The 144179-nt window shown below is 42.3% G+C and overlaps 1 protein-coding gene across 4 annotated transcripts; it reads right to left on the minus strand.

Moving 5' to 3' along the window:
• Positions 1–3154: 3154 nt before the first annotated feature.
• SLC23A2 (solute carrier family 23 member 2) lies at positions 3155–115761 on the minus strand. Of its 4 annotated transcripts, none has more exons than XM_033095394.1 (17): positions 115563–115761; positions 95848–95971; positions 64309–64570; positions 56106–56204; positions 47615–47731; positions 45325–45482; positions 31981–32069; positions 30923–30993; positions 29790–29971; positions 23921–24041; positions 23253–23409; positions 19554–19701; positions 18285–18390; positions 12906–13035; positions 12031–12168; positions 9780–9875; positions 3155–7926 (listed from the first exon to the last, which is right to left on the minus strand). In XM_033095394.1, exons 3-17 carry the CDS (start codon positions 64414–64416, stop codon positions 7694–7696), a joined length of 1953 nt encoding a protein of 650 aa, XP_032951285.1. In that variant the 5' UTR covers positions 64417–64570; positions 95848–95971; positions 115563–115761; the 3' UTR covers positions 3155–7693. The 4 variants fall into 4 exon arrangements, with proteins under 4 accessions (XP_032951285.1, XP_032951284.1, XP_032951287.1 ...); XM_033095393.1 differs by lacking the exon at positions 115563–115761 and adding an exon at positions 115173–115281; XM_033095396.1 differs by lacking the exons at positions 95848–95971; positions 115563–115761 and adding an exon at positions 81554–81571.
• Between the last annotated feature and the right edge of the window lie 28418 nt (positions 115762–144179).

Raw genomic sequence — 144179 nt, forward strand, 5'->3', positions numbered from 1 at the left:
AGAATGTGTATTCTTTAATTGCTGGATGCTGAGTTCTAAATATGCCCTTTGGTTACTTAACTTTGCTTAGTTTTTGCCCGCCTAACTTACCAAAAGGGAAGTGTTGGAATCTCCCACTGGCAGGTGGATTTATCCATTTCTTCCTATAGTTCTATCTATTTATATAGCTTGAATTTTGAGGCTGTCTTATTAGGTGCATGTATTTAAAATTGATTCCTCTTTGTAAACTGAACCTTTCTATCATTACGTCATAAACCTCCCAATCCTTACACTTTTTGCCTTAGGATTTATTTTGTCTGAAAATAATGGAATATAGATGGTTAATATTTGCCCCGTGTGATTATTCCCCCATCCTTTTACTTTAAATTTTGCCTGTCCTCATGTAAACCAGTGCTTCTAAACATATCTGTGGTGAAGAAGCAATTATTTTTTGTTTTTTCCCAATCCATTATAGGCTCTAAGACTTTTGTAAAATATTTTTTAAAATAATAAATTAATAAAATTCTGGCAATTTATTTTACAAAAATTAAAATACAAGCCAGATAGTTTAGTATTAGATTTCACACACATAAAATGACAAATTTCTTAGAAAATTTTATAAACGTTTAAAAAGTTTCTAAGACACGATCATCTTCTGAACATATCTGTTGCAGCCTTCAACAATCATAGCCACACTTTTGAACATCAGTGTCGTAAACAGCACATATCAGGATTTTGTGCTGCTATCTGGTCTAACAGTCTGCCTTTTAATTGGCACATTTGGTCTACTGATAGTTATTGGTACACTTGGGTCTGTTTCCTCTCACCTCTGTATGAGGTCTGACAATTAAGTTCACAAACTCATCCTAGAAAACGTGCTACATACTTCATTGCTGAGTATCACTATGGTCACCTTTGAAGTACTCCCCCTGGGAAGCTATGCACCGACGTCAGCACCTAGTCCACCCTTCAAAGCAATTTTGGAACTCTTTTTCTGGAATGGCCATCAGAGCTGTCGATGTATTACCCTTGATGTCCTGAATGTCATCAAAATGTCTTCCTTTCAATATTTCCTTTATTTTTGGGTAAATAAGGCATTGGGGGCCTGATCAGGTGAGTAGGGAGGGTGTTCCAATACAGTTATTTGTTTACTGGCTAAAAACTCCCTCACAGACAGTGCCATGTGAGCTGGTGCATTGTCGTGATGCAAGAGCCATGAATTGTTGGCAAATAGTTCAGGTCATCTAACTTTTCCACACAACCTTTTCAGCACTTCCAAATAGTAAACTCGGTTAACTGTTTGTCCAGTTGGTACAAATTCATAATGAATAATCCCTCTGATATCAAAAAAGGTTAGCAACATTGTTGCAACGTTTGCCAACTTGTTGGACCTTGTAGTCTTCTCTTTTCGCCCATCACCAAGTTGATGTGGTCTTGAATTATAATTTGAGATTATGGGTACTTTTTCTTTCCTTTGGCCCTCACTTTATAATGAGTTTATGTCCCCCAGAATTCTTGTTGAAACCTAATCCCCAATGTGACGGTATCTAGACGTGGAGACTCTGGGAGGTGATTTGCTCATGAGGTGGGAGTCCTCATCAGTGGGATGTCCTCATAAAAGAGGCCCCAAGAGATGGATCCTTTACCCCTTCCACCAGGTGAAGACACCTGGAGAAAACGCCTGTCTATGAACCAGGAAGCAGGTCCTCACCAGACACCGAATCTGTCAGTACCTTGGCTTCCAGTCTCCAATATGATGAGAAATGTTTGTTTCTGAGCCACCCAGCCTATGGTTTTCTGTGATAACAGACAGAACGGACAAAGATACCAGGCTTACCAAAGTATTTCTCGCTCACCTTTCCCTCAGTTTACCTCCTACGGCACTTCCTAAGTTTCATTTTTTCTCATATTTAAGTACTTCATCCAAAATATGTAAATGGGGGCCTTTGAGCGGTTAGACATAAAATCCTAAGTTCCAAGTTCTTTTCCTTCAGTCCTAAAAATGTAACTGCATAAGCAGGGTTGCTGCTGGAAAATTTGAATTAGTCCCTGCTCTTCAGGCTTTGTTCTGCTCATTCTCTCTGGAAGCTTTCAGAAGGATATTTGTCTTTGTTCATCTTAAATTTTACTACCTGGCAGTGAAGATGGATTAATACATTCTACATATGTAGCAACATGAAACAATCTCACAACGTGATGATACATACACTGTATCATTCCTTTTACATAATGCTCAAAACCATGCAAAACTAACACTAAATAGTAAATTGTTTAGGGATGCATATCAATGGTAAGCTTGTGAAGAAAAAAGCAAGGAAAGGATACACCCAAAATCCATGTAGTGTTTCTCTCTTGGTGAGGGAAGGGAACACACCAGGAGAGGTCCACAGGATGGGGGCAGGGGTGAGGGTCTGACATTGGTAATGTGCTGTTGTCCCAGCTGGGGGTGGGAACTCAAATATACATACTTTTTCATGTCTATACAGTAAACATAAACATTTCTCTTTGTGACTGGTTGTCTAGCAATGGCTCACAGGTCAGGATATCGACAACAGGAGGCGGCAGGTCACACACCCTATGGAAGTAGCTGTGGTGGTCACTCATGGCTCAAACTGCTCTAGATGAATCAGGGATGGAGACGGGAATGGGGGAGCTCTCAGTCTGCTCTACATTGAGTATACCTAAGCACCTCTAGACTCACCCTCATACCCCAACGCCTCCGACTGAATGAGCCGGCACCGGCTGCTCTCAGACTTGGCTCTGAACCTTTTCTGGAATCTGCACCTCAGCATTTCCCGTCCGTCTAATACTCAGCCTGAAGCGACAGAGGCTGCTCTCAGAGCCTCTGATTCCACTGTGTGGACAGCCTTTCTGGTCTCCAGTCCATAAAAGGTCCCCAATACCCAGATGTTGCTGACCTACTAAGAGACTCATAATTTCACCCCAAAGTCCAGCATGAGCGCATCTTCTGAGGTCTCACTGGCCCCTCTGACAGCCTACCAAGGAGCCTGCTGTGGTTCTCCAGGGGTCCTCCAGGTACCCAACAATGATTAAGTCTGTGAACTTGCTTACCTGAATTTTTTACTTGTCGATTTCCCTCCTCTAGGTGATGCCTTTTAATTAATGATGTGTTTATCTTAAAGACCAGCTATAGAAGGAGGAATGTGAACAGAAGAACTGTGTCCAGGAGAGCTTTTATTTGTACGGAACAGTTTTAAAAATACAGAATAAAATAGCTTTATCTCTACTATTATTCACAACATCTGGTCCAAATATTACATATTTTTAAAATACTTAAACGTTTAATGAAGCCATGTTAGAAAACAATATGAAAATTCTTTTTAAAAACTCCATAAAAGAATTACACATCTCAAAAAACAACCCCACCCACATACCCTTGGTATGCAACATAAAAAAAAAAAAATATCCCAGAAAGGTACATAGCCAAAGTCAGTCACAAAAACTCAAGGAAAATATAGACATCCCCACTGTTTTAAGAACAGTCAGAAATTTATTAATATGTCAAACAGAGGTTGTTACAAACAAAAAATGGTATTAATTTGAACTGCCATAAGATGGCCACACTGGTACGGGAGAACTAAGTGCTGGGAAACACACACAGGAATTGTAAGGATGCCGGAAGTTACTTTGTAGTGATGACGAGGCAGAGTCAAGAACAGCCTAGGACAGGAATGTGTGCGAGGCTGCTGAAAAGGGATTCCCAGCGCTAACGTGCTTTCTGGGTCCATGGGCGGAAACTGAACACTGGCAAAAATGGGCGGTCGTCCTGCACTACTTGGGTTGTGACTACGGGGAGGGGGTAGGGTGGGAGATGTCTTGTTCCCCGTATCCAAATCACAAGGGGACAGGGCATAACACGTGCAACACGTGAAACTCCAGGCTCTTCTCTAAAGACCAGGGGCAGCTCCCTGCCAATGCTCAGGCACGTGCACTTGACCACGGTGTCCAGGGGGCGTGGCGCGGCGTACACACCAGGCATCAGCGACAGCCACGCCAGGCCTGACATCTGTAGCTGAGTGCACACTCCACACACAGCGGCCTGCAGAGTACTGCCTTTCCTCGTGCCAGAGCTCCTTATCCACCTTCCTTCTGGCCTGGCTACTCTTGTGGCATCGATATTAAGGAAGATTATAGTTGCCAACTTCAGGTCTAAGTTGCTAGTACCAATACTTCAGCAGGGACATGAATTAAAGAAATAACAACTCAGCTTATGGTCACAAAATATACGCATGGGTAAATAAAGTATACACACATACTAGAGATTCATCAATGGAGAAATTCTATCATCACATGACATTGTCATGAAAATCATATCATTCCCTCCCTGGAAAACTGTGACTATTATCCTGGGTAGAAATGTTATTTTACTATATGGAAATACTGCAATATTCATGCATAAACCAAGTTGTCATCATGAAAGTCAGTATTCTACAGTATAAAGCAAATCCTGTGTGTGAATTTGTTATCATGAAAATGGGAAACCAGCAGGACCCATGATGCTTCATTCTAGTTGACCTGGTTAAGCCACTTCTCTTGCCTTGACCAAGTATAAGAAAACTTACTAAAAGTTAACACTTGAAACCCTCTTAAGATTCTGTACCAATGAATCTAACTTTAACTCCCTAGTGAGAATGAAAATGAAAATTGCTTACAAAGGCTAGAGACACTTCCCATCATTCTGTGAACCATGTTAGGTATTTTATCAAAACCAGTGGTGGGGGTCTCCTTTACCCACCCCCTGCTGTGATTCGGCTGCATCTACTGTCCTTATACTTTCACTTTATTTTGCACATCAGGATGGCTCATGTAAATGTAAAGATGGTGGGTAGGTGGTCAGTGTCAGAAATTGGACACTGAATGCCCTGCTCCGGGACATTTGTGTATAAAGTATTTTAAAACATTCTACTGGCCAAAGCACGGTCGCTGTGCAGCCGCAGCAACACAGGCCGACAGTTAAAAGTGGGAAGTGAACAGGGAGAGACCAGGCATGGCCGCCATGTCCCACAAAGCATCCCCTTCAGGGGGTGTGCTTAAATCCAAGCAGCAGATGAACACATTTTTCTTTCAATTAGACTCATACTGTCACATATTTGCTAGCGGGAGGACCATTTCCTAAAATGGTTGGTGGTTGCTGCACATACAAGATGTGTTAGTTATCATGAGACTCCAACCGCTCAAGCAAAGGTGAGTTTCACAGGCTGTACAGAAAGTACCAGACTCAATGGCGCCCCTAGTGAGACTGCCCTCTTTCATCCCCACCTCCTGTCGCCTTCTACCTCTCCCCACTCCTGTCCTTGGACAGAGAATCTAAAGTTGGCCTCAATGGAAGAAGAAGGGCAATAACCCCTTTCCCACAGGTGGCGTGGGTACAGGGTCTCCCTCCCCATCTGAATGCTTGTAGACACTCCTGACCCAGCACATCTGAAACCTCCCAGTAAAACCTAACTCAAGGAGGGGTTTCAGAAGGGAGTGGGTCTCTGGATGTTGGTGCACATACCCCGAGTGATACCCCCTGGGCGGGAGATGCCCGGTTAAGTTAGGTTGAAGGGAACATATTTGTTTCTGAATTACTGATGGTTCAGATGCTTTCATTTGAGTATCTGGTCTTTCTGCTTACCTACAGAGCTAGAATACTACAATTTTCTGAGATGTGTAACAGCTTTCCTCATTTTTCAGAGCTGAGAAATTGGAGATGCTGAACAAAAATGCCAATAGAAGGAACTGAGAGCAACTCAGGGTAGGAGGGCTGCCAGCCTCGAGGGATGGCCATCCTTAACAGTGTGCTGCGAAATAAACTATGCCTCAAATATACTTCAAAAAAGGTAACATATAAAATGACACGTAATTTACAATCTAAGTTCTTAATCTGCAATAAAGTCTTGGCAAAAAATGAAGTGGCTCTGAAGTGTTCTTGCCTGAACAAGCCCTGAAGCCCTCAACTTTCCAGGAGCCAAGGAGGCTGCACGATGATACCACTGGCGTAGCAGAGGCAACCACAGGGGCAGGAAATGCACCTTGGCCGCGTCCCACTGATGGGAGACAGGAATGCCCACTGCCGTCCAAGGCTCAACCAGGTCAACGGACACTTAGGAAGCACGACCCCAGGAAGCGAGGTCACTACTATATGTCTCAGACTTTCCCTTTGGTTGAAAAACTTCAAACCAAATTCAACTTTACTCACCTTTTTTATTTATTCTCAAAAGAATTTAGTGTTATCTAATTAGAACTCGACAGAAGGGACCTGGCGGCTGCCTTTTCACCACCTTCTGCAATAACTTAAACAAGAAAGGTATTTGGCCAGGAGATCTAATCTTGCCCTCTGCGAAATCAAGATCCAGTGGACACGCAATATGGCAACCCGCAGAAAGTCTCCTTAAGCCTTAACTGCCGGAAATAACTTGCAACAGAACTGTGGTGATGAATTTACCAGGATGCCAGACCAGCCACTATGGCAGCTCTGTTTGTTACCTGCCCTGGCTTCCCTTCTTCACAAAACAAATTCACGTACAACATACCCCATGGTTTCTGGGCTCTGGTCCAGTAGTCAGTTTTGATAAATAGATTAGGCATTACAGTATTTACACTTTCATGGTGTCAAGCAATACAAAATACAACCACAAGAATGGTTACTGGCCTTCAAAAGCCATGACAACAAGCTTCCCTGATGGTGTCCACAGCTTTACAAATGCTGGTTCTTTCCTTAATGAGAGGGAGAGGGTGGAACACAAGTAATAGGGGTGCAAGGTCAGAGGGTCACGTGGAAAAACACTGATTTCAAAACTCTGCGATAGTCAATAACACTCAATAGGAATAAAACCTTGTATTTATAGACACACACGACAAGAACTGACATCCACATGACAGCAGAGCCAAGACTCCCACAAACATCTGGTTGGTGTCGTGTGGCGCTCTATACCCGTTGCACCAGCCAGGAGTGGTACATGCCAGATAACGTGTCAGCCACTAGGGAACAAGAGGCCAGTATGAAATGCGCTGGCCCAGCCTGGGCCAGCACGGCACCAAGAGAGCAGTTGAGAATCAGATACTGATGTCAAGGTCCTTTCCCTTCCCCTCCAATCCCCCAAACAGGTTGCCAACCTAATACGATCTGTACAGACCTTACCCATGCACAAATTTGGGCACAGGGTAACCACGTCAGTTTTCAATCAGGTCAACAGCCTCTTCCTCATTCTGTATCAGGGAACACAGAATCCCATTTGACCAGTCAATTGGGACCATGCGAAGATACTTGCTGCTTGACCACAGGAGGTCTCTGCAGTTCGGGCCAAGGTCAAATAAGAAGCTAGCAGGTCCAGGTGCTTCCAGGACAGAAAGCCCCTGGACCCCCGGGGTGGCTTACAGGCAAGCTAGGGGTAGTGGAAGGGGACTGGAAACAAGGAATTGCTGTGGATTTCAAAGATCCACTCCCAGAGGAGGACAGGAACTTCAAGTTCAGTGACCATGGCCAGCAGTACACACTCTCAAGGGCAAGGGGTCAGGACTTAAATAAGGAGAGAAGCGGACACCATATTAGACATGATTACCATCACAACAAAGAAGCTATTTGCAATCTGTCTTAGCTCTGGGGTGCAGGATGGAAATGCAGATATACAAACATATATGTTACTGCTTGTTACTCAGCAAGGGACTAGATTCATGCCTCACTGCGGCCAGGCCACAGGGTGAGCTGCGGCTATACCGTGGCCTGCGAGTCCTCGTCTGAACTCCGGCTGTTCGCACTCTTCCTGAGGCCTTTCCACGTGTAGCCCACGAAGGTTGGGCTGATGGGTAAATAGCTGAAGCATCTGTATTTTTTAATAACGTTCATGCCAAACGGCAAATCATAGGATTCCATGCCATCGAGCGACTTGCTCCCTTTGCCCACGCCCTTCTTCCATTTCCTGATTCCTCTTTCCTCCGGAGTGCCTATGGAACACACACACACACACACACATCAAGACAAAGGAACATTTAGTTTAACAGTTCTACCAAGAATTTAGACTCTCCAACATGCTGCCCCACAGATCGAACCTGCCGGGACGGCACCAAAGCACGCTTGATGGCACTCACCTATCCGGGCGCCCAAAGCAGAAATCTGAGAATCGCTGGCCCAGCTTTGTTCCTCTTGCTCCACATTCAAATGCCCTCCCGATGCCTTTGCTGCCACCTTGTCTTTCCACATGACCCATAGTCTCAACTTTCACTGTGGAGGTCTGGCCCAGGCCACGTCACTGCTTTCCTGGCTCATCCCTATCAGTCTCTTAACTGGTTATCCAGTCTTCCTCTCATCACCTCCTCCCCCAAATCTGTTCCCAAACACTGTGCAAAAAACAACAAAAAAATGCAAATCTCATCTTGCAAAATGGGGCTCAAAGTATTTCTTATACCATACACAATGCCTTCATCCCCTGGTCGTGGCCGCGGCCCCCATGGAGACATACAAGTTTTATGCTGCTTTCCTCTACTTCAGCGCATGTGCATGTGGCACTTGTCATAGCTCCCCCTCCCCCCCTTGTCCCCCCATGTCCCCCACACACACTTGTCCGGCTCCTGTGAGGATGATCTTCTCCCGGTGTAATTCTAGGCCACTCTGTACCCTTACTGATGAGTCAGGGAGAAAGATCTGGGCCCACAGGGCTCAGCAATTGCTGGACTTTCTAACAGATCTGGTGCAGAGGAGGGCTGCATGTGCTCTTAGCTGTATGGACACCTAACACTCTACTTCCGTGCCCGAGCCTACGTGATGAGCGTGAGCCTGTGGGGCAGCACTGAGGATCCTCGGTACTTGCTGACATCCAAGCTACGCCCTCCCATTGGTGTTTCAGTAAGAAAGCTGATTTTAATTTCCATCTCTCTGACTCATGTGCCTCTCCCTCAATTAGTTCTGAGTTAGGAGAGAAAGAGGGTGCTAGTTATTGACTCCATAAATCTAACACTTTCCACCTATTCATACAAGTGATTTCCTCTAGCTGGACGTGTTCACCCCGTTTCTCAAGCAACCTCTTGATTGAGGCTTTTTGGAGGTGGGTTGTTTTAATGGTAAAATCTCAATAAAACCTTCAAGCTCAAGAACAAGTGTCACCCTTCCTTGATGGCAGGTTAGCCTCCCAGGGCGTCTACGGCAGCATTTCACAATGGTGCACAGCAGCCCCCTCCAGGAAGCTGGGAAGGCTGCCAGGCAGACCTGTGTCACGTTCTGGTTCTCCACCTAGTGCTTTGCCCAGCACGCACCCAGCTGAGAAACCAGCGTATGGGTATTGGAGATGCTGCCTCCACACAGCTCTCAGTCAGTCCCTCCTCCTGGCAGAGGCCTGTGCCCACCCTACTTGCTGACTTTTGGTCTTAGTTGGCTGGGGCCTGCCTCAGGAAGGACTCATTTAAGGCGCCCCAAGGAGGAGACGTGCCGTAGGCTGTTACCAGCTGGCTCAGAGGAGGGTGTGAACTCGATGAAACTACACTGCAGAGCGCTGGGCAAGGCTGTGCAGGGAGGACAGGCAGCCCGGAGCGTGCCCAAGGCACCCACTGCCACTTTACCATGAGGAAGGAATTTACTTGCTGTCTCTGAAAAGTTATTCAGCAAGGACGAAAGCAACCCAGTAAGTTTATTAACAAAAAACTGAGTCATGAAAGGAGGCTGAGAGTGTCATCTTAACCACTTTAGAAAAGACAGTTTTAACCAGTGATGGCTTTGAACTGACTTACTCTTCCTGCTTCTCCTATTTATTTGGCAAAAAAGTAATCCACATATGTAATAAGCGTGTTTGATATATACCACATACCTGGGATGGTGTTATCCAAAATAAAAGCTACACAGCCTCCTACAAACATAGCAGTTGTGAGCAGAACGTTCAACACTTGATCGATTCCTGTTATCCCTAGAAACAGAAAAGAGCAGTTGGGTCGCTGGCAGCCAGGACAGGCCTGTCCTTCCCTGGAAAGGAGCAGTGGGACGGGCACGAATCGCCAGTCAATGCAGTGCACAAAAGTGTAAATGCCCGCTGTGCATGTATAGATAAATTTTTGCCAGTGATGCTTTAAGCTACTGTGAATACCTTCAACAATGATCAAAAGTCACCTCCATAAGGAAAATTCCTCACAATGGTGTATGGACAATAAATCTAACAGACTGAAGTTCACCCTATAATGAACTATGAAGCCACTGATAGGATTTACAGATTTTTTTTTAAAAAATGGCTGCTATAAAGCTGAAAAGAATTACATAGTGAATAACAAGACAACAAAAATATTTGTGATATCTGCAATAAAACAAAGACTTTTCTGAATCCTATATTACTAATTTGTGTTTAGCTGCTTTTAATTAGGAGCAACTAGATTTATTAAAATATCACATGAATGTGATATATTAAAATGTCAAAAGCAGCAAGAATCTCCTTGTTATTAGTTCATATATTTCTCTATTAAAATACTAGAGGTGCCAAAAAAATGTATACACATGACTTGTATTCATCTTTTGTTATGGGTATATATATTTAGTATTACAATTTTAATACAGTTTTTTCATTTCTTCAAATGTGTATTTTTTGGGGGGCACCCTCTGTATAGGAACCAGCAATTCTACTCCTTGATGTATACCCCAAAGAATCGAAAATAGTTACTTAACCCAATAGAGTCAATCCTCATTAATGGCCAATTCTGTATTTGTGAATTCACCTACACACTAAAATTTACTTGTAAAGCCAAAAGGGATACTTGTGGCGCGCTCAGTCATTCATGGACATGCACAGAGCAGCGAGGCCGTGATATGCCTCATGGAGAAAACACGTGTGTTAGATGAGCTGCGTGCAGGCCCCAGTTTACTGCTATTGGCCGTCTCTCCCCTAGCAGCAATAGCTCAGGATGAGCTAATTCCATGCTCACAGTGACTCCACAGAACACAACTACCATGAATGTGGACTGACTGTCCTTGCACTCCAATGTTCGTAATAGCACTAGTCACAACAGTCAAAAGGTGGAAACAGCCCAAATGTCCATCAATTAACAAATGGATAAACAGATTCTGGTGTATACATATAATGGACTATTATTCAGCCATAAAAAGGAATGAAACACTTGTACATGCTATTAACATGGATGAATCTCAAAGACATGCTAACTGAAAGAAGCCAGGCACAAAAGGTTGCCTGTTGTGTGATTCCATTTAGAGGAAATATCCAGAAGAGGCAAAGCCACAGAAACAGAAAGCAGATGGGTGGTTGCCAGGGTCTGGGAGAAGGGGGCCGATAGGGATTAACTGCTTAACGAGTATGGAATTTTATTTTCAGGTGAGCAAGTTTTGGAAACTAGATAAGAGGCGGTGGCTACACAACACTGTGAAGGTACTCAAATGCTACTGAAGCGCTCACTTTAGAAGGGTTAATTTTATGTTATGTGAATTTCACCTCAAAAAATATACGTATACACATATACATAAAATGGTCCCTAATTCTGCATCAAATGTCAGCAGCAATAGCGATTTCTTAAGATGGCTCTCCTTTATTCACTCTTCATGACATTTGAGGTATTAAAACTTTTTTAAAAGGGGTTTTAAAAGGTTAATCTTGAACTCAAAGTAGCTATAATTCCAGTAGAAAAACATGTACTTTAAAGTATATAGTTCCAAGAAATTGTACAGTTTTTAGCCTTAGTCTGAGAAATCAAAAGGTTATACACAGAGGCACTCTCCCAAAGGAGAGAGTCCTGGTTAAAAAGAATCAAGAGAGACCTTAACATGCCACATCAGTTATGTGTACACACCAGCTCATGAGGGAAAATACGAAAGGGCTTCCAAACAAACTGAGGCACAATGAGATTCGAATGAAATACATATGAAGGTCGGACAATTAAGTTGGCGAACTTTCCACTGTGTAAGCGCACACTGGCAAGTTCGCGTGACCTTAATTGTCCAAGTTCATAGATGAACGTTCACCAAGACAGTTCCCGATGCTCCCAAGTCCTCTCTGACTGGTGATGAGCTGTTTGTGAACTGCAGGCTGCAGTCCCCACGCCCAAGATTCAAAGTGTGTTGCTTACCTGTGACAAGAGGGTTCTGTCTGAGGTAACTTGGAAGGACGAGCCCAAAGAAGATTGAAAATCCAAGCACAAAGAGGTTCCGGGAAGAATTTAAATCAATGAACTGTAGGTTGGAGAGTCCAACGGCTGTGATCATGCCTGAGGAGAAAACAGCAGACCGCAAGTTCCGTCAGCTCACATGGATGAGCTTACAGCACGGATCACAGATTGACTCACGACCGTCAAAGGCAGACTCCTTACAATGGGCTTTCTCTGTCCCATCAGAAATAAGAATACCAGTGCAGTGACAGGACGTGGGGGTCGGAATGTGACCACCTGGGTCGCTGATCAAAATGACCCTTGGCCTAAGCACCCCCTGGGCTTATTCAAGGGCATAAACATCCCACTACACTTTCTTTAGACTAAGTGGAAAACTAAGGAATTGGTTCTCCCCTGAAACCTCTACACAAACATTTCAATTAAGTTGGGAAACCCACCCAAATATCTGGCCCCTGATTACAACTAAATGGCACAAAGATCAAATAGAGTCCCATCTTAAAAATGCTCAGTTTTAAACAGCCCATTTGGAGGGAAAGACAGGTTGAGTCAAATCAATTAGAAATACCAATTAAAGAGACTAAATTTCATCATATTTTTCCCAGCCCAATATTCTACTTTTGGTTCTACCTTCAACATAAATTCAACTCAGAGAGTGGTGTAGATTTTTATGTTTTGAAGGTGTATCCTTTTGTATTTTAAAATAGAAATGCATTGTTACCTCCAATCTTACTGAAGGGATTTAGCAAGAAAACATGATCCCTATGAAAACTTAGCAAATGGGAAGAAAGAAAAGGAGCCTGAGAGCGAAGCTGGCCATCAAGGAAATGGAATTTTACCAAAGAGAGTGCAGAAGAGGGCGCCAAGCACAGGATCCGGAAGGGAGGCGAAGAGGGCGCTGAACTTCCCGATCATGCCCAAGGCCAGCATGAGGGCGGCCCCGTACTGTATCACCCGGCGACTGCCAACCTGCAGGACACACCAGAGGCAGAGACAGGTGCTCAGCACAAATTCCCCAGGCCTCCTGGAGCAAATGTGACAAAGCCCTCATTCAAATCTAGATTTACTATTAAATTTTCTAATTGAGAGGGATCGGTCTCATTTCATAATGAGGATTGATCTCAATGCACAATTAGTATAAACTACAATAGACATCCACAGTAAAATGATTCTACCACCTTTTCTCATTCCCGTCCTGTCCCCTTCTCCTCCCCTTCCTGGGGGGGTAGAGATGGGGAGTCGGAGATGGGGGTACCAGGACTCGGCCTTTGCTTCTCTGAGCACTGGGTGATGTCACTTCCACGTGGACCTGCTCCTGCACTCAGACCCTTGGTGTCTAAGGCCCACAGCCCCACAGTCAATGGCTGGGATGACCTAGTTAGTGTCTCAAATGCAAAATGCAAAAGCTACCCTTTGCCTCTGTTCCTCTTTTGGGTTCCTGAAATCACCCTACATCAAGTTAACCCACTCCAAAGCAACTCCACCTTCCTGTACATGAATCAGACAAAACCCCCCAAAGTTTCTGGCACTTCCTCCCCTCATGTTGTTTCACTGGTGAGCGCTGGCACAGACTAGAGGACACAGACTGCAGAATGCTCGAGCCCTGCTGCCTGACTGGCATCCCCACTCTACCTCTATCCACGTGACCAGCGCAAGCTACTTAGTCTCTCGGGGTGGCAGGGTCCTCATCTCTGTAACGCTAAACCACATGGTTTTGCTTTGAGGCTTAAATGAGACGACATGTAAAAAGGTTTGAACAACGCCTGGCAAGCATCAGGCTACTTGATAGCCTTCCACCTGGGCTTGCTGCCTCTGGCCTTTTCTCTGCCCACCTGTCCTCTCCACTGAGGTGTAATGACCTTTCTAACACACTGATTTGGGAGGTCAGTCCCCTACCTACGGCCTCTGGTGTTCGTGAAATAAAACACACTTCTCAAGCTCTTCCCAAGAGAGTCAAGCCCACTGGCGAGCTCCCTGTGCCCTGTGTCCAGCCCCAGCCATGCTAGGGGCTTACCGCCTGCTCCTCAGGGTACCAGGCAGGCCCGGGCCGGTCTGTCCAGAATACCCTTTCCCACATCCCCCTTCAGGCTGGTTCCCAGACACATCCTTCACAACACTACCCCTCAGCGAAGCCTTCCTTGATTCCACGGCTAGGCTCCCCTCACTCCGGGCTTCTGCAGCACCACGGGTATCATTTCCCACACAGTCTTATCTTTATCTCTATCTGATCTCTACCTTCTAGAAGCTTCTGTCTAGCCCACTGTCACCCAAGTAGCAGGAGGTGGAGCTGGCACTGCATTACTGGCCCTTATTCTGTGCTGCCTCTCCCAGGAAAACACCCTGAGGAGCTAAACCATAACAGAGGTTCCAGAAACATCTGGGGCAGCGTCCACAGGGCTTTAAGTATGATTTACAGTAAGAAGATGACTACCTATCTTTAAGTCAATTAAAATGAAATGAAATTTAAAATTCAGTCCCTTGACTGCATTAGCCGCATTTCAAGTGCTCCACAGGCACCTGTGGCTGGGGGCACCAGTGTGGGACCCACAAGTGCAGAACAATACAACCACGGCACATGTTCTGCTGGACGATACTGGTCTTCAGCTTCCAACAGCTTCCCAAAGGAACCAAGGATCAGATGATTGAGAATCAGCGTCAAATCTTACTGAGCAAATGAAGAGGTGGCTGTCCAGCTGAAATCAGTCACAGTTGAGACTGGAGCTCGGGCTTTATTGTTCCAATCCATAGTTCCTCCCATACACCACCCAGTGTAGGGAAGCAGTGAAAAAGGTCGGGAAACTGGCAAATCCAGTAAAAATGACCTGTGGTTGGCTGTCTTACATGATAAGGAAGTCTTTCATTTATAAATGGCTTGCTTTTCAGCAAACAGTTTTAAGGACCTATTACGGGATTAGCACTTGTTAGACTTGGTGCGGGGGCGGTATAGAGATAAGTGAGTCACAAGCGTATGATGAAGTTCTGGTACTGCTGCAACTGCTATGCTGTGTGGGAGACCAGTGCGAAGAGTTGGAGAGGGGTCCCCAGACATAGTTTGGAGGGCTGAGTAAGAGTTTACTGGAGAAAGAGAAGAGGGAATCACCTGTGCCAAGACCACCTCCCAGCAGGGTCAGGCAACCCTGTTAGGTGTGCCGGGGGAGGCACACCCTTGAATAAATCATTTATTTCTAGCCAAAGTCTCCAAGTTCTCTTTGAGTTTGTTCAACAATACTACATAAAGACAGTATCTATAGCTTACTGTGTACCTACCACAAGCTGGGCTCTCTGCTAAGTGCTTCACAGCAAGTTATTCATTCCAATGCCCGGCATACTATCTTGTTCACTAGGGCATGGAGACTCAGGACGGTGATGTAACCTTGGGAGAAAGTGGTGGAGCCAGGGCTAGACCCCAAAGCTAGGGCTACACACCTCCCACGATGTCTGCCCGTCACTGTGGGACAGTCGTTGGCACACATTCAGCAGGAGTCCTGCACATGGAATCTGACCCCTTAGAACTTCAGAACACACAACGAGGTAAGCAGCCTCAACTCCTGATCAAACCAATTAGACTTTCTAAGGACATGGAATGCCGTAACTGGATAAAGGACAGCAAATACTAGAGTTGCCAGGAAATGGAGGCAGACTCCTTAGAAGAGCTGAAGATCACCCTCTTTTCTAAATGCCCAGGAAGTCTGATACAAGACCCAGACCAGTGTCGTTCCCTAGAACTTTCTGCACCGATGGAAATGTTCTGTATCTCTGCTGTCCCTTGGCAGCCACTAGTCACAAGTGACCACTGAGCCTTTCGAGTATGGCTAATGTGACTGAGGAACTGAATTTTTCATTTTAATTAAACAGCCACATGCCTTGGCTACTGATCACCATATTGGACAGCACAGATCTAGAATCATTGGATTTCAGACCTCAGTTCTATTCAGAAAAGCGTCTTGTTCCAAGTCCTTCAGCTGGACAACAGGCAGACAGCCCAGAACTCGTGCCTCCTTTTCTCCTGGACAGAATCTCCTATCGGCTGCGTGGCTCAGGCCACAGAGAAATTTCTGCAGCAAGTCCTGCCTCCCCAGCCCAAGGCACTTGTGTAGATGGCTGGATTACACCCCCTTGTGAGTCAGGGCAATGGAACCCAATGCCAGGTTGAACGGATGCCACCTTTGCTTGGGTGAAGTGATCCAAAGGGATTCAGAGGGAAAATCAATTCAGTTCATTAAAAAGCGCTGGCAGGTTGCCTTTCCGGATAAGCTGGCACCATTCACGTAGTAAAAAGGGGAATCATTCTCCAGACCCCCTCAGTCTTGTTTTAGAAGCGAACCTCAACGAGCATCACCTTTACTCCCTACAGTGACCCTGCTGGTGGTGAGTTTCAAAGGGATGCAGAAAGGGAGCTGGCTTGTTAAACTGTCTTCCCCGAAGACTTCCTCCATCTATAACAACTTTACTTCAGTTCAGATTAGTTATGTATCTACAGGTTCATGCAGCAAACTGGCTAAAGAGTGAGTGGCTTATGCCCCATTCTGTGGCCATGCGACGGACACTCTGTGCTCAGCGTGTGCTTCTCACCACTGGCAGCAACAGGACCCAGGGAAGGCGCTGAAGGAAGTGCCCATCAGCAGCCCTTACGTGCCTGCCCTGTGCCAGGAGCAACAGGCAGCAGGTGGAGCCATCTGCACACCTGAGGCTGAGCTCTGTGAGGAACTTACAGGGAAACCAACTAACGTGTCAGGCAGATGCTGTGTATGCCCTGCTTCCTCTCACCTGAATTTGCAGTCAAGATTAACCAAACTTAGTATTTGGTTTACTTTTATCTGGCTACAAAATCTCACAGAGAGCTGGGGGGAGAATTCTAATTTCAGAGGCCAAACAGTTCCAGAAGGCTGCGGCTTACCCCTAAGTTCTTAGGACACAGGGCTCAGGTAAGAGAGACCTGTGGCCCACGCCAGCTGTCCTGGACGGCGCACCGGTTCTAACAGTCTCTAGCTGCACAACATACAATGAATGGCCTGGGGCCGAGCTGCACTCTTCAACATCCTGGCAAACAGCATGCTTTGGCCCTAGATAACTGGGATATAAAGTTTATTTGCCAGTAATAAATTTGAAAGGCCTAGGAGCAGGCACCTTCTTACAGAAGCTGGACTGTGGGGTGGGGCAGCTCCAGGGTTACACGTCCATGTTTGCAGTTGGGTGGGAAGGAGAGGTAGGACTCCGAACCCTGGCCCTGTTCAACCTGAGTGACTCACTGTGGCTTATCTAACCCACTCAGTCCACAACTGAGTTCATCTGGGAGAGAAGGGTTCTGCTGCTGCGGTTTGAAAACCATGTTAATCCTTTACTGGAAGATCAATATTTTTCTGTAACAAGTGGTACCATCTCTCATACAGAACTAGTGCCATCTCCTAACTGGTCTCCCGTTTCTACTTCCTCCCCCACTCGTCATGGTGTACTCTCATCGTAGCACCCAAAGTGATCCTTTAAAATCAAAACACACAACAGATCAAACAGAGTCTCCCAGGGGCACCCCCTTCCACTGTCTGTAGCAGCCTACAGGGCCTGCGTGACCTGGTTCTCAGTTACCTCCAAGACCTCCACTGCTCTTACCTGCCCTGGCCCCGCCTGGCCTCCTTGCTGACCGGCAACGTGCTGGCCTGCTCCCAGGGCTTTGCACTGCCTGTGCCCCTGCCCACTCCCCAGCTACCTGCACCGCGCTCTCCTTCCTTGCCTCCTTCAGGTCTTGGCTCCAGGCCATCTTCTCAATGAGGCTTAGCCTGACCACCCCACCTAACAGTCACCCTCACTCCCCACCCCCACCCTGCCCGATGTGTCTGTTGTATTAGTGGGATTACTGTGTATTGTTTGTCTTCCCCTGTTAGAATGTGAACTATACAAGGATGGTGATATTTTCCTTTTTTACTCACTGATGCGTCCCAAGTGCCAGGAACATTAGGCTGGCACAGGGTTGGTGCTTAATAAAAATTTGTAGAATGCATGAAGAAATGACAGCACCCACGAGCCTGCCCACCCAGGCCAGCCAAGGGAGGAGGGACCACCACCAGCATTCCAAACACCCATAAACGAGAAAAAAAAAAAGAGGAGGGTGAAGAAGATCTCAGAATTGAAGGCCTTCCTTTTGGAACTCAGGTGGTCAGATCAATCAATGAAATGGGCCAACGCTTAGAGGCCCAGTCATTTAATTAGAAAAGTATTTGTACCTTAGTAATTCCCAAAACTCCAATGTTGGGACTAGATGAAGTAGAGCCATTCCCGGTACCGAATATGCCATCGAGAACACAGGAGAGACCCTCCACGAAAATCCCCCTAAAATGTAAAGGAATGGGGGAGAGAGAAACATTCATTCAATGGGGGAGACACTGAAATATGCTCTAAATGGCTGTGACCCAAGAGCCTGCTCCGCAGATCGGCAACCTGTGCAGCCCCGGGAGGGGTTAGCAATGCAGAGTCTCAGGCCCCACTCCAGACCTGCTGAAGCAGAACCTGCACTTTACCAGGATCCTCCACATGCATTCAATTTTGAGAAGCACCTCTGTGAGCCACACATCAGACACAGGTGTTTAAACAGTGTCCCAAATGAAAGGACTTTAGCCAGAAAACAGAGGCATTTGTTGGGATCTAAGACAAACATGGGCTGTCCACTGATTTGATTCCTTTACTATTATTATCTATAGCTTCATTGGGAAGGACATGCTTTGTAATTCTGTGAACACTGACACTTTTTTAAGAGAATCAATATACAAGTAATATAATCATACGCACAGCTCCACTGGAGAAAGACATAAAACCCAGGGCTGTAACACCTAACAGAACCAATGCAAGAGATGCTTACACCAGCCCGTTGGGTCTCATCACATGCAATCCCTTTTGGAGGGGCGGCAGCTGCCTGGGAAAGGGCTGCGGGGTGGTGATGTGGGCTGTTTTCTCTGAAGCCTCCATAGGGTCCAATTCACTCCGGGCATCCAGAAACTAAAGACCAGGTCTGCTGAGAACCTAAACCCTACAACTCTTAAACCTCTAGATTCTGCTTACTTCACTTATCCTGCTTTTAACTCTCTCTATATAAATTGTAATTGTGAATAGATGACGCAGCATCTATGCTCAGAACAGTTGGGAAAAGAAGAATCAAAGGGGACAAACATTCATGACCCCAAACCAAGAAATAAACAGTGGCAGTGCCTGATACTTGTTTTGGTGAGTTTAAGGTCTAGAATGGTCTCATAGAGCACGTCTTACGTGATTGTCACTGTGAGGAAGAAAGGGTGAGCATTCTGCTTGGTGTTACAGAACAGGAAAATGGGCAGAATGAGGGCAGTGACTGGTCTAAGGACAAACAGCCAGTGAAGAGCCCTGATGCTTGGCTGCCTTCATGCTGGAACTCCTGGTTTCTTCTCCACGGTTATCCAAACCAAAGAGCAGAGTAACGAGGTCCCAGGCCCAATGAAGAACGCATTTGCTCAGGAACGTACCTGTTTATTGCATGGATGGGAGGCGGTGGGGCACAGGACAGCCTTGCGCAGGCGTAGTAGTCCCCGATAGATTCGATAATACTGGCAACGACGGCACTGAGCATGCCGATGACGCCAGCGGCGGAGATGGTGGGCAGTCCCCACTGAACTATGGCAGGAAAACAAACGTGAAATCCTTACTGTCTTAGAGGGACAAGCAAATGTTATCAGGACATTGGTATATTCAGAACATCAGGACTCTATAAAATCCACTCCGATTTCAAAGCTCACAGAATCTGTTTATATTCAAACCTGAGTCACCAATGCACTAGATGCCTGGGAATAGTTCCTGAGTTGGATGACGACGGCCATAACCAGGATCGGTCTGTTCTCTATCCTTATCTAAAATAAATTGTTTGGCAGGAGGAGGCGGGTGCTTCTCCTCCTGTTTCAAAACCAGTGTCACCTAAATTACAGCTTAACACAGCCTGCCGTGTTGGGATAGCAATTTGTACGAGGATTTTTAACTCTGCTGTGCAAAGCATGGTACAAACTGATGGTGGCATCAAATGAAAAAGCAGTGAACAGTCACCACCTAAATTTAAATCCCAACAGTAAAGCATGGCACAAGGTATAGTGTTACATCAGCCCTTTTTTTTAGTAAACCATGTTATAGAAAATTTAAGATAGTTTCCTTTAAGCAAAAAGAGGGGGCAGCTGCTGGTTGGCTCAGTTTGCTAGAGTGCAGTGCTCATAACAGCAAGGTCGCTGGTTCGATTCCCACATGGGCCAATAAGCTGCGCCCTCCACAACTAGATTGAAAACAATGACTTGACTTAGAGCTGACGGGTCCTGGAAAAATACACTGTTCCCCAATATTCCCCAATAAAAATTTAAAAAAAAAAAAAGGAAGGAAAAAGATAAAAGCTTCAAGTCAATAAAAAGGCTGTCTTTTAAAAAACAAGAAAGAAAAGTCCCCAGGTAGCTTCATTCTGAGTATCTGGATTTATTTAATTCTTCATTAGATACACCTTTGGAGGAAAAAAAAAAATCTCGTTTTGGACCTTGAAAGCCATAGATCTTATTTAATAAAATTGCATGAGGAACTTGCATGTTAGAATGAACAGACTTCTTTGATCAAGTCCCTAGACCTTCCTCCCTTGAAGCACTGGTTACAACACAGCCCCTAAGAATAAAGCAAAGTGGAAAAAGAAAGATGGACAGATAAAATGGTCTCTTGTGCAGGGGCCAACAGCGTAGTGCACAGAATGGACACTTAAAGATCGAGGCAGTGTAATGGTCAGACATCAAATGAAGGTAACCCTAACGGGTCACAAGAGTGCAAGTTAGAGGTCAGGAAGAGGACAGTCCCTGCCCGGGGAGGGTCTGGAGAATAGGAGACAAGTGGAGAGGATGTTCTGAGTGGGTCGCCCGCCGCCTGCGCGTCAGCAGATGGGCAGAACCAGGTGAACAGGAATGGGCTGGTCCTCAGCAGAGGGCGAGCGTGGGGTGGGCCAGGCAGGTTTAGGAAGGGCTCGACATGCCACCTGAGGGGTTGGCTTCTGTCTCGTTGGTAAAGGGGCACAACGTCAGGTTTGGGAAGGAAAGATGACACATGAAGTTAAGATGTGCAGAATATGCTTAGAGTGTGTATGAGGGCAGAACTGCTCCCACCTGGGGCTTCTTCACCCCTTGCGAGCAGACAGAGGACACAGCGGCGCCTGTGGTCAGAGGGTCAAGGTACGTGACCACAGGTGACAGCTCGGCATGCTCAAGGCCACCAGCAACAGGCGGGTCACCATCTCATCTCGGGTGGGTTTGGAACAGATTTTCCTCAGGCAGATGATTTCTTTATTGAGCAACATTCTGTATTTTCTAAATAATCTTTTATAGTTACCTTGTTACTGATGTAATGTTGTGGCTTCATTTTAGTGTCTTGATTTAGGGGAGATATTCTTGTTTCCATTTGCTATTTTTCAGAAATTGCCTTTTACTTTCTTAGTTCCTTTTATTGTTTTATTTTTTCCCCCTTTTGCCTAAAGTCCTTAATTTTGATTTATAAAATCTTTATTCCAGCTACTTCAACATTTTAAATTTGTAATCTTCTCAATTTTTGATCCCTTTCCCTTTAGCCTATATACATACATATATATTAAAAACCTTGTTGGCTTCCAGCCTTCTATTTTTACTGTTATTTTATCTCTCCTTTACAACTAGACCCTTTAATTTATGTTGCTACTTCACAGCAGGGCTTCTCCACCTCAGCACTGTTGACATTTTGGGCCACAAATCTGTATTTTAACAACCACTCCAGGTAATTCTTAGCATGCTAAAGACACAGAACCACATACTATCTGAAAACTGGTCTCCAGATTAAGCCAAATCATCAGAAAGTCACTAAGACTACATCTTTCTGGCTCCCTGGGGTAGCCTTTTCCGAGGGGGGCCAAGTGTAGAGCAGCTCGTGGCAGTGAAGGGTTGTTGTGACATGGAGCTGGGCAGCACTGGTCTCTCAGCACATGCATAGCTGCTTCTCCTGGGCAGCCCGTTCCGGTTTGAGCTCATCTCGGGAGCCCCTTGCGCAAGTGGAAGACCACCCAACATGTGCGTGGGGGCTTTCTCCTACCTGTCCTCCCACACCTCCTCCTGACTGCCTCTCCAGTGGACTTTCAATCTCATTTTATCTCAGATTATATGTATATTTACAAACCATGTATTTTTCTAAAAGAATAGGTATACATAGATATATACTTAGATCATAGGATCTGACGACAATGTTATTTTAGAAAGACTACACTTTCTTAAGTGTTTGTAAATGTGTCAAGAACAGAATGAACAACTGGCAATGTCGCCATCATCTGGCATGCTTAGAACACTTATCTTTGACCCAATCTTAAATTCTTGGCTTTTCCTGCTTTCTCTCCTTGTTATTGTAAAGTGCAAAGATGTGACTGCTATTCAGAAGAATAAATTAGCACAGCCGGACTAAACTTGGGCTTAATGTTAATTAAAACCCCAAGTGTCGGAACAGTCTTCACAACAGAACAACCAAGTATTAATAACCACTGGATTTACACAAATCACTTTTGGGGAGGGGTCTAAAAGGTAGTACATGTGAATCCAACTGGTACCTCAGCTAGAGATTGTGCCCCCGCCCCCACCTTGCCAAGAGTTATCCAACTCTTAAATTATAACCAAGATCCATCTTCTACCCACTTGTGAATCAGTTTACCTCTGACAGCTGTGACCAAATTTTTAAAAAGATTATAGCTGCCCATTCAAAGATAATACAAATTTCATCATACTTAGCAGTTTTCTTGCTCATCTCCACGCCCCTCCCAATCAAGGCTGTTCATTTCAGTGGCCTGGGTCCTGCGTAGCTCTACATGGGCCTTTCTAAGCAGCTGCCCTTAAATCCTAGCCACCAGACCTCACACCTGGCTAGAGACCCCTTGTCCAGGATTTCACCCTCGTGAAACCAAAAGAACCAGTTACTTCTGAGAAGGGAGCCGGTTAGTCTCCCTGTGTTAATTATGGCCTTTCAGAGACAGGACCTCCCCTTTTTTTTCGGGGAGGGGGCCAAGGGGTCAAATCCTCTAATGACCAAGACCTTCAGGGACAAAGAAGGCTCTTCCTTCTGCAGAGCCTGCTGCCAACTTCCGACTCCTCTGAGTCGGTCCCTTGGGAGCTGCTGGCGCCTCTGGCCACCAGAATACTTACACGGGTACGGGACCTTAAACCACGGGGCTACGAGGAGCACACCCTGCCTCGCATCTGTTCGAGCGTAGAAGCCATACTTGGTGCTGTCAGGCGGGAAGACGTCTGTCACTGTGAAGATGAAGCAGAGCAGCCAGGACACCAGGATGGCCAGGATGATCTGAAGCAGTCAAGGGAAAATGCTCCGTGAGGCCCCCAGAGGCGGCTGTCGGCGAATCACATGCCTTCCTACAGTCTGAGGATCACACCCCAGAACCCACCACTGTCAGTGCTTTGCAGACAAAACCCGTCACAGATCGGCTGAAAACCGATTTCTTGAATGGAATTAACTTTAGCGAGAGCAGTTTTATGCAGGTCAAGTTACTTTAACCCTAAGTCTGGCTAGTAAAATAAAAATAATGGACAACGTGCCTACAGAGGCAGCGTGGAGTCAGATCTCCCCCAGCCCCAGGAGCAATCACTTATCCTCCTGCCCACTGCTAAGAGGATGGCAGCAGCAGAAGCTTCCGCCATGTTTAAGTCCATGACAATCTGGGTGGTTGTCAGTACCCTGATGTCACCACACAGACATGGTCCTCCCAGGAAGATCTGCTTAAAACCCTCCTTTCACGTACACATTTTACATAATGAACCAAAGGCAATACTGTCAGGAAAAAAAGGTGACTACTCACAGGGAACATTTTGAAAAGCTGTAGCTTATATGCAGTCCATCCTTTCTTGGATTTGTAAATTGGGAGAGGAAATTTAACGTTTCTGGCATATTGAGAAAACAGTAATACTAGGAAAATTGTCCTGGGGAGAGAAAAACAAATAAACAAGGTTAAAGTTTGTATGTCTGTGTTTTAAAATATTACTCAAATCTTTAATGGCAAAATGACTACATGTAGTTAACTCATTTCTCTAGAAAGCTGCTCGTCCTCTTATTTAGGAAATCATATCTTTTGGCAATGCCATTTTTGGAAAGATATCAGAACTCTTTTTCTTAGAATTAATTGATACAGAAATGAAACTACCATGTAAACGCTTTGGCTAAATTTTCCTTAATAGAATAAGAAAACCCAAAGAATATACACACTGATGAGAAAAGCTCACGTTACGTAAGAGAAAAGGACAGGCTACCAGATACACATAGAGCACAGTGTAATTACAACCACAAATTAACTAAAAACAAGCAACAACCGAACGAGCATGCACGTACACCCATACGCATACGTGAAAACAGTAAAGATGGGATCCAAAATGCTAATAGGGATTGGCTTCAGGTGGCCATACATGCAAATTTTTCCTACCTTTCTGTATTTTCTGATTTACTTACAAAGAGCCTGAATTACTTTTAAAGAGCAAAAAGTAAAGCTTCGGTATTTAAGAAAGCTATACACAGTTGAAGTGGATATTAACGGTAATATCCTTGAGAGGTTTCTGTGTGCCAGACATTACGGGAAGGTTAACCCCATCATCTCAGCCGTTTGCAGTAGCCTCTATGATCATCCCCCTTAGAGAGACAAAGCCAACAGTCGATGACCATCCAGCTACAGTTTGCAGGGTGTGGAGGCAAACCAGGGGTCTAGCTCTACAGCCTGGGCTCTGAACTACTTTGCCACACGGGTCATAAGGGCTGGGATGCCTGGGCTGGCTCCGAAGTCCCTTTACCCTGAGCCCCACACTCCTGACCCAGCTGCACTGAGGGCTGCAAGAGGCAGCGATGTCAGGTGACTTCCTTGCAGCAGGACCTGCCACTACCTCATCAGTCCACTGCCCGGAGTGTGGCAGGTGTGGGATGGTTTCCCATCACTGAAACAATAAAGGTGTACCATGATGTGTTTCATCACCCATTGGCACTTGCTCCTTGACTTACAACCCGAGGCAGAGCTGGCAGAAGAGTGAGTTTTCCGTCAAAGCTAAGCTTAATTGTTCCTGGGCACAGTTCCAATTACTGAGATGGAATTATCGGCTCCATTGACTGCCGGTCAAGTGCAGCTTCACTGCCACACACCTAATGAGGTGTGGACCGCAGCCAGCTGGAGTGGAGGCTGGTGCTGTTCCACCGTCTCCCCCCCACTCGGGCCCTTCGCTGGCCGCTGATGGGGGTCTCTGCCCCACCACAGAGTCACCGGGCCAGTACCGATTGAAGGTTGAAAACACACACAGTGCTCAAGTCATTCCAATTTTCCTGCGGTAGTGAAGTTTAACAAAAAAACAACTATATGGCAGTGAAGGATACTAAAATTGGTTTATTTTAAACTTAGACCAACATGAAATTTTCATGTTTTAAAAAATGCTACTGACTTATTTCAAAGTGAACACGCTGAGACCCAAAAACACCCCAAGTCTGCTATTATTATTTTAGGTGACACTCCTCCTGGCAATGAGACCTGCACTGTGGTGCTCGCTTTTCAAAGCATGTTTTAAAAAGGACAGGGGACACGTACAGAATCGAAGGAAGGACACCCAGATCTCAGGCCCAAATCTGGCAGCACAAATTAAGTGAGTGGACCAGGCAGATGAGAACTCCGCTTTCTTCCCTCTCGAAAATCCATCCACTTCTAATTTATGTTTATTCTCAAATACAGCTGTGGGGCAAGTAGGGCAGGCGGCCCCACAGCAGAGGCAGAAGGTGGGGGACATGCCCCTGTTCGCAGAGGAGAGAAAAGGATCTGAGCCCCAGATCCTCGGGCCAGGGTTCCATCCACCACAGCTGGCTCTGTCTACCTCACATTCACATATCATTTGCTTGTTGACCTTTCTTTTACCTTACGTATACTATTCAAGAAATGCATACTAAAATGTAGGGAAATTATAAAAGGCAGATAAACAAAAAGAAAGACAAAATCCTGAAGATCACTCATTATTCTATCACTGGGTAACAAGCACGCAGCACGTTGGTCCAATCCTGCACGGTTTGCATTCCCAGGATGTTTATGAGTCATGCTGGGGATAGAGATGAGACTGGACGGCCCGACATCATAGTTGTCCTGGAGTGGCAACAGGTCATCATCTGACCCGAGGTGGCGTCATACTTCACATGTTGCCTCCCAACCAGCTTGAACCCTATTGACGCCATGACCTTGACAGATGGAGATCTGCACCAGCACCTGACATTAGTGACTGCTTAGCATTCCATCTTATAGACGTACCACATCTTGTTTAACAATTGCCATATGGTTGTGACAACACAAACAACTGTGATGGATCACCCCTCCCTGGCACTTGCCTCAGTATCTCTGTACGACAAGTTCCTAGGACTAGAACGGATCTGGCAAACAGTAAATACCTTATTGAAAAGCTTTTAAGACAATACAAACTGCATTACGGATACGTACGGAAAGGCTGGGTGAATTTACAGTATCATTCAGGAACCAAGAACATTCATTTGCTACTCTCTGTAATATAGGGTCTTATCGAACTTTTAAATCTCCACCAATTTTTTATCAATTTAAAAAACTTTATCGTTATTTAATAGTCATTTTTTTACATGTATTACGTAGTTCAGCATCGTTTGCAACAGCAAATATTTTATACAACGTTCATGAGTCTCACCTGGGGAATGGTTTAATCAATTACAGACTATTTCATACTGTTTAACATTGTGCAGTTTTATAAAGACTACATCAAAGCATTGTCTTGGAGAGGTGAGCCCAACAAAAACTGTTGGGGTGAAAAACAAATTATAAAATTATAATAGTAAAGCTGTATATGTACATGTTTGTATTTATACATAAACAATATAAAACTATGGAAGGATAAATATTTAATTTTTACTAGTTAATCATAAGCAGATTTTTTGAGGGGTACGATGGAGGAATGGACTACTACCCTACTTTAGATTTGTCTGTTTAGCTACTGCTAAACTTCAAATGACTGGAATTTAAATGTACCGTATTTTGCCACGTATAATGCGCACCCATGTTTTTGGCTCAAACTTTCAGGGGAAAAAATCTTTCGTTTTAATTTTTTAATTCAAATTTTTATTTATTTACATTCAGGTAATTGTGTTTTGTATCATAAAGGAACTTGAGCATTTATTTTTTTTAACATATTAGGGTACAAGAAATTTTATGTAACAAATAATTACAGAACACAAGAACAGATGCAATGTACAAGAAATTTTATGTACCAGTAACAAATGTAGGATATTTATGTATCATAGAAGGCCAAGAACTCTTCCTCGTTGCAAGTTCATCAGAAGTGCAACAAAACCAATGATCATATTCCAGGGTATTATTTTGCATATGCATATCATTGATTTTTAGAGTTACACTTTTAACTCATAAGCATAAATAAAAGAATTAAAAACATTTACATAGATACGGAATTAGTACTACCCATGTATAATGCACATCCTTATTTTCCCCTCATAAATTTGGGAGGGGGAAGTGTGCACTATACGTGGCAAAATACGGTATTTGGGGGTATAGATAAAATGAGACTTCTCTTGAGTGTTTGGTGATGGTACAGGAGGGCTCATGTTACACTATTTTCTCAACTTTTGAAAACAGGTTTGAAATTATCCCTAAGAAAAGTAATCAAAAAGTCAGTTTTTTCAAGAACACCACAGTTCCCATCAAAGGCCTATACATGATGTGTCAGAAATGTTAGAAATGGTGCCCCATTTACCCTCCCCTGAGACTCTGCCTCTAAATGCCACCTCTATTGGAGTGATTTAGGACCCATGTTGTACAAACTAATCCCCCACCACTACACTAGTGCTTACAGAATCCCTGTGAACATGCATTTTCATAACTGGGGAGGGTAATCCTTTCTACACACTCATTGGCTATTTCTATGTCCTTTTTTTGTTAAATGGCTGTTCATATCATATCTCTCATCCATCACTCCACTGGGACCCTCCCTCTTTTAAATTAATCAGTGAAACTATGAATCAGGGACATTGGCCTTTCTCGTGGAATTTGTTTTACTTTCCCCAAATTCACTTATAATTTAGTTTCAGTGGCTTTTGATATGAGTTTTAAGTGTATCAGAAGTAAAATTTATCGATCTTTCTTTTTTCAATGTCTGCTTTAAGATCTTCCCTATCTCATGATTAAATGTTTATGTAGGTTTTCTTCTAGCACTTTTATGGCTTTATCTTCTACATTTCAGCCAATTTAACTTGTTTATGTAAGTTTTCTTCTAGCACTTCTACGGCTTTATTTTCTACATTTCAGCCTTAATTTAACTGAAACGTAATTTGATATAAAGTAGGAATCTAACTTTTTTTCCCAAATAATTATCTCATTTTTTCTACATAATTCTTCCATTTCCGCTGATCTCAAATATGACTGCATCATATACTAAAATGAATTTTTTCTGGGTTCTATTTCTATCCATCCTGTTCTGCTCTACAAAAATTAGTCCTGTCCCAGGAACACTCTATTGTTATTAAGCTCTGGAATGTATTTTAATTCTTATAAAGACAAATCACCATTCCCCTCCTTCCTGATATTTTTGGTATTGATCCATATTATTTTATTTTCCTATCTTACCCATTGATTAGAACATCCAAGAAAACTTTAAATGATACTGGTGATAATAAACATGCTTATCTTCATTTCTGATTTCAATAGGCAGCCCTGACTTAAGTCTTTCACCATTAAGAATGAGGCATTTTAATTAAAATCTTATTCATGAAAGATCCCTAATTTATAATAATACAAGTGTTATGTAAAGCACGGATGCATAGGCTTAGTAAGCACTGTCTGTTATTAAATCATTACAGAACATTTCAAAAAGCGAAACAAAAATAACTGGAAGTCCTCTTGTGTTTTAAAAATTTTACTGGTCGGTAAATCAGTCTTGGAACCATTTCTCTATTATGTGATCAACTCTTACAGATGCTCTATAGACACACAAGAGAATGTCCGTTCTGTGTGTGGTATACAGAAGACTCCATGGCTCTAATGGTATAGGAGGGCTCATGTTTGATAATCTTACATCATTATCAAAGTCTTGGATGTCTTTACTATCATTACTTAAAGGGGTAAGTGGCATTTTTCATAGGCTTGAAGTCCTGTACAAAAGGACTGGCAGTAACTAGCAGGACTCTGGCTCCTCACTGGTGTGCACAGCTCTGTCTGGCCTGGGAGCCATGTCTCCTTCAATGCCAACAGGTGCCCCTGTCAGTCTGGAAGTATTTTTGAGTCTCACCTAAAGGATTCGGCTTCCTAGTGTTTCAATTCATGTGCAGGAGGGTTGGCATGGCCTCAGAGGTCAAGAGCTAATAACACCACCATCTTACCCACTCCCAAAATTTGAAACCTTCCTCTACACATCACTGCCAGAGCTATCTTTGGCATACCTTGACTCTACGTCACTTTCCAACCTCCAGGTCTAAAACACCCTTCAGTAATTCCCTGACATGAAGCAAGTAAAGTTTAAACTGGCAGACCCCTCTTACTTAGAAAAAAAAGGAAACCAAAAACAACAAAAAACCTACCTCCTAAGTCTATGTAAATGTTCAAAATGTTCCAAGAGGCTGTCTCTCGATGGTGGGAATGGGGGAGACTGTTACCATCCACAACTGAGTGGTCTCGGAATACTTACAGCATGGCGATGCCCCAGTGCTTCCCTGCTCTCTCTCCCGCTGCCTGGAAGCCAGAGAGGCCAATGAGGGCCACCGTGGGCGTAATGGTCAGGGGCCCGATGTATTTCAGCAGAGCCCCAGGCAGGCCTAGGAGGCCGATGACCACTTCTATCAGGGAGGACATGATGATAGCCCCCTGGATCTGGAACAAGCAAGGGCACAGACATGAGAGTAAGCTGCTTATCTATCACGTACTCTAAATGTCACCTCCAACTACAACTGACAATTCTGCAAGGCATTGAGTTATTATGTAACAGGCATGACACGGCTGGAAAGTTCGCGGAAACTCCAAAAGAAACCAATGGGTGTGACTGGGGCCTAAGTATGACCTCACTGACGTAAGACTATTACAGAACTGAGCACGGGACACAAAGCCAACTGGCGTTTTCCACTGATAAATGAGAGAGGAGTAATTTATAATTCGTTAGGACACACGACATTCAAAACCAGCTTCAAAGGAACACTATAATGAGGCTTCTTGACTTTAAAAAGTGAGCCATAGCAGGACATTTAAAAGACAGTGTTATTGACAAAAACTCTAAAGGAATGTTTCTATAGTGCAGAACGGCTACGCTGGTTCTGAACTAATGGTGAATGATCTTAGAGGTTTTGAAAGAGTTGGATAAATTGTCAGCCAGCCATTCTTCATGTCTGAGGACTCCCACGACCCATTCTGTTCAAGTGCACTGTAACTAGACAATTATCTTCAAGTCTTTCCACAAGTGCAGGCAAACACTGAGGCCAGAATGAATGGTTCTGCTGCCTGTTGACAAGCCTCTGAAGCTTCTTTCAAGGGAGCCATGCCCCTCAGCTGGTTACACTGGAGAGGGTGAGTGGGCAGGTCTGTGGGGGCACCAGAGCAAAGACGGAAGGAAATAAAGGATGAGAAATAATACTGTCTGGCTGCACAAAGCATTTCTGAATGCTTTATTTTATAGTGATGTCATCTAAATTTAGTTTAACAGAAATAAACATGTCAGTAGGTGAAAAGTAAAGGGCTTAGTGCAAGCAACTGCAATTTTGGGGGCACAACCAACACTGAAGCTGAGAAGAAACACAAAGCAGCCACAAGCAAATGACACTCATCTTTTACCTCGCGTATCCGAGGATACCAGATGTGCTCTGTGTGTAACAGTTCTGTTGTTCCGTTGGCAACTGAAACATCTTGAAAACAAAAACAAAGACAAAATTTTTCTTGGAGTGACGCCGATATTTCACAAAACACATTCATTTTAGTCTTAAGAAGAATTTCCTCCCTGTTTTAAGTATATTTGTATCAATACCCATCCCTAAAATTCAACAGTACGGCTTACCATACTGAAAGGTAGATTTCCCAATGCTAATTTAACCAAATTTATTCATCGACTGAGAGCTCCCAGCTTGTCAAAAGCTGACTGAACTGGTGATGCACAATGCTAGTGCCAGCCTCACACAAAGACCAACCTTTGCAAGCAGCTAATTGAAATGCCCAATAGCAAGGCTGCCTGACTGAGGGTGTAAAAACCTAGATAAAGCAGAGGGCCTTCTCCAGTCCCCCAATCAAATCAGTGGTCACAAAGTAACTCCTAGGAGCAAGAAAGGAAGTGAAGGCTGGAAAAACTTTGCTCCTAGAACCTAAAATGGAAGTTTTTTGAGAGTACCATGGGGTCTGGCTTTTCTCAAATCCCCTATCTCATCTTTTCCTGACCTTACAGGGTTACTTAAGGACCTTTGCAATCACTATGGGGATAAAGGGGATGAAAGTCATTTGCAGAAAACCAAAGCAGCCAGATCCTTAAAAAGCAGAGATGTTTCAGAGAAGGGATGCTGACGCAGCAAAGAGAGTGATTACTGGTGGTTCATAAAATCCACTGAAAGAAAGAGGCAGAAAAATAGCACAAATATTTTTCTCTTCCATTTCCATACTTATAAATTTCATTAGCGTAGAGAAATGAGGTCCCTTCTGGTTCTTACTTGCTCTGGGGTTAGGGATGAACGAGTGGATAGAGAGAGAGACAGAAACACGATCCACAGATTGGAGTGTTCTAAGCTGTTTGTTGGTTTGTGTTTTCTGTGCTTGATTCCAGAAAGGATTTAAAGCTGCCAAGGGCCTCCCTTTTATCACCTGCATTAAAGGACCCCAATGACATATGTGGAAATAACTGCAATTACCTGTGGTGTTACATTTCCATTTATCTAAAGACAGGATGGCTCGAGCAGGGGCCAGAAATGCAAAAGCACTGGCCTGAAACAGGGGTAACCTAAAAGAAACGAGACCAAAACCATGATCACGGCATCAGGAACTACCGAGGTAGTTCACTATTTGACAGCTTAACAGTCTTTTCCATAGACAAACAGCACATGAGTAAATGCAGGCACACCTGGAAGAAAGAACCCCAGTCTGCAAAGATCTCTTCTGCCATGCAGCCAGGGCCACTGGCTTCTCCATCCACCCCTCCTGCTCTCCCCAAGACAGCCCCAGGGTGGGCCCTGGGGGAGCCCTGCAGTCAGCACCAGCACCCCAACACCGGCCCCTGCCATCGCCACCTTTCCCCTTGGGGGTGGGGCATGTTGGCCGTTTGACATCTCTCTTTCCTGCCAAGTCTGTGAGCTCCTCATTAAACATCACTGTATGTCTTGTATTTCACCACCCTCCACCTCCTCCTCCCTTTCAAATTCTTAACGGTTATCAAACAAAAAATTTATCTTCCTGTGTGGTTCCCTTTTGTAAGTCAAACACTACATCGTAGAGGATAAGCATTAAAATCACATTAGTGATCGAGATCTATTGAGGAAAAGGAAAGCTGTAAGTTACAAATCAACAGTAAATACAATATTCTGCTTAATCATAAAAAAGATTCAAAAGTGTTCTACACCTTAATTTTTAAAGGACCCAGGAAGAATGCAGACTCTCCATAAAATCTCCTGCTCATATCCTCAAACTAAATGCAGATACTCTTATGTCATCATTCAATTATATTACAGATACTTCATATTAACTTTATAAACACTTGAGCTACTCAAATTGAAAAGATTTTGTCATTTTTTATTGGGTATGTACAGCATTTTCAGTTAGTTTTATTAAGGTGGCTTTACGGGCTCACATGAGAACGTGATCACTACTTTTAACATTACTTTCAGGGTAAAATATAAAACTGGCTCCTGCTTGCTGGGCTGGGAACTCCCAGACGTCCAGAGCCTTCTTAAATATCACCAAGCAGCCTCGTATCAGGGTCCTGGCCAGCAGGATGGGAACCCAGCTGGCTTCCCCTGAGCTGTCTGACTGTGTCCTGCTCTGACTGAGAGAGGAAGTAGGCTGAGCAGGCAAGCAGCCGCTTTCCAAGTCCAGAGTCGGCATGCACCATTTTGAGGCAGATGAGGGTCAAGACCCTCTTGTTCTCTTGGCCATTTTTATCATGCAATGACATCAATTGAGAGTAGGCAGGCCGATGGCTTTAAGACATAGGAACAGGCTGCACGGTGCACAGCAGATGCACTGCTGGCGGCCATTGACACGGGCGTGCCCTCTGCCAACCATCCATTTATAATTAATTACCTGTCAGAGGAACCTATGGCATAGTGCTGTCAAAGTGGAAATGAAGGTCACCTGAAGTGGGCATGTGTATCAAAGGGGAAAAGACGGTTTCATTTCAACACAAATTCCTTAAGCACAATTTTTCAGCTATGTACAGAAAGGGTAAAGGGAGGTCAGCATCTAATTAGGAATGGACACCACCTCCAACGGTCCAAACGGCATCTATTTTACTGTTGTTTCAAACGTCAAGCAATGCGTCCTACGGCACTGTAATATGGGTTGCACTTAGCAAGCTCGTCCTTGGGAACGCTGCACTGGTGACCACTGGACGTGGGCCAGTGAGGACGACTCTGGGTCCCACTCCTGGAGACATCAATTATTTCTGACCTCACTCCAAACCTGATCACAGCCTGGACACCTTCCAGGGCAAGCATTTTATGGCTTCACCACGACCAGAGGCCCTGAGAGCTCTGATACACAGACGCTCACTCGCTTTCAAGCCAGGAAGACCCTGGTTCCTTTGAAAGTGGGCGATAATAGGAAACTGCCACGTGTGCTGCCCCAGGCAACGTCTCCCGTGATGACGGCTTAGATGTTCACCACTCAGCCAGGTGCACTGCCTGCCACCAGCAGTCCTGGCTGGGGGACGAGCGACTGCTTTACAGTAAGCAGCAGTCAGTACCCTCGCAGTGAGGTGTGGTCTCCAGAACTGGCAGCATGAATCAGTGGCTTTCCCTTTCTGAGGGAAAGTTGCAACAAGACCATAAGACTCCATTCAACAAGAGCTTCCCTAAATGACAAGCAACAAAGCCAATTTTCCAAGAGAAAGACTGAGCATGACAAAGCACTTGATAGTCTCATCTCATAAAGCGGCTTTTCAGGCACTTCAGCATGAAGATCTCGGCCCTAGGCTCCTCCCTCTGCACCTGACTCACAGGAGCACCCAAACTTCCGGTCCTTGGGCTCCCCGAGTAGACAGAACTGCCTGCTCCTTAATTCTGTACTGACGACTGGAAAGGAAACAAGTGTTCTGCCCTTCTTTACACCTGTGAGCCAAATCTGGCAAACTACCTGCTTGAGTGCATCAAGTTTTCCTGGGACACAGCCACCCTCATTTATTGATGAGGCACCTACAGCAACTTTCGTGCTGCGAAGGGACCATGGAGCCGTCACAACAGAGAGCACAGAGTCTAAAATACTACTGCTTGTCCTTTTCCAGAAAAAGTTTGCCGACCTTGTGTACAAGGAAAGTTTATCTTAAATATGTGAAGAGGTGATGGGTTTTTGCAGATGAAAAGTTTTTCAAGTTAACAGGGTCACTAGATGTTCAGAGAAATTCTGAGCCTTTGTCATGATGCACTCTCACGTCAGGCTTTAGCCCCAAGACAAAAAAAGAACCTAACCAGCCCCAGACAAATGCTTACTTTGTTCAAAGCCCTGCTGGAGGCACCCCATTTCCTCCTCGGTACCCAGGTGACCCCAACCCTTCCCCAGCCTGGCCTCTCACTGGCCTGTTCACAAATCTGCACTTCAGGCAAAATGGTCCAGGTTCTTGCTTCTGGGACTTTGCTCATCCCTTCTGCCATCCACCCATTTCTAATGTTCAATTTTTATTTATCATTCAAGGCACAAAGCAAATACCACTTCCTCCAGGAAATATTCCAGGATCTCCTTCTTGGGATTTATAATGTGTTTCCCCTATTACTTAGGACTTTCTGACCACGATTTCTATAAATCACCCCCAAGTTGCCAGGAAGCTGCTTCATGATTCCTTGAGAGTCACTAGTTAAAAATGGAAATTACTGCATTTCACCCAGCCCTGGTTAGTCAGAGCTGCTAGTGGAGTCCTTGAATCTGGATTTTGAACAACAACTTCTGGGTGAGGCTGAGGCACCAGACACTGCAAAGGCTGACAACCCTGGGGCTAGATGAAGGGATTTATTATTCTGGTCATTTAAGAAGCATTTCTTGAGTGTCTGCTTGACACAGACACAATTAAAGCAGGTATGACTATGGAAAAAACTACCCCTGGGCCCTTGAGGGGTTTCTGTTGTGTGAAGGAGAATAACCATAGCCATCGTGAAGGGCGGTGAGGGGGGCAATGCAGGGTGCTGTGGGCACCTGTAGGAAAGTCACTTAAGCAGAAGGAGGACGAAAAGCACATGCAAGGGGTTCCGAGTAGAAAAGCATGTGCTACATGAGAGTCAACAAATAGACCCAGGAATCCTGGAGAACTAACTGCAGAGACTTTACTGTAGGTGGCAGCACGGGGGCTGAGGTGATGGTCAGAGGGGACCAGGTAGCAAACGCCCTCTTCCTGCAGGCAAGAGGAAACTACTGAAGGACCTGCTCTGAAAGTACGGCTTTGGCGGAACTGGGAAAGATGACCTTAGCTCCAAAACTCTTCTCGGAAGGCATTCCGACAGGCTGTGGCCGGCTCCATTTGTGGTCTTGGTTTGCTGACCCCACTAATCCTGCGCTGTCGGCTCAGATGACCTGCCATCCCAGGGCGGGTCTCCATGTGCACCTCGGCCCCTTCACAGCACTGAGGACATCTTCATGCTGACCTGCCCAGGTGCCCGTGGGCTAGAATTGCCCTAAGAACAGGAACTGGGACCGTTTCACCCATCACTGTATCCCCAACACCAACTTTTGCTTAATAATTAATTGAAGGTGCAATTTACAAATATTATTTGAAATTTTGTTAGACCAGAAATAAGAGGTTAAGTCTTTTGGCCATGTTAATTTTAACTGCAAATTTGGGAGAGGACTTTTAGATTTAAAGCATTGGGTAGAGAGAATAAGGAGTAAAATGTGCATAAATTTTCCAGACAAAACCAGGTAATGCCCCTAGGCACCAGGGGCTTGCAGTCCTCTGCTGGTACCATCAAAGAAAATGTCTTAAAAAGTCTAAAAGGCAATGGTCCTACAAGCAGCAACATGAAGGTGTGAAATGTATCTGCCCAGAAACAAGCCATTTAATGACAATGAACAAAAACAGAATTCGTCAACACAGAGTATATACTCTTGTACCTGGCTTCCTCCATCTAGCAAGAAAATCAAGTTGGTGCAAAACCTTTCATTGCCAAATAAACATGAGTCTAAACTGTAGCACAATTTAAAAACAATCTCTAAGAAATGTAGAGCCAACCTGGCTCTGAGGAGCTACAGTTTCATTTTTGAATTTGCTATCAGGAGTGTGTGTCCTAAGTGCTTTTGAAGAAAAGCAAAACACAATTTGTCAGAGAAAACTCTTGATTTTTAACATTTTCCAATTGTTTTACTGCATGTATATGCCAATCTGTCAGCTGAGCTGTTGGAAAGTAGCTTGCAGACGTGATGCACTTCACCCAGTCATTTTAGCAAGCATAAGCATTTTCTGTCCCATCATCGCCTCTCTGTATCACACCCCAGAAATGTGACACTAGTTTAATAATGTAACCTAATATTCAGGCCATATTTAAATTTCCGTTTATAAAAGTGCAAATATCTGCCCCACTCCCCCAATCTAATCAGTCCCTATGCTGTGTTTGGCTACCATGTGTCATGTTTAGAGCCAGGTTAAAAATTTTTTTGGCAAGGAGACTGCTGGGGTATCGTGTACATCTTACACCATCGCATCGGGAGGCCTGTCACCTCAGGATGTCCCCCAGACTGTGGGAATTCTTGGTTAGGGTAGTGACTGCTGGAACTCTCCATTTTAAAAGTACCTTTACCCTTTTGTAATTAATAATCTGTAGGGTGAGTTCTAAGAATTGTGCAATTATTATATCCCACTAGCTTATTAACATTCTTGCATAGTGGGCTTAAAAATTCTGAGTTCCTAATTTTATCATCCCATCTGTATCTGTTAGCGTCCTTTTGTAAAAAACGGCTTTCCTCTGTCCCGACTCTCTCTCCCTCTTTTGCTCTTTGGAAATTCACTGTAGATGCATGAATTCCTTCTTCTTTAGTTCTCTAATTCACTTCCGTGACTATCCTTTTCAATAATTAAATTGTCCCAAACTCGCCCAGAGCTGCTCAGTCAAGTAGGTTCCCGTTTTTTTTGACATTAAAGGCCCCCCACGTCTCCCCACTTTTGTGAGCAGTTCCTTGCTTTCAGACACAAGATGCTCCCAGCTCAACTTGTCCTTGTCTCAGCTCCGGCCCTGGAGTCAACCACTTCTCTAAGGAGCCCTGGTTCATTCTGATGGAAAATGGTATTTCTAAACCGAGACCTGAGCACCGGGGGGAATCACTGTTCCTGGGTGTCATTCAGTGACGAGAGGTACAATTTTTTTTTAAATTATGATTATTTTTTAATCACGGGTCCTAATGATACCTCCATTTCAACCCAACACCACTGGATTACCTTCTTTCCAGATTCGTAACTCTCCTCCTACACCGAGCATCCCGATCCCTCACACACCAGTGTCCTCATTCATGTCTCCTATCCTATGTCATCATGTAACACGTCCCAGGATTATACCAATATCACTATTGACTAGACTACTAAGTGTAAGATTTCTAGTTTTTGTCCTTAGAATATATTCCATTCACGGGATACAAAGTACTATGTTATGAAGTCTGGGAATTCCTTTCCTCTGTTAGCAATTTGACATATAGTTAGGTTCACTTGTTTCTGTTCATATATATTCAATTTTAGGGTTTTCTTTTTGTTCATCCTTTTAGATGTTATGTTTTGAATATGCTGAACATGTGTACAGTTTAAAAATCAAACCATATAAAGAGATATACCAGGTAAGTCTCACTCCCATACAGGTATCCTCCAAACCACTCCCACTTACCCACTATAGTTAACCACTTTTATTAATTCCTCCCTTATCCTTGTTATTTCTTCTTTCTTACCAAATGTGCACTCACGCGCGTGCGCGCGCGCACACACACACACACACAGACACACATTTTTTGCCATTTGTTTTTTTCAATATATCCTGAAACTCATTCTACACAAGTTCACAGATTTTTCTCATTCTTTCTTAGGGCTACATAGGACTCCAATGTATGATGTACTATAGCAGCCAGTCTCTTACAGATGGGCATTTAGGCTGTTAATATTTTGCAATTACAAGCTACACAACATTATTTTGCATTTGTGAGCATGTATCTTCAGGGTAAATTTCTACTAGAAGTGAGGTTGCTGGATCAAATAGTAAATGCATATGCAGTCTAGACATTGTGAAATCCCTCTTCATAGGGGTTGAACTATTTTTGCTCCCAACAGCAATGCATAGGAAAGTCTGTTCTCCCACAGCCTTGCCAACAGAATGACTTGTCAAGATTTTATTTTTTGTCAATCTGACAAAGGTGAGAATATCTTAGGGTGGCTTTCATTTGTGTTTCTCTTATTGTAAGTCAATTTGATGATCCTTTTATATGGTGAAGAGCCATTGCATAACTTTTTTGTGAACTGTCTATGTCTTTTGCTCTTTTTTCTATATGATTTTTGATATTTTTAACTTTGATTTTTAAGAGTTCTTCCTATATTAGAGATATTAGATTTTACTTGTGATATGATAAAAATACTTTCTCCAAGTTTGTCATTTTTATTTATCGTGTATTTTTATAATGCAATGTTTCAAAAAAAAATGCTTTTCTATCTGCCATCAAATTTATCATCCTTTGATTGTTCCTGGAGTTTGAGTCCTAGTTTAAAAGTTTAAAACCACACTTCTACATTAAAAAGGGAATTTACTGTTATTTCACACTAACAATTATACAGTCTCATGACTCTTGCATTTGGATCTCTAATCCAGTTTGAGTTGATTCAAAGAAAACTTAACTAAAGGCAACTGTAACCTTTGTCTTCAAGTTCATGTTATTCTGGCTTTACAGATAAATACTACAAACTACATGAACTATTTTAATTAGTACTTTAAATGAGAGAGACTCCTTGAGAATCTTGGTGGGAAGCAGCTGACAGGTGCCTCTCTCCTCCCAAGCCATATAGCAGGAGGCTTTGTCGAGACAGAGCCCAGGAATTCCAGAGGGCTAGCTGGATATGATTTTGATAACCTCCTTTTCAAACGTGATGATACTATCAACTATTTCAGGTCAAGGGCTATTAGCCTAAAATACTTTTATTACTCCAAGATCTAGCCAGTCACAGAGACGCACGAAGGAATTCCTTGGGGTGTGGCAGTGTCCTGTTGGTTGTGTGACTGCACACAGGGGTAAAAACTCATAACTGTACATGTAAACGGCAAATTTTACTATATGTCAATTACCCCTCAGTAGATAGGCTTTAAATTATGCCTATAAAGTATCTTTCTGAGAGTGGAAATGGGGGAAAGATGACAGCATATACCTGAAAATACTAGCGTTATACTGAATAGCTAATACAAACCACAACATTTAAAAAGGGAAGTGCTTCCCTCCTGATTCTTAGTGAGAAGCTCTGTCCTTCAGGCCGTGGAATGCTGCTCTAGCCCACACAGCTTTGCCACGGAACCACCTGCCTGAAAAGGAAGGATAAGGGGGAGACACAGTGGGGCATGAAGAGAAGGAGCAATTCAGAGCGCGTGGGCAAGGGCAGGGCAAGCGGGATGGGCCGGTCAAAGAGAGAAGAAAAGACTGTGGAGAACTACATTCATGAACCCCACGTATACTAAGAGGGGCTGTCAGTCTCCTAGTTCCCGGGAATCTCAGAAACATGAACAAAAACGGTGTGTTAACTGAAGCGGGAAACCACCCAGAAAAGCACACCTGACGGTAGGGTGGCCGTGGCGAGCACCCGACCGCCTGCTGTGCCCATCAGGCCCGGCTCCATGGGCATCCCAGCCGGTGTCCCCGCCCACGGCAATCCTCTGCCTCCCCTGTGCCTTCCTGCCTCCTTCCCTTCCGGAAGGCCCACTACAATAACGCCAACAGGCGAGTGTGGACAGGTGCCAAGGATTAGCTCATTTGCTGCTAACACTTTTATTACTAATACCACCATTTTATAGACAAGAGAAGGGGGCTTTGAGAGATAAGGCTGCCTGCCTACAGGCACATGAAAATGGAACGAGAGCCATGCCCCCTGTAAGGTCAAAGCTTCCCAATGCAACTGGTTAGGGGAGCGAGGCAAAGCTCCTCCCTCCTCCAAGGTCATTACCTCCAGGTTATCACTAACCGCCATTTCTTTAATATGCTATCTAAAACATTTTGAGTTAAATGCACAGCAATTTTTATTATTTGGTGGGAAAAACCCACAACTTGATACCACGTGCCTGACTGACATCAAAGAATGCGAAGTCACCTATGTAGAAATTTTGGCAAAGTTCACCCTCAATCAACCACGCCTATGGCGCCACCTCCTAGTTTACAACAAATAAGAGGGACTATGGAACAAATCAAATACCATCAGGAAGACACAATCAGACAAATTCAGATCATGGGACACCTGATGAGACAGACAACTGGCCTGGATTCTTTAAAAGAGGGGTGATAATGGAGGGAAAAGATGGAAACCATTTATTATTGAGACCGGAGTGACACAACAAACAAATGTACCCCATGCACTTGAATGGATCCTGGTTCAAGAAAGTGGAGGGGACAGCCATAAAAGATATCTTAGGGACACCTTGGGACATTAAATACAGACTGCATATTCGATGACATGGTAGAATGATTACTGTAATGGTTACACAGAAGACCCTCCTTCCTAGGCGAGTATTCAGGGGTAAGCCAGCATGCTGCCTGCAACTTTACTTTCAAGTCAGTCCAGAAAGATGATGCACATACACCCCACATAAATACATACACAGAGAGAGAATGTGGGGGGAAACCCAGACTCTCCTACCTCCATCCCTCCACTCCTCTAAGTTTTACCAATAGTTCAAAGCACCAAACCTGAGACCTTGGCGAATCCTGGAGCTGCCCCTGTACTCAGTGAGCACATAATATGTACCGGGCCCCCAGAACCCAAGGAGATGCAAGACAGGGGGGCTCTCTCCTCGGGGCAGACGACTCTGTTACAGACCAGGTTGCTCCACTGGCTACAATGAGTCTTTTGTCCCAAATCCTACCTTTCTCAGCAAAGGAAGGTTCTGCGTGTCGACAGCAGGTGTGAGATGGCCTGGAGAGGCCACTCTGGGAGGGGCCACCCCCCCTGCAGCCTTTTCTTCTGCTGGAGAGCTCAGAGTGATGTCTCCAGAGGCACCTGGAGCAAAAGGCTGGGGGTGTCCCCCCCCCAAAAAAAACCACAACACCTGCTACACCTCAGGGAAGGTTGGGGAAGGTCAGCGTGGCAGGTGAGGGGCAGGATCTTGGACGGCCCTGCTTCACCCCCAGCTTGGCAGTGACACCCAGGGACAGAGACCCAGGAAGCTGGGAGCTGCTACCAAGACCTGGTCTCTGTTGGGAAAGGGCAGCCAAGGTGAGGCATCAGCCGCGTCCTGTCTGAGTCCTCCCCGGGCCGAGGAGGCGAGGCTGCTGCAGGCTGCCAAATACCCTGCTCTGATCTCCCGGGATTTTCAAGGCTTAGGACTAATTCTTGGAACAAGCCCGCAGGGTGGCTGGGATTGACATCACAAATCGACCAGAACCACGGATTGCTGAATCCTCATTCAAGGCAGCTCAATGAAGACCTAGTTGAAAGCACAGTGCAGGAGAACGAGATCAAGGGAGAGGATGAAACGGCGAGGTGGGGGGAGGAGGAGGAGAAGGCGGGAGACGGAGAAGGCAGAAGAAGCAGGCCTGGCAGAAGTCATCTGCCCCCACCCCTGCAGGCAGAGGCTCTGGGAAGCACTACAGCCATGCAGGTCACACAGCTGGGGCTGAGACTCACAACCTCCATTTCAAAACAGTCATGGTTCCCAAAGGAAAGGAATCACTCTCGTGCCAAGGGAGAAGCAAGGAGGGTCTATAGCCTGTGCTGCACTAGACACACTCCATGTGGCCTCCGCCCAGCCCGTGGGAAACATGTCCCCAAAGGAGTGTGTGTGACGTGGTGACATCTTACAGCTGGCAGTCTGAGCCTACGCTCAGGTTTGCAGAGGCACACATCTGTGTCCCCTCCACTGTTTCCCTATCAATTTTGGTTATTTTTCTGGAGAGAAACAGGTGTCCAGGAACTGCATGCCCCTCTCCACCAGGCTGCCCAGGGGGAATGAGGAGGAGGAAAGCCCTGGCCACAGCCCACAGCTCGGGATGCGTACACTTTCTCCCTTCCTCTGCTCAAGACCTGCAGGTATCTTCATTTCCTCAAAACAAAGGGCCCATTCTTCACAAGCACGGACCACAGCTCGGTGTTAGGTCCCGGGCACCCACTAAATCCAGTGCGATGGAGTATCAGGTACTCGGCAGGTGAGAGGCAAATACGCAAAGAAGTGAACAGAACTCACACGCAACACCGTCAACCACCCCGCGCTGGAGAAGTCTGAAAATCTGTCTTAGAAATCATGGAAGCTGACCATGAAAACCTTTTTCTTCTGCTGCGCTAAGCCTAAGGAAAGGAGTGCTGAACTACCCCCCAAATACCCACCAAACCAACCAACAGAAATGCATCAGTGATCTGCAACCCTATGGCTGTGACGTTGGGAGTAAACCCCACTAGTGGCTACAGTGGCGCTTCCCTCCAGCACTGTCCCACCCTCTATCCCCTCTGCCCCGACTGCTTTGTCTGTGTTATTTGACCCTGTGGTGACTGGGAAGTAAATAAATATGTAAGTCTGTTGAAATGACCCTTCACAGACTGTGATGAGGGTCTATATTAGCGTGTATCAAAACCGGAACACTTTTCCTATTATTCATACACGGTAACTTCCCAAGTGTATTTTAGGAAGTTTATAATAATCTACAAAATCGCACTTATTTTAAGGTCCCTTAAAATAATGGCAAAATGTCATCCGCAGGATACCTTACGAAGAGCCTCCTCTCACTGTCACAAAAGGAAAAAGAACCGGAGAGGTCATCTGTCCAAGGTCACAAAGTTGTGCAGGTCCCTCTAATGCCTCATGCTTGCTTGTTCCATTTCCCCAGGTATGAAGGACAAGAAATCACCCTTGGCCACACACTGTAAGCCATTGCTTCACCCTGGCAACGGTAGATTCTGGCTGCCCATGGAATTACAGTTTATCGTTAAAATATCCAACAGCTTGATTTAACCACCACTGGCAATGTGGCTGCCTATGGCTGACCTGGGCACGAGACCAGGGCACAGGTGCACACAATGCATATGTTACCATAAGAAAGGCATCTTTGTTCCCTCTTGAGATAAACCAATAATTCTTAACTATAAGCACGGCCCAAAATTACCTATAGTTTGTGCTACAAGTTCCTTGATGAGTCAGCTGTTTAGGAAAAATAGAAAAAAATAGACATTTCCCCAGAGAATCAGTGTCCTATGTACAAGGTAAGGCTCCTGAGTCAGCCAATAAAAGATTTGTTTAGTCCACTCTGGACTTGAAATATGGAACTCTGAATGCGGTATCAACAGAATGAAAGATGCTGCCAGCCAAAGTTAACCACCTGGCTCTAATAAAATGAATCGAGTCGTCCTTGGAATGCCCAGAACACATCTCCTTCCCCCAGCAGGTCAATGGTACCCCTGCTCCTCCCCTCAGAGGACCCCCAAAGAGACACTCCCTCTGAGTAAGGGACCTGCTCAGTGTGGTAGCTGCAGGAGGTTCTGAGACCTCCAAGAGCTGGCCATCCCCACAGCCGTGAGTCCACAAGACTCCCTTCCATCAGCAGACCTGCATGGCAGCTGCCATTTCCCTTCCCAGGGCACTGCCTGTGGACCAGCCAGAACACCCTAACACTGCTCACGGGTCTCCCCATATTCTCCGGCCCCCCAAGTAAAGACAGGCCTCTCGAGGTCCTGGAGGATCCTGACTCATCAGAACACAGCCCATGACTCCAAAGCCACCTTCTGTACTAGCTCCTTATTCCCCCAGCAGGAAAGGCAAAGCCCTTCCTCAGACTGTCTCCAACAGAGCAAGAGACAGAAGCATAAGCTTCCTCTGCTGCGCTTCCCTTGAAGACATTTTCCCATCCCCTCAGGCTCCATCCTATGAGCAGAGCCCCAGGCTAAGGAAGAGGCTGCAGTGTGAAGAGGGCGGAAGAGGGAACAGGAGAGGACAAAGCAAGCCTGCAGGAGTAGGCAGGAAAGAACCGGTTCTCTTCCTTCCTCTGCCAGCTCCACACCCGTTTAAGCTGGGGGCAGGGATGCAAAGGTGAACAAGCCAGAGCCCTGGTACCAAACAGGGGAGCACAATCCAGTGGGAAAAGACACAAATACAAAAAAGGACATAGTGCAAGAAGAGCCACATTAGAAGAACGGACACAAGATGCATGTGTGGGAACTCAGAGGGGAGAACAAAGGAGGCTTGGGGGCGTCAGGGATGCTTCACAGAGTGGGAGGGACAAGCCAGACCCGAAAGATGAGCAGGGTGCACCAGTAGCATAAGCACAGGAGGATGAAACAGCAGGGCGGCTGGGGAGGGAGCTCACCCCAGGGTGAGTGCAGGGAAGGGGACAGCAGGGATCAGACACGCTGGAAAGTTGGGGCGGGGTGGGGACACAGAGAAAGGGAGAAGACTAAAGGGTGGGTATATACCGTTTTTTTTTTAACAGGGGAGGGACTAAAGCCTGGCAGCACTGAGGAAGATGCAAATGTTAGAAAAATGGGACACGGGGCGGGTGCACAGAGTGGGGCAAGGAAAGTAGCCCTGGAGGCACGGAGACCAACTGGGAAGCTAGTGGAACAGACCAGGCCTGAAGTAAGGAAATGGGGGCGGGAGGGGTACTGCAGAGAGAGCTTGCCCTGCCAGCGGCTGGGATAGAAGCTGAGAATGAGTCTGAGTTTCCAGCTTGCACAACTGGGTGGGAGGTGGTGCCATCCAGCAAGAGAAGAAACACGGTGGGGGTTGGGGGTGGGGAAGGCTCACTAGGAAACCCTCCTGCCACTCCAGTTAGTCCTTCTAAGCAGCCCTAGGTGAAGGGCGTTGCTATATGCCTTCCAGGAGCTTCAGTATCCCAATTTAGCAACCCAATCTCACCTGCATCCAAATGTTGTCTGCAGCAAAGTTGTGATTCCCACGCAGAAGAAAATGGTCCCGATGAGCTGGCTGGTGGCCCACTGGTCGTACCCCACACACATGGCATCGGCCAGCAGAAAGGGCACTGCAATCGTGCCACTGAAGCATGTCAGGTAATGCTGTGGGTGACAGAGAGACAGAGGGGAAAGGGTAAACCCTTCCTCGTCCTTTTTCTGATTTCATTCTAACTCCCTCCTCCATTGTTTTTAAAAAATAGCCCACACGAAGAAACTCTGGTTTTTTTAAGTGCACACTGATATGCCAAGTCATATTTCTTTTTCAGCATTTCTCCTTTCTATTACATTTCCTTGTCTTACTCCTCACTTGTATTATATTACTTACTACTCACATGAATCTAGGACAGCATAAAGGAAATACTCAATACAAGCACTGGTGATATTTCACTTACACAACTCTTACTGGGATTATTTGCTTTTTTTCCAAATGTTTTTCAAGTATCAATTGCTAAAATTATAGGTCTTTCTCCTCTGACCTGTTAACATGAATTGTTTTGCACTGAATCAGTCTTGACAAAAACTCTTGCTGTATCTTTCTTCTGGGATTTGACTTGCCCATACTTAATGTAAGATTTTACCTCTGTATTCTTGAGATAATTAGTCGGTTTGTGTGTGTGGTTTTTTTTTTTTTTTTTTAAATTCTCTCAGGTCTGGGGATTAAAGTTACACAAGCTTCATTAAACAGGGTATTTTGCATCTTTTTCTGTGGCCTGGCATTGTTTGACCACAATCAGGGAAGGGTTGTGGGAATATGGGAGCTGTGGGAGTGCTCCAGAAAAAGCCAAGCCCACTCTCCCTTTGGGGACCCCACCTCCACTCCTGCGGCTCTGGCAGAACATTCTCAGAACCACTGTTCGCTTCCCTTCCTCCCACAGGCCTGCTTATTCAGTTCCTACTTCTACTCTGCAAACTGTGATGTTCTTCCCAATGGGTCCCCATCTCTGCTCCTGTTTGCCAAAACGTATCGCTGGCAGCCCAGAAAGCCCAACTACATAACACGAATAGGCGTTTCATGCAGGAAACAGAACATTCCCATTCAGGACTTCTCCGAGCTGCTCGTGAGCTTAAGAACACTGTATGGCCCAGGGCAGGATCCATGCAGGGTTTCCCAACCCCATTTGACTAAGGGTGATTTCTTCTAGAAACATCTATAATATAATGTTTCAAAAAGCAGGTTTCCTGAATCTGGCTCGGGATGCTCAACCCAAGGTCAATTATCCACCAAGACCACTCAGCTCCTTTGGTCACAACTCCTCCTTTATTAGGCACCTTTCAGGGTAGGTTACCAAATTATCCGATACCTAAGGGTGGTTAGGGGCTAGAAACTAGACCAAAGCATCAGCTGTCAACAGGTACAGCCTCACCTGCAAGTGAATAAACCTGTCTGGGCAATAAGATGGACTTTCTCAGCATCTGAAATACCCCCGACTGAACTGCTCACACTTGAGAAAAGAAGAATGGTAAGTCAGAGCTCCGAACAGAGTCATGGCTAAAACCAGCAAGGCATTCACAGGCCAGGGTGTGCATCCTGGAAAAGAGCTTCCCGTCTCGTGCCCTTAATCCTACAGCCCCACTTCAATCTGTAAGTGGGAAAAGGGTGCCGAGAGACGGGAGACCGTGCTGAAGACAACGAGTCCTGCATAGGCTTGTGTCACCTTGTGTCACTTCCCGCCCCATCCCCAGCCCATCTCCTTCTACTCCCTTGGCAGCTTCCCTACTCTGTTCCCACTGGAAACTGCATCAGCCAAGCAGCTGCTACCACAGCAAAGGCTGCCTTCCTTTAAAAATAAGACTGAACCCTCCCATTTATGCCTGGCCAACAGGGCACTTCTCAGTGTCACCCATATTCCATGACAGAATTGACCATAATTGTGGATTGGTTAACTACGCCAGGAATGAGAGATGAAACAAACTCTTCTTTTCTCTACTCTTCTACTTTTCTCCTCCCTCTATTCTTCCTTTCTATATCTCCATGATCTTTTTGTCCTTCCTTTCATGTCATTTCTCTTCCTTAATCCCTGAACATTCTCCTTCTTTCATTCCCTGATTAACCTATTCCTCCTATTTTTCTTCCTTTCACTATTAAGAAATTGATGTGAATTCCCATTTATCATCCTTAAAAGAATTAAAATAAAGTTGTCAATATATAAAAATCAAAATTGAATTAAAAACAAAACTCTGGACAGACAATTCAAGTATCTGTCGGTGGTTACATCCTAAGGGAACCGTCTTACCTGCAGCCCCAGAAATATGCACAGGTACCAGGGAGGAACATCTTCTATGGTATAAATCATGTCCGATCTCTGGGGGTCTAGACTGCCGGTGCTATCCAAGGTCTCGGCCAGAGAGCTCTGTGAGCGAGAGGGACAAAGGAGTTGTTTAATAAAAGCAAGGACTAAAGTTAGCTCGGCTAAGTACAGGCCACTGCTACTAAAGAAACAACTTTATGAGGCGGCTGCCACTCTCCCGTAAAATTAAGCCTTGGCTACCTTAGATGCAATGCTCAAACACGCTCACTCAGTGGGACACTCAGCCTTCAGAGTGTGGGGATTCAGTATCCGTTGTCAGCAGCTCATCCCCAAGAGCACCCAGCTTGCTCAGAGCTTCTCCCCAGGCCTGGGGACCGCCTGCGTGGAGAGGATGTGGTCCCAGGTTGAGACCACAAAGTGATACCTTGGCACGAGCAGTCCTTGGGTGGTGCCCCGAATGAATATACAATATAAAATGTTAACTACTTTCAAACAGAGAGCATTAATCTGCCCCACCTGACCCATCCCATCCCTGCAAGGAGAGAGATCTTTGTGCCTAAAAATAAAGTCCTATACCCTTCTACGGTATCAAAACACTGCTGCTCAGACGTGATGCTGAGTGAAAAGAACACCATTCAAAAGTATACAGATGTGGGCAATTTTAGTTTCTTCTTGTCCTCTGCCATTACTAAAATTTTTTGTAAATGTTAAGTGTTGCATGCTTTTTAAGTCAAAAATCTTCACCAAGACCAGACACTTTAAGGTTGTAGTCTCGATATTCCCAGACAGCATCAGCATTGCTTCTGAACTCACCCAGTGTCTGAACCAAACAGAAAACTCAAAGTAACTTCGCGTTCCCCAATGTAGTCTCAAAACTGCTCTGGATTCTAAAACCCTATGAACAATTTCTTGAAATCTGAGATGTGTATTTTTAAAATAATCTTTTGTAACCTGTCAAAGTGCCTACCAGAGAACAAAATTAAAACATGTTTCACACACACAAACACAAAAAGTTAACGATGACAACATTCTGACCCGTGACCGTATGTAGCCCAACTTGTGCCCTGTCCTCAGATGAATTTGGTCCGCAGAAAGACGCCGACTCCATGTGTTTATCACTGAATTTTCCATGCACGGGGCAACAGGGAGTTTCAAGAGTCAAATACCCTTGAACAAAAGAAGTGACGCAAACTCAGGCTCAACTTCTAAAGCCTAAAGGTAAATGTCGGATGTAAGTTGATATATTAGACCTAATCCAAATGGGACTTGAAAAGGACCTTTCTGAGAGAACTTTTTCTTCCATTTAAACAATGGATATTGGCAGATTTGCACTGTTGAATGGGTTGAAACGGACTGTGTCTTTTCAAAACGTGTTGGGAGGAGTGGTAGACAAAATACACGTGGGTGAGGAATTTGGTCTGTGGTGACGCACAGTAAAGAATTAACTCAGCAGGTCTGGGATGCCCAAACCCTGTACATTTCAGAGATAGGTTTGGCCCTTGCCTGGCACTTGGGAGGTAAGCTCTGAGTTCTTGGAACATCCTGCCTATTAGGCTGTGTTATTTTACCTGAAGCTTTGGACTGCCCCACATAGTTTATGCCAATGACATGATCTATGATGGGGGCCTTGGGCTACATGGTATCAGTCTGACCCCTGGTGGGGCTGGCCACTAAGGTCAGCCACAGTGGTCAGCCATACTTACATGACTGATGCCCCAATAAGTAAAACCCTCGACACCAGGGCTCCAGCGAAATTCTCTGGTTGGCAGCACTCCTGGAATGCTGTCACACACTATCTTTGGGAAAATGAGGTGCTGCCCACACGACTCCTCTGGAAGAGGGCAACCGCAAGTTTGTGCTGGTGTCTACTGGACCCTGCCCTACATGACTTCTTCCACCGATGTTGCTCTGTAGCCTCTCTCTGAGATAAGCTGTAACCGTGAGTACAACAACTTGTCTGAATTCTTTGAGCCCTAACGAATCACTGAACCTGATTTGGCAACCTCCAACTCAGGTCTTGGGAATCCCTGAACTCAGCTGACCATTTTGCTGACACGATGCAACCAACTATGGATATTAGAGGACTTACTAATACAAAGGACAATTCAACACCATCACATGATCTCCAGTCTCAGAAGTGGGGAGTGTTACTGCTCACAAGTAACAAAGAGAAATACCTGAAAGTAGACTACAGTAACACTACAATTAATAGATTAGTATAACCTGTTACAATAATATTATAAGCAATATTATTTTAATGACTCCAAAACTACTATTTTTAACTACTATTTTGATTAACAAAAATGAACAGGTTGATCTGTCCTCTTTCCAGCCTGGCACACTAAGATTAAGACAGGCACACATATATACGTTCTCTCTCTCTGTCTCTCTCTGTCTCTCTCTCTCTCTGTCTCTCTCTCTCTCTAAGTTTTCTCAATAATGAGGTGGTTCTACAACACAGAAATGGAACTAATGTAAATGTTCATAGATGGTATTAAGAGGACATTGAATAGGGAACTGTGTGGTCAAGGGCATCAAGCAACCTTGTCACACGAATGCTGCACAGCCCTTCGAGACAGAAGGAGCGTGGTCATTGGGAGCTATGGTACCACATTCAGTTATCACGGCATGAACAATACGAATCATTTTTAAAAACTGCAAAAACAATAACCTCCAACAGCAAGGTTTCTTTAAAAGATGACTCCATTAATAGTTTAATGATGTCATTTTGAAAAGCCTTTTCCACCTTATTCTATGGTCTGAAATAATCTAAAAAATGGGGAAATGACCTGTCCTTCAAAGATTAGTCCACTTAGAACTCAGCTCTCTGGTTGGAGCCTTCTTAAGATCATTCCTCTCCTTTCCTATCCCTTCTTTGGTTATTTATCTAGTGTGTCATTTGGGGGGGGGGGGTCAACTGCAGTCTTTTTTTCTCCAGGAAATAATTTCTTCTAGAGCAGAGGAGTCAGCAAACTTTCTGTCAGGGGCTATATAGTACAGATTTTAGGGTTTATGGGCCATGATGGTTCTGTAACAACTACTCAACTCTGCCACAGAGTTTCCAATTGATTATCATAAAGTCGCAGTTCTTATTCTCTTGTCTATTTCTTGTATCTCCTTTTACATGGCTAATGTGCATTGGTGCTTTCTCGTTTGTTTCCTTAATCAGGTCCACCAACAATCAATTTCACCAGTTTTTTTCAAAGAACCAGGTCTTGAGTTCCAGTTAAATGTGGCAGATTGGCCACATGTGTCATTTCCTATAAGTCCTAAAAACACACAGAAGGAATATGAAACAAATCTACAAGGACAATGAGAACAGGAAAAAGAAATGACCTTAACACATCTCTGGAATATGGAAATATGGAAAGCACATGCGTGAGTTGTGACCCATTTGGGAGAGGGAAGGAATCCCCAACCCGCGTGCTTGTACAAGCAGTGTGAAGAAGGGAGCCAACTGCCCACCACAAGCCCAGCAAGGTCCTAAGCTTGGAGGTACAAGACAGAATGGGCATGGGAAGAGGATGGGTTTTAACTCCGCGATCAATCACACATCCTGTTGCCCACTGCTATCCTCATCCTTCAAGACACAACAATGTATTTTTGAAGAATATAAACCAGAAAGGCATCAGACTCAGGAATACTACGTGGGGTTAAATGCAAACAGAACATGGGGTCCTCATCTGCTTCCGGAATGCCAGAATCCAGGTTACAGAAGCCAGGCTTATACACATAGGAGGAGACCAGAAAACGCCTTTCTAAAGGAACTGTGATCAGCCCTAGAGACAATATGTTGACATGCAGACCCCACAGTGACAAGCTTTCCATCTGGTTATTCAGTGGCAAGGCCCACCAGTAGACAAACTTCACTCACACACAACGACCCCACAGCCCTATTTTTTATTACCTCACAACCTGGGACAGTTTGGAAGGAAGCCTCCAAAAATAAGAGCCAAGGAAACAAAAGAAACAGGAGCAATGTAGTGTGAAGAAAACATGTTAAAAATAAAAAAGCAACCAGTATCTTCACAAAAATAAAAATACTTTGAACCTGAGAGGAAAGAGATACCATTTTAAAAAGCTTTAATCAGTAAATCAAACCAAAAAGAAACAGTAAAAGATGTCTTAGAAACTAAAAACAAGACAGGAAAAAAATTCAAAGGAAGGGTTGAAAGTCAAAGATATGTCCCCAAAATAACAACAAAAAACCAAATATGGATAATAAATAACAACAACAGTGTTTAAGTCAGATTAGAACAAAGAAAACAGAATATAGAAATTCATCAAAGAAAAGAAAATTTCTAAGAACTAAAGTACATGTTTATAAACTAGATAGACCCGCCAAGTACTCAGTGAATTAATGAAAAAAGATTCAGCTATTTTGAAAATTCAAAAAAAAAAAAAATCAACTTTATTAAGGAAGACCTTAAAACAGAAATTTAAAGACAGAGAAATAAAACATGAGTTGACAGAATTTGGACAGAAGTAGAAGAAAAAAAAGAAACAAAAATGAAAGTGGTAAGAGCGCAGGAGAAAATAGCATGAAAAAAAGTAAGAGTCACACAGGCTAAAAATGAAAAAAAAAAAAAGAAAACAATGTAAGTGGAAAAAATGATTAGAGAAGTGATAGCTAGAGAAAGCAGGCAAAAGAGATCCAAAATACGCATAATCAGAGCCCTCAAATAAGAAAACCAAACTAGACTAGAACAAAAAAATAAAGATATAATTCAAGACAGCTTTCCTGAAACAACAGGAGCTTTGACGCTAAATATTGAAAGTGCCAGAAAAAACTGACCCAGAATGGTCAGCATCAAAATATATGTAGCTAAGTAAAGTTCTTAAATATCAAAGATAAATAAAGAATCTATAAGACAGGCAAAAAGACCAAGATTCTGGTAAGAAAAAAGACTGGCCTGATTTCTTCACATTCAATACCAGAAAATGGGAGAGAAACAACGGCAGGGTATGATTCAATCGTTTTCATTTGCTTTGTACTATATAATTTTTCAAACATATACAAAGGTAGAAAGAATATGGAATGCCAGCCCAATATCTATCCCCAGCTTCCAAAATTATCAACATGGTGTTCTTGTGTTTACATCTGGCCAAACTCTCCTTCAATCCTAAATGCTATGCTATAGTCTGAGATAGGAATTTACTCCCATGAGCTAGGCCTTCTCTTGGAAACTACTATAGTGTTACTTCTCTAACTTCAATGAACATGTGAATCACATAGGAATTGCATGACAATGCAGATTCTGATTCAGCAGATCTAGGCTGGGGCAGAAATTCTGCATTTATAACAAGCTTGAACATTTATAAATTTCAACCATAAGAAATACTTCAACACATTCCAAAAAATAATACAGGTAACATTTCCTGATCACAATAAAACTAGAAATTAATAAAATAATCAAAAACCCTCCTCCATCTGGAAATTTTTAAGTGGATCCCTTAAGGGGCAAAGAAATGCAATCCAAAATAGCAGACTATTTAAAAAACGGGAATAAAAAATTAATTATATATGAAAATCCATTGGTTAAAGCCATGCTTAGTGGAAAATTCATAGCCATTGGACTTAAAACTAAAAGACAAAACAAATAAAGCATATGCCTCAACAAATTAGAAAATAAAAGGAAAACTAAAAGAATAAAGAAAAACAAATTGATATATTAAAAAACAGGAAAGCAGTTATTTAGAAAACTAAGTAAATCTAAAATTTAGTTCTTTTAAATTGAAAAAAAAAAGCTGAAATGGGGCAATGTGGGAGGAGAAAGGGTAAACATACACAATCAGAAACATGAAAATAATCACAGAAATAAAGGTATTAAAAGCATAAAAAACCTATTTTGCTCAGTTCTATGTAAATTAACTGGAAAATCAGAATGAATTGATTTTTTGGGAAAAAAAATACCAAAACTGATTTCAGAATAAAATAAGCCCCAAATGGCCAGTGAAATAGAGAGACAGTATTCAAGGAAATGCAAATGTATCAATGTTGAGACAATGAAAAACATTTTCATCCCAACAGGGAAATAAATGTCTAGCATAAATGTACCAGACACTTTTCTTGCCAACCAATCACTATCATCAGTGAAAGGCACAGCTACAGACCTTTAGAAGCCCCAAAGTGTTAATGCTACTTACTATTCATTTCAAAAGACAGTTATTTTTGCCCTGAATAATGAAGGAGGAAGTCCAAAAGCATGATAGCGGATAGCCTAGAAATTCTGGTGACTTTGTGATGAAGGACCCGGGATCTGAGGACTGGATGCAATCCAACAAGTCTATGAATTCAGAAGCGCTTTGCTACAAAGACGTGCTACTTGGACGCTGAGACCCAAGCAAGCCAGGTGGTGGTCCGGTCCCACCAGGATCGTGCCCTGCGGGCTGCGTCTTAGCTGCAGACTGTGGGCATGAGTCTACATGCTGACTGTGGCTGCTCTCATCTCTGCTCTCATCTCTGTGCTCTCAGGAGCAGTTTGGAATCCAACACCACAGGAATTTCACCATCTCAGCACGGCTCTAATTAGCCTCCACAAAATTTATAATAGCTTGACCAAACAATAGCAAATTGGTCAAGATAGCCAAAAATGAAATTTCCATCTCCCAGACTAGAAACTTAATAAAGAAAGAACCCACACAGACCTAATAATTTGATTTTTCCAATATAATTTCTTTGTTCTTTATCGTTTTTAGGGATTATACTATAACTTACTGCACTAATACCAAAGATGGGTATTATATTTTCAAGTATCAGCTTTCTACTGGTCTGTGACTAGAATATACAGTGTACACTATCTATAGTACAATACGGTGGTTCTAGAATTATAATGCCTCATTATGTAAGTTGATTGCCTTAGTAATTTTCACTGTAACTTAGTCATTTTTAAAAATAAAATCTATTTTTAAAGTCACTCAAATAAAACTCAAATGAAACTGAGAAGTCAGGGCGGCAATGCAATCTGGAAATGTCACATTATTAAACTTTTCATATGTGTTAGGCACAGTGATAGAGAAAAAAGAAAAAAGAAATCCAGGCATCTGGACCCTCTTTGGGCAACTATCTCCTGGCCTCTATGAATATAGTCACACAGACTGACCTGTCAAGGAGATGGGAAATGGCAAAAGATTCTCTCACTTTAGTGACCAAGCTTTGGTCCAAGAGCTTCGTCAAAGGCATTTTGTCTACATAAACTATCTGCTAGTTTCTCTCATTCCCTTAGTCATTGTATACATCATATGTCCCAGACACAATGCCAATCACTTCACATGTATTATTTCATTTAATCCTCACAACAACCCTAGGACAAATGCTATGTTCAGTCCCATTTTAGAGATGAAGCAACTGATGCCCGGAGAGCTTAAGTAATCCCCTCAGGGTCTGAGTCATGATAGCATCCAGACCCAAGCTCTTTTTTTTTTTTTTCATTTTTTCCTCTTTCACAGAATTTACTTTATACCTATTATACCAAACATCTTACACCCTGACACATAAACTCCCTAACAAGATAAAGCAAAGACAAAAGTGCTTATCTTCTGAGAAACAAGATACACCATCACTTATAGTTTTCAAACATTATTGCACTTTAACTTTCATAATTTGACAACGCACACATGAAACAATCTGCAGACAACTAGTTTTAACAGCCAGAACACTTTTAAGCAGACATGACTGTCCTTGTCCTAAATCGTTTATTAGGTAAGAATTTTACAACCATTACTTATACTAGTGCTGACGGTGGAGCTTGGAGAGTATCACGCCTTCTCCAAGCTGCACAGCAAGAACCACCGATGGTATGGTGGAACTTGTGGCCCTTTCCAAGGCCACAGCTCTTGCTGCCCGAGGATCTCGGCCTTCACATCACCCTGAGCTTGGGGACTGGTTTGGTGATCCACTGGGTGTCAGGATTCCGTCTGACAGCTTTATGGAATGGCTCAATGACGATAAGCTCACAGAATTTGTACATGGGATCTTCAACAACCCAGTAAGAATTCAGGACTCTCACAGCCCCACAGTGGCGTGCAGCTCGCTCCCACGTGCTTTATTGGACCAGGGGTCTGTGGAGCGCAGAGAGCTAGTGGTACCGCAAGCAGTGCACCCTGAGAAGAAAGCGCATTATTACATCGACTGCTTCTTCCTCCGTAGCTCCGGGCTATACTTGTAAGCACCCATCTTGGCTTACCTGACGGCTGCAGCCAGATGGAAAGGTAGCCAAACTCCTAACCACTGGAATCCTGGCTAAGCCTTTTAAAATGTACAGAGAAAAGGGCCTCTATCTGGGATGCGCCTTAACTGCCATTAAGACAATTAAAAATTAGTAACTTCTATTCCTCATCACTATTTCCGTTATATAGAGAACACCCCCACACATACCCACACCCACACAGGAGGGCAGACATAAAACCTCAGATGAGGGACACAACATCCTGACAACAGCGGTGGGGAGCGGGGAGCGGCGATGCAAGTGGGTACCTTTTCCGCGATGCCGTTTTCTGTCGTGTAGATTGCCATCAGCTCCGTGTCCTCATTGTCCTGTTCACCACTGGACGTGGCACCCCCATTTATCACCACCTGAAGAGAAACACTCCATTTATAGGCTGTTTCACCACACACCTCTCGGTTATAGGGAAACATTTCTCCCCAAAGTCTTTCGTGGCTAATTCTCACAAGAGACCAAAACTGCATTTTTCACCTACCAAGTTAGCCAAGTATGGGGTGTTCTTAAATGAAACTCTCAACAAGTGTGGGCTTCATCAGTGACATTACATGTGTTTTTGATGGAGGAAAAACATACCATGTGTCCCATAGAGGGAGAATGGAGCATCCAAACAAACTACAAGGAGAAGAATCCACCCTCAACCCTGTGCCCTCTAAGGGCAGGGGAGGCTTGGCTGAGGGGCCAAAGCTGCTATTTCTGGGCGAGTGAGAAGTATCCTAAGCTGTCTTGGTTAAGATCCTTCCCAAGTAACAGCTTGATAAGGAATCCTAACGCGCCATGCCTACAAAAAGGAGATGTGCTAGTTACAGCACTTAAGTCCTGCTGTTCACCTGACTCAGCTAACGATGCAGCGGCCTCAGGTCCTGGCTGCCTGTCATGAAAAAAATACTACTAGAAAGAACTGTATGTGTGAATAACAGCACAACTACCTTTTTAAAATACAGAGGGGAAAAAAAGACAAAGTATATAAAAATTTTAAATTCTAGTACAATAAAGAAAAGTAAAAGATGCGTGATGGCATAAGAAAAAATACAGTGCAACACATACCGTGTTTCCCCGAATATAAGACCTAGCTGGTCCATCAGCTCTAATGTATCTTTTGGAGCAAAAATTAATATAAGACCCAGTATTGTATTGTATTGTATTGTATTATACCCGGTCTTACATTAAAATAAGACTGGGTCTTATATTAAAATAAGATGAGATCTTATATTAATTTTTGCTCCAAAAGATGCATTAGATCTGATGGTCCAGGTAGGTGTTATTTTCAGGGAAACACAGTAGCAAAGGATCAGAATTTCATAAAGAATACCTGCAAATCCATAATACAACCAATCCAAAGGAAATGTGCACAGGGTAGGGGTACACAATTCACAAGAGGAAAAAAATTAAAATATTCAACAAAATACACGAAAAGCTCATTTATAATTATAAAAATGACAATTAAAATTTCATTTTTAACATAATTAGAAGGAAATTTTTAAAAGTGAATCCGGTGTTGACCAAAGTGTGGGGGAAAAGCTACTCTAAGTTATCAGAAAGATTATGTTCTTGGTGAAATGGCCTGTGTGAAATGTACGTAACTTACTAGCACAGGGATTTGAAACAGACCTATTCTTGAGTCCAGCAGTTACATTGATAGAAACCTATCCTTCAGAAATATCCGTGCTGAATACTTGGAAACAACCTAAGTGTTTATCAAAAAGACATTGTTAAATTATGGTACATCCATTCCAAGAATAATAGTCAGCCAATAAAAAAAAAACTGATATGCTGACAAAGAAAGAACTCCAAGAAACACTGTAAAAAAAAAAAAAAAGTCATAAAACAATAAGCCTAGAATTATCCCAATTATGCTAAAAAATAAAAAAAAATTTAATCATCTCCCCGTCCAAATGCGTTGGTAAAGGATCCAGAAAAGTCACAAACCAATATGAAGGCTGCCCTAGGGGCATGAAGTAAGGATGAGCACCTTTCATTTTTTACTCCCAACCATTGTTTAGCATTTGGATCTTTTGTAATCAGTATGTATTTGTGTTATTTGTACATTGCTTTTGTAAATAGATAATAAAAAAGTGTACACCAAAATATTAACAGTGGTTGTCTTTAATCAGTGGGGCCATTTTTACCTTCTTTTTCCCTTTATATATATTGGTAATGTTCTATAATGAGGACAGTTTATTTTTACAACAGGAAGAAATTAAAAAGACTAAAGATCCAAGCAGTAACACTTGGATTGTGGAGGTCCAGAGAGATTTGATCCACTTATTTTTGTAGTTGAGGAAATCAGGCCAGAGAAAATTTTAATTTCTCATTCAAGGTCACACAGATTATAACCCAAGTCTGAAGTTAATTTTAAAGTATGTCAAAGATCTCAATTAACTGGTACATAATGTTTACAGGGCAAAATTTTCTTGTATCATTTCAAATAAAGAGCTGCTTTTAAAACTATCTCTAAGATGTGCTATAGCTTTTTGCATAAGACAATTGGGTTTGTGGTGTTCGTTGGCCTACAGAACTAGCTGCCAGCAAAATACTCATTCCCAGCCAAGATCAAGTCCACGACATGGAACTCTATTAGAACCGTGCTCCAAGTAACACAGAAGCACCCAACCCACTGAGAAGCCAAGAAGTACACACATGCAGGATGAACTGTCTTAAAACAACAATGATTACTTACTAACTCATCAGACAAACCCAGATCCGATTTAAGGTCCTATCCTAGTTAAAACTAACCTTCACCCGCATTCATCGCCAGTTGCCGCAGGGAGCAACTGTTTCATGGGAACAGGGTTTGCTTTTGGGGTGATGGAAATGTTTTGGGACTAGACAGAGGGTGATGGTTGCACAACACTGTGAAAGTGTTCAATGTCAAGGAACTGTATGCTTTTAAATTGTTCATTTTGTTGTGTGAATTTCACCTCAATATTTTTTTTTATCTGTATATGAGGCACCAAAGAGGAGATTCTGGCAAGAGTTAGCAACTCCCATTCTCCCATTCACAGACACAATTAAATAAATAAGTACTATAACATGCAAATGATCCCCATACTAGGAAAAAGCTCACATATTCATTCAACAAACCTTGTTTGGGCAGCTGCTATGCTGAGGTAATGAGGAAGCAGTCCTGCCACCCCTCACCCTCCCCGGGGAGCTCCAGCCAGAGTGGGTGCCAGGTTAATTCTGACTGAACGCAGGATGCAGCAGGGCGCCAGGGAGTAAAACTCTAGTTTGTTTTACTACTATTTTCCTTTGGTTTATTAAATTAACTGTTCTGATGGTCTGTTTTTCTAAGAAAACATAAAATTTAATTTTAAAAATCAAATGTTAAAATCAGTTTCAGAAAGGCACTGAGCTTCTTTTTTAAGAGAAAAGGACAAGAAATGTTCCTGACAATATCAAAGCTTCACATTTTTGAACCTCTACGTATTATTTCAACTGGGAAATAAAACATATCTTGGAAAGTTTCTAAACTTAATAAAAACGGGTTTTCTTTTGTGTTATTCATAGCATCGCAGATAACAGGGAAATCTTGGCATCTTTCATCTCAGGAAATTGATCAAGTTTTCATAAAAAATAAAAAAAACTGCAGATTATTTAAAAATCCAACATGTTCTTTCTCCCCCACTTCCCAAATTATTTGAAACCAAACTTGTGGCCTTAAATTTCCCCCCCTAAACTCAATCAGCTATGAAACCAGGTTTTCTCTTCTTGAATTTATCCAGTTGAATTTGTCTTCAACATGCAGGGCTACCTTGCCTTTGGGTACGGGAGTATATCTATTGCTCAATAAATATAATGTCTTTTTTTTCCCTAAGCTAAGACAACAACGCTTAAGTATGTGTTTCTGAACAATAATAATCTTGAGATGGTCAAATGTACAGGAAGCAGGAGTGACAGGAGCAATAGCCAGTGTCATGCCAGGAGTGAATGAAAAATTTAGAGATAAGGGGGGTTCAATAGGTATATACACCTAGAAGAAAAGGAAATCTTAAGTAATCTAGGAATGCAAAAGACACAGTCAGAAATGACCATCAGGGGTTGGAAAGGAACAAGACGGAGAGACAGGGAGGCTGTCATAATGATCCAGGCAAGAAATGACCCAAAGACAACAGTGGCAGCAGGGATGGTGCTGACAGGGGGCCTTATAGCGTAGGGAAGGCAGGAAGCTTGGGCAACCACGTATGTTGCACTCCTGTCACATCTGGTTCAGCTTGGAGCACAAAGCAAGCACTGAAAAGGAGCAGAATGGACACGATTTCCTTCATTAAGGCCCTTTCCAGGACCAAGAGTCTGTGACTCTGGCCTCACACAAAAGTAAGAGATAATCAGAGGAAATGCCAATCAACTTTGTAAACCTGCTCTAGGGAGTGGACCGCAGCAGCTCTGTTGCTTGATAACCATTCACACCAAATCGCACGTGTCCCAGCTATGAGATGACCTGGCCATTTTGTATCACTAACACCTCGCACTTCATTTAAAACTACCAAAACTCTACTCCAACTAAATGTGAGCTGCAATATAAGGTATGTGTAACCTCTAAACCAGAACAGAAAAATTAAGTTTTAAGAGCAAAAACTCGAGAAAGAAAGAAGCAGGAAGGAAAAGAACCTCTTCCCATGCATGAAAATCTTTATCTGCATCCCATCTTTTCAATGTTTTTATTTCAAAGCATGTGTCGGCATATTCCTTTTCTAAAAAAATGTTCCCAACTGATACATTTTAAACAGAAAGGCTGCTCATCTTTGCTGTTCAATTTGAACTGTCCAGAGAGCATTCCCTGACCTAAATCACAGCCATTGCTGCAGTAGATTTCAAGCTCTTATCTTACAGAAAGAGGGGAACTGAACCAATTGTCTGGGCAGGCTCTAGGAAACATACTCATCTTCAAACTCTTCTCAGAATCACATTCTGTTGATTCCAAAACCTAATTATTCTTACAGAGAGAGAACATCTTCCAATCTTTTATTACATCCAACTGAGACTTTTGATTTTAAGATACAACTCCAAACTCTCTATTTAGAAACATACAAGAAGGAACTCCACGGCACCTGGTATTAAAGTTGTAAGAATAAGAACGTGTTTTAGGCTTCCTTGCTTGGGTTTTTTTAAACAGGGACTATTTGCACCCAAAAAACTGTGTGCCTTCTTTCCACTGCTGAGAATGAGCATGTTCAAATCTGCCAGCACAGAATCAGGGGCCTACAAGAATGAAGGTTACCATTAGAGTGGTACCTCGGTTTTCTAACGTAATCCGTTCTGGAAGTCCGTTCGAGTTCTGAAATGTTCGAAAACCAAGGCACCCCATAGAAAGTAATGCAAAATTCCAGACCTTTAAAATCAACCCCTAAAACTGCAAATTTAGCATGAATTTTACTATCTAATGATACCACAGATCCATAAAATTTATGGTGTTCATAAACCGAAATGTTCGTCAACAGATATGTTCGAAAACCATGGTACTACTCTATAGGGTTTCTTCACCTACCCTTCCCTATGTTTGCCAAGGTCACTTCTCTTACAAGAAGAGAAGGGAAGTGAAAGAAATGGAGGCAAAGGTTAGAAAGGAGAGGGAGAAGAGGGACAAGAAAAAGGAAAGGGGCATCAGTCACTCTTAGTGCATTCTTACATGGGCACAGCTCTGAGCTGGTGGCCTCCCACCTAACAGCACACCCTCTGGCCACTGCCCCTGGGGTCCCAGGGTCTCTTCCAGGAGGGCAGCTCATTCCTACTTTTTAAAGCTCTTACCCCGATCCCCTGCCTGCCTCCGTCTTGGCTCCATCCAAACCTCTCCTGGGTTTTCTTCATATACTTTTTCTATGCCTGGTCCAGGGCTCTTTTTCTGTCATTATCTCCTTTTCGTTCTTTATAGACTTTCTCACACTCAATCACTTCCTTCTATTAACTACTTAATGTGCAAACTCTCCTGCCTTTACTTGTAATTCAGTAGACGGGCGTCACCTTTACTGATGCCGATAAAATCCCCAAGTGTTGATGGCGAACAGGGAAAGCCCTCCGGTTCCCTAGCTTGCTGGATTATACAAGTGTTCTAATCTGGCATAAGTGTAAATTCACAGGAAAAGGACAACTGTAGTAACTGGACAACGTAGGAGGGAGGGGACCCAACTCTTTCTGATCAATTCCATAATCACCCAATTCAAAAATATTCTTTATCTTTTAAATGCTTTACTGTATTTTTCCAAATTTCCTAATATGAGCATGTATTACTTTTATAATTAGAGGTGTGTGTGTGTGTGTGTGTGTCTCAGAATTTTCATAAAGGATTTTTCAAAAAGTTTCTCTGAAAGAAAAAAAATGTTTTCAGCTATTTCATACGCTTAAGTTTGCTTGTAATTATGGTGACCGTGTAATTTATCAGACAAACCAGGGCCATCGTGAGTGTAAAGGGGAACTGTCGTCGTATGAACAGTATGAATATGCAGGAACAACAGTCATAACGCAGGACTGCCCTGGAAACTCAAACATTATAACACCTGTGTGTGCCCACTTTACAACCCTCTTCCTAACTGGTGATTTAGAAAACTATTTTCTGTGCTAGCAAATGCCAATGTAAACAGTGTTCAGATCTGATTTTAGCTGGTTATTCTCAGCAATAAAGCAGGAAACCTGCTTCCTGGCTGAGGGAAAAGACTCCTCCTTCAAAGGCAAAGGAATGAGTGCTTTCCTGACTGTAAACAGACACAGTGTATCACAAAGGAGTAGAATCTTTAATTCTATATTCCATCAATTCATTACTTCCCCACGCCAACTTGAAAACAAACAAAAAAAAGAGTTGGTTAGAGCGTGATGCTGATAGCACCAAGGTTGCCGGTTTGATCCCTGTGTGGGCCACTGTGAGCTGCGCCCTCCGTAAAAAAGAAAGAAAGAAAACCAAACAAAAAGAGCACCCTGTGTTTTATTTGTGTGTTTCTTATTTCCTACACCCAGGTGCCCAATCCCAGGCCTTCTGGACTTCCATTGTACCTCGCCACCCACATCCAACCCAAAACCAAACCTGGTCAGATTTAGCCCCTCTCAAAGCTGCCTATTCTTTGTCTGCCTGTCTTTTCTCCTAGAAGCCTAAAGACCCCAATTCTCAGTTTCCTGACCCCAGCAGGCTTGCCAAACCCTTGACCTGAATACTGTTACACTGTTTGGAGCCCCCACCTCCAGCACCAGGTTCGTTCCCTCCTTACCCTGCCTCAGGTCCACCGTGCATCACTTTTGCACAAACCTCAACCGCTGTCCTCTGGTACTCACCAGGCAAAGGCCCAGCCCTGGATCAATCTGAAAGTCCATCCTTATTCCTCATTCAGCTCGCTCTCTCAATGCCTTGGTCACTGGCTGGCTGCCTGGGCAGAGCTTCCTCGGTTCCCCTCCTCCCTCAGCAACCACTCTGTACCTATCCCCTCTGCTGGCCCTCCCCAGCTTCCACACCTCATCATATGGCAGAAACAAGTCAAGATGCAGGCATGAAACTTTCCTGCTCACTTTTCAAAGACGAACTCATTTAAACTTGAAAAATTGACTTGTCCCTTCCTCTAGAAAAACTGTTGTCGACCTTCCGCCTTCAATACGACGGAAAACCCATTCTCAAAATTTCCCTTTACACAAAGAAAGAAAACAGTAATGCCAGTTGTAAAATCAGTAGAGTGTCTCTCTGTGAATCAATATAGCAAAGGTCAAAATGCAAATCAGGTCAACCAGTGTACTTAAAGATGTCATGTTCCGTTCACCTCCTTCTTACTGAGTAACACCACAGCGAGGCAAATTCCAGGACCATGTTTTAAGGAACCTGGAAGAGTCTTCTGGCCATTAACCTCATTTTCAATATTAAGACAAAAACACCTGAGGCAAGTTCTCTCTAAAGAGTGTTTTTCTTTTTTAAACCAACACTGGAGATAACTTTATACACAGCAAGTCATAATCCTGTACCTGGAAACATATTGGCCCTGAATATAATGAATGAGCACATCAGCCTTATGTGACTGATTATCACTCGTCCCGGCAAAATGACCTGTCCTGGGCGCTGCTGCCACAGTGCAAAACACGGACATTTGGATTCCAAACAAAAAGTCATTCATTCATTCTCCCACCCTGCAATACAAGCCTGAAGTTGGGTTACAGGCGATTTCATAAGCACACATTGATGGAGATAAAATTAGGCCTTCAACATCCCTCAGTAGAGAGTAAGCACTGAGCTAACTTGACAGCATTCACAGAAATATATGCTTCCTTCCTGGAGGTAATCCCATCAGGTGACTCCAGACAGAACAGGGCCAAAACCAGAGCCAGCCAACAGGGCTCTCAAAGACTGACTGTCTCACATGAAAACCTTTTGGTTTTCAAGTTAAGCTTCACTGAAAACATGAGTATTAAAGCTAATCCCACGTTGATTCAATACAGGAACTACTTGAGAGTGATTCGAGAAGAAAGGGAGACAGGGAGCACTCTTACCGGAAGGGTGAAGAAAGCAGGGTGCTTCGCTTCATCCTCATATTTGCCTTCGGTTGAACTCCCAGCCTCCATGGATTTGGACGTAGTGTTCTTACCAATACCCATCATTAAGAGAAAAGGAGTAGTTTGACCGTTGGACTGGAGTGGCTCAAAGTGAAGGCTTGTTCAAGCAGGGAGCCCAGGATCAGAGTTGGCTCTTCCAGTGCCTGAAGCACCCAATTCTCAGGCAGAGATGAGCCCCACAAGCACCATCTCTTAGCACCTAGAAAAGAGAAAGCAGCCAAATCACTTCAAGCACACACAACACAGGATACATGGTCATCATGCTTTCTGGATGGAAAAATCAGAGTACAGGTTATACCCAAACATCCAAGAACACATTACTCAATTAATACTTTTCAAGTCCCCACCCTCTTTATTCCAGATATTCACTGATTCTGAATTGTCCCCAGGAGAAGAGGACCATAGTTCAAAAATACCAGAACAGTAGGGATAAAAATAGGTCTTTCTTTGACAGGCATTATGGTCTATGTATAGCGCAGCACTGTTCAATAGAACTCTTTTCTGCAATAATGGAAATTTTCTACACACCTCTGCCTTGTCCCCGACTCGTCACTTGCCACAAGGATATTGAGCACTTGAGATAAGGCTACTGCAATAGAGAGAAACTGAATTTTCAATTGTATTAAATTTAAATTTAAATACTCACTTGTAACTAGTGGCAACCATACTACACAGTGATTGGATGGATATGAAAATTCTAAGTTCCCGGGGCGGCTGGATGGCTCAGGTGGTGGTTAGAGCGACAGCTCTGAACAACAGGGTTACTGGTTTGATTCCCACATGGGCCAGTGAGCTGCACCCTCCACAACTAGACTGAAGGACAACAACTTAAAGCTGATGGGCCCTGGAGAAACACACTGTTCCCCAATATTCCCCAAGAAAATTAAATTTAAAAAAAATTCTAAGTTCCCCGTAAGTGCCCAATTAAAGGCAGGTGAAGATATTCAAAAGTATAAAAAGAGGAGGTAAAACCAAAGTAGAATTGAATGACACACAGAATTCCAGGAAGGTGGCAAGATGAGCTTTAAGTGGACTAGAATGCCACACAGAACATAGTGCCAAAACATTTGATATCGATCAAAATGACAATAAAAATCCAAGCAAAAAGGGGCGGCAAAAAAATGGGCGGGGAGGGGAAGGAAAAATGATTAGAGGACACAGGGAGAGGGGGACGACATCAACACTACTAGCCCCCGGATGTATCGGACATGCTCGGAGAATCTGATGGTATTTAACAAGGAAAAGAGCAATGCTCCAAGCTAAGAGCAAACCTCAGCAAAAGCCGAAAGCGGGAAATTACTGAAACAATTCTATGAAGCCAAGTTTCTGTGAAAAAGAGGAAAATCAAAACCTCTGTATCAAACAACAGAAGTATGACTTAGACAACAAAAGAGATCCACCCAAAGAGTAACAAGAATTTGGCTTCAAAACTGAGAGGGCACGAAGAATCCATTGGCACAAATACGATAAAAACATGCCTAGGTACGCCTACATTTTTATGGTGGAAAAAAATACCACAAGCAGGTACAGGAGAGAAGGGACAGAGAACATTTGCTGGCACTCATTAGAATGATGTCAGACCTTAGCACCAATTAATTTCCTAATGAGAATGAATGAACTTGGCCAAGCTGCTCTACAAATGTGAAGACATGCCTAGAAGTTTAGAAATACAAGTAGGAAACCTCCTGTTCAAGGAATTCTGTCAGGGACACTTTCCATTCAATAAATACTTTGGAGGAGCTAAGGAGGAAGGAATTGAAATATCAACAAATAAGAGAAAGAATTACACCAAATTTAAGAGTTCAATAGTTTAGAGGGCAAAAAGCAAAATAAAATAGTTACCAGAACATTAAGTTCTGCCTCAATGTAATAGAGGAGTTCGGTGTACATGTCATATTTTTCTGAGGTGGCTCTTTTGGTTTAAATGTTCATGCACATTTTGCATTCTTGTTTAAAGCAGTGACTCTCAAACAGGAGTGATGTTTCCCTCCAGGGGACATCTGACAATGTCTGGAGACATTTCTAATCATCACAGCTGGGGGAGAGTTACCAGCATCTAACAGGCAGAGGCCAGGGATGCTGCTACCCATCCTACAGTGCCCAGGACAGATAGCACAATAAAGAATTATCTGGCCCCAAATGTCCATAGTGTCAAGGCTGAGAAACCACAGTTGAAAGGTATTTCCCTCCTCCCCAAAATGGCAGCCCGAATGTGTCATGTGGGTCCTTGGCCCAAGATCATGCTCCCTAAAGGAGACAAGTGCCTGTTTGAGAAGCAGGGACATGCCTGTCACCAGATAGAGCAAAGCCCATTAAGGAGTAAGTCTATGGGACTTATTGTAGTTTAGTGACCTTTAAAATAATTTTCCCTTTTTAGGGGCCGGCCAGTGGTTAGAGCTCCATGCTCCTAACTCCGAAGGCTGCCGGATCAATTCCCACATGGGCCAGTGGGCTCTCAACCACAAGGTTGCCAGTTCAACTCCTCGAGTCCCGCAAGGGATGGTGGGCAGCGCCCCCCGCAACTAAGATTGAACACGGCCCCTTGAGCTGAGCTGCCACCGAGCTCCCAGATGGCTCAGTTGGTTAGAGCGCATCCTCTCAACCACAAGGTTGCCGGTTCAACTCCAGCAAGGGATGGTGGGCTGCGCCCCCTGCAACTAACAACGGCAACTGGACCTGGAGCTGAGCTGCGCCCTCCACAACTAAGACTGAAAGGACAACAACTTGAAGCTGAACGGCACCCTCCACAACTAAGATTGAAAGGACAACAACTTGACTTGGAAAAAAAAAAAAAAGAGAGAAAGTCCTGGAAGTACACACTGTTCCCCAATAAAGTCCTGTTCCCCTTCCCCAATAAAATCTTTAAAAAATAAAAATAAAAAAACAGTAATTTTCCCTTTTCAAGAACAGGGACAAGTGGGTCATTATATTTTTTCTTTATCTTTTCTACTGCTTGTAGGGGATATGAGGACCCACTCTACTATGCAGTTTCCAATACATAAAGTGGGGGCTTTCTATATTCGGAAGGGAAGTTACAAACATTGCTTAGCTCAACTTGTAACCCTGACATAGATGGTGTATGTTAATTACTTAGAATTAATCCTTTTCCTACATTCTTAAAGTGTTTTACAACAATTAAAAACAAACAAACAAACAAAAGACCTCCTAGCAAAGGCGAAGTTTTCAAAGGGGCAGAATGTCTCTTCACCTGCTCTATGGCTACTGGTGGGACTGTCGCTTTGTGCGGCTACTCAGATTCCTAGACTTGGGACCTTTTCTTCAGCTATTTATTGGTCCCTTCCTCAAACACGTATTTCAACCTTGGCATGAGCAAGGTCTGTCCTCTTCCTAAAGAGCTCAGACATAGCCTTCAGTGATTATCTCAGGCTCTTCTTCCTTCACCTGGGGCCTCCTATGCCTGACACTCCAGATACAGGTGTTGCCAAGACAATCACCAACAGGTGAGTCCAATGATGCCCTCTTCCTGCCACCTCCATACTGTCCCTTCCCTGCACCAAATCCCAGCCACATATCAAGATGCATGACAGAGGCATGAAAATGAGTCACCGAGCAGCTCACTGCACAGGAGACAACGAGCACATAAACTAGGACCAGCTAGTCCATGAGGGTGCCACGTGAGAGGGGTTACACTCGATTCAGCAAGAAAACGAGGAGAATCTAAGGGGCCTCAAAGACGAGGCGGATAATGGTCAGATTTGTGCTCTGGGAAAGTGGACAAAATAGAAGGCTAAGTGAAGACAGGAAGATCCGAAGCCTGGAGTACCCGTTGCAGATGAGAAATGGGGGGCTGTCGGGCCACAGCAATGTGGAAGGGGAGGTGGTGAGAAAAAAACTGGACAGCGGGAAGGCGTGTCTCCAGCATTCTGAGAGGAAAGAGGGGAGCCCTAAAAGTCCACATCCAGACAACCCCACTACCTATTTTATCACATACACATCTCATTCTTTAAAACTGTGCTATCTAACAGTGATATGAGGCTCTAGTGCAGAAATTACCACAACTCTGCTGGTGGTCACTTGGAGGGACCACGTCTGTAACGATTACAAATAGTGGTGCTGCGTGACAATCCTTCGCACACCCTGATCCCAGAAGATTAAAGGGTCAGCAGATTTGTAAGGCTCTTGAGACATAACGCGAAGTTCTATTCCAGAAAGACCTTCCGAACTGGCAGCCTCACCAGTGGTAAGTGGGACATCTCATCAAAGTCTGACAGCCCTAAATCTGTGCCAGCGGATAACTTTTCAGAGATTTGCAATGTGTTGATTCGTGAGCTTTTCATGTGTGTTAGCAAGAACAAAGACTCTTTTGTGGTTCTCTCCTTATGCCTTTTGCCTAGTTTTCTATAGTGTTTACCGATCTTTATTTTTTAAGGATATTAATCCTTTAAGTCTTTATTATATTTGCTGCAAATATCTTATCCCAGCTTTTTGTTTGCTCATAAATTTTGTGGGTGATCTTTCAGAATTATATTTATTTTTACATAATCAAATCCATCAATCTTCTGCATCTTGATGATCTAGCCACTGCCACCCTAAACCTCCCCAGAACTGGAAGAAAAAAAAAAATACAGCATGACAATGAACATACCTAAAAATGAGATCTGCCTGAAATAGCCCTGCCAGACCTTAACCTTGACCACCAGGAGCTTATGTTTTCTAGAAGACGACAGGCAAAGAAGGTGGTGAAATCCTGCTAGACTGTCACAAGACCACATGTCTCTACTCAGAGACACCAAGCTGTTTGCTGCACCTCCAGCCCCATCACCATTAGCAAGCCAGCAGAACTTCCCAATCTGCACTTACCCATGTTAACTTTAGGGAAAACGATAGGACTTTTGCATGTAGAAGATACTTACTCTGCTAATTTTATCTTCATGTTTGTTTCAGACATGCATTGCAGCAGCAGCCAACTTTCCCCACTATCCCCATCACTAGGAGCAAAGGAGGACAAGTTGCATTCGGACAAGACCACTTTCCATCAAGTACTCTGTACATTTCTCTATCAGGTGTTTAACTGACCTTCACAAGCTCTACTGGGGCACCCACCCACCCACTCCCTGTGCCCGTCTCTACACAGCAGCACCCTCTGGAGGGTCCTGAAGACACAGACCCACATGAGCACAAGACGGGATGGGGCCAAAGGCCACGCAGGACAGGAAGCTCTGAGAAGGGTTTCTGGGCAGAGGACTGCAAAGCCTGGCAAAGGTGGACACTCCTGCTGAGTAAGAAAAATGGAGGAAGCATGGGAAAAGACAGTGAAAGCTTACACAAAGAAACGCACCTTTGCAAGTCCGAAAATAACACAGCCTTCCACTGCCAAGTACTCAAGAGTGAGGAAGACAGCCTTAAGGACAGAACCCCACGCTAACCAGAGACCACAGCGTCTGCTGCGAGCAGGCTGAACTGTGTGGGGAAATGCCGAGGCCCACCGGCACACACAGAAAAAGGTAAGGGGTGGGGGGAGTGGACTTTAGGGTATATGTTAGAATTGGTGTTAAAACAAAAGGCAAAACACCCCAGGGAACCTGACACGGGGCAAGCCCGCCCACAGTATCCCATCACCCTTCTTCCTACTCCTTACGGAAAAAATAAGCAAGGCCACTGCTGTCTTGGCCCTGACCCCAAGGCAAAGGGAAAGGAAGGGCTGAGGGATGAAAATCAGGTTCAGCAACAACAATGAAATGATAAGGACAACACAATGAGAGCAGGAACAGCAGTCTGCAGCGAAGCGCCATTGTGTGCCAGGCACATCTCTTCCCTCTCGTTATATAAATGGCAATGATTTCTCCCTAGTGAGCACAGTATTACTTGATTTGCACACTTAACCCCACAAAAATGGAAACTGAGCATCAGAGAAGTTAAGTAACTTGCCAAAGGATGCACAGCTATAAGCAGGGGAAGACTCAAACCTTAAATCAGTATTCCTGTCCTGACAACGTTTATAGGAGCAAGACAAAACTGTCCTTCAAATGTTCAGTTTACAGCCAACCTCCCGAGCAAATACAGCCCAGGTCCGCTGGCCTGGAAGCACTGTCCGAGTCTGACTTGCCCCGTGGTTTCTGCCCTCCTGGTGATTTCTGAGGGGCCTCTGAGGGGCAAGGACTATGAGCCCAGGCTCCTAGGCCCAGAGCTCCCAAACCTGTGCAGTCCGGCGCTCTGCAGCACACGCCATCATCTCATCAGCAGTACAACTGCCTCTTGCCCTTTTCTTCATCCATCTTAAGGGCTCTACCACTGTCCATACTGCAGCTAGCACAACCACGCTCCAGAAACTATCATGCCTTTTGACGATGCTTCACCTCAGAACGGAACCCAAACTCCTTCACAAGGCTGCAGGGTCACCGTATGAAGCTTGGTCCCCAGTATCCTCTCATTTCCCATCTTTCGGGACCTGAAGGTATTCGGTTCTCTTCTAGCCGTCAGGCTCGTGTGCACATGCAGTCCCTCCAAACTAATCACCCTTTACCTCACTCCATTCCCTTGGGGTAACTCCCATCAGCGTTTCCTCTGATCTCCACCTCATTGCGTGTCTGGGAACCATGAAGATGGTTATAACACAGCGAGATAATGTCGGCCTGCACAGCCAGACAACTGCAGAACAAGAGGCAGTACCCACAGCCTGTATCCCTGGCCCCGAGGGCCACACCTGACCCCCAAACTTTGTGGCGTGACTAAGTGATGCTTAAAAATAACGGTACCTGATATGATGTAACAGCCTTTTTTTTTTTTTTTTAAATTTTTTAAATTGGGAAATATTGGGGAACAGTGTGTTTTTCCAGGACCCGTAAGCTCCAAGTCAAGTCATTGTTTTCAGTCTAGTTGTGGAGGGCAGCGGGCACAGCTCACTGGCCCATGTGGGAATCGAACCGGCGACCGTGGGTCATGAGCACTGTGCTTTTAACCAACTGAGCCAACCGGCATGTACCAGTCATTCTTGCTTTAATACTCTTACTAACCTGTTAAGGAAATTAACAGCCAATATCAACCCTGTCTGTCAGTGACACATTATGTCAGTGACAAGGCCCAGGGCAACCGACATCACTGCTATCATTCGACCAACAGAGAAAGGTGAGGAAAAGACCAAAGTGTGACCATACCTGGAGTTAAGAAAATGTGGGAGAATCTATACAAAGGTGCTAGGCACAAAATAAATGAGCGAACCTTCTTCGGTGTGGACTGAACACTTCCCAAATGCTGGCAATAAGCATCTAGATCAAGAAGCTGACAAACTATTGCCTGGCCTGGTTCTGTACAGTTGCAGCTAAGAATGGTTTTTTACAGTTTTTAAAGGGTTTATAAACAACAAGGAAGAAGAACACATGACAGAGGTCACCTGGCCCACAAAACCTGATATTTACAAAACAGTTTGCCAAGCCCTAAAGATAAGAGGATGAAAGAATCCTGTTTAAAGTGAATAAAAGCATTAAATACTTAATACATTGATCCAATAAAATGTACATGGCCTTATGAATAACACTATAAACTACTACTAAAAGCCACAAAAGAGAGTTCAATAACCAGAGAAATAGACTATATCTTGGATAAGAAAGCTGTAAACATATTCATTTTCCTATACACATAATGTGTATGAATTTAATAAAAGTCTATTAATATCCCAAAAGGGGAGGAAGGGTCTTGCTAAAATTTCTGTAGAAGGATAACAAAGAATAGTCACATGTATTTGAAAAAATAAGAGTGTGCTCTATCAGATAAGGACCCTCACGTCAAGTTGTAATAAACAGAAGAGCTCAATATAAGCACAAAAAGAGACAAACAGATCAGACAACAGAAAACCCACAAATCAACGAATACATGAAATGGAAGGCACTTCAAATCATAAGACAAAGTATGGATTTTCATTACAACATGCCAAGACAACCGGCTCACTGTTAATAAAATCCAGAAGTAAGACCTAAGGTTAAAAAAAAATAATAATAAAGGCACTAAATGACTGTATAATGTTAGGGTGGGGGACTCCTTTCTTAGCATATCATTAAAGATGAGAAAGAGACAAGAGGCTGCTACATTCTGCAAAAAAAAAAATTTTTTTTTAATTTCTGTTATGGCGAATAATCACAAACAAATTAAAAGGCAAAATATAATAAAACGTAAGATATGTGTTGGTATCTTTACTATTTGAAGAGCTATAAATCAATAAATAGAAAACAAAAGTCCTTAATATAAAAATGGGCAAAACACATGAACTTCTCATCTTCAATCCCCGCCCCAAATATAAATGACAAAATAAATGTTCACTCCTTGTTTAAAATCAATGTATATTGAAATGAGGTACCTTTTTATTTTTATCTATGTCGGTTATTTTTAATACCCTTACTTATAAGGAGGTGGAGCAAAAGACAAACTCACATTCCTAATAAAAAATAAATTTGCTTATGAGAAGGCAAGTTGGTTACATGTATCAAAAGTTTAAAATATTCATATTCACTTCTAATATTTGACCTAAGAAAATGCTACTTCTAGGAATTTATTCTAAGGAAATAATTAGGACACACAGATTTAGCTATAAAATTATACACGTTAACATTTTTAATAAGACCAAAAATCAGGAAAAATCTAATACCCAACACTAGGAAATTGAATGCTATAATTGTGATATGTTAATACAAAGGAATACCATATGTGATGCAAGGAAACAGGTTAAGAAAACAGTATATACAACATTACAGTTAGTGAAATAAGCTACTGTGTTTCCCCGAAAATAAGACCTAGCCAGACCATCAGCTCTAATGCGTCTTTTGGAGCAAAAATTAATATAAGACCCGGTCTTATTTTGCTATAAGACCCGGTATAATATAACAAAATATAATACAGTATAATATAATATAATAAATATAATACCGGGTCTTATATTAATTTCTGCTCCAAAAGACACATTAGGGCTGATGGTCCGGCTAGGTCTTAGTTTCGGGGAAACACGGTAGTCACAGAAGGACCTACACTGCACGATCCACTTATATGAGGTATCTAAGATCGTTAAACTCATAAAAGCAGAGAATAGAATGATGGCTGCCAGGGGCTGGGCATGGAGGGTGAAGTGAGGACTTACTATTCAAAAGGTATAGTTTGTTATGCAAGATGAATAAGTTCTAGAGATCTGCTGTATAATTTTGCCTACAGCGAACAATACTGAAGTACACCTAAGTTTGTTAAGACAGATTTCAGGTCAAATGGTCTTACCCGGTAATAACAATAGAAGATACCAATTTTTTTAATGAGGCAATGAGTAAAAGGAATTAAAGGCAATTTATACAATAAAAAAGTAGTATGTACAGCACTAACCCACTGTGTATGTGTAAGTGGGCATACACGCATACACACACCAAAATGTTAACCAAAATACTGACTGGTGGGACACCAAAGAACTTTCTTTATTTTCCCTCCTCTATATTTTCCAAAGTTATTTACTTAACAATGCAAGCTATGCCCACTTTCTCCTCTAAGAGCCTGATGTTCACATCAGCACTCGGTTCTTCCTCCACAAATCCAGGGGTGGTCGGTTCCCCTTAACACAGTAACACAAAGCAGTTCAGTCCTTTCTGTTGAGAGATCAGGACACAGCCCTATGGTTACAGGGCAGTGCTTAGTAAAGTTCTCAAGTCTAAAGTTGTAAAATAACTTTTGTTGTCAGAAAAGAAGGGAGAAAAGCCAAGATTTTGTCAATTATACTTCGCAGGTAAAGGGAGGAACTGACAATAAAAGAGGTATACCCACAAATGACCAACGCTGCCCCAAAGAAGTGGCCGTCCATGTTGACTCCATGTTGGAACCACCTAAGAACTTTAAAAATACTACTGTCTGGGTCCCCACTCAGAGAGTCTGATTGAATAGGTCTCTGTAGCCTGAGCATCTAGATGTTCTAATGCACCGGTGCAGCCATGGTTACAAATCACTACCTTAGAGCAAGCAGAAAATCATCAGTCGTAAAAAAAAAAAAAAAAAAAAAAAAAAAGTCAACATCAAAATAAATGTAAGCCTAACAGAGTGAAAGACAGCAATTTGGGAAATTCTACTATAAGTAGAAAAGTAAAATATTCAGATCTTTAATAAACTTTCAATTCCCTAAGCATTGAACCATTACCAATAATCATGTACAAACGCAGAAGAGTTTTTAATTGGTACTTATTTCATCAACTATTCAGCCAGTGAATTTCTCTTGTACTTAATTTTTACTATCTGACCATTTCTCCGCTGTCCAGGAATATGTCAACTCCTCACTGTGGCTTACCATTGCCACCTGACTTGGAAGTGCTCGTATGATGGTACTATTTAAAGAGGATTTAAGGGCTGAGTTGCTCCTAAAGTTAAATACCAACAAGACCTTTTGTGTTTCTTGGAAGCACAAGCAAACCCTAAGAAAACATGTCCTCCCATCCTCAGCACCTAGCAGGCCCCAGTCCAATGCCCTCAAAGACTGAATGAACTAATCACGAAGAGTCCTCCTGAAGGGTAGAATCCCCTTGTGCACAATTCATCTTTATATTCCCAGCTCTTAGCACAGAACAGATACTCAGTAAATGTTAATGATACACACATTTACCCCAAAGAGATGTCACTGAATGAATACTACATCAAAAGCATAAATGCATGGGACATCTTTTAATTTATACACAAAACCCTACAGTTCTCCAAAACGAGACGAGAAGAGTAAGAAAGAACAGAGAGAATAAGAATCAGTGGTTCACGTGCCTAAGACTCACTTGGGAAGCTTATTCAAAATGCAGATTTCTTCTACACAAATACTTGTAGACAAATGTTCAAAGCTGTTTTTATTATAACAGCCCAAAACTCAAGACACGCAAAGGTCCTTCAGTAGGTCAATGATAAACCAACTATGGTGAGTCCATATGAAAACTACTCAGCAATAAAAAGGAAGCAACTATTGACATATGTAACATAACAGGGAGGAAACACACCGATATTACATTGAGTGAAAGAAGCCAGACTCAAGACATGCTGCCTGATTCCCTAATCTATAGTGACAGGTAGTGGTGACCTAGAGCAGGAAAGGAGGGAGGGACTCCAAAGGCAGAGGAAGGAGCCTTTGGAGTGACAGAAATGTTCTATACCTTGGTTGTGATTCTGGCAGCTCCATTTGGATGTACATCCATTTGCTGTATGTAAACTATGCCTCGGGTTTTTTAAAACTTCAATTTTTGAGGAAAAAAAGAATTTAAAAACTCCCATATCCCACTAACTTAAAAAACGTCCTCTCCCCAAAATCTGATGCCATAGACCTGCTTGGGAACCTACATTTTTTACAACTATACAGTATTCTCACATTAGTGGTCCTCAGATCACCCACACCTTTGGATGGGCAACCTAGGGTGGGATAACGCCATTTCCTCAGCTTGCATAAACCGATCCAGACAGGTGAGAGTATGACTAAGCTAAGAAGGAAGACTTTGGGATAAAGAAACTCAAAACCTCAACTTGCCAAGTGGTAGTTTGGGCCTTACCAAGATACAAACAAGAGCTTTCAGAGGTGGCCAGGTTCAATGATCAAGCACAATTTAAAAGCCAATCCATGGCTCTCTGCTTAAATCCCATCATTAGGGGATTAGAGGGGAACTGCAGTGGCTCCATTAAAGTCGGCTCCATGCTAACATTTGACCTAAACGCTTTCAACCCAAGCCAAAAAAAGATCATTGGAACAAATGTCCTCTACTTGTATATGATCGACTCCCTTTAAATGTAATTACTTAAATGGATGCTGAACGCACAGGATCCTGCTTTAAGGAGGTTACAGTCCTGATGCTGATCCTAGCGATCATTACGCCGTTTAAGCAGCAATGAATGAACCTGGAAGCCGTGGTTATTGTTTGATTTTGTGATGATGGTTATGCTCACAGGTTGTAACTGAGAAAAACCAATCATCCTCCATACTTTTCCAAAACACTCGAAGAACTCTCACTCTTTTTTTTTTTTCCCAAACTGTAAGTCACTACCCACTAGTGGGCCATGAAATCGACACAGTGGAGCTCATCCAGAACTTTTAAAACAATGAAATTTAATAGAACAAAAAACGCCAGAGCACACCTCACAGGAAAAGGGCCACCCCGTTTCAAGGTCAAATACTTTGTACTGTGGGTCAGTCGGAAAAAAGCCTAAAAGTCACTGATGTAACTAAAGCTCTGCCCAGGAACATAAAACGTATATTCCAAGTACCCCACTGATATCAGGTCATTTGCTGAGCCTTACACTAACATAACCCATAGAAATAATTTGCTAAATCGGTACAAATGATGGCACTGATAACACACGACGACGGAGCAAGTACCCAGACTCATGACCTCAGAGGAGCTTTCTTCAAACTCTATCGAGCCCTAAACCAAACCACCTCAATGATGGCAATCAAGAAAACCTCCCCTTCACCCCCTGAGCTGTGTGAGCATTCCGTCACTGTCCTGGTTTGTGGACTTGTTCTCTTACGAGGAAGAAAATTTAAAAAGCTGGATAAAACCTGGATTTCTGAAAGAGAACCCAGAGATGGTTGCCAGGTTCCACCTCAGAAACCACCTGCTGAGAACCCCAGGAGGAACAGTCCTTTAGAGGCTAGGATCCACCAGGCACCCCAAGACAATCACCCTGCTCTGAAAGTGGAAGGAAAGGGCCCCTGGGCAAACACTGCTAGACCACTTAGGAATCACCTAAACATGTTGTCAGGGACCTCAACCGTGAGCGGGAGAGGACACAAAGCTACTGGATAGATGTGGCAAACATTCCTGGCCCATCCGTGGGGTGAGGTAGGGGGGAAGAATCATTCCTTATTGAAAGCAAATACTTTACAGAGCATCGAGTCAAGTGCACCAGTGATGAAATGAAACAGAAGATGTTGAAAATACACCCTGCCTGCAGAAGACCCCTTCAGTCTCTTCTAGAGATTTGGCCCACGAAGCCCTTGGTGTAGAATAAGCTCTAGTCCCAAACCAAACTCTAAATCCTAAAACAGCTCTTAAATCCAGTCAAGACATGTTGTTTTGCTGATGTCAGCTTACACATAACCTGAGCCGTGAAGAGCGATAGCCATCTACCTAGATGAGAAGACACCGACTCATCGACTGCTCGGTTAGGGGAAAGAGTCACGTGTACAGCGAAAGATCGAAATAGCTGACATCTGGTTGATTTGGGGCTTTAAAATACAAAGTTATCAATGATCTTTGTTTTTCTGCCCTAATATTGTAGGTATCAGATGCTGTGGCTGATATAATCCAGCAAAAATCTCTTACCCAAACTGTAGTTTTAAAAAATTATGACAAGACCTAAAGACCCATCCTTGCTATGCTCCTCCTGCCCCGGTACCATCCACATAGACCACCTTCCCAAAAGCTTCCTTTTTGGGTTAGCTGCCCTTTCTCCATGTTCCATGGCACAACCGGCTTCCTTGGTCCATAAGAGACCAGGGCATTGGACACGGTGTCCATTACATAAAAGGCATCAAATACTGGAGAAAACCTGAACATTTTTCCATGGGCTAGGCATACACCAGGAAAAAAACCTAATTCCTGACCTCCAGACTTATTCAAGGAAATCATGCGGCTGGGACACGAAAGGGGAAAGGGAAAGGCGGTGAAGCAAAAGGTAGAGCCTGTGGGCTGGAATTAAAAATGTATATTTGAAGGGCGGCCGGATGGCTCAGTTCGTTAGAGCGCGAGCTCTGAACAACAGGGTTGCCGGTTTGATTCCCACATGGGCCAGTGAGCTGCGCCCTCCACAGCTAGATTGAAGACGAGCTGCTGCAGAGCTTCCAGAGGGGCAGCTGGATGGCTCAGTTGGTTAGAGCGCGAGCTCTTAACAAGGTTGCCAGTTCAACTCCCGCATCGGATGGTGGGCTGTGCCCCCTGCAACTAAGATTGAAAACGGCGACTGGACTTGGAGCTGAGCTGCGCCCTCCACAACTAGACTGAAGGACAACGACTTGGAGCTGATGGGCCCTGAGAAACACACTGTTCCCCAATATTCTGCAATTTAAAAAAAAAAAAATGTATATTTGAGAAAAACTCAAGCAGAATCAAGATGGGTTTTACTGCATTTATTTCTATTTTGGGTTATTTAACATATCACTTCTTGTGCAAACGTCTTTTTCATTTAAACACTTTTAAATGTATTGATCAGTCATTAAGGGGCCACTGAAAAGCTAATTTCATACAGAATTTTAATGACAGGATAAAAACATGCAGAACTGACTGCCTATCATGTACAAGATACAAACATGATTTCACTTGAGCCTTACCAAAATTCGGGGAAGGATGCTTATTACCTCCACAGGTTAGGAAACTGAGGTACAGAAAGGCTGATTTACCCTTGGACAAAAGCCAAGGACAAGTGGCAAACGCAGCAATCATTCTGAGAACACGAAGCTGCTCCTGTTTCCTTACAGACTAACAGAACAAGGCTCTGGAGATGAGCAGCCAGAAAAGGCCTGAGTGGTTATGTCTGAAGGTCATTCTGGAAGAGCCAAGGAAAACCCCCCACTTACTGTCAGGGAATAGAAAAAAAAGAAGCTCTCTCCTCCTTCACAGCTCCAAATAACCACTGTCATTTGATGTCTCCCCCACTTTCCAGTACAAGGACAGCCTTGGGTACGAAGGTTAACATCCAGGGGATGGCTTTGCCCTGCTAAGCCTGTGCCCCCCAGCTCCCAACTCTATCTTCTCTTATCCAGCACAGCTGATGGCTCATTGGTCACCTTCAGTTACTACTGCCACTCTGCTGGGAGAAGCATTTCAAATAATTGTTCACTCCATGCCTCGAGCTCAATGCACTTAGCAGCCCTCTCCCTGAATTACTCTCAGACCATCTCTCTTTGGCCCATTCCAACCCTTTCCTCTGCTTCAAGTGCCAAAGTCAAATTTCCTTCTCTTACCTGCAGACTGAGGTCAAGCTCCATCTTTTCCTTATTTCCTAACTACCCATTACACCTGCTCAGCTTTGCTGGTCTTTGGTACATTTATCGTACTTGGTTCCTTCAACCACATGCTTTCTTTCTATTGTCTAGAAGAAATTCCATTTGCAAATCTCTTCTACAATATCCTTTTCCTCCCCATGCCATCCCCACTGCCCCCTAGTCCATCTTCCAAGAGTTCCATCTCCTTCTCCTCCCAGATTCTCCCAAGATAAGGAAACGAGCATTCTGAAATTTCACCTACCCTGTTGGATTACCTGTTGGCTGAAGAGTGGACATGGCTAACCTGCACTGCAATTACCTGGGGCTGGGGCACTGTAATGATTCTCCAGGTTAACCCCAAGTACACAGTGATTGAAATAATGGCTTTTCACTAATCTTCAATAAACATCTCATGCCTGTATGTTAGACATTATTTTTCTGCAAAGGAGTATGTTCCTCCTAATTAATAAAAAAAAATCCATTCAATACAGAGACTGTAATCACTTAGAATCCTGGCCACAGGTGTATTGCATTTTCTGGTGTCTGAACCTGACATTTTTACAACCCACAAACCTTAAAAGAATTAAAAAAAAAAAATAGATGTACTCAGCTAGAAGAGACTCCAGGCTCTCCATGAAGTTTGTTTAATGTACGTTCCTTTTTGCTTGTGTACTTGCTTTTCCCCAAATCCCTAAAATTCTGCATAAAAGAAAACATAAAAGATCACACAGTCTTGTAAGTCCCAAGACTGCACCTCACTCAGAGTACAGAAGGTGAGCACCTAAAAACCACTAAATCGGACATGGCAATTGTTGCAGACCAGGTGTTTATCATCACTCTTTCTCATATATTTAATGAAGGGCACTGCCTTTTAAGAGTTGCATAAATGTTAATGTTCAGTGATTAAATGTTTAAATCACGTCTGACAGCACTGAGAAAGCCTTTGGAGATTTCCTGGTAACCTAGCTGGCAAACTGGAGCCATAGGCTCCTCACCCACCAACACAGACACACAGAAACACATACATACACACACACACACACACACACACACACACAGCCACAGTCACAGAAAACCAGACCCATGGTCACTGACAGGCGCACACAGTCACAGATGCACACAGAGACGAACACGCGTGGACCCAGATGCACACAGACAGACACAGACAGACGTAGACACATGCAGACACACAGACACTAATTCCCCAAAGCAGAGCTTATATACCAAGACATGGTCTTACCTGCAGGGCGAAATCTTTCCTTACAGACAAAAATATCCTTTCGTCGGTGTCCCACCCATTAATTCTGTGCTGGAGCCAGGGCGAGGTTCTAGTGCTCAGCATGAGACACTTCAGGTGCTGAAGGAATTTCAGCTTTTATAACCCACGGGCTCGCCAAAATTGTATAACCACACCACCTCGTCAAAAATGCTATCTTCTGTGTTACACAACAGCCACCACCTGGTTACAAACGGTCACTGCATGCCTCGAGCACGGCTTGCTTCCAGTGTCCACCTCTCCACAGGGCAGGCTGGATATTCTATTGTGGAAACCAAGCTGCTGGGGGATTACATTTCTCAAACCCACACAAATAAGGGAAATTCAAACCTATCTTTACAAATCCTTCCATTCAGACAAACCAGTCCACCAACACTGCTTTCAGCTTCAGTGAAAAGGGCAATTAATTTTGCTCCCTGGTAATTTTTCATTTCCCCAATTGGGGCCCCAAACACAACTGTTTTCAAAGCTCAAAGACTTTCAGAGGTTAAAGATAGATCCCAAGGTATGACCTTTTCATTAAATGATAGGCAAAGCCAACAAATCACTGTAATATTGAGAGCTAACTGCTGGAGCCCAGTTGAATGTGGTAGCTGGTGTGCAGGTGACAGCTGCAGAGGCCCCAACGAACAGTGAAAGTGCCCATGAAGACACAAAAAAAGGCAAACGCACACTGACAATCTAGTATCAGTAAGAAGGAAGACACCACACCTGTCGTCAGACTTTGTCCTTTCTAGTCATGACTCCAGGCCAGAGCCTGTAAGCAAACTGGGCAGTGCCCCTCAGGATGTGCTATGTGAGGGCAAATCCCTGCCTCTATCTCCCCAACACCAAATCCAGACAATGACCATGACCATGAGACTCAGATGAGAAACAGCCAAGCAGAAGTGGCAGCAAAACACAGCTTGGAAAATAGAGTCTATGGGATAAAGGCAGAAGAGGAACCAAGAAAACCGGAGAAAGTAGCTCTAAGTGCCACTTACTTATAAATAATCTTAAGGAAATCAGCAGTGAGTGTAAGACGAAGATGCCACTTGACTGGAGAAGCCATAGAAACAGCTGGGGAGAAGGTTGGAAGCCAAGTGCTTTGACTGGGCAGGGGCAAGAGATTCATCACCACAAGTGCCCAGAACACAGGTCACACATGACTCACCCAATCAGGTCAACATGCCCAGACAGATCAGAACACCCCTTGCTCCAAGATGGGCCAAGAGGAAAAACCCAACCTGAAAGCCTATGGAAAAAACAGTCCCAGTTTCTATATCCTGAATACAAGAACTGTATTCAGGACGTCCCATGAAGACATTCATCTCAGAAAGATTCTGCTACAGAAACCAAAGAAAATTTCAATTTGAAACAAAGGAGAAAAGAATAAAAAACAAACAAAACAGTTGGTATTTAAAAAAATGGGGCAGGGCGGGGATCAGACAATTAGATTAAGAAAATGTACTGAAACCAAGAAACAACAAGCTGGGTTGGGAAAGAATTAACTATAAGGAAACTAAAAGCACAAAATTAACTCAGAAGCAATAAAGAGAAGTGAAACTGTGGAAAACAGCAGAAAACTGAAAGGTGGAGGACAAGCTTGAGAAACTCTGGTATAGCCAGAGTTGCTGCCAAAAGGGCTGTGTGAGTTCAGAGACCAGAACCATGGAGGGAGGAAAAAAAGCAAAGAGCAAAGCCAAGGCATGAACAATCAGTGTTTTTCTGAACTGGACTTAAAAATAAAAAGAACAAGGGCCGGCCCGGTGGCTCAGGTGGTTGGAGCTCCGTGCTCCTAACTCCAAAGGCTGCTGATTCGATTCCCACATGGGCCAGTGGGCTCTCAACCACAAGGTTGCCAATTCAACTCCTCGAGTCCCGCAAGGGATGGTGGGCAGCGCCCCCTGCAACTAAGATTGAACACGGCACCTTGAGCTGAGCTGCCGCTGAGCTCCCAGATGGCTCAGTTGGTTGGAGCGTGTCCTCTCAACCACAAGGTTGCCAGTTCGACTCCCACAAGGGATGGTGGGCTACACCCCGTCCAACTAACAACAGCAACTGGACCTGGAGCTGAGCTGCGCCCTCCACAACTAAGACTGAAAGGACAACAACTTGAAGCTGAACGGCACCCTCCACAACTAAGATTGAAAGGACAACAACATTACTTGGAAAAAAGTCCTGGAAGTACATACTGTTCCCCAATAAAATCTTTAAAATAAATAAATAAAAAGAACTAAGAAGCCAGTCATGTTGTACGATTCCATGTACATGAAATGTCCAGAATCGCCACATCTATAGACACAGAGAGTAGATTAGTGGCTGCCTAGGGCCAGGGTGGAAATGAAGACAGGAATGGGGAGTGACTGTCAATGGGTTTGGGATTTCTTCATGGGATGAAGAAAATGGTCTAAAATTTGATTGTGGTGATGTTTGCACAAGTCTGATTTACTAGAAGCCATTCAACTATACAATTTAAATGGGAGAACTTTATAGTATGTGAATTGTATCTCAAACACTGTTATAAAGAACAAATGGAACAAACTTAAAGATACAAAAATAGAAAAAAATAACTATTCTGAGATAAAGAAAATCCGAGTATAGAGATTATATAGGTGTACCAGATTCACGCAAAATCAGAAAAGAAACTGATCTTGGACATATCCTGGCAAAATAATTTAACTATAGGATGAAAGTCATAGAAATATTCAGGGAGAAGGAGAAAATGTTTGGTTTACTTAAATAGCAGCAATAATTAAGATAAGACCCAGGATTTTCCAAAGCAGCATTAAATGCCAGAAGTCAACAGAATACGCAGATCTATAGAGAACTAAGGAAAAGATTTTCCCAAAGAATTTTATACCCAGACAAGTTGCCCTTCATGTGGGAAAGCCAAAAATTGCAATCTTAGATATATATAGGTTGAGAAAAGAAAAAGAAAAAAGCTTAAGGACTTATTCCAACCACATAAGAAGCAAGATTCAGAGAGACCACTGATATACAAGGTGGATAATAATGTATGCCAACCAAAACCATGATCAGACAAAACTAATAAAGAACATAAATCCAGTTATAAAAAAGAATGCATGTGTCACATCATCCTCTAAGCATATGCTATGTAATGTAAAAAATATAATGATAATAATAAAGCAGATTAAACAAGAGTATAGCTAATAAAAATTGAAGATGGAATAAAAAGAAGTTAAAGCCTTTTTCCCAGAAAGGAACGGAAAAATACTATTAGATCTTAGCTCTGACAACTGGAGAAACAGGTTTGTTTTTTTTTATTTAATTTTTTCTACTTAAAGGAAACCACTATTAGAATTTGAAACTGACTACAGGCTACAACACACCAAACTTGTAAATTAAATTTGTTTTATTAAAAATATTCTCAGATATATATGTATATATAGGTATGTATTCATTTACAATAGGCAGAGTACAGCATTGGGAGTGGAGACAATGGAAATGGGATGGCTCGGTGCGATGTCAGAGAGATAGTGGGGGGGGCGGGGGTCCACAGTGTGAGGGATATAAATGATAAACGTCTAAGTAAAAAAAAAAACAACAAAAAACAAAAACAAACAAACAAACAAAAAAACAAACAAAAAAAAACTCATAGATACAGACAATAGTTTAGTGGTTACCAGAGGGTAAGGAGGGTGGGGGGTGGGAAATGAGGGTAAGGGGGATCAAATATATGGTGATGGAAGGAGATCTGACTCTGCGTGGTGAACACACAATGGGATTTATAGATGATGTGACACAGAATTGTACACCTGAAATCTATGTAATTTTACTAACAATTGTCACCCCAATAAATTAAAAAATATATATATTCTCAGATGTGTCAAAAAATAGGCCTTTAACAAAGTGAAATACAAATAAAGCAATATTAATACTGCTTTACTGTTATTTTTTGAATGGCAGACACAACGGAATTTATGCCAGAAAGTATAAAAGGAAGAGAAGGTCATTTTAAATTGCCAAAAGTATAAAATTCACAACAGAAATACATCAATTTTTATGTTCTAAACATTTCACTGAAATAAGACACATAATGGTTAGCAATATAAACAAAATGATCAACACGTCATAAACATACCTATCTGTATCCAAGGAAATCGGAGGCAAGAGTATAGAGGGCTACAAGCACAGGCTCGATCTCCATATTAATTTTATTTTGTATCAATCTGACCAAAATAATGAATAAGGCTAATATAACAAGTATCAAACTTTGCACCCCATGGAAAAGAGCTTTATTTTCAATGAACTTGTGAAAACTGACCATCATGACAAATGAAAATTTCAACCTCCACCAAAAAAGTATTTATATTTCTCATTGCCTGATCTTAATGCCTAAAAGAGGAAAAAAATAATTATCAATCAAGAAAGTCTAACAACTTCAAAATTTTCAACCTTTCTCCCAAATAACTATGGCGCTATAGGTGAAATCCAAACTGTAAAAACACCCTTAAAATTAAGAAAGAATAAGCAACAAAATATCCTAAAGAAATTAAAGAGAGAGAAATTATCTAGGAAATAAGCAACAGAATTGATAAATTTGATAAATACATCAAAGAGGGCTCTTAATCAAACAAACCTCTCAAGATCACGGCAGACAGAGACCTTCCATTCAAACTGCACAGGGCCCGGACAGCTTCCCAGGCAAGTATCTCCAAGCCTTAAGGAACAGTTACTATGCTACTCAGACAGCTCCAAAGCACGGGAAAAAGACGAAAAGCTTGTCCTTCCTTTTAGAAATCTAGCATAACCCAAAGTTGACAAATCACAAGGAAAAAGGCTAGTGTGTATTACAATACACATAAACAGGTAGAAGGAAGAAAAAAATATAAGATCAACAGAAGTCAAAACGGCATTTAATAAAACTCAACATCAATTTTTGAACAAAACCCTTAGTGCATTTTGACATAGGAGAAAAATGTCCTCAAAAAGAATCCCTATCTCATGCCAAAAGCCAATAAGATACTTACACCCTAAAAACCCAGAAGGGGTCCATTAAAGCCAGAAACAGAAAGAAGGAAGTCTGGTGGCCTCCATTATAGAAGATTGTTCTGGAAGTTCTAGCTAACACAGTAAGAAAAAGATTTTAAAGCTCAAATAATGGAAAAGGGAAGACAAAAGAATTATTTACAGGTAATGAATGGTCTATTTACCCAGAAAGAGTTGTCTTTTTTTTTTTAAGGCACTAGAAAAAATACTTAAGAAAAGTAGCCAGTTACAAAATGAACATAGAAAACAGCATCCGGTGCAGTAAGTAGCATTAACTCACACAGTGCCCCTTTAAAGCCGTGTACGTACCCATACATATACGTGCAAGTGTGCTCAGAAAGCAGATAGCACTGTGCCAAGCAGTTTACAGTGATTATCTCTGTCAAATGGGATTATAATTGGTTTTTAATTTGTGCTTATCTGATTTTCTAAGTTTTAGTTACACTCTAAGTTTTAGTTATGTATTAGGGACCAAAACTAATAGTAGCTCAATTCTTAGTATCTATATACGGTTAGTAAATTTAGGACAAAAAATAAGGCAAAACAACTAAAAAGCTGAATTTGGCCAATACTAAAAGAAGTTTAATTCTGCAGAAATAATCGTACATTTTAAAATATCTACTTTGAGTAATGCAATCTCTGGTTTATGTTTTCCCTTTAAGGACAAAATCTAAACTGTAGTTAAAAAAAAAAAAGGTGGTGGTTACCTATTTCTGCTTTTCCAAATATATATTATATATTGACATTTCAATTTCACAACAGTAAGGACACTGTAAATTAGCAAAGAAGATTTGGGATTATCAGATGAACAAAAACTACTCTGATTCTATAATAAGCCAACCTGGGGAGGAATAAAATTCTATAAACACTAAAAGCAATGTATTACCAGCACCCTCTAGTGTTGCAATATTTAAATGGAACTTGGTAAAGGTAAGAAATAATAAAATGAAATTGTTTTTAAAAAACAATTTTGGAAAATTTCAAACATACAGAAAAGTAGAATTAAAATACATTTTCATTTGCTAGATGTGGTCATGTGACTAAGTATTGGACAATGGGATGTGAGTAGAATGCCCTCTGTTCCCTCTTCCCACTGGCTGCAGGAACCAAAGGAGCCAGATCACATAAGAAAGGAGACTCTATTACACATATAGGTATATTGAAACAGCCATAACTATACGCTAAAAAACAAAATAACAAGAAACAAAAAAACCCACATGTAGAGAGAGAAATTCTGGTAGGACGATACATTAAGAATAGCCTATTATTGAATTTTCAAAAGGAAATGGATCAGTACGTATTTCAAACCTTGTTGAATGTTATTTTCCTTCAAATGGAAGGATTGTGATAAAAGGTAAACATCTTGATGAGATGAATAAATTCACTGTTCACGTTGACTATCAAAGACTTATTAAATTGGCTTCTCTGGCAGACACTTAAAGGATGGCCACTCTTTCACAATCTCAAAGCATGACTCGGAATGTGTTGACAGCACATGCCAGAATCCAGCAATGAAAGTAAAAACAAGCTTATCCAACGTTGAAAGTAAATCCATTGTGAAAACTCTATCCTTCAAACTCAAGATTCACATTACAGTGTGTCCTGGTCAGCACCGGGCAGAATACAAGGGACAGTGGAAAAACGGCACTGGCCTGGGAATCTGGGACCCACGCTGTAGACCATGCACGGTGGTGTAAGTGCAGGAAAGTCATTATCCAGTGGGCCTCAAATGTCTTGCACTAAAAAATAACGATGTTGGCTTACATCTGTGGTTTCTACACTCTGTTTTTAGTAATGGAAGAAATCTAAACAAAAATACCTCCACTTTATCATTATTTGGTTGCCCTAATACAATGCTCTGATTTTGAGTTGAGGAGTGGGAAGATCATTCAAGACCAAGGAGGGAAAAAAAATCAATTAATTTAGATCATTTTAAAATAAAATCAATTTTTAATTTTAATTCTTTGGGTTAAAAAAAAACATGTATGCAATCTCTGGAAGGATATACAATACACACACACAAGAACTGGTAAAAGTGGTTGCCACCACAGAGAGCAGGACTGAGATCACATAGGAGGGTGGAGACTTACTTTTCATGTCTGTCCTCATGTACCTTTCAGAATAACTAAAAAAAGAAAAACTGCTAAGACAAAACCAAGTGCTGATAATGACACAGAGTAACCAGAACTCTCATACACACCTGGTGGGCATGTAAAACTGCATGACCACTTTGGAAAATAGTTTGACCATTTCTTATAAAGTTAAAACATACATTTACCGAATAATATTACTCCAGGGTGTCTACCTGGAGAAATGAAAATGTATGTTCAAACAAAAATCTGTACATAAATGTTTACAGTGGCTTTATAATAGCCAAAACTGGGAAACATTCACCTTTAACTAGTGAATGGGTAAACAAACTGTGGCATATCTCTTTAAAACCAGGTATCATTTCACACCCATCAGATAAGGCCAGCATAAAAGAGTTCAATAATACCGAGTGTTGGCAAGACTGGGGATAAACTCTATTCTCAGAAATGTAAATCAGTTCAAGTACTTGGGAAAACAATTTGGTAACATCTAGCAGGTTGGAGATGTGTGTGACTATGATTCAGCAAAACCATTTCTCAGTAGATTCCACTCTGTTTTTAACAGTATACAACCAACACATCGATAGGAGAATATAGAAATAAGTTCTGGTATGTTTAAATAGTAGAATAAAACAGCAGTTAAAACAAATGAACTCTAGCCACTTGGGTCAACATGGGTTGAAAATATATTCCTGAATGAGCAAGCAGGTTATGGAACACATACCACACGGGATATTTTATTTAAGGTTTTAAAGCATGCAGTCAGTATTTACATGAGTTTATGGACATATAAACATGTAATACAAAAGTAAAATATGGACTACAAATTTACCTCTGGGGGAAGAGGGAGGGGGAAATGAGATTAGCAAAGGATAAAAAGAGGGTTATCTAAAATGTTTTATTTTCTTTTTTAAAAGAAATCCCAAAGCAAAGACAACAACATGCTTAGATTTATTAGACCTGGTTATGTCTAATAAATCATACTAGGTATATGAGTGTTCCTGCTTTCATTTTCTTTCCGTAAGAATTTTAACATTTAAAAACAAACTTTTAACAAAGATGATCTCTGGAAGGATACACAATACACACACAAGAACTGGTAAAAGTGGTTGCCACCAGAGAGCAGGACTGAGATCACATAGGAGGGCGGAGACTTACTTTTCATGTCTGTCCTCATGTACCTTTCAGATTTTGTTCCATGTACCTCCATTATCCACGTTTTTTACTATAAATAAATTTGGTATCATCGTCACTTCCAATCCCACCTCCTCTCAGAAAAAAAAAAAATCTACCTCAAGTATTTTTATTTAAGATAAGGAAAGGCTACTGATAGAGATTCCAGCCCTGACTGTGCCATGAATGAGCAATGCCATCTTGGGAGGTGATTTAACCTGCCCTTCTCTGGGGATGTGCCGATTTAAACACAAACCTATCTCCATAAACCAGAGATGAGAAGTTCTAACCATGCCACAGGGAGCAATCAGCAGTCCTCCTGTAACCCTGGTAGGAAAACATTTAGAATCTCTTAAAATAGTTCCACGTACATTATCTGTAGTGATTGCCTCATATCCTCTGGCATAAAGTGGGTAGAGATGTATACAGATAGTTACCTGTTTCTCAATCTTCGATGAGGTAGGAGGACAGGAAATTGAGTAGGCAGTTATCTGATGTCTTATTTTCTTAATGAACTAAGAAGTGGAGGTCATGGTGGAGAGGAAGAAGACTGAGGATGAGATTGGGGAAAGAATGACATAAAAGAATGACAAAGAAAAACAAAACAAGTCAATGTTCTAGCTGAGCCCACAACTTGTAAATGTGTAACAGAGAAAGTCACCTTGATATCCAGTTTCTCTCCAGCAGAGTACAACTGACGAAAACAACAGAAAAATTAAACGGTAGGACTGTGCCACTGAGGAAAGTTGGCAAGTTATGGGGCCAAATCAGAGAGAGGAAATCAAGATGCTGGTAAGATGGCAGTCACATGGCTTCCTGTGGAGTCCCCTGGAGTTAAAAAAGAAGAGGGAGGCAAGAGGAAGTCAAACAACACCCAAGTGCCCAAGGAACAAGGACCTCTGGAGGAGAACAAATGAGAACTACGAAGGACAGGGTATGTGCAGAAAGGAGACTCTCCAAGCTCAAGATTCCAAAAGTGTCATCTGGGAAATGACAAGGCCCAGGAGAGCTGACATGAACTGGAAGTAAAATTCCCTAGAAAAGATCAGGTAAAGGGACAGTGAAGTTTGGAGACTGGAAGAGCAAACAATTTAGAGAGAATGCTGAACGACACAGTAGAAGGAAAAGTAGTGAGCCAGGAACCAACATTCTCAAGAAACATCCAGAACAAGAAGTTGGTAGATGATGGCAAAAACACAATAAAAAGGGTAGTAACGCAGATGGGCACGGACTTCAAAACTGACAGGCATGGCTGAATTAAGGCTGGATAACACAGCCTACTATTCTCTCTACCTGGAATGCTACAATATCTGGAGAATTCGTATTCGTATTTCAGATCCCTGTTTAATTATCAATTCCTCAGCAAGCCTATCCAGACCCCTCAAAATCCAAATCAAATTGCTCACCTCCCTTCACTGTTCCCTCCAAAGCAACAACCAGAATTCATACCAAGTATCCTTCTTTATTCAAACTTATGCTCTTCTTGAGTTCATATATGTGTTCAATAGGTTTGTGAGGAGTCCACATTTTTCTGAATCTATTTGGTTCCTAAGTTTCGGCTAGCAAAAAATAAAATTTCAGAGAGTGAAGGGTATACCTAAAAACGTAACCAGTGAGCTACCAGGTCAGGAAGACAGGGTCTCTGGCATACTGGCTTAAAGACACCTTAGCCACAGACACTTAAAAGCAGTCTGACTGGCTGTAAAAATTCTTAATATTGTCAAGATTCCTTTTTTTTTTAATGTGATTCTCACTGTCTTGCTGATGGAAATATAATCATGTATAAGCTCTCTTGTAAAAAATGTGACAAATCCAAGGGCCTAAAATTCAAATGTATCATCTATAATTCACTCAACAAATCATAAGACTACTGAATAATTTCTTTTAAATTCCTTTAGCAGGTCAGCACTTGTATATACTACGAATGGGAGCATGATTGGTCATTTAACAACATCAATCAAAAGCTAAAAATACATATATTTGACCCAACAATTCTACCTTTAAGGAATTTGACCCAACAATTCTACCTTTAAGGAATTTATTATAAAAAATATAATTAAAATTGGCTCACATTTTTCACTATGAGAATGTTCGCTAAAGTAGTGCCTAGAATAATCCCAAACTGGATTAATGTCTAAAAACAGAAAATTGGTTGGCTAAATTGTAGGTACATGCTTATAAGAGAGTATTGTGGGGATTAAAACTGGTAATAGAAGTACTCACTGACATGAAAATGTACTGAGTGTACCACTAAGTGGAGGAAAAGGTAGGTTACAAAGCACACGATAATCCCATTATAGTATGTGTACACACACACATACACACACAAAACAAAGGAAAAACACCAAAATGGTGATCATCTCCAGATGATACGATTTTAAGTGGCTTTTTGCTCTTATTTTTCTACAACGTGTGTATATCATTTTAATCTTTAAACCTTAAGAGTCACTACCTAAGGACAATACTGAAATAAATATGCAGGCAAGACAAACTAGAATACATGGCACTGAAGAAACATACCATACTGATGTAGTCAATGTTCTCCCCAAAACAGCAGCAGGGTTAGTCAGCGTTTCCCTGTAACTAGATGTTTAAGTCCCTTATTTCTGCGGACTGCTGCACACCTGAGTGATTAAGGATACCAAAGGTGTGGTCAGAAGGCAGGCATTCTTAATGTTCTACAAACCTGTGTTCAGGGATTCCTGGTTTTCCTGTGTTTCCTTCTATCCTTTTATTCTCAACTCTCCCAAAGGCCACTTTTATCTGACAAGGGTACCGTACTTCACATTTTCCTAGATCATCCATTCTTTATTTTAACAGAAATGAGAAATAGTCATTGGACCATAAACTTGAACATGTCGACAATTACAAGCTACAAAACATTTGTGATTCTTGGGTAAAAAGAGAAAATTACTTCAAAAAAATTATGTATGTGTATGTATATACATATATAGATACACACATACATGTAAAATATGTTAGGAAGAATTTGTTTTCTTCTCAAGCCAGGGAATACATGAATTAACATCTAGAAATACTGCCTATTGATTTACTTGTTGAACTAGTTCTGAAGCATTTCCAGGCAATTAGACGCCTCAATTTGACAGAAAAAAAAATGAGAAAGGGAAACTGATAGAAGCATCATTCGACTATGAGTACCTATGAATGGAAGTGACTTACATTATGGAATACCCAAAATCCAAAACTTACAAGCTGAGAACACACTGCTCAGCCATAGATAAAGCAAATGCAGGCCTTGAGCTGAGCCACCAGCCCCATGTAACTATTGAGCACTTGAAACGGGGTCAGTCCAATTGAGATGTGCTATAAGTGTAAAATATACAGACTTCAAAGAGTTACTATGGGAAACAAGGTAATAGATCTCATTAATAATTTTATATTGATTACTTGAAGTAATTTTTTTATCCATTAGATTATAAAATACATTACTAAAAATTAATTTTACCTGCTTCGTTCTACCTTATTTAATACAGCTACTAAAAAAGTACATGTGTGTCTCCCATTATGATTGTATTGGACAGCACTGGTCTAAAAATAGTGGATACCAGGAAAAGAGAAAAGTAAATTCTATTTCAGAGTACACGGCCATGGTCATCATGATCAGACCCCATCCAAAGAATGTGTTCTGATACTTTGAGTTCGCTAACACACACACACGGCCCTATATCTTAGTCCAAACATCAAAACAAACCCTGTCTTACTCTCCTACACAATTGGCTCTGCAGCCTGCACTCTGATGGAGGAGAGCAGGTGCCACAACCTAATTTCTCACACTCCCAGCACTTGGAGAAGGAGGGAGGGAGCCAGATGTGAGAAAGGCCAAAGCAGAAATCCACATGCTAACAACAAGCACAAGCTGAAAGGTCATAAAGGGAGCTGAGGCTCTTTGCTGGAAGCTCGGAACCAGCAACGAGAAATCTAAATCAAACACTGGGTCCATCCAAGGGTAACTACTACTCAAATCCAGAGGGGCTTTTTAACTATTGAATTGCAGGTTCTGGTTCTGTATGGCAAACCTAAAAAAAAGTAATACCTGTACTTAAAAAGAATTACCATCAGAAAGAATAGGAAAGATTTATCGATGAGATTTCACCATACCGAACAGGAAGTCAGCAAACCACTTAGACAATTTATACACATCTGGTCTTAATCCAACACTAACACGTTGATTTTATAACATATCCAACTGAAAAGGCTGGAGTTGTTCTAATATGCTTGGAATTACTTTCATAGTAATCGTTACACAACAACTCTTCTTTACCTTCTTATATAAGCTCTGTAATCATCAGTGTTTACATAGGGTTTTGAAACTACCCAATTTTTCCTGTAAATATTTAATTCTCTTGTTGCTACTGATCCAACTATAAACAACACAGCATTTTTATATAACATGTTTAGTAATGAGAAAGTGGGACACTGACGTCAACAGCACAGTCTATAAACCAAAAACACAAGAATAACAAGACAGCCTCTCGGAAATCAGCTGCCGATAAAATAGAAATTTCTCCTCACTGCTCAAAGTTTTTGGTCCAGTTTATGTCCAAGTCCCTCTGCATCTGTGGATCAACTTCTAAAATGAGCCTGAATCAGAACCAGGCATGTGGTCTGCAGGCTCCAGGAACTGGGCAAAGGTGTGAGTGCCCAGGCTGTGAACTATCACCTGTATACTCCTGATGACAAAGATAAAAGATACTAACTAGCAAACCTTCTCTTTTCTGTTTAGTAAGAGCTTAATATTTGGGGATCTGTAGTGATAATGTCAAAGAAAATGGAATAAACCAATCATTCGGCCAGTTTCCTGCACAGCCACAATAGTCTGAGCTCTGAGGTAAAAATGGAGTACACATGAAGCAATTTACCATCTAAGTTGACAGACTGGGACAACTAGTGAATTACAGAAACATAACAATTACCAAACTGTGCATAACTCAGAGAAACAGGAACTCAGTAGGACTTGAAATGGTCAGAAATGACTTTTGGGAAGTGGGATCCAGGGTCAGTCTCCAAGGATGGAGAATCCTGAGTGGGAGGCCACCATGGAGTCCAGAGCACACCGTCGGAGGTAGACTAAGAAACCCATCACAGAGTCAAAGGACCCTCAAAAGTCCAATGTAAATGCAACACAACTTTAGGAAACATGAGTTTAGCTCAGTTGGTTAGAACACGGTACTCTTAACAACAAGGTTGCCGATTCGATCCCCTCATGGGCCACTGCGAGCTGCGCCCTCCACAACTAGATTGAAACAACTACTTGACTTGGAGCTGATGGGTCCTGGAAAAACACTTAAAAAAATAAATAAAAAAAATAAAGCAAGAAAAGAAAAGAACAATGCTGTACCCGTCAGAAATAGGTAGGGAAATGAGCTTAATGAGGCAAGTAATGACCAAAGTCTGGACATGTTGAATTTAAGCTGGTCATGGCATGTATGTTTGACACATAGCCACCAAAGACCACCAGAGATGTGACAGAGAAGCTCTGTGAAAGAACAGAGGAAAGAGATTTGTGAATTGAAATATAAAGGTATAACTAAAACTCTGAGAGTTGGGAGACCATGTATTTTTTGGGTATCCCTAGACAGAACTGCCTTCCCCTCATTACCTCCCTCATCGTTAATAAATACATATTACTTCTAAGAATGTAACACATACAATTTGATGATGATAGCTTGAGAAAAGAAAAGCTACACATAGAAAACAAAAAAAGTGAAAGAAATACACAAAAACATTCACATATCATTAGGTGGTAGGATCAAGAATATTTTCTTCTTCCTAAACTTTGGAATTTCCCAAGCTCTATTTATTTTTTTAAATAGCAAGCATACACTTCATTAGAAAATGAACGTTGGGGCGGCCGGTTGGCTCAATTGGTTAGAGCACAGTGCTCATAACACCCAGGTTGCCAGTTCGATCTTCACGTTGGCCACGGTGAGCTGCGCCCTCCACAACTAAATTGAAAAAAATGACTTGACTTGGAGCTGATGGGTCCTGGAAAAACACACTGTTCCCCAATATTCCCAAACACAAATTTTAAAAAAGAAAAAAGAAATGAAAGTAAATATTTTTTAAAAAGGAATGATCCCCTCTAAGCCTTCGTGAAAGCTTTTATAGCGATACACCTAAACGGTGACTTTTTATATGTAAATTAAAAGTAAATAAATAAAAAACCATTGACATAACGTTTTACATCCACTATGCTGAATAAATTTAGTTTTGACAAGACAAAGTGTTTGAGAAAGTGTTTATCGGTAGGAATGCAAATTCTTACAGCTTCTCTGCGGGACAATTTGTCAATATATATCGAAATTTAAAAACTGAAAAATCTTATGCACTATGTCCAATATAAAGAAAATAAATAAAAATAGGTCCAATTAAAAACTAAGAACTTTACTGCCAGGAATTTCCCTATGGGCATTCTCCCTGAACTGTGGACAAGAAAGTTCACTGCAGTATTGTTTAGAACAGCAAAACATTTAAAATAACCAAACGTCCATGGAGCTTTGGGATGAGGGAGGAAGTAGGAAGAAAGGGAGTGGGGAAAATGCTCGTCAGTAACGTACACCTCTGGACTTAGTCTCACTACTTAAACTGCAGAATGCTTGAGAAAGAGTGAGAACAGGTCTGACATCTCTTTCCACCCAGGGCTCAAACCGGTGACCCTGACAGGAGTACCAATAGCAGGACACATTCAAGTGTTTGCTGATTAAAAAGTCAAAAGCATGTAAAATGAAAATATTTACCTCCTACCTTGTAATTAGCATGAGTGGCAAGACTATGCCTGTTTATTTTCTAGTTTAATCTGTGTGGAATGTGGCCTAAAGAAGTCCATTACCTGATCATTAGCACTACCCTAACAAGTATTCCCAGGATCGCATTTAGACCGTTGCTGACATGTGCAAAGGGTGAAGTCAAGCACAAATGAATTCGAACACTACAAGGCTACAAGCTGTCAGCACAACTCGATCATGAAACGCAGAACGAGAAAGACTGTGTTTCAGACGCACCTAAATGCAGGGACGTGGACCTGTCCATATGCTTCCCGTTATACACCGCTGAACTCCATTTCCTCGTGCTGCTGAGGTCCAAGCTTGAAATCGCACAGACAGTCCCAGATAGCCGGGTCAAGACCTAGCGAGCGAGAGAGAAACAGATGATAAGTAAAAATAAAGAGGAATAATAAAGCCAGCAGGAGGCACGCCGCGTGAACGGCATCCACTTCTCACTCCTCCATGCCCAACCCTAGAACTTGTCCTATTCTCACTCTTAAGCACATCTCCAAGGTCCAAGCCTATCCCCGGGCAGGATCACAGACTGCACCTCTGGTCCCTTTAAAAATCAACTCTCCATTTGGACCAAAGATTTTGGAAGACTGTAGTTTTAGAACACCTAGAAAAAGCAATTTTGCACTCAGTTGGGCTTTCTTCCTTGACAATTTTAAAATTTCGTATTCCTCAGCACAGAGCCTTCATTTAAAAAACTGTTGGGCCGGCCCGGTGGCTCAGGCAGTTAGAGCTCCGTGCTCCTAACTCCGAAGGCTGCCGGTTCGATTCCCACATGGGCCAGGGGGCTCTCAACCACAAGGTTGCCAGTTCAATTCCTCAAGTCCCGCAAGGAATGGTGGGCAGCGCCCCCTGCAGCTAAGATTGAACACGGCACCTTGAGCTGAGCTGCCTCCCGAATGCCTCAGTTGGTTGGAGCCTGTCCTCTCAACCACAAGGTTGCCAATTCGATTCCTCGACTCCAGCAAGGGATGGTGGGCTGTGCCCCCTGCAACTAACAACGGCAAACGGACCTGGAGCTGAGCTGCGCCCTCTACAACTAAGATGGAAAGGACAACAACTTGACTTGGAAAAAAGTCCTGGAAGTACACGCTGTTCTCCAATAAAGTCCTGTTCCCCTTCCCCAATAAAATCTTTAAAAAAAAAAAAAAAAACAATGTTAAAGATTTCTTTAGTTCTATGTGCCAGGTACGGCGCTCTGCTTCACATGTGCCTCATTTTATCTTTATCACAACCCTTAGGAGCCACTGGGCTCACACTGTACAAGTAAGAAAACCCAGAGCGGTGAGGCCTCCTGGTCAAGGTCCCGGAGCTTGTCAGAGATGTGACAGTACAGGGGCCAGAGCCCATCAGGACTATGACAGCAAAGTCCTGCCTTCAATTATAACTACATTGCCTCCAATGCCACTGCTGGAATAAACTGAAGGTACTGTATTTGTGGAGAAAGCAAAGATTTAACTACTAAAAATCACCTTCTTTTAAAGCCTCTTAAAAATGTATTAATACATTGGGGACAGGGGTGCTTCCAAAAAAGCTGGGTCACACTCTGTGTAAGCTGGGTTATCAGTAGGTACATATGTTCATTTTATTGTTTATTCAATTAACATGTTTTACAAACTCTTACACCTATGCATACATTTCACAATTTAAAAAAATAAAAAACAAAAACTCAGAGCCTGACTCCGGGGGCTGTCTCTGCAACAGCCAGCCTGGCACCAGTCGGGAGCCTGGCCCTCCATTATAAAGAAAAACACACAAGGTGATAACAATTTAGCCAAACACCAACACGCACGTTGCTCATTAGAAAATACTTATGCTGTGAATCCTTCTATTCTGCTATTTGTTCTGGGCAAGTTACTTGCAGCACCATTCAGCAACGGCCCGGGGGTAGGTAAATCCCATCTTGAACCAGTCCAGCCTTCAACGAGCCTCCAGTGTATTCTTTTAATTTCACAAACTAAACATTGGTGTTTTGCTGTTTGGGACGAAAAAAGATTACTACTCATTTTAAGTAATTAGAGTATGAATGGAGAAATTATGTTTCTCTCTTCCTAAAACCTGTTTTTCATGAAAGGCAAAAAATAAAAAAATAAACAAAAGGTAATTCCCAAAATAAAATCTTTATAACATCAATTTATTTTTAGCTGTTTATTAAAAATTTACAGAGTCAGAGGGAGGCACAAAGGCAACATCCATCAATGAAGATTAGTCAAGAGGAGGAATAATGGTAAGAACATGAAAAAAAAGGAACAAAAGAACAGCTTATTTTCAGTTAAATAAAATCTAATCATACATATTATTTTTTCAAAAACACAAGTTGCACAATATGTACAGTATAATCCCACTTTCATTAAAGGTATAATTATATAGTACATATTTGTGGACACAGGAAAGGGCTAGAAAGGATAAACATCAATCTGCCTTGAAGTGTAGAGGGCATCACGGGCGGTGTGACTTCCGAAATCTGCTTTATACAATCTTGCCAAGTTAGAACTACTTTCCACTATGCATATGCTTTTTTTGTAAATCCTTTAAAGAGCTAAAAAATATTAATTTTATTTTAAAAAAAGAACAAAAAAGGTTCCGTAACAGCAAAGCTGCAAATTAACAAAATGTCATTTTAGCTACAAATCATTTTTAAAAAGTCTGAAAGGACAAAAAGTCATAGACCCCCATGAAGATTTATTTTTGGAAAGTATTTTTTTAAGCTGATTGGTAAGTTGAGCGTCTGGAAGGACTGGCTTTCTACTCCATTTAACAACTACTGCAGACCAAACCACAGAACCGGGTCAGAAGTTCTAATACTGGAAAAACACCAATGTATTTTTAATAAAAGAGTTAAGCTGGAATCACACAGCAAAAACAAGCCTGAGTTATCAGTGAGCATCCTTGAACTTCTATCACAGCACCAGTGGAGTACCCCTCCCCTTCAGAGGTTCCATCACACTCTGGAAACATGAAAACCTGCCCTTTGCACACAAGGCTACAGAGCAGAGATCAAAAAGCCCAGGCACCCCACCCCACCCCCCCGGAAGCAAGTCAGAGGACACTCAGTCACTGGAGCACAATGACACACCACCTGACTTTCCCCCAGAAAGGCCAGTCCCAACTTACAAGAAACTGTTCACGGTGCTTCTGGTTGTTTAATTGGAGTTTGCAAAAGTACTATATGCTGTGAATTTGACTGCACAGAGAATTAACATTCACTAAGAAATTTGGGGGAAATAATATGGAATTGTCTTCTTTGTGTTTTACCATTTCCTTATAAAGGGATATTAATACTTCAGAAATAGGAAGGATGTAACCCCAGAGCCAAAACCACCCACAGTCCAGAAACTCTGAGCAGTCAAATCATTATATCAATTCAGCAGATGCCCAAAAGGCTGACAAAACACCTACTCCTGGTTTTAAAAACAAAAACCTTTACAATGAAAATTAAAATGATACTTGCTGACTGAATATCACAAAGCACATCTTCCAAAAACAAGGGCAAACACAAAATGCAATGTACTCATCACGCCTTTACATTTAGTTTGTACTTTTTCCAAGGGTTTGTTAATTTATATATCCATTCGTTCCTATTCTTTATATTGACATATATACCAGATATACTGGTTTTCTAATTTAGTCTCACAACGTACTGTCGACGTAAGAACATCCAAATCTGTAGAGAATTTTTGAGAGTTTATTTGACCATCATTTGAAGCTGATGACATGCTGGGAAGCAAACTCTCAAAGGCTCCCTAGTTCCTACTTTTTAAAGGACTTGCAAAAGCAGCACATGTATGCACCTGAAAATCTTGATGAAATGGGCAAATTTTTTTTTTGAAAACCTGAACAAAAAGCAACATATGAATAGAGAAAGTTACAAAAGCAAAGAACCATGCTTTAAAAAGGTGCCAGGTTCAGACAAATTCACAGGCCAGTTATTCCCTAACATTTCTGGTGAAAAATCGGAAACCTTCCCAATTCCTTCTGGGAAAACTGACAAACAAAGAAAACCCAAGAGAAGAAAACTGTATGTTAACCTTACTTACCATTCCTAGATTTCTTTTTTTTTAACTTCTGCAAATTTGACAAGCAAAGAATGACATCTGGTTTCAATCTTGATTTCTTTGATCCATGTGTCTATAGTTCTCTTATGAACTGCAAGTACCTTGTGTCCATTTTTTCAATAGGTTTCGTTTTTTTCTTATTCATTTATAAGAGCTCCTTGGAAATTAAGGACATTAACACTTGGTCGTGTTGCAAACATTTGCCCCAGAAAAAGCAAATGACTACTTTTTCCATTCTGTTTACACCATGTGAAATAAAGGATTTTTAAAATCTCTCTTAAGTCAAATCATAATTTCTATCACTTTTGTCCTTCGAAGTCCCTCCCAATTCAAGATCAGAGAAATATTCACCATCATTTTCAGCTAGATGGTTCTGGTCAAAATCTTTTAAAAACGTTTAACAGCCGTCCCTTTAAAAATACATATCCAGGGCGGCCAGTTGGCTCAGTTGGTTAGAGCTCAGTGCTCGTAACACCAAGGTTGCTGGTTTCATTCCCACATAGGCCAGTGAGCTGCACCCTCCACAACTAGATTGAAAACAACAACTTGACTTGGAGCTGATAGGTCCTGGAAAAACACACTGTTCCCCAATATATTCCCCAATAAAAAAAAAAACATATCCAATAAAATCATTGCTCTAAGAAAATAGATGAGTATAATTATATTCACTTTAGTTGTACAAGTAAATGTACAATATTTAAGGACTGGCTAAATATAACAGTAAAATATTTTATGATAAAATACTACAAAATCATTCTATCATACTATCTGATGACATGGGGAAATACTGTTTCCCCAAAAATAAGACCTAGCCAGACCATCAACTCTAATGGGTCTTTTGGAGCAAGAATTAATATAAGACCCGGTATTGTATTGTATTATATTATATTATATTATATTATATTATATTATATTATATACCTGGTAGTTTTTGCTCCAAAAGATGCATTAGACATGATGGTCCAGCTAGGTCTTATTTTCGGGGAAACACGGTAGTTATAATCTGTTACTAAGTGGGGGGTAGGTAGAACATCTCCATTTTTATATAAAAACCATACTTATTTGGCAAGCCAGGCAATCTAGACGCTTACCTAAATATTAACAGTGACTGAGCCTCCCTGGGTGTCAGACTGCAAGTGATGTCTTATTTCTTTATGCTTTTCTGTTTTACACATTACTAAAATGAACATGTGTTATGTTTGTGATTAGAAAAAAAGTTTAAAATTCATAAATACTTATGTAAAACAAGTCACTAAAAATAATTTTGCCCACATGCTTAAGTTGCAACTGTCTTTCAAAAAAAATTAACAATGGGGAGACCAGATGGCTCAGTTGATTAGAGCACAAGCTCTGAACAACGGGGCAGCCGGTTCAATTCCCGCATGGGATGGTGGGCTGCGGCCCCTGCAACTAAAGATTGAAAACGACGACTGGACTTGGAGCTGAGCTGCGCCCTCCACAGCTAGATTGAAGGACAATGACTTGGAGCTGATGGGCCCTGGAGAAACACACTGTTCCCCAATATTCCCCAATAATTTTTTAAAAAATGAACAATGGCTTTCCTTCACTTACTATATTTAATCCCATTATTACAAATAGGATAACAAACATTTAATTCAACGAAAGTAGTCTTCCTAATTACCGGAAGATCTAAGGAGTAATACTTGATTTATATTCCTGGCAAAATGACCAAGTTAAAAATACCTCCCAGTGGCAATTAGTCAGTGGTAAGAAGTCAAACCCTGCTAACAAAAAACGATTCGATTTCTCCCTTAATAAACGGTACCTTAGCATGTGTGAACAAGCACTATTGGGTTCAACTAAACTGAGAAACCCATTTTATGTACTCTTACCCCAAAACTTCCTGAAACCTTTCCAAAATTTCTATGAATGCTCACTATTAGATAATAATCAAATTAGAGACTGGATGCCATAACTTTGAACTCAGAACCAGGGAAGATGTGGAAATGGCCATCCTGGAGTTCCAGACAGGCTGCTTCTCCCAGTGTCCCCCTCTGCCCCAGCACCTCTTTGTGTGAAGACGAAGGTAAGTAAAGGTGGATGGGAGAAAGAACACAAAGGGTTTAGAAATACCACAGCCCTACCCTGTGAGGACAGTGGGGGCACAGAGAGGAAGCAGAGACTCTACCCAGTTGGAGGCTGCACCCAGTTGGAGGCAACCAGAGAACCAGAATCCAGACCGGACACATTTCTCATTAGAATCTGGAGAGGAAAATACTGCCAGGAAATGCATAAAAGGTCCTTAGTGCCTACTCCCTGCTGTGTGCTACACACATTAAGTTCCTGTCCACAACGGCAAGGTGTGTAACAAGACTAATGAGCCCTAATATCCAGTTAGGACAAGTGTTTCCAGAAGCCTGGAACACAAAAGGAAGCCCATCTTTTGGAAAAAGCCTAAAGGATATAATTAGAAAGTCATTTAAGACTATTCTCAAAAAGTGGAGACTTTTGCATCAAGCTTCATTTTTTGAATACTACTGGAGCAAAAGTAAGAATTACGGCACAAGAGTCCCAACAACCCTAAAGAGACATCATATGTGCCCAAAGGGAAAAGCACTAAACACCTCAAGTATCTACCCAAGCTGAAAACTTGAGTGGAAAGCCTGGAAAGACACCTTTCTGGCTATTTAGAATAAGAGCACCCAACTTGCAGGCCATTTCACTTAAAGCTCCCATGTACTGGGGCCATGAGGTTGAAAAAGCTTCAAGTTCAAATGTTATTAATTCAAAGGTGGTGACTGATTATTTCAAGCATATTTTAGTAGACAAACAGATTTGAAATTAAAAAATAAAATTTTACAAAATGAAGCTCTGATAAATTTTTGTTCATCTTTTAGAAAAACGTTTCCTTTGAAACTTTAAAGTTTGAAAAGTGAGATTTTTATTTTGAAAACTGAACTCCAAGACAAATGATCTACAAATAAATCTTACTTCTTGAATACATCATAAAATTACAAGACAAAATGGGAAAATATTTGTAACATGTATTAAAGTGCCAATATCCCTGATGTAAAAAGAACTGCTATTAAGTCACCAGGAAAAAAACGAACACAAAACTAGAAAAATTGGTAAAGGAAATGAATAAGCCAAACAAAATTTGAAATGACCAAAATCTCATTAAAAAGTGTTCAAACTCACTAGTTATCAAAGAAAAGCAAAACAGAACAATGATTCTATTCTTCATGCAAACTGGTAATAAAAGTTTCAACATGGCGTGATTCCCAGTGTATTAACTGGGATGCAGTAAGTATCCTGCATGTATGTTGTGTATGTGTCAAAGCCTTAAAAATGCAAATGATGACCCTTCCAAAAATGTGGTCTACAAAATAATCAGAAAAATGCACACAGATTTCCGTACAAAGCTGTTCACTATTGTATTATGTTCACCACAGCAAAAAAACGTTCATAAGCTAAATGCCCAACAATAGAAGGATTTGTCAAATAAAACATGATGGATTCAGCACAAATGAGCTGTTAAAAACCATGATTAAAGGGCTATTTAATGACTTAGTCATTTGCCTAAGATATATTGCTAAGTAAAAAAACATTTAAAAAACTCCTGTATGGTCTCTATTTTAAAATAAATACAAATATATGTGTGTGTGCATATATATACATACAAAGAAATTTTACTTTCAAGTAAGCCACACACACAAAAAAAGAATGTTTAATAAGTAAAATAAGGTATTTTAGGTGTACGAGTTTTCACCACAATCCTAATATTCTAATACAGGACACCAGTCCCTCTTCTAGGTACTTTTCCCATAATTCTGATCACTTCTGACCAATATCTTCTTTACTTCAATTGTAATTCTAACCAATAGCTTCTGTGTTCTTAAATAACAATCCTTAAAATAGCTGTGAATCTCCTGCATATTCTTCCCAAATCACTCCATTTCCTATAGCAAAAAGGCAGAAGACACAAGAATTCCTGAGATATGAGGAGCACTCTCCAGGGACTCTGCTCTATCTTTGCTCTCTCTACAGACCAGGGACAACTACAAATAGCCAGGGGGAAGTCAACAGCAAAATCATTTTATTTCTCGGGAGAACAATGTCAGTGATCATATCAAATGAAGAGAAAGTGCACAAACAGACGTGTAATACGTTCTTCACCAAAACGACCAAATGTTTCGCACATGGGGTCCACAGCTATGCACATTTCCATCCCCTATATGTTCAGTCAACTAAGCACAGGCTTTAAAAAGCAGTAAATAGCTGCATTTTAGTTTTTTGAAAGCAATGGTTCTCATCCCTGGCTACAAACTGGAATCACCTGGGAGATGTTTAAAAATCCCAACGCTAATTAGGCTGTGCTCTGATCAACTGCACCCCAGTCTCTAGGATGAGAGTAGACAGTAGTTATTTTAAGTTCTCTAAATGATTCCAATTTGCTCTGAAGTTTGAGGACCACTGACTTGAAGCATTTTTTCAAACAATAAATAATGACCCATAAGAGTGAGTCAAGAAATCAATTCAGTGGGCTGGGGCCAGCTTTTTTTTTTTTTTTTTAGATGGAGAGGGGAGAGGAGAGAGGGACAGGAGACAGGGACAGGGGGAGGGGAGGGAGAGGGAAAAAGAAGGGGGATAGAGAGAGAGAGAGACTAGATCTCATGAAATTTTTCAGTTAAAAATATACAATTCTTGGCAATACTACCCAGATTAATCTACAGATTCAATGCAATCACTATCCAAATCCCATCTGCCTTTCTAGCAAAAAATGACAAACTGATTCTAAAATTCAAATGGAAATGCAGAGGACCCAGAATAGCCAAAAAAAAATCTTGAAAAAGAAAACTGGAGGACTCACACCTTCCAATTTCAATACTTAATACAAAGCTATAGTAATTAAGACAGTGCATTTACTGGTATAAGAATAAACAAATAAGGGCGGCCGGTTAGCTCAGTGGGTTAGAGCGCGGTGCTCTTAACAAGGTTGCCGGTTCAATCCCCACATGGGCCACTGCGAGCTGCATCCTCCACAACTAGACTGAAACACTACTTGACTTGGAGCTGATGGGTCCTGGGAAAACTAACTTAAAATAAATGTTTAAAAAAAAAAAAATACCCAAGAACAGACAAATAGATCAATGGAAAAGAACGGAGAATCCAGAAATAAACCTTAACATTTATGTCAGGTGATTATGGTCAGTTGCTTTTCAACAAGGGTGCCAAGACAATCCATAGGGAAAGTACAGTCTTCAACAAATGCTGCCAAGACAACTGGAAATCCACATGTACAGGAATGAAGTTGGATCCCTACCTCATACCATACACAAAAATTAACTCAAAATGGATTTAAGAGATAAAACTATAAAACTCTTAGAAGAAAACGCTGGGGTAAATCTTTGTGACCTTGGCTTAGGTGATGGTTTCTTAGATATGACATCAAAAGAACAAGCAACAAAAAAATACACAAATAGAACTGCATCACAATGTAAAACTTTTGTGTTTCAAGGACATCAGAAAGAATGTGAAAGGACAGTCCACAAAACAGGAAAAATTATTTGCAAATTATCAGATAAGAAAAGGATATGAAAAATATTAAGAAATCTTGCAACTCTCAAATATATGGTGATGGAAGGAGAACTGACTCTGGGTGATGAACACACAATGGGATTTATAGATGATGTAATACAGAATTGTACACCTGAAATCTATGTAACTTTACTAACAATTGTCAACCCAATAAACTTTAATTAAAAAAGAAAAAAGAAATCTTGCAACTCAACAATAAAAGGATAACCCAATTTTAAAATGGGCAAAGGATTTCAGCATACATTTCTCCAAAGAAGACATAAATAAATGGCCAATAAGCACAGGAAAAGATGTTCCACCTCATTAGTCGTTAGGGAAATGCAAATAAAAACCACAATGAGATACCTCTTCACACCCATTAGTATGGCTATACTCAAAAAGACAGACAACAACTGGAGTTGGTGAGGATGCAGAGAAATTGGAACTATCACATATTACTGATGCAGCACTTTGGAAAAGTTTGGCAGTTCCTCGAAATGATAACATAGAATTTTACCCTCACACAGTAATTCCACTCCTTAATATTTATCCAAGAGAACTGAAAACATGATCAAGCAAAGATATGTATACAAATGTTCACAGCAGTATTATTCATTAACAGCTAAAATGTGAAAACAACCCAAATGTCCATCAACTGATTAGTGGATAAACAAAATGTGATATTGTTACATGTTACAATAAATCATAAACACATTATGCTAGGTTAAAAAGTCAATCACAAAAGACCACATACGATATGATTCCACTTATATGAAATGTCCAGATAAAGCAAATCTGTAGAAATAATGTAGATTAGTGGTTGCCAGAGGCTGAGGGAAGAATGAGGAGTGACTGCCAATAGGTAAGGGGCTTCTTTTGGGGGTGATAAAAACGTTCTGAAATTAGACAGTGGTGATGATTATGCCACAGTGAATATACTATAATAAAAACAACTGAAGCATACCCTTTAAAAGGGTGGATTTATATCTCAAGATGCTTATATCTCAAGCTTTATGTGAATTATTTCTCAATAAAACTTTTTCTTTTTTAAGGTTATTCCGTGTCAAGAGTCACTCCCATCATTCCCACAGAACCTCCCGTGGTTCCTTTAACATAGGATAGTATGAAGAAATAACCTTCCCAACTCAAAGGCCTTCATTCAGAGCCATGTATTTCATGACCAGATCACAACATCAATTTAGGGCATCACAACTTTCTTTTTATGAATTAGGAATAGAAAATATCGAAATATACAGCATGTAAGGTTATGTGTGGGTTTTGTGGAAATTTTCTTTAAGATACACACATGAATATATACACACAGCAATGGAAGTCATTCAAAACAAAACCCTGAAAAATGTATTTTACGAGTTGACCTGTTCAACAAACAAAACAATATGTATAAGATCTCAGAGTTGAAAAGAGAAACTGAAAAAAGTTGAAGCCACTGTGAAGGATCACCCTAAGCGCTGAACTAAACACTAGAAAAAGTGAACTGGATGAGTGAAGTAATGAGATTCCCTAGCCCACTGCAGGGCCTCTGAGAGGGTTCAGAGGAGCTTCCTGCTCCCCCAACAGTCAAGGCCCCCGCTGGTACAGTCTACAGCAGACAGACTGCGAACAGAGGAGCTGAGGGTGCAAACACAACACTCTGTACCAATCAGGCCGTCCAGGGAGAACGCAAGCTGCAGGATGGGAGCCTGGAAATGCAGGGCCTGGACGCACGCTGCGTGTCTAGAAGCTGGTGCAAAAAGCGGAACTTCAACAGAAAGGGTAAAATCGGTATTGCTAACGTATTCAGTTTATCTTCACAGGGACAAAAGTAAAAAGGAAGAGAAACAAGAACCCACAAAACTTCTTAGGGAGAAAACACTTTCAAAGACTTGCAGGTCAGAATCCCTGACACAAAAGCTATGCCAGCAGTTGCATAATATGACAACGTGGCTAGAAAATAGAAGTCCTTGGAATAAACCTGAAAGATATAACTCATATAATTCCTCCTGGCAAGAAATTTGAGGTCATCCTCAAATCAGAAGGGAAATTGGACTTATTTGGAAAATTACCACAATAACAGGGACAGATTCCACCAAGAATTTCTGTGGCACTCAAAATTTCAGGGTCAGTATCAAGGTGGCAAACTTCGTTCATTCAAAAACACCATGTATGACACTGTAATTTACTGAAAAAGACATTGAAAACAGGACACTTCTGTAATATTATTAAGGATTATATACAGTATTTCATTCCAATAAAAATTGAGAATAAGAAGGACCACTGTCACATTTAAACCTGTTCTCTAAGTACTGTACAATAATAAGAAAAAGAAATGTATAACTATAAGAAAAAAACAAAATAATCGTTTGCAACAATTATGATTACTAAAAAACTCAAGAGCATCACGACTCTTCTCTGAGCTTCCCTGCACTTTCCTCTCAAGTGTGTACCTTTATTTTCAATAAATCACTTTCACTTTCATGGGGAAAAAAAACCTCAAGAGAATCAACTACAAAACAAGAACAACACGAGTTTGGTTAGGTGGTACAGCAGATACAATGCTGTTCCATTTTCCTCATGGACACACAAAATGGCTGTTTCCCATTCCCCTGGCATCTAGGATGGGGCCAACAGAGTGGGAAAAATACGACTACTTCCAAGCTTGGCCCATAAAAAAATATTCCATGCCCAAAATTCCATGGCAAACTTAGAGGCCACATTTGAAGTCAGTTGTGTTCTAAGATGGAAGGAGCCTAGTTCTCCAACTCATCACTTAGGGAAGGAACCACCCACAAAAATGTGAACAAGAAATAAATTTTTATTTTGTCAGGACACAGATTTTGGCTAGCATTAACTACCCTGAATAACGGTAGTTATCAGATATACAGACTGCCAGCGGTATACTTTCTTTATCCTTGCCCTGAACCAGTTAGGAAATAGTACGTGTGGGGGAAAGGGAGGAGCAAGGGAAAATATTCTCATTCTAAATAGCAAACATTTTTAAGGAAAGAGCAATAAACAAGTAATCTGTAGACCATAGATTAGAAAAAAATCTAGAAAAATGAGAGATATAAAAGATCTGCATAAATCAAAAGATTTGTGCTTGTGACAGAACAATTCAGTATTACAAAGATGAGAAGGTCTCCCCAAATTAATTTAAACATTTAATGAAATTTCCCATTAAAAGTTATTTTGAAACCTTAAATTGAAAAACACTGGGACAAAAAAAAAAAATCAACAACACAAAAAAGAAAAATACTGGGGATAAAAATTAGGCACAGGCACTACCAGATAGTAAAGCTTACTATAAAGTGATTATAATGATGAAAATAGCAAGGTATTGGCCAAGGAATGGACATAAATGGAACAAAACAGTAAGTCCCATGACAGATCTAAAAAGTCAGCATGATTCAGGTGCTATTTTAAGTAATAAGAAAAGGCTGAATTAACGAATAAATGGTGCTGGAATAAATGTAGAGGAAAAAATAATCCTCACTTCGCACATAAATAGGTATTAGATTAACTGTAACCAAATATAAAAAAAGAACTAAGAGAAAATACAGGTGAATATTTTTAAAATCTTGGGATAAAGACACGGGAAAGAAAAAGATTGACATGTTTGAATTCAAAGCATAGAACAAATATTTGCAAATTATGACCAAAAAATGCAAATCTTAACAGTGTATTTCTCAAACACAATGAAAGTAGGATCAAATACAACATATCTAATAGCATCAACTTTACTCAAAGATTAAGAAGGAAAAATGTTTCATATTAAACCAAGCACTGATGTTTCTGGAGTAGAATTTTAAAATTCTCATTATTTTTAGATAAAACAAAAGATTTAAAAAAGAAGCGTCATGCTTGCTATACTCCCTAACACTTCAAACTATGCATATATTCCCCCATGCCATACTTTTCTGGAATAATATGTGAAGCAGTGTCTTAATATATAAGGAGCTCTTAATAATAAAATATGAACTCAATAGAAAATTTTTAGCACTGATCGCATACATATATTACTATGAAACGGGTAAACAAACTTGTTCTATAAAGGTCCAGACAACAAATATTTTAGGCTTGCAGGTCAAATGATCTCTTGAATGGGCACCGGCAGTGTTCCAATAAAACCTGGATTTACAAAATCAAAGGCTGGTGGTTCCCCCACCAGCAGCACTCTCATCACCGGGGAACTGGTTAGAAATGCAAATTACCAGGCTCCACCCCCAGACCTTCTGAATAGGAAACTCTCTGGTGTGAGATACATCATGTTAGGTTATGCCGCGCCCCCCCCACCCCCCCCACCAGGTGATTTGCCTTTGGAGACAGCAAAGGATTTGAGCCAGCACTAGAGAGGGGACAAGAAAGTCAAACCAAATTTGAGGCTGAAATCCCAACTACAGAGGAATGTATGAGAAATCACGTTTCCAGCAATGCTTTCCATCAGAAGCGGGGAGAAAACCATCCAGAGTCATAATGCCAAGACCTCTGGGATGGAGTGATGGTCCAGTATGAAAGTTAATGCAGGTTTAATTAAAGGAAGTTGGCGGGGGGCGGGGGGGCTGTGTGTGGGTATGTGTGGGTGTGTGTTCACGTGATAAAAGATAGGCCACCTCAAAGAAAGACAGTGTGTTGAGGTGGGCGGCTATGGAAGGTTCCTACAGGAACAAATGGAAAAACTAAATGAAGGAACCAAGGACCCAAGCTGGGATGCACAGAGGCAGACACTGTACGTAGCCAGGAATGAACAACATGCAGGAAGGCAGGAGAGAGAAGGTTTCTGCTTTCCTTTAGCCGTCAGCCTCCTCCCAGCGTACCCCCTCCAGGTTGCCCCGGAGTTTTCTACAAGTCACATCTCAATAGGTCACTCCCCTCCAGGAATCTCTCCCTGGCCTTCCAATGAAAATTCAAGTCCCACAATACAGTGTCAAAGGACCTTCATGCTCTGCACACACCCTTTCCACCCACTCCATCTTCAGCCTCCCTCCAACCATCCACACTCCACTCCTCTCACATGCCTCTCCACCTTTACTCGTGCTGTCCCCTCCCCTCCGTCCGGAATGTGGTTCCCGCCTTCCCCAGCCTAATCCTACCTTCAATCCCAAATCCTTGAAAAGGATCCTGGAACATAGAGGCACAGCACGACTAAAGTCTCACTTGGAGCTTGACAATCAGACAGGCCTGGGGTCAAATTCTGACTGCCACTTGGCAGCACTGACCTTGGAGAAGGGGCTGCCCTCCCACCAAACCTCAGCATCCTCAGCTGTAAAATAGGAAGAATAATAATACGTACTCCACAGAGCTGCTGTGCTTAAATGACTTCAGTGAACACAGGAAGTGCCGGCAAAACAGCTGGCACCCACCTCATGCTAGCTTCTCTGCCTTCTTCCATGCCAAGAGGAACTTAGAAGCCCAGACAAGACCTGGAAATAGCGTTCTACCATTGAGGGCCCCACAGATTAGCAGAGTATGAAGAGCAGACTCAAGACCCAGAAGTTAACTTAGAGAAGTCAACCAAGCTCCAGTTCCTTCACTGATAAAATGCAGACGAGAACCACCTGCCTGCCAATTATAAGGAGTAACGACAAAGATCAAAGTGCCCAGCACACAACCAGTGCCCACTGGCGGCAGCATTACTGCATTGGTTCTATTACATGGGACTGTCTAGTCTTTCCTGGGTCCCCTCGGTTGCTTGGAGAGGCTCCTAGAGAGGAGAAGTACATCTTTCAGATGCTCTCACATTCAACCTAGAAGACAGGGGGATTCGAGTCTAAGAGTCACACACAGATGAAAGAAAGAGGTGGCTGTCTAGTTGGGTGAGCCTACACCAAGCACTTACTGAGATTCCCCAGAACACCTCAAACGAGAAAGCCTGAAGGATCCACTGTTTGGGGCAAAACCTACAGAAAGAACCTGTGAATGAAGGCTTTTCTGACCACTGACGAGAGAAAGCCATGGTGTGGGACAGCCAGGCAAGCAGAGGCGCAAGACAACTCTGACCTCCCCACTGGAGGAGGCAACTGAAGAACTCACTGAGGCTGAGAGAAAAAACAATGAATACGGAAGAATCTGAGTCCACACGATGGCAAATAGGAAGGGCTGTGAGCTACAATCTACAGTTGCTGAAAAGTTCACGGCAGTGAGAACACTCGATCCAAGTCCCAAGTGTGACCCTTCATGACATCACACACTGTTCACTACTGCATTATTACACGTCAACACTTCGTTATTTCTGTACGGAGGGTACATGTCTACCACCTTTCCTGGGATTTAGGGCACTGGCAAGGGTCATTTTTCATGAATTCACATTTTTGCTTTTCGTGCTATCTTTAGATTCTAGGCCTGCATAACATGCAACACCACTAAATGGTGCAAGAAATGGTTAGTGAATAAATGAGTAGATAGAACTCTCCTTCATGGAGCAAATTTTTATGGAGAGCTTTAAAGGACACACCTAGACCTAAGGTCAGGGACTTGCCTGAAGTCAGGGGCAAGAATTAAGATAAATGACAATGAGTGTTCCCGAAAAGATGTACATTTTCACGGAGGAGGACCTCCCCAACAGATCTGCCCCTCCTTTACCTGGGCATTTGGGTACGCCAGGCTAGCGCGTGACAACCTAAATGCCCTCAGTTGCTCCACAGGCATCAGGGCTACTTTCATTGGAGGTGCCCGGGGCAGAAACCTTCCACTGTCTTTCTCACCCTCCACCGGGTCCATCAGCCATCTCCTCAGCCCCACCTCCGAATCTGATTACTTCTCAGTGTCTCCCCAGCCCCAGTCCTCAATCTTCCAGGTCTGACCCACCACCCTCAGCCTTGCACTAGCTGGCAGTCCTGCGGCCCTACCCTACCCTCCCTGCCTTCCATCTGTTCTCACACAGCAACAGTCAGCACGTCCATGTTAAAAGCGACAGAAGTCCACATCACTCCTCTACTCAAAACCTTCCAACCGCTCCCATTTCTCGCGCGAAGTAAAATCTACAGGCCTTACACCACACGCCATGAGGCCTTCCACATCTAACTCCCACTGTCTCTCCGAACTCAGAAGTAAACGCTCTCCTCCTCCTGCCTCAGGGCCTTTACATTTGCTGTTTCCTTACTGGGAATGCTCTTCCTTCCCAAGATGACTCACTTCCATCACATCATCACTCCAAGATGACTCAGGTCTTCCCTGTCTGCCCCTTCTAAAATTTCAGCTCCCACCCCAACACCTAATAGCCCCAATCCTACCAGATTCTACTTCAGAGCACAAAGTCTCATCGTCTGCCTCCCTAGCAGTGTGTGAGCTCCATGTGGGCAGGGAAGCTCCCTCTGGAGCACCCAAAACATTGCCTGTCACACAGTAGCCTCTCAATAAATGCATTAAATGTGGGAAAGGCCTATGAAGAGTATAAGCTGCAAGCAGACCTCAATTTATCGGAGAGCCAACAATCTCAAACCTGTGACAAAATAACAGGGTAGAAATAGCGAAGCCAGGGAGAAAATGAGGACAGTGCCATAAAGCACACAGAGGGCTTGTTTAAACCCCATGGCAGTAATGCACAGCTTAACCTGGAGCAGGAATGTTTCCTAGCAAAAGAATAAAAGAAAGCCCAGACACAGGCTCTCTGAGGAGAGAGCATAACTGGAAGAACAGCAGGGAGTGAAAATGAATTAATGAGGGTATCCGGCTTTGGGACTAGTGTTGGGAGTTTTATAGGCAAGGCCTGGAAGCAGGTCAGGGAAGAACTGTAAAATGTTTAAATTAAAAAAGCCTAAGAGGATTAAATAAAAATAAGTTTTTAAAAAGCTTTCATTTACAAGTACAAAGCACTATAAAACTGCAAATTATAACTACTGACTTTTAATTCCCTTAACCAAAATGGGAAAATTCCTTAAGCTACCCCGTGGTGCCAGAAATGAGTCCCCAAATGGATCCCAGGTTTGTCTTTCGAGACACTGAAAAGGACAGCAATAGCCAACTCAGGATTTCCAAAATTAGACTAAACCTTAGGCTCCTTGCGGGCAAAAGACTGGGCTTTATCAACAATGATTTGATCACCAGCATCTGGCACCAAATTAGTGGGTGGACCAAAGTAAGGCTATGTGAGCTTGTTCCTGGGCTACCTAGTAACTCATTTCTGCAATGCTAAATCCACCAGCCTTTGTTACACAAATGGGACAGCGAGTGTAGCATGAAACCTGGCAAAACGCTTTGCAGTAGTCCAGCCAGGTACTTTCATAAGCATTTCTGAAACATCCTCACAGACACAAAAACTCAGTTCAAATAACTGTGCCACAGTCAGAAAGCATAACTGCCTTTCGACCATGGGGCGGGGGGCGGGGGGAACTGTCAATATGAAATTCTTGAAATAACTATAGTTTCTTTAAAAAAAAAAAAAAATCACTCCCCAGTCCGAGCAAAGAAACCAAAAGAAAAATGCCCTAGTATTCAACGAAAGAAGCCATTTTGGCAAAAGAAAGTCTAGAAAGCAGATAGCTCACGCTCAGACTGTCAAGTGAAATAGGTAGCCTACTGGACACACCCGCTTGTCTTCTTTTAACTAACAGGTGTGCCAAGAGGGCTTATCCTGTGCTCGCCCATCACTGGCCTTTTAAAAGGCCAGTGCCCAAAAACTATTAAATTTTGGATGAGTGAAAAGAGACCAGTAGTGATAGGTTCACAAGTGACCCTGACAGAGTCAACCATAACCCAGTGCGGAATTCAGAATTTTTGAGTTTAAAGGCAACAGAATCAAACACCAGGGGTAATAAGGTGGGCAAAGTCAGGTGAGAAGGTTGAAAGGCAGGTGCAGACAACTGGAAATGGTGAGGCCCCTGGCTAACAGCATTCAAATGCAAAACCATAATAAAAAAACGGTCCAGCCATCCCAGATTCTAGCCTCCGCCTTTAGAGAGGAGAAACTGGCGGAGGGAGGTCACATGGCCAACTAATGACAGCTCAAACCAGACTGTCTCGGGACTCTAGGTCCCATGTCCTCGCACATCCCCAGCCTTCTTAGCACACTGGATGACCCAAACGTCAGCAAAAACAGCATCTTCCACCTCCTGTCTCTGAGCACTGCAAGAATAAAAGTAACAGCTACTGCTAACGCCCCAGACCCAGAAATCCCTTATGGGTGACTTTCCTCCACCTCAGTTGCCCTCGTTTACCCTTTGCTCTGACAATCAGGAATTTCCCATCAGTCATGCTTAAAACCCCCAGCCTGCAGGCCCAGTTCCTGTCAGCTACCCATCCAAGGGGGCATACAGAGTCAAAGGAAGGAGAAAATTCTGCGCCCTTAAAGTAGTCATACTCGAAAATGTCAATTTCTCTTTCCAGCATGGTGGCAACAAGGGGAACCCGCGACCCCCGGGGGACAGGCCAGATGGAAAGGGCCTGGGGTCGGAGCAGCTGCTTCTAAAATTACTTGGCGCAGCCTTTGTAAAAGAGCAGAAAGCAAAAATGGAAAAAGAGGCACACACACACATACACATACATACACATATGCGCGCGCGCGCGCGCGCCACCGCCGCTCGCTGCCCCTCTGGATGGCCCTGAATTCCGGGGGGCGCACAGGCGCCCTGCATGCCTCCTGCGGAGGAGCGAGGGAAAGCGACCCCAGGACGCGCGGGCCGAGGGCCAGGGAGGAGGCGGCGGCAGCCAGCCGGGTCCCGGGGGGACCCCACTTGACTCCCCGCGGCGCGGCCTGAGGGCCCGAGAGCGCTGCAGGTCCGGCGGCGGACAGGGGTGAGCGCCCGGGGACCCGGCCGGGGCCGGCGGGGACTGGAGGTCGCCGGGCATCCACGGGCCCCGCGGCGACCGGCCTGGGTAGGGGAACGCAGGCCGCGCCGCGGGGCGGGTGACAGCACGCGGGGGTCGTGCCAGGCCGGCCTCGTGGGCGCGGCGGGCACCTCTCGACCCAGCCCGGCAAGCGCGGCCCCGTGGGCCGGGCGTGGGGCGCGGCGGCCCCGCTCTCACCTGGCTGCAAGCTCGCTGGGCTCCCGTCCTGCCTCAGCGCCGCAGTGCCCGCCGCCACCGCTCTGCCTCTGGTCCCCGCGACAGCCGCCTGCAAAATGGCGCCGCGGAGGGGCGGGCCGGGGGCGGGGAGCCGCGGAGCCGACCGCCCCCGCGCGGGCCTTGGGGCCCACCTCCCTCCCCGCCCCCGACCCCCGCCCTCCGACCTCCCCGCAAGGGAGAGGGTGCCCCCTCACCCTTGAACGCGCGGCCAGGCATCCCCGGGCTCTCGCCCCCCTCCGCTCCCTGCGGGGTTCTCTGTGCCCACCCCCACGGTCCTTTTATTTCCCTCTCCTGAGTGGAAGTCGCCTCTCTTCTCGTCCCTTCCCGTCACACCTGCTCCTGGGGACCCACCTGGAATGCAGAGCGCTCGCCGGGAGTCTCCCCCTCCTGGTGTCCCCTTTTTACCCTGCCTGACGCTGAGCCTTGTCAGCGCTCCGTGAAGATAATCAAGCAGCTTGCGGGGCATTGGGCTTAGTGGGTCGGATGTCTCAAGGCAATGTCACCCTTTCTCCAGGCCGTCAGGTTTTTTTTAACTTACTGGCGAAGAGGTCCTCATTATATTATTCAAATACGATCGTATAGAACGAGGCGTCTTAGACTCGAATGCGCTGGGATCTTGTTTAAGTGCGGGTTCTGATTCAGGGGTCTACATCAGCCCGAGATGCTGCGTTTCTAAAATGCCCCCTCCCGGGGTGATGCCCCAGGGTGAGGGCCGCTGAGCGGAAAGGCTGCAGGGATATCCGGGACCCAGGACCTTTAGAAGCCTCACCTTGAGCGCTCCATTAAGACGCAGATGTCTGGGCCCCACCCCCAGGGCTACTGAGGCCGGAGATCTGGAGAGAGGCTCCAGAATTTGCATTTCTGACTAATGCCGAGGTGATGCAGATGCTGCCGCTCTCTGGGGATCACACTTAGCGAGGCACAGCTGAAGACCATCTGAATACACACGCACACACACACACACACTCACCACTAATAATTAACACTCATAGTACCTTCCATCTTGAAACCACTGTCGAGGTTGCTATTGAAACTCAATGATACCTGGCTAGTTCCCAAGCAACCTTCCAGAGAGAGCTAAAGAATTGTGGACGGTGTCTGACCTCAAAATAAGAGGAGCAGATTTTATCGTCGGAGTTTTCTGTCTGTTTTACAGTCTGGGGGACTCTATGTTATAGGTATTACACATGTCAATATGTGTGTGTGTCCAGCAATTGTGGGAATTTTATAAACTAGGGAGGCGTTGTCTGTGCCTTTGACAATCAACAACGTGTCATCCCATTTACCTCTCTGATAACGTGTATTATTAAAATACGTGAGTTGGCTTGTAAACTTCAATACACTCTGGAAGGCCAAGTGTGTTGATCCCTATTGAAAATGGAGAATATAAGAGATGAAGATTCTTCGACTAGCACCTAAAAAAAAATTCGCACTGTCCTGTACAACATCTAACATCCCCACCATACTGCTGTTACACCAGTGAGAGCATTTTCCAGCCAAACTTTTTTTTTTTTTCTTGGAGTACTACCCGTATGTGTCCTGCTCAGCCACAGATGTTGACATCTTCTCAGACAGAAGTCACGGAGCTAACTGTTGCGTCTTCAGTGTCTCCCTCTCCCTCCATAGACATTACAGACTTTATCTCCCTCCCCCCGCAGAAAAAAATTCCACTGTCTCCTCCCCCCTCCTCCCCTCTTGGCCTTCATGCCTCTCTTCTTTCCTTCTGTCCATCGCTTCTCAGGCCCAGTCACTTCCTGCTTTCTCAGATGTCAACGGTGACCTTCTCACTGCCAAATCCAATTGCCTGTTTCCAGTCCTTTTCTTCTTTGAGGGCTCTGTAACATTCCATTGACTGCTCCCTTCTTGAAACTCTTTTCTAGTGACAATATCACTGGATCTTGCTTACTGTCCTACGCACGCTCCACTTCCCTCTCAGTGATTTGTGAATTGCCAATGCTCACACCTAGAAATGTTAGTTTTTCCTAACATCTCCTTTCTTCCCATCTTCCCACACACACACACCCACCTTCTTGAACTCCCTCTTAAGGTCAGCCATCTCCTAATGGTTCCGAAATCTCTCTCTCTCCATACTAGACACACATCTTTCTAAACTTCTAGGCACACATTTCCAATTGTTCCCTTGAACAACCTTCTGTCGATATTATCCGAGCATTTTAAGTACAGCATCTCCACTATTTAATTCATTATTCTCCCACAAACGTGTTTCTTACCTGGGTTCTGTCATTTTGCCACCAGAACCTTTAAAGTCAACTTTGACTGCTTATCCCTCAGCCTCCATGTCCAGTCTGTCACCTGTGGCCAATTGGAGCAGGAAGGTGTATCTGAAATACTCTTCTCTGCATCCCCCACCCCAAACCTTTACTTACTCTTCCTTGGGTCGTTGAAAACACTTCTCTCTGGCCTCTTGGCCTCAAGAATTATCTCCCAAAGTCATTCTTGTTATCACCCTGAAACACAGAACTGACCCCTTCACACCCGTTCTGTAAATCCTTCAGGGCCTGCTGGTCTACAGAATAACCTGGTAAAAAAGAAACAGAATATAGGCTATTTCCCAGAACAGCGTTCAAGGTTTTTCACTGTTTAGTCTCCAGCTGCTTTTTTTTTTCTGGACAAAGTTTTTATTGCTGGCAGATTGGAGTTGGTGTCAGGGGATAACCCTGACTTTAGCCCTTGCAGGGTTCTTGTAAGGCTTAAATGAGATCATTTATATAAAGTACTTATTCAGTGCTTGAACATGTAGGTGTTCAATCAATGTCCTTATTTTTATAGAATTATGTTATCATCAATTCAAAAGATACATGAACATTTTCCTATTCATTTCCTTTTATATCCTATTCATTTTCCTTTCCTATTACAGCTGATAAAAACACGGTTTTTTCCTCCATGCTTAAATCAGCAGAATATATCAAGATTGTTTCGTGACCTGGATAATGTGATTGAAATTTTTGTCATTTCCAGACCATGTTATTTTAGAGAGGTAATTGTAGCTTGAGGCTATTCAATCTTCATAAGTGCTTTTCTTTACAATATTTATTTCCAGCATCTCTCTGGAGTCTAGAACTGAGGTCGGCAAACTTTTTTTGTAAAAGGCCAGATAGTGAATATTTTAGGCTTTGTTAGCCAAGAGGCAAAGTCAAGGACATTATATAGGTACTTATATAATGAGAGAAAACAAATTTCCACAAATTTTTTATTGATGAAATTCAAAATATAATCATGGTAATTGAGTGCAATCTTTTTGTAATACAGGGCTACTCATGAGAAAAATGGAATTGGGGAGGATAAGATTTTGTTTAATTGCAGTTCAAAGTTAGTGTCTCCTATCATCAAACTGGTCACAAATGTTCATCTGTAAAAACCATCCTTTGCTGTTACCAAATAGGCTGTGGACAAACCATCATTGCCTGACCCCTGATCTAAACCATAACTCGCCTCACTTTGACTGTCTCTTCAGGGTAATATAGGACTGATATAATTTTTAATAGGTCTATAATGATAGAAGAAAACAGAATGATGTTCATCTCAAAGTCTTCGGAGAAAGTACTTGGAGCAGAGGGCAAGAGCTCATCCATACACTATCTCTTGGTGTTGGAACTGCAAGTTTCTGAATAGAATGATGGAATATCTAGTCATTTGTGACTGATTCCTTTCACTTAGTATAGTGTTTCCAAGGTTCAACCATGTCGTAGCACGGATCAGTGTTACATTCCATTTTTTATTGTGGTGAAATATATGTAACATAAAATTTACCATTTTAACCCTTTTTAAGTGTACAATCAGTGACATCTCCTACCCCACCCCAATAACCTCACATTCCCTATCTAGCCATTTCCCCCTACTTGCTTCCTGCTTCCAGGACACCATTCATGAGAGGTACGTTCCCTCACCCCACCTGCCCGTGAGGGACCCCTCTTGCCAGCCTCTGGACTAAAGATTCCTTGGAGACAGACCTCGCTCAGCTATCTTCATTCTCTGCTTCCTCAGTGCTGACCACTCCTTTCTGAAGCCTGTATTCCCCCTACCCAGTTCTTGCACCTCTTTCCCCTTCTCAGCTCTGCTTCAGTTCCTTTATCCCAAGTCCCTCCAATCTTCACCCCCGGGGCCATCTGGTTTCTGTCCCTGTTTCCCTCTGAAATCGCCCAGGTAAATTGGCCTTTTCCTCTGAATTGTACAATCCAGGAGATCTTTTCTGAAGCATCTTACTGGAACTTTCTGGAAGTATTTGGTATAGCTGTCACTGCATTCTCTCAGGAAAGGCTCTCCTCCCTTGGCTTTGTGGCTGCATGTCGTACTGGTTGTTCTACTTCACTGACCCTGTTTTTTCTGTTACCTTCTCAGACTCCCCTTCCTCCAGCCCCCTTCAAACACAGGTGTTGGGGGCAGGGGGAGTGTGGCTGTGTCCATTTCTGTTTTTCCCTCAAAAGCCCTTCAGTAGCTTCTGTTCCTTCTACTCGATCACCTTAAACTTTTGTCTGGATCATTCTTACTCAACCTTTAAGTATACCCTTGGTTTCTCTTGGAAACCTCTTCTAAGCCCCTAGGCTGGTGAAAGGGTACCCTGGGTACTTCACAGCATTTAGAATGAAATTATATTGAAATGATTTATTTCACTGTCATGCTCCCCTTCTCACTAATTGTCAGCTCCTCCAGGGCAGAGATCTTCATTCCGTGCTCTTCACATAGTGCCTGCCATATAGTAGTTGCTCAGTAAATATTCAGCAATTTCAGCTGTTTGACTGAATCAACATGGTCTGATCACTGATGGAAGGTGAGATGAGAAGGGAGAGAAAGACTCAGAATTAACCCCCAAGTTTCTGGAGAATTGGAAGCTAAGAGAGAAGCATAGGTTTGAGGCAAAACACAAAAGCCCTTGAATGCCCGCGTAAAAAAATGGGTCTTATTCAATAAAGGAGTCATTTGAACCTAGAACCTCATCGATGCACTTAGTCTTTAGGGGAGAAAAAATAGAAAAAGAAAAAAAAATGCATCAGTAACTATACAAAGTGGAAAAGAGGCAAAACTAATCCCAGCTGTTGGAATTCAGGATGCTGTCACCCTGTGGTGGGACAGTGACTAAGGAGAGGTCCGTGGGATCTTCTGAGGAGCAGATCATATTCTATACCTTGATCTGGGTGTTAGGTACATAGGCATATTCACATTGTGAGATTTCATTAAGCTGCACATTTACTATATACGCATGTTTCTATATATATACTATGAAAAGTTTTTATTAAGTAAATGCAATAACTAGACTTAAAAAAAAATCCAGTTAACAAATTTATATTCAATAAATTAGGTGCTCCCCATTTTAAATAACATGGTCCATTTCCAGAAGTAGAGTGAAGCCCTATCTAGAGCGGACCCTGGGACAGAAGATCAGGCCCAGGGCGGTGAACTTCCAACTTATTGTCTCCAGGAATGTGCACTTCGGGAAACAGGGATGAGTGTCTACGAAGACTGACAATTAAGTTCACGAACTCATTCTAGAAAAAGCGCTACATACCTCATTGCTGAATATTACTAGGATCACCTGTGAAGTACTCCCCTTGGGAAGCTATGCCCCAACACAAGCGCCTAATCCACCCTTCAAAGCAATTTTGGAACTCTTTTTCTGGAATGACCATCAGAGCTGTCGTCATATTACCCTTGATGTCCTGAATGTCATCAAAATGTCTTCCTTTCAATATACCTTTATGTTCGGGTAAAGAAAGAAGTCATTAGGGGCCAGATTAGGTGAGTAGGGAGGGTCTTCCAATACAGTTATTTGTTAACTGGCTAAAAACTCCCTCACAGACAGTGAGTACCGTGTGAGCTGGTGCATTGTCATGATGTAAGAGCCATGAATTGTTGGCAAATAGTTCAGTTCATCTAACTTTTCCATGCAACCTTTTCAGCACTTCCAAATAGTTAACTATTTGTCCAGTTGGTACAAATTCATAATGAATAATCCCTCTGATATAAAAAAAAAAAGGTTAGCAACATCGTTAGCAAGTTCGCAAACTTAGTTTTCAGAATTTGTATACTGCAGAATGTGTGAAGTTTTAATTTTGAATATTGCTTTGGTCCTAGAACAAGTGAGTCATACAACTCATTCCGCCACGGAGAAAAGGCACAGGGTCCCTCCGCCACCTCTGCCTTGCTGGGTGACCTTGGGGAAATCATTTAACCAACCTGCTTGTAGGTCTCCTAACATGCAAACTCAAGATAATTTTGTCTGCCCCATCTACCACTTAGGTGGGTACGAGGATTAAATCGTATAATTACTGTGAACATGTTTTTTGCAAATGATTTTATAGGGCTTTACAAAATGCAAGATATTAGTATAAGAGTCTTAATCTAGCGTTTGGATTGAGCTTGCAATTGGTTTTAAGCCATAATAATATCACACGCTTAGTCTTCCCCTAGACTATGTTTGTATTCTGTCTGCATTAAGTTTCATTCTGTTTGTATTTGATAAGATCTCCAGTTATACAAAGTCACTTGGAAGTCATATCCTTTGGGCTCAGATTGTTGGCTGCACCACTCACTCATCTGGTGTAAATTAGCACAGCTACTCTTCACTGGTCGCATGCTACCTGGCAGGCATAGGTCTAGACACCAGTGACAAAATGATGGATAAGAAACTCACCTTACTTAGCCTCAGTGAGCATGCATACTAGTAAGAATGGGAGAACAGAAAAGAAATCATTGTACATCCAGTGTCTGACTGGGCTCCAGGTGCTCGATGGACTTGTGTTCTAAGACATGAGATGGCGTCTAGCAAATAAACAAATAAGAAACAATTATGTTTGTGGTAAATGCTAAAAAGGAATAATAAAAGGGGCTGACTGATCTAGGTTAGGGTGCCATCTTAGGTAAGTGTGGTAAAGAAGGACTAAAGAGGGGGGACATTATTGCTGAGACTTGAAGAAGCCAGTTATGCCAAGAGCTGAGAAAAGATCATTCCGGAGAGGGGGGATAGTACAAAGATCCTGAGCCAGGAAAGACTATGTCATATTAGATAAATTGAAAAACAGTTGTTGTCTTTGGAAAGTGGAATGTAGGAAGGAAAATAAGATGAGATTAGATTGAAGAAAAGGTCATGAGGAGACCAGATAGAGCAGGCCTTCTGAGTATGATAGGAAGTCATTAGGGAACTGGAACAGGGGAGGGACATGATCTTCTTTCTGTTTTAAGATTACTCCACTGCCCTGTGGAAAATGGATTGGAGGGGCCAAGGGCAAAGCAAGGGAGGAGTTACAGTAGTTCAGGTAGAAAACTGGCCTGGTCTGGGGAAAGCAGTGGAGATGATGGGCTGAGTCAAAATATCCTGTGAGATAAACCTGACGGGGCTTGCTACTGGACTGTAAATGGCAGATGAAAGAAAGAGAGCAATCAAGGATGGCCTTGGGAGCATTTGAGATCTTACTCACCAGCATACGTCATCAGTTTGGCTCAAATTATAAACTCTTACAAAAATTCTCTACAGGTTTGGACATTCTTACATGGACAAGGATGAGAAGCAAATGACTTCTAGACTACATGCCCTCAGGCTGAAGACGAAAGAAACTCTAAACAAATATTCAGCTCCAGCTCTAGAGAAGCCAGCAGACAGCACGTTAACAGCACCGTTAAAACATCACCAGGTGAGGGATAGACGGACTTCACACACTTCCTTGCAGTGCACTGAGAAGCACAGCGCCATTCCCCTGACATTGCTGCCCAATGCGTAGTATCTATTATAATCTGTGCAAGCCTCAGCGAAACCCAAACCAGTGGTCTTCTGCAAAATAACTGGCCTGTGCTCATGAAAGTCCAAGAAAGATCTGTGAATTCATGAACCTGTCCAGACTAAAGGAGACCGAAGATGCTTGACAACTGAACACAATACATAATTCTGGAGTTTCTTTTGCCATAAGAACAGTATTGGAACAATTGTTAATATCTAAGGTCTATTGATTAGATAATAGTATTGACTTAAAGTTAATTTCCTGATTTTGCTAATTGTACTGTAGCTATAAGAGAATGTTCATACACGTGGAAGTCTACCTTCAAATGGCTCCGAAACATGATGTGAGTGTGTATTTGTGTGTGCAAAGAGAAGAGAGAGAAAAGAGACAGTTAATCAAATATACTAAAATGATAGAAACCTGAGTGAAGGATACACTGCAATTCTTTGTATTCTTCTTGCAAATTTTAAGTCTGAAATTATGTTTTAAAAAAACTTCTGGGGAAAAAAAATGGAATCCCAGCCTGACACCAAAAGCAAATCAATTCCAAGTGGATTACAGACGTGTGAAATGTAAAAAAAAAAAAATTAAAAAAAAAAATGGCTTCAGGATTTGGAGCTTGGACAGCCAGGTAGGTGAGGGGCCACTCCAGAGACAGGGGACAGATGAAGGAAGGGTTCAGGTGGGGAACAGTCTAGCAGACTTCAACCTCTGATGTCCCCAGGGGAAACAATTGGATAGTTGCAACCTGATTCATTTGTATGGGCTCAGGAAGGAGGACCGGGCTGGAGTTATGCACATGGGAATCACAAGCCCTGTGGGATATTTAAAGTCAGTGGCTTCAACAGGATCATCTAGGGAGAGAGTGTGGCTGGAGAGGAGTAAATGCCCAGGAATGAGTCCCACGGGGCTCCACCAGTACAGGAAACTTCATCTAAGTAGGAGATGACAGTGGGTGAAGAGGACATAGAACGACATCTCCTTAGTTGACAGGGGCCCTCCAGCAATGACACATCCCATAAAAATATTGTACTCAGCCCAGATGGAGTGAGTAGAGAGGAAAATCATGGTGCAAAAATGAGTTCATGCACCAAACTGGCCTAGAAAAAACCAAAGATCCTGGTGTCAGGGGGGTTAAACTCTTTTTTCAAACTAAGCATAATACACATACAATAAAGGGCACAGGTTAATGTGCTGGGTGATGAATTCTTACATATGGATGTGCCTGAGTCAGTTATACCCAGATCAAAAGACAGAGTATTTCCAGACTCCGAGGAAGTTCCTGTATGACCTCTGCTATCATTACCCACCTCTCCCATGGAAACCACTATTTTATCACCATCAGTTGGTTTTGCCCATTTTTGAACTTCGGATAAACAGAACTATACAGCATGTGCCCTTTCGTGTCCAGCTGCTTTTGCCCAGTATTATGTCTGAGAGTCATCCATGTTATTGCAAGTGGCAATAGCTTGTGTTTTTTCCACTGCTGCACAGTGTCCTATTGCCTGAAGATGGCCACTAATTACTCATTCTACTGTTGATGGACATTTGGATTATTTCGGTTTGGGAATATTATATGCTACAAACATTCTTGTGCAAGTCTTTTGCAAAAGGATTGCATTTAGTTTTCATGTAGTTCCAAGAACAGCCTCAGGTAAATACCAGAAGATTATCCTTAAAACTCAAGGAGAGGGCAAGAACACGCCGGGAGGAATGTTCCTAACTAGGACTAAGGCATATATTTGGGACATACTGATACTAAAAAATTATTTATCATTTATCTGAAATGCACATTTAACCGGGCTTCTGTATTTTTATTTGCTAAATCTGGCAACCTTATCAGACCTGCGCTCGTTTTTGCATATGATGGGTATTTAAGAAAATGTTTTTTTAATGAACGTGAATTAACTGAACCTCCTCCATCAACTCAGGCCAAGTAGGTCTCCCGTGGAAAAAGCTTCCTGAGACATTCAGCATGGTGTTCTTCATTCTCTGGAGAGGTGAGATCTACATTTATTTGTTTGTTCTGATTTTCTTTTAATAACAAGTTTGTTCTAGAGTCTAGACCCAATATACTGAGATGTGGAATTTCGTGCCAGAAAATGGTGATGGCTGCCTAAGAGTCTAATTTTGAAATGGATTGTTCCTTCTTCCAGTGTTTACAGGCACCTGCCTTCTGGGGCTGTCTCACCACTGTTCTGCAGATACTTGTTTGAACAAGTGGGCAGCCTCTTAGGACAGCCTCTGCTGGAGCAACCTTTTGTCACCACATGTCAAAATACTGTCCCCAAACTGCTAACTATCCTGTTTGCTCCCCATCGTGTCTTTTCTACGTAATTTCTTTGAACAGAAGATATGTGAAAATAGCTTGTCAGCTTATTCAGGGCATAAAAATAGAGTCCACAATAAGATTTTTTAAATATAGATTTTAAGTGATATAGATAAATAAGATACAATTTTTTAATCTTCAATTTTTATCATGACAAATATTGGTCATAAGGAAATATAAATCAAAACAAGGTAGCATGTTGTCTGGCCCTAGGGCAGGCCCCCCTCCAAGATATCCCATAATGGCATATTGATTATTTTGAATTAAAATCATTTGAGAAGCAGCAGGAGCAGGATAAGCTCTCCGAGTTTCAAAATACAGGAAATAACTCTCGGTATGATAGCTGCTCTCCCCACTCCTGAGGGCTGAGAGATAACCTTATCACAAGAGTTAAAAAAAATCCAGAGTCGATAAAGCCTGTATAAACAAACCTTGTACCTCCTTTACTAATTTACTGCCTAAACCTAAACCTTGCTTAGATTCTTTTCTAATGGGCACTAACATTGTTGGTCCTGTCAATTTTTCACAAATTTATTGTTTATTTGTTTTAAAAGTATAAAATAATGCCTACTTCAATCATTTCTTTCAACTTCATTTTATGATCTGAGCATCCTACTGTGAGTCTCCTGTGCACACATATTAAAAAATTTTTTCCTGTTAACCTAGTCTTGTGTCAATTTTATTTCAGTATTAGTCCAGCCAGAAGAAATGAAGAAGGGGAGAAGGAGGGACTTCTACCCCCTCCTTGACAGTTTTGTCTCTCAAATCAGCAAAAATTTCTGAAAGCATAATACCCAGTGTTGGTGCAGATGTGAGGAAATAGAAATTCTCCCACACATTGGTGGGAATTTTAATTGATACAACCTTTCTGGAAACCTTAGCAATATATGTATATTGTAATACTTTACAAAGTGCTTACCTTTTAATCTTACAAGTCTATCCATGGATGTTTATCTTAAGGAAATCATTATGGATGTGTGCAAAGATGTGTGGATGTGGATGTCTGTCATAGCATGGTTTGTAATAACAAAAAATTGGAAATCTCCTAAATGTCGAATAATAGGGAATTGTTAAATACATTTCAGCACAAGTGCTCTGCAACCATTTTACTTGATGATATAGAAACATATCAAATGACATGAAAAATTGTTCATGAAATGGAAATCAAAAGCAGATTAAACTGTACATAAATTAGATTACTTTTGGCTAAAAATAACAAAGAATGCTGAGTCGTATTTATGTGTAAGGAATAAAGAATATAAGGAAGTAAGAAAAATGTATTCTCTCTGCTAACAAGAAGCCCAGAGGTAAAGATGGGTTTGGGTTTGATTAACAGCTTGATGACATTTTCAAGGACCCAAGCAAGTTCTTTTCATTTTTTCATCCCATCTTATCAACATATCAGCCTAACTACCCTCATGGTTGCAAGATGGCTCCAAGGGTCCAGGGATAACATGCATCCACAATAATGTCCAACTGAAGAAGAGGGGCTATTTTTCCTAAGCATCATTTTAAGAACAAGAAACTCTTTCCCAATGTCCATCATCAGAACCTCATGTCTCCACTCAGCTGATCAGAAAGGGGTCCATGAGCCCACCCGGAACCAATCACAAACGTTGTACCAAGGTGTGCTTGTGCTGTGAGTGGTCAAGATTTGGTCCCCAAAGCCCTCAAATAGGCTGAGTGGACCTGAAGCCTGTCCCTTTCTAAGCAGCAGCATCCATTTATCTAGCTAGATAAGGCAGGGTGTGAAAGGGTCAGGAAATAGTGCCTTAGATCAGTGGTTTTCAAAGGGAACCATCAGTGTCACCGGGGAATTTTTTAAAAAGACAAAGTTTCTAACTTAGAAACTCTGAGGGTGGGGATCCAGGAATCTGTGTGTTAACAAACCCTCCAGGTAAATATAATGTTTGCAAACCATTGACTTGGATTATTCAGGATTTACCTTTGAATTAGGAATGCCTAAAGAGGCGATTTTGGCACATGACTAGGGAAGACTGATGGACGGACAGTCGCTGTTGCTATGGCGATTAGTTTTCTAGCAAATCTTGGTCTGAGAAGGCTGGAAGCTAAAACTACATTCCCACCTATCAAAATGCTCATGTGAGCTTATGAATGAAAGCTGAATTAGAGAAAGGAGAGGCTGAACTCAAGGAACACCAATGTGCTAGTATGCAGCTGGCATAGGGGTTCGGATTCTGGAGGTGGCAACAGCTTCCTCATTGGCAGCGTACTGATTATGGCAGGGGCAATAGGGCCTTTGGCATTCCAGTTCCCAGTGTGGTGTGGGGAGTCATTCAATGACTTCTTCATTATTGTAGTTAAACACACACACACACACACACACACAACATTACCTTTATGATCTTAACTATTTTTAGGTGTAAGTTTGTATATTCACCTTACTGTGCAATAGATCTCTAGAACTTTCTCATCTTACAAAACTGAAACTCTACCCGTTAAACACAAATTCCTCCTTTCCCCAGTCCCTGGCAACCAACTCTCTACCTTATATTTCTATGAATTTTGACTAGAGGCTTCATATTAATGGGGTCATATAAGAGTTGTCTCTCCGGCTGGCTTATTTCACTTAACCTAATGTCGTCAAGGTTCATCGATGTTGTAGCACGTGACCAGATTTTTAAAGCTGTATAATATTTTATTGTACGTATATACCACATTTTTTTTTAACTTTTATTTATTTAAGTGTGTTTTTCCAGGACCCATCAGCTCCAAGTCAAGTAGTTGTTTCAATCTGGTTGTGGAGGACGCAGCTCAGAGTAGCCCATGTGGGGATCAAACCAGCAACCTTGTTAAGAGCACTGCATTCTAACCAACTGAGCTAACCAGCCGCCCCTATACAATATATATTTTTTTAAAGATTTTTATTGGGGAAGGGGAACAGGACTTTATTGGGGAACAGTGTGTACTTCCAGGATTTTTTTCCAAGTCAAGTTGTTGTCCTTTAGTTGTGGAGGGTGCCGTTCAGCTTCAAGTTGTTGTCCTTTCAGTCTTAGTTATTAAGGGCGCAGCTCAGCTCCAGGTCCAGTTGCCATTGCTAGTTGCAGGGGGCGCAGCCCACCATCCCTTGCGGGAGTTGAGGAATCAAACTGGCAACCTTGTGGTTGAGAGCCCACTGGCCCACGTGGGAATTGAACCCGCAGCCTTCAGAGTTAGGAGCACGGAGCTCTAACCGCCTGAGCCACCAGGGCCGGCCCTATACAATATTTTTTGAATCCATTTATCTATCTATGGACATTTAGGTTGCTTCCACCTCTTGGTTGTTGTGAATAATGCTGCTAAGAACTTGGGTGTGCAACTATTTCTTCCAGATCATGCTTTGAATTCTTTTGGATATATACCCAGATGGGAGATTTTCTGGGTCATATGGTAATTCTATTTTTAATTTTTTGAGGAATCTCCATATTGTTTTCCATAATGGCTGCATCATTCAGACATTTTCTTAAAGGGCCAGATAGCTTTGTAGGATGTATGGTCTCTGTCACAGCTGTTCAAATCTGCACTGTAGTGTGAAAACGGCCATAGGCAATATGTAAACAAATGGGTGTGGCTGTGTTCCAATAAAACTTTATTTACATAAAAATTGGCAGAAGCCTACCAGCCTTAGTTTGCCCACCCCTAGCATAGATCCTGCTTCTTCAGCCCTGCCAATGATTCAGTGAGCAATACACATAACTTTCTGCTAGAGTAGGTTATGTTGTCTGCCACCAAGAATCCTGAGTAATAAAACTTGAATGAATTGGTGCTCTGTTAACAAGAAAGAAAGAGGGAATGACAGTTGGGTGAGCAACCAGTGTAATTTCCTACAAAAGACAGTGAGTGTGTACAGTAAAAGAAATAGTAGATGAGGGAGAAGAGTGGAAGGGGATTGTCATAGCCAGCCTCCAAAATGGCCCCCAGTGATCCTTACTGCCTATTATTTATACTTTTGTGAATGGTTCAGAGGTCGCTCAATGGTTTACAGGGTAGTTCCCTCCCACAATGAATAGGGCTGACCTGTGTAATCAAAGAATATTGCAGAAATGACAGTGTGTGACTTTCAAGGCTAGGTTATAAAAATACTGTGTCTCACATCTTGCCCTCTCTTGGATCATTCACTTTGGGGGGAGCTAACAGCCATGTCATGAGGATGCTCAAGTAGCTGTATGGAGAGGTTCATGTGACAAGAAACTGAGGCCTCCTGCCAACAGCCATGTGAGCACATCAGCTTAGAAGTGTCCCAGTCAGACCTTCTGCTGACTGCAGGCCCAGCCAATATCTTAAACTGCAACCTATGAGACCCTGAGCCTGAACCATCCAGCAAAGCTGCTCCAGAACTTCTGACCCACCTAAACAAAGTGAGATAATAAATGTTTATTGTTGATTGGATGTCTATGTCTATGTTTTGAGATCATTTGTTGTATAGCAATAGGCAACTAATAGAAATACAATAAAGTATCAATATTGGTAGTATAATAATTATCTGTGGATGGTAAGATTACAAGTGACTCTTAGTCTCTTTGTTGAATTTGAAGTTGTGATTGTTTCTGCAATGAACACATACTTAAATCTTCACATTACTCTTCTCTCTTTGGTTGATTCTTCCCACCCGCTTTTCCACAGCGCTCAGGTTAGTCCCCTGCACCATTCTATAAGTTTCTTGGCTGGTCTACACTGTGATGTCTCACTCAATAGTCAGATTTTTTTCTGCTCCAGGCTATCCACAAGGCTAATACATGCACAGTTCATTCAGAGGTCAAGCACCATGAAACTAAAGAGAGAGGTCAGACCAAACTCCTGAGAGCTTTGTATATCATTCTCTCAGACCTGATATCTTTGATCAGATTTCCTAGAAGCAGGCTTCAGATAGGGTTTGTTTGCAAGTGATATATGAAGGAAAGCCTTTCAGGAGAAGTTGGTAAGGCATTGGGAAAGCAAAATAGGAAAGGACCAGGAGCTGAGAGAGGGGTGAGCTAAGGTCCCAGCCTCAGCCTGATCCCACAGGAAAGGTCTGGAGCATAAATTATATCTCCAAATTGGTACCTATTGAAGGCCAGGGAGCTGGGAGCTCATACTCCAGTATCACACTCCAGGACTTGTCAGTCAGCTCCTGTCCTCTCTGTTTTTAGACAGAGTTGTACGAGTGACTAAGTACAGATATAGGACAGTCCTCTAAAGAGACTAGAGGTGTAGGCCACTGGAAGCAAGAGTACAGAGAAGCCAAGCGAGTAACGTATAGAAATGGTAAATGGCACCCTGGGGGAGCACTGAGAGCATCCATTAATATGCCAGGTAGGCATTTACGATGTTTCTGAAGAGATTTACCTCCACTAAGAATGAAGAATGAAAGATGAAGAGGTGGGCAAAGAGATGAATGGAAAGAAGATTACTTAAAAGGTGGTTAAAAAAGAAAAGTCTAGATGAGAGTGATACATTTATGCTATGGCAATGGGGACAGACATGAAGAGCCAAACTGCAAAAACCCTAGTATGTGAGCTTAGAAGAGTTACTTAAACCTCTCTGGGCATCAGATACCTCATCTGTGAAATGGGTCCATTATACTAATAGTGAAAAAAAATAATAGTAGCAGTAATATGTATTGAGCACTTTACTGTGATCAAGGTACTGACGGTTCCAAAGACTTTACAATTGTTATTCTTAGTTAAGCTTCACAACAAACCTATGAGGTAGGCACAATTATTGTCCCCATGTGACAGTTGAAGACACTGAGGCTCAGAGAGGTTAAGTAACTTGCCTAAGATCCCATAACTAGCATCTTTCTCAAAAGATTGTTGAAAAGATTAAATGGTTGCTGCATCCCTTGGACTTAACTGTTCAGTATGCTCCTACAGACTCAGCCGGTGTGGTTCTCTGCCTGAGGGCTTGACAGGACTGGGGAAGACTGTTGGAAGCACTAGTGGTAGGCTGGGTGGGGGTAATTACTCCCACCCAGGAGCAGCCACACCCAAGACTCGCAGGAGGTGTTATCTTAACATCCCAACTCTCCACCCAGCCTTCTGGTGGGATAACTCGGGGTGCAAGTTCTGTGCTGGTTCCCAGAGCTTCTCAACAGGCTTCGACTCCAGTTGCCCACTGTAGTAATTGTTTGGATGGTCCACCCATTACTGAGTGCTTTCCCTTCCCTTTCTCAGTGTTTCAGTCCCTTCACTTCCTCAGTCCCTTCCTATCATTTCCCAAACTCACTTCCCAAATAAACCGTTTGTTCCTGAATCCTTATCTCAGAATTTACTTTGGGGGAAATCTAAACTAAGACACATAGTATACCATATACACTGTTTCATAGCCTGCTTGGCTCGCTTAACATAACCCAGAGATAGTCCAGTATCACTACACCAAGCCCTTCTCATGCTTTTTCAGGGCAGCATACTATCCCATCCATGGCTGTGGGGAAGAGCCAGGCTCCAGAGCCACACAGCCTGTAAATCATTCATCATGCCAGAAGCAGAACGTTCCCTATCTTTCCCCAGAGGCCTGCCTGTGCTCCCTCTACCCTTTCCTACTTCCATGATTCCCCCAGGTAACCATCCCCAACATCTGGAAGGCAGCTCTAATCCCTCCCACAACTTCCTAGGCCCATACTCTGTAAATTACCAAATCTACAGACTGCCACTCCCAGATGCATCTGTTTTAGCCTATAGAGTTCATCCTCCTTCCTTCCTCTCCCCCAACCTTTACCTTCAGTTAGAAGAAAACAAGTTTGTTTCATTATTCTCTTTTCAATTAAAAAAAAAACACACAAACCATCTTCTCAAAATTAAGCACAATTTTAAAAATTGGTTGTCAAGATTAAGAAGTCAGGAGATTTCACATTGGAATCTGAATTGCATGCTTCTCTTGAGAAATCAGAAGTCTTGGCAATACCTCTGTCCCGGCAAGACCGCAGTCTTCAGGGCTAGATCTGAGGGTTCTATCCACACCGGGGTGAGGGTGGGGTCTTTCTGCCATTTGCCAGTCCCACCCAGAGGGCCCCTCACTCATTTATGGGACCTCTCTGGTCCTAGCGGGTGACTGGATTTGAACCCCCTGGTTTGGGCCCTCGTTAATGCAGGCTATGAGTATTTCTAAATTGCCTAATGTTAAAATGCTAATTCTGGGTCAGCAGGTCTGAGTGGGTCTCGAGAGTCTGCCTTTCTGACAAGCTTCCACGTGATGCTGATGTCCTTGGTCTACAGACAATGCCTTGAGGAGCAAGGGGCTAGTCTCCCCTTTTCCCAGTCCACATTGCACATTTATGATGCCCTTATTTTTCTGGAGAGCTATGTTTCACTGTTGAAAAGATGCCATTGGTTGTTGAATACCTGTGGCGGTTCCTTGTTACTATTTAACTTTTTTATACCACAGAATCTTTTGGCTTCCCAAACACAATGCTGTTGCTGGGATCCCCAGTGGACAGTATACAAATGAGATAGAATAGGGGTGCTACTGAGGTTGAAGAGAGGCCTTGAAAAATGTGACCCTGATATTTCTCCCACCTCCCTAATCTTCAGATCCCATGGCCAAGCTACAGGAATTTAAAACTGCCCAGAACTCAGTCGAAAATCAGAGGCCTTATTCTGGTATTCCAAGACTTGGGGAGTTAAGTAACTTGCCCGAGGTCCCGGGATGAAGCAGCTGCAAAGGCCTCGATTTCCCAACCCCCCTGGGCATTCTAGTTGAAGGCCACATTCACACCCTTTCCTCCCAACACCCAGGCCGAAGCCTCCCACTTGACAGCAGGCTTTTCATGCCCTGGTCATACCTGAGACTCAGCTCAGCTGGGGACAGTGCCCCTACGGCCTCTCCCTATTCTTATCTCTCCTGTACACCCAAGCAATCTTTTTAAAAGGCTTCAAAGTAGCAAGAAAAATGTCTGTCTCTTTCTCCTCTGCTGCCTTGCAACTCTCTCCAAAATGGTACGTTTAACCAAAGGTGGAAGACCAGGTAACTCCAGGATAAAATTCTACCTCCTTGACCTGGCCTCCAGGTCTCCATCACGTGGCCACAGCCTCTGTGCTAAGTGAGCCAGGAAAACCTTCTCTGCACAGTTGGTGTTACCTTTACCTGAAATCACCTTTAGTGCTCCTGCCTGGCCTGGGGCCCTTGTTCACCTGTTCCCTACACACTCAGAACATCTTAACTATTGAATGAGCTTTTAAAAAGTTACAATGAAAAGTCTTTAATGAGTGTAATTAGGAGCATTTGAGAAAAGAACGACTCCTCCTCCACCCTGTGCCTTTTTGAGGTTGGGGCTCGTCAGAGACAAATGACAGCTTTTTTTCTTTGTACCTTTCTGTGTCTGCCCGACTCTGAAAAGAGAAGACAAATGACTGGCTCTCCTTCTAAAGCTTTGAACTCTCTATATTAAACTATACATTTGAAAAATGAGATAGACAATTACCTGGAAAAAAATACCAATTACCAAAAATTGTTCAAGAAATAGAAAACCCAAATAGATTTATACATTAAAGAAAATGATTCCAAATAAAAAATTCTATCTACAAAATACTTCAACAAATCCAGATGGCCTCACAGGCACTTTTATCCCCTTCAAGGTACAGAAAACCTCTATCTTACCCAAACTAAGAAACAAGATTCAACGATTTGTAAGAGGCTAGACACTAGCTACTGCTAATGTAACCCTGACTCCAAACCAGAAAGGACGGTGGACTCTCAGTTTTACTTATACAGATGTAATAATTATGAATAAACCATTAGTTAACCAAATGCAGCAATGTGGAAAACAAACGTGACCAAGGAGTGTTTATCCCAGGAAGACGAGGATGTCATCTGACCATTAGAAAATAGCAATATAATTTACTCAGCTGCAGATTAAAGACGCAAAAACCATATGGTCATCTCAATAGATTCAGAAAAAAACAAGAGATAAGTTCAAATTCTGTAACCATTTTATGAAAACACTTAGTCTTCTTGTTTGAGTTCCCTCGGAAGCAGACCTCACAATTATCCCACCAGGGGGGTGAGGGAGCTGGGGGACTTATAGTCCAGTTCCCTAGAGAAAGTCATGGCTTGAGAACTGATTCTAGAGTTATGATTCCCTAGCACATCCAGCCTTCACGGGGGCAAAGCAGCCTTCCTAGGTTTTGATAGGATCAGAGGAGGCCTTAGGCCCAGAGAGGCAGATTGAGGCATTTGAATGTGGGCCCAGGCACCTTGAAAGGTCTACAATATGGGTCGGGTACACTCAACACACTAGAAACAGGAAAGAATTACTTTAACCTGTTTTTTGTTATTCAGAGTTTTACCAAAAACAATAACAACAAAAACAAAACAAATACTCATTCTTAGTGGTGAATTGCTGGAAGTATTCCCTTTAAAGACAAAAACAAGAATGGCCTCTATTAGTGCTATTATTCACAATAAAGAAAAATTTAAAGAAAAAGAACAAAAGTAAAAAGATTGGAAAGAAAACAAACAAAAATCTGTCATCATCTGTATATTATGATTGTCTTCAGGGACAATCCTGGAGAATTCCACAGTATGGAATCGGTATCTGTAACAATTCCATATACAGCTAATGCTATATAACAAGTTATTCCAAATTTTAGAAGCTTAAAACAACAAACATTTATTATCTCACACACTTTTTTGACGAGTAGGAATCCAGAGTGGCAGAGTGATTCCAGCTCAGGACCTTCCGTGAAGTTGTGGACGAGTTGTTGTCCAGGTTGCAGTGCTACAAAGAGAGGAAAATCCACTTTGAAACTCACCCTTATAGCCATTACCAAGAGGCTTCAGTTTTTCACCATATGGGCCTGTCCATAGATAGAGCTGCTCACACAACATGGCAGCTGAGTGATTCGGAAAGTGAGAAAGATAGAGAAAAAACCCAAGATGGAAGCCACAATCTTCTTATAATAGTTTAATCTCAAAAGTGACATACCCCTACTACAACCGTATTCCATTGATTCAAAGTGGGTCACTATGCGTAGCTCCTATGCGAGGGGAGAGGACTACACAATAACCTGAGTACCAGCAGGCAGGATTGGGGAGGGATCTTCTTAGACGCTGCTACCACAGTGCATAAAACAGGGGGTGTTGCAAATATATAGGAAAAGGAGTAGACTCTTCAATAAATGTGACTGGGACAATTGGTTATGCAGATAGAAAAAAGCACCAATCTGATCCCTAGCTTATACCACACTCAAAAGAGAGTCCATGTGGATTAAAATTAATTATTAAATTAATTGAAAATAGATATTAAGTATTAAAAGTAAAGCTTTCAGAAAAAAATATTGGAGGATTATCTTTATGCCAGCTGAATATTTGAATTATCTTCACGATTAGCTTTATGTTAGCTGAAACTATTGTGGTAATCATTTCACAATATATGTTAATCAAGCCATCATGCTATATGCCTTAAACTTATACAGTGATGTATGTCAATTATTTCTCTATAAAACTGGAAAAAGAACAGCTATCCATTGGGAGATAACATTTGTAATGTATATAATTGAGAAAGAATTGGTATCCAAAATATTTTTTTTAACCTGCAAATAATGAGGAAAGGACACACAACTCAAAAAGAAAATGGGCAAAGGAATGATTTCTATAACCAACAAACACATGAAACATATAAATATATGAAATGAAGCTCAACTTTTTCAGTAAGCAGAGAAATACATATTAAAATATGAGGGGATACCATTTACATTCTTCATATTGGCAAAAGTTGCAAGCCTGGCTATTTTAATCAGGAATGCATTAGGCTACAAGTAACAGATCTAGCTAACAACGACTCACAGATATCAGATTCTTTTTTTCACATAACACGGAGTCTGAAAGTAAGACACGGTGGGCATCCATCCATTCAGTAGCTCAACTGCATGATTGCAAGGTAGCTGGCGAGCCTTCAGGCATCTCACTCAGTTTCAAAGCCAGCATCAGGGAAGAAAGATCAAAGTGAATGCTTTGATTGTCTTGATTAGAAAAGCAAAAGCTTTAAAATCCTTCCAGCCAACTTTTGCTGTACAAAGTATTTCCAATATCAGAAAAGAACAGAAAATGATATAACTCAACACTTCTGTACCTACAATCAATTCATAGCAAATGTTGACATTTTGCCAATTTTGCTTCTCATTTTTTCTTTAATAAAACATGAGAGACAGTGTCCAAAACTGTTACATGGCCACCCCAGATGAAAGGGAGAAGAGAATTTAATATTTAGTGTAGACAAAGAAAGGGGTGCTGTAATCAATTGAACTGAAAGTAACCTCCAAGGGTGATCGGATCATAAATTCCTAACTGGGCAGGTCATGGTGGGTAGTCACACCCCAAGCCTTTAATTTCTTTAGTGAAAGGTTTTTAAGCCAGCCCTGTCCATTGTTCTTGTGCATCTAGGTTAACACACCTTTGAAACGCCAGAGTAATCCTCTTTTTCAGACCCCTGGGAGACAAAGGCATAACCACCCTCAAGGGAGCACATAATCTTGTTAACCATCCTGTAATCCAATCTCCACCTTGCTTTCTCCCGTCTTCATGTAATCTTCCACAGTTCCCTCCTTAAAGTCAAATGCATAAAAGAAACTGCAAAGTGTCATTTGTTGGAACAATTTGAGCTCTTGCTTCCTGGCAATTGTCCGTTTGGGCTCAATAAACCCTTTAAAATTCTCTACTGGTTTGGATGTTCTTATGTCAGCATTACTTTTCCAATATCTATAATAGAAACCAGGCAGAAAGGGTTAGATGGGTATTTGCTTAGCCAGCACACAGTGTCTAAAACACCAACGCAATCAAGTGTGTGTTGTGAGGATTTGACAATGGAAGAACGAACGCTAGCACGTGGTTGGCAGGAGCAAATTGACTCTGCCATTTTGGAAAGCAATTTGACAATATCCAGTAAATACGAAAGTCTAAATACAGGGGAGGAGGACAACTCAGAAAATCCTCTCCTAGGTATTTGCAGTTGTGAAACTCTCACACATGTGCACAGAGACCTGAAACGTTTGTTTCAGCTTTATTATATGATTATTTGTAATAACAAAACAAAAACAAAAAACTGGAAACAGCCTAAATGTTACTCAAATGTCACAAAATACAGCCAAAGGAATACTCTACAGCTATTAAAATGAGTAAACTCAGCCTATATGGATGAGTCTTTAAGACAGTGTTGAGTTAAAAGAGGCAAGTTGCAGAAAGATCCATAGGGTATGATACTGTTATGTGAAATGAAATGCATACAAAACAATTCTGTGTTTATGGATTCTAACATTTGTAACAAAGGTATAAATAATGTACAGGGAAAGAAACAAACCAACTTCATAGCAGCAACTATCTCCAGGGAAAGAAAGAGAACTGAGGGGGCAGGGGAGTAGGTATGGGAAGAAATTACACTTCTAATGTTTTAAGGGAAAAAAAAGTAGATCTAAAGCAAATTTGTCAAAATGCTACCAGTTGTAATATCTGAGTTGTAGGTGCCAAAGCATTATACTACTTTGGATATTTAAAATATGTCATAAATTAAAAATCAAAGAGAGAAATTGGTCATTTCTTGTAAAGCAACACTTCTCCAACTTGAACGCACACACAAATCCCCTGGGATTTTGTTCAGATGCAGAGGCTGAATCAGTGGCCCTGAGGTGAGGCCTGAGACTCTGCATTCTAACAAGCTTCAGTGATGAGAGGTTGCTGGTTCAAGGACTCCACTTTGAGAAGCAGTGTTACAGAAAACTCTGTCCTAGGTCTCCCGAGGTGAAAGTAAGGGGCCCAGCCCAGGAGACCAGAAGCCACAAAGAATGGAGGCAGCAGATGTGAAGGGTGCCTGAGGCTTTCCTGCCTATTTTTGGACAGGCTATGAGCTTGAAGTGTCCTAAAAACCCTCTTTCAGTCCCTCCTCAGCTGTCTCTAGCACGATTTTTCTGCCCTCTATCTATCCTTTGTGACCTCCTCACTGGTTATCTTTTATGCATGGGTTTAGTTTCAGTGTGTTTTATATCTTTGTAAACCCTTTTTTCATTGTGCTTTAGCTTTGTGTTTCTCCTTTGATCTTTTTAAAACTTTTCATCTTATTTTGCAGAATTTTAAGCTACAATATTAGCCTGCTTTTTCTTCTAGCCATCTCTGGCTTCCATTTTCAACCATCACCATCTCATTGATCTACTTTATCCCTTTATTTTCAGTGGCTTTCTCTTCCCCACCCTCTGCTTTCCTCCCCCCCACCCCAACAGTTTCCCTTATCTTCTTTCAAACTCTTTTGATTTAATCCTCATTATTTCAATGCCCCATGGAGGCAGTGCCGTATCCTGGTTGACTGCAAGACTTTGGCACCAGGTCAGCTGAGTTCAAGTTCTGCCTCCATCCCTGCTAAATGTGGCGACTTGGGCCAGTAGCTGAACTTCTTTTTGCCTCAGTCTCCTCATGTGTAAAATAATAAGAACAATATTTATCTCGTAGGGCTACAGGGAGAATGAAATGTATTGGTACATTAGGACAGTGCCTTGCTCAAAAGAAGCACTACAGACATGTTGGCTCGTATTTTTATTTATGTGGTATGGTATTTAGTCTCCAGTGATTACTGCCTCCTGGTATTCCATTGCATGGCGGGGGAGGAGTTGACTTGCACAACAAGCAAGACGTTGTAGAAATGATGATGGATGGCTTCTGTGGCTTGGCTTGTGTTATCTTCGACCACTCACTCTGGAGGAAGCCAGTTGCCGTGTCCAGGGAACTGAGGCCTTGTGCGAATAGCCCTGTGAATCTAGAAAGTGGATACTCCAGTGGAGATTTCAGAGAACTGCAGCCCCACCCCCACCCCTATCTTGACTGCAGCCTCCTGAGAGACTGATGTGGAAATGCCCAGCTAAGCTGCCCCCAAATTCCTGATCCACCCACAGAAACAATGCGAGATAATATAATGAGTGTTTATTGTAGTGTTCAGCTGCTAAAATTTGAAGTAATTTATTAGGCATTAATAGATAACTAATCCATGTAGCTTTTTAAATTTTTCATTGGACTTGTTTTTTAAATAAAGGTTATTGTCTAAACTCACATTTTACTTATTTAGGCCTCTTTTTTTTTTTTAAAAAAAAAAAACTTCCTCCACTTTCATCATGATTTTCACCTCCTTTTTCTTTCTTTTTTTTTTTTTAAGGAGGGCGCAGCTCACAGTGGCCCACGCAGGAATCGAACCGGCAACCTTCATGTATCAGCACCACGTTCGAACCAACTGAGCAACCGGCCACCCCTCCTTTTTCCGTTAGGACTTATTTTCACAATGATTGGGAATGGAGTGGGGGACAGACAGAGACTTTTTTATTCCCAGCTCCCCTCTGGTTCCTCAGCACTCCTCACTCAGCTGGGGTGAGGACGCCCTAAAAGACTCATGTCTTTTAGAAGTCTGCACTAGGAGACTGGGAAAAATAACCACTTTGATTCTGCACAGATCCACAGGGCCCACTGTGCACATGTGATTTGCTGGGATGGTGTTGATGGCTCCTAGCTCACAAGCTTTATGTGTGAAATCCATGCACCCCTTGCATTGGGGTGGGGGTAGGGGGACAAACAGTGATGATAATCAGAAGGGGCTGGAGAGGAGTCAGGTGGCCTGGGGTCTCCACTCAGATACCTGGGAGGCAGCTCAGTCAGGATTTGGTGGTGTCATCATGGGAGGGTCAGTGGAGGAGCTGGTCTCAGAAGCTTCAACAAACTCCTGGGTTCCCTTTTATGTCTGTCAGGTCTGTCCTTGGAGCCCAGAACAGTGTAGCAGGGGTGGGGATGTTCTGCCTTTTACATTATGGGCCATCTTTCCACCCAGGGGAATCTTGAGGCATGGATCACGGCAGGGACTGCCATGTGACCCTTGGCAGCATGGCATTGCCGTAAGGGGCACGGGCTCTGGAGTTCAGGTGGAGACTCTGCAACTTATGAACTATGCGTCCTTGGCAAGTGCTTGACCTCTTTGTGACTTGTTAGCCCTCTATTACAGAAAAACAACAGACCTAACTCATACGGCTATTGTGAGGTTTAAAGGGTGTAAAACACGTAGGATGGGGTCTGGCGCAGAGTAAGCTGTCAGGCAAGGTTTTCTCTTCATATGCCCCCTTGGCTGCATATCAGAAGCACCTGTAGATATTTTAAAATCTATGTGCTCTGGCTGCACTTAAATCAGAACCCCTGGGGTTTGGGCCTCAACTTCAATGTTTTAGAAAGCTCCCTAGGGAATTCCACGGTGACTAGCGAGCCCAGAAATAAACCCTCACATATATGATCAAATTATTTTGACAAGGGTGCCAAGACCATTCAATGGGGGAAAGGACAGTCTTTTCAACTGAAAAAAATCTGGATATCCACATGCAAAAAATTAAGTTGGACTTTTACCTAAGACCATATATTAGATTGGTGCAAAAATTATTGCGGTTTAAAAGGTTAAAAATAATTGCAAAAACCACAATTACTTTTGCACCAACCTAATACAAAAATTAGCTCAAAATGGGTCAAAGACCTAAATGTAAGAGCTAAAACTATAAACTTCATAGAAAACATAGGGGGAAAGTTTCATGATACTGAATTTGGCAATGATTTCTCAGATATTACACCAAAGTCACAGTCAACAAAAAAAAAAATAGATAAATTTGTACTTCATCAAAATTAAAAATGTTTGTGCATCAATAGACACTCTCAACAGAAAGAAAAGACAATCCACAGAATGAGGGAAAATATTTGCAAATCACCTATCTAATAAGAATTAGTATCCAGAATACATAGCAAATGCCTACAACTCAACAACAACAAAAAACCTGATTCAAAAATGAGCAAAGTTCTTGAGTAAACATTTCTTCAACGAGATTCACAAATGGCTATTAAGTATATGAACAGATGCTCGATATCGCTAATTATTAGGGAAATGCAAATCAAAACCACAATGACATACGACTTCACACCCATTAGAATGGCTATCATTAGAAACAAAACAAAATAGAAAATAGCAAGTGTTTGTAAGGATGTGGAAAAATTTGAACCCCATGTACTGCTGATAGAAATGTAAGATAGTGTAGCCACTATGGAAAATAGTACAGTGGTTCCTCAAAAAAATTAAAAATAGAATTACCAAAGGATCCAGCAATTTCATTTCTGGGTATATAACCAAAAGAATTGAAAGCGAAATGTTGAAAAGATGTTACACCCATGTTCATAGCAGCATTATTCAAAATAGCTAAAATGCGGAAGCAACCTAAGTACCCATCCACAGATGAATGAATTGATCAACAAAATGTGATATATACATCCTTGTATATTGGCTTGATAAGATTTCAAATCAACTTATTTATGACTTAAGTGAAGTTGTTTTAATATACTTGTTTATGACAAAGACAAAAAAGTTGTTTTTAGAAGTTGTTTTGATGTAAGTATGGAGTAAGTTGTGTCAGGTTGTCGTCATCTCACATCGGTTGGTAAGCCCGTAAATGGTGAATTGATGATGTGTACTGCTGGGGGCTTATCAATAAAAACATGTGGAGAAGCAGCTATGGCAAGGGGAAATTTCTACTACTATAAATACTGAGAGTTGGTGAGGAGTACTTGAGAATTTCAGTCTGAGCAAAGGTGACACTTTGCTGACCTAAATAAGCTCTCCAAAGACCCTTATAGAATTAGCTCCTGTCAAGGTAAGGGCTGCTGTTTTATCAGCAGTGGCAAAAGCTGCACAGTGGCCCTGTGAAGGAGGATCAGCCTGCCCGCCAACACCGGCATTTTCCCCCCCCCCAGTAATGTGCTCTAGCAGCAAGGGAATTCCATTTTGTGCTGGCAGATGGAAGTCAGCTCATGATTGGTCAAGCTGTTTCTCCTGAGAAAATAGTCATATAAAAACGTACCCCTCTGTTAAATTTGGACTTAATTCTTTCCACCTCCCCTTAATACCCTGTTTATTATAATATAAGACTGGTTATAATATAATATAACATAATATAATATAATGTATAATAAAGACCAGGTCTTATATTAATTTTTGCTCCAAAAGATGTATTAGAGCTGATGGTCCGACTAGGTCTTATTTTCGGGGAAACACGGTAGTATAATTAATCTGTCATTTATTCAAAGTATATTATTTCTTTATTGTGCTTATTAAGAGATATACGCCGTATGATACTGGCTTGTGAAATTATTAAAATTCCTACAAGGAACCTGTGCTAAATAGATTGCGGGCAAAGACAGAATCTGAATATAACTTTGCCACCTCCTCCCAAAACAAAACATATGTGTATATGCAATGAAAAAGTATTCATCCTGAAAAAGGAAGGCACATGCTAAAACATGGATGAACCTTGAGGACATTATGCTAAGTGAAATAAGCCAATCATAAAAATACAGATACTGTATGATTCCACTTATTTGAGGTACCTACTGTAATCAAATTCATCAAGAGAGAAAGTAGGATGGTGGTTGCAGGGACTGAGGAAAGGAGGGAATGAATTGTTAAATGGTAAATGGGCATAGACTTTCTTTCAGTTTTGCAAAATACACAACAACGTGAATGTATTTAACACTAATAAACTGTATACTTAAAAATGGTTAACATGGGCTAGCTATATTTTAATTAAAATCTTTTAAAAAAGATTGCATAGAATTATACATAGATACACATAAGTACACAAATGTGTGTGCATGTAAAACCAATAAAATGTAAGAAAAAAATAAAATTAAAATAAATGATTAAGATTGTAAATTTTATATTATGTATATTTTTCCACAATGAAGTTTAAAAAAAAAAACCACTTTAAAAATCAGCCCTAGAAAGAGCATATCATATTCTGTAAATTGATATTTGGTGAATTATATGAAAGGAGATATTAAATACATTCCCTTCCAATTAATCAGTTGTCCTAATACAATTTACTGAACAATCTTCCCTATTCTTTTGTGTTACAATAGTCCCTGCATTATCCACAGTTTTGCTTTCTGTGGTTACAGTTACCCAAGGTCAAACGTGGTCCAAAAATATTAAATGGAAAATTCCAGAAATAAACAATTCATAAGTTTTAATTTGTGTGCCATTCTAAGGAACATGATGAAATTTGACTCCATCCTGATCCATCCTACCTGGGACATGACTCATCCCTTTGTCTAATGTATTCCTGTTATATATGCTATGTGCCCATTTGTGATTTAATAGTCATCTTGGTTATCATATCAGTTATTAGAGAGACCACATTTTCAAAACTTTTATTACAGTATATTGTTATAATTTTTTCTATTTCTTTTTCCCCCCTTTCTTTCGCCTCCCCCCTCCCCCTGCCGCCCACTCTGGTTCAAGCCGTTGTTTCTCAGTCTAGTTGTGTAGGACACAGCTCCCTGGCCCATGCTGGTATTATGAGCCTTGCGCTGCCCCCAGCTGAGGCAGGCGGTCGCCAGTCATCAGTCGGTTGCTCATAGCAGCTCATGGCAGCCGGAGAGCTGCTGGCCACTCACAATGGCTGTTGGTGGCTGCCGGCCGCTCACGCAAGCTGCCGGCCACTGACAACAACCTCCGGCTGCTTATGGCAGCCCAGCTCCAGGGAGAACTGTTGTTCACAGTCTTAGCTGTAGAGGATGCAGCTCAGTGGCCCATGTGGGAATCCAACCCACGACCTCGGTGTTAGGAGCACAGCGCTCCAACCACAACGGCCTGAGCCACAGGGCTGGCCCCAACTTCACGTTTTTCAAAACCTTTTTTTATTGTATAATTCTCTAACAGAGTTAGGAGTGAAACTATCTTTGGGACCCTCCCAAAATTGATAATATAATCCAAATTTTTTGATCAACTTTATGATTACTAAATTATTATATTTTAGATTGTATGTATTCTTTCAATTTTTTTTTTTTTTTGCTTTTGTACGAGGTCTGCCAATTCGGTTAGCGAACTTGTTGCAATGATGTTGCTAACCTTTTTTTGATATCAAAGGGATTATTCATTATGAA

Source organism: Rhinolophus ferrumequinum, chromosome 23 (genome assembly GCF_004115265.2).
Source record: "Rhinolophus ferrumequinum isolate MPI-CBG mRhiFer1 chromosome 23, mRhiFer1_v1.p, whole genome shotgun sequence".
In the NCBI taxonomy this organism is placed as follows: Eukaryota; Metazoa; Chordata; class Mammalia; order Chiroptera; family Rhinolophidae; genus Rhinolophus; species Rhinolophus ferrumequinum.

What these genes read in the sequence shown, in the direction of transcription:
- SLC23A2 (XM_033095394.1), bottom strand. Translation starts at nt 64,416, where the DNA reads ATGATGGGTATTGGTAAGAACACTACGTCCAAATCCATGGAGGCTGGG. An exon ending in CACTGGGGCATCGCCATGCT is followed by an intron (nt 24,042 to 29,789) that starts GTAAGTATTCCG and finishes TTCTCTCCCCAG; the next exon opens with GACAATTTTCCTAGTATTAC. An exon ending in GAGTTTTGGGAATTACTAAG is followed by an intron (nt 13,036 to 18,284) that starts GTACAAATACTT and finishes TGTGTCCTGCAG; the next exon opens with GTTGGCAGTCGCCGGGTGAT.